The sequence below is a fragment of the Mixophyes fleayi genome, chromosome 3, assembly GCF_038048845.1.
Source record: "Mixophyes fleayi isolate aMixFle1 chromosome 3, aMixFle1.hap1, whole genome shotgun sequence".
Lineage (NCBI taxonomy): Eukaryota > Metazoa > Chordata > Amphibia > Anura > Limnodynastidae > Mixophyes > Mixophyes fleayi.
The window spans coordinates 90,609,928-90,731,823 of NC_134404.1; the positions used below are offsets into that span (position 1 = coordinate 90,609,928).

Here is a 121,896-nt window from a genome sequence, read left to right on the forward strand (position 1 = left end):
CCGGGTGTGACAGACGTCATCATGTCACTCCCAGCATTCAGTCAGTCTGGAGCAATGGAGCACAGAGCAGCAGAGAAGACCAAGAAAGAAGAGAGAAGAAAAGGTAAGTGAAGGGAGGAAAACAGGGGGGGGGGGGGCAGAGGGGTTAAAAAATGTGGGGGGCACAGAGGGGTTAAAAAACAAGGGGGGCACAGAGGGGATAAATAACGAGGGGGGCACAGAGGGGTTAAAAAACGAGGGGGGCAGCATGACACAGAGGGGTTAAAAAACGAGGGGGGCACAGAGGGGTAAAAAACGGGGGGGGGGGGCAGCATGACACAGAGGGGTTAAAAAACAGGGGGGGCAGCATGACACAAAAAACGAGGGGGGCATGGCACAGAGTGGTTAAAAAATGGGGGGGCAGCATGACACAGAGGGGTTAAAAAACGAGGGGGGCATGGCACAGAGTGGTTAAAAAACGGGGGGGGGGCAGCATGGCACAGAGGGGTTAATAAACAGGGGTCATGGCACAGAGGGGTTAAAAAATGAGGGGGGGCATGGCACAGAGGAGTTAAAAAACAAGGAGGGCAGCATGGCACAGTGGGGTTAAAAAAACAGGGGTCAGCATGGCACAGTGGAGTTAAAAAAAATGGGGGCAGCATGGCACAGTGGGGTTAAAAAGGGGGGGAGGCATGGCACAGTGGGGTTAAAAACGGGGGGGGGGGGGCGGCATGACACAGTGGGGTTAAAAAATGGGCGGGGCATGACACAGTGGGGTTAAAAAATGGGACAGCATGGCACAGTGGGGTTAAAAACAGGGGAGCAGCATGGCACAGTGGGGTTAAAAAACAGGGGTCAGCATGGCACAGTGGGGTTAAAAAAAGGGGTGCAGCATGGCACAGTGGGGTTAAAAAGGGGGGGAGGCATGGCACAGTGGGGTTAAAAAACAGGGCAACATGGCACTGTGGGGTTAAAAAACAGGGGGCAGCATGGCACAGTGGGGTTAAAAAACGGGGGGCAGCATGGCACAGTGTGATGAAGGGGAGCCAGGTGAAGGGGGCAAAAGCAGCATGGAGGGCGCAGTCTGATCATAAGGCATGGCGATGATGAAGGGGCACATTTTTGTAATATTGGAGCTGGAGGAAGGCCTAATTATTAATCGTGGGTGGTATTGATTTAACGCCAGGGTTGTTTGGAATTATCTAAATGTAGCCATTTTTTTCAAAATAGGGCCCCCAGCATTCCAGGATCCAAACAAGCCGCAACTAAAGAAACATGCAGCCACAGGTGGTGAAAGTGAGAAGAACAGGTAGGTGAGAGCAGGACAGTATGTAAAATGTTGTGATTCTAGTAGGGACAGGACAACGGCAATTTTTGGTGAGTGTTGTGCCCAAAGTAAGGTGCAGGCCAAGACTGAACTCTGTGTGTACACACTGCATTGTTTCTATACTACACTGTGGTGCTAGATGACCTGAAAGTCAGGAGTGCTTGGGCATATGTGATGCTCCGGTGAATTGAGAGCCTAGTGATTTTTATGTGTTTGCCACGCCCAATGGCGCATATGCCACGCCCCCAAATGCATGACCACACCGTGCATTTTTTTTTAGCATACTCGACTATAAGGGGGGCCCCATGAATTTGTTGTACCGGGGCCCTGAATTCCTCTTGGTAGCCCTGTTTCTATTAATAAGTGATGGTATCCAATAATATGACACCCTATGTTCAGTATATGTGCAAGGAGTAAATCTATTACATATTTTCTTTTCCGTCATGTAATGTAAAAATAGGTTCTATAATGTCATAATTATATATATATATATATATATATATATATATATATATATATATACACACACAGGCTTGCATTGATTAGTCTGGTAATACTAACAACACAGAATTCTATCTGTAGATTAGTATGTCATTTCTTCACATAGCAGCTTATAAGTGTTATTAATAATGTTACAAATCCTCCTCTCTGAGGCATATAATATTCTAACATCACCATAACTTTTATTTGATAATATATCACTCACACATTAATAACAGTGTCATTGTTGGTTAGACAGTTCATTAATGCAGGAAGTATGTGTCCTCTATTTTATTTATTGAAACTCAATCTATTTATTCACAATCACATTTAATGTATTCCTGGTTTTAATTTCACTTGTTCACTTTGATTAATTGTATCTCTGAAATAGCACCATATCTCTTTTAATTAAATCCTCACAGAATTAATATCCCTTCAATTCTGTCTTTTATTAGCATTCTATACACCTGATCAGTAGAAAATTGTTATAGTGTGATTTAGTGACAGACTGATGTAGATATAGTAATCACCAATGGTCCAAGTGGACCGGTATACAATGCTATGGCATACTGGCAATTCTCCCTACTGCTCACCACTTGGTAATCAATTGTCACAAACAGATTTGTCTCCAGTGCAGAAGCCATATTGGGTGAGCTATTTGCATCAGCCTCAGTGCATCAGGTTGCCACAATTGATATGTCAGGCATTAACAGACACACTGCTAGATAGAAGTTATCATCTGAAACTGATGATCTGGGGAAAGGTCTATTTAGGAACTTCTCAGCAAAGTAAAAAAAAACACAGTTCTCCTGTTTATTTCTTCCATATGCCATGCTCAGCATTCATCTCTTGACACAGGCAGATAAACGTTTTTAAAAAGAAAAAATCTATCATTGGTGCTAACACTAAATACAAACTGGTGGATAAGACATTTATACCTAAAGTGCAACAAAGTGCTGCTCCAAATGTTCCTTGAATATGTAAAATCTAAAAAAAAAAAAAAAAAAAAGAAAAAACTGTGTATACAGTGAAGTTCTGTATAAAAGTGAAAATTCGAATAAATCATATGATATCACACTCACGTGATGTGAATAGAATACAAGCATATCACAAATTTAATTTAATGAATTCTTATGGAACTTTCTGCAATTTTAATGATATCAGGAAATGCTATGTGATTAACACATTACGTCAAAGAAACAGTGTATAAAATAATATAATATTTCAAGTATTGTTGAAATAGGAAGAAAACTCCAACCTTACTTAATCAGTTATAAGTAGATATAGAATGGAAAATTTGATTAAAAATATAACACTTTTATTAAACATATGTCTAAAGGAAACAATAGGACTATAGGACTGAACAAGGTGGCAAATGTGCAATACAAAATCTCTAGATGATGTAAATTTATGGGTCATAGACGCCTTTAGTACAATGTCGACTTTTTCACTCGCTAAGTCCTATGTTCATAATTAGCCAACGTGTTTCAACTTTTTTGTTGTGTTTTTGTAAAAGTGGTGAGGACTACAGTTATGCCCAAAAGATTTCAGAATGACACAATAGTATTTTTCATAAAGTCTGCTGCACCAGTTTTTATGATGGCAATTTGCATATACTCCAGAATGTAATTATGAGTGATCAGATGAATTGCAATTATTTTCAAAGTCTCTCTTTGCCATGACAATGAACTTTATCCCAACAACAACATTTCCAGCGCATTTCAGCGCTGCTACAAAAGGACCAGCTGGCATCAGGTCAGTGATTCTCTCATTAACACAGGTCAGAGTGTTGACGAGGACAACTCTGTCATGTTGATTGAGTTAGAATAACAGACTGGAAGCTTTAAAAGGAAATCATTGTTCTTCCTCTGTTAACCATGGTTAGCTGCAAGGAAACACATGCAGTCATCATTGCTTTGCACAAAAAGGGCTTCACAGGCAAAGCTATTGATGCTAGTAAAATTGCACCTAAATCAACCATTTATCGGATCATCAAGAACTTCAAGGAGAGAGGTTCAGTAGTTGTGAAGAAGCCTTCAGGTTGCCCAAGAATGTCCAGCAAGCAGCAGGACCATCTCCTAAAGTTGATTCAGCTGCGGGATCAGTGTACCACCAGGCCAGAGCTTGCTCAGGAATGGCAGCAGACAGGTGTGAGTGCATGTGCATGCACAGTGAGGTGCAGACTTTTGGAAGATGGCCTGGTGTCGAGAAGGCCAGCAAAGAAGCCACTTCTCTCCAGGAAAAACATCCGGGATAGACTGATATTCTGCAAAAGGTACATGTATTGAACTGCTGAGGACTGGGGGAAAGTCATTTTCTCTAATGAATCCCCTTTCAGATTGTTTGGGGCATCTGGAAAAAGGCTTGTCCAGAGAAGGAAAGGTGAGCGCTACCATCAGTCCTGTGTCATGCCAACAGTAAAGCATCCTGAGACCATTCATGTGTGGGGTTGCTTTTCAGCCCATGGAGTGGGCTCACTCACAATTTTGCCTAAGAACACAGCCATGAATAAAGAATGGTACCAAAACATCCTCCAAGAGCAACTTCTCCCAACCATCCAAGAACAGTTTGGTTAAGAACAACGCCTTTTCCAGCATGATAGAGCACCTTGCCATAAGGGCAAAAGTGATAACTATGTGGCTCGGGGATCAAAACATCAAAATTTTGGGTCCATGGCCAGGAAACTCCCCAGACCTTAATCCAATTGAGAACTTGTGGTCAATCTCAAGAGGCGGTGGACAAATAAAACCCACAAATTCTGACAAACTCCAAGCATTGATTAGGTAAGAATGGGCGGCCATCAGTCAGTATGTGGCCCAGAAGTTGATTGACAGTATGCCAGGGCGAATTGCAGAGGTCTTCAAAAAGAAGGGTCAACCTTGCAAATACTGACTCTTTGCATAAACTTAATGTAATTGTCAATAAAAGCTTTTGACACTTTTGAAATGTTTGTAATTTTACTCCAGTATACCATAGCGACATCTGACAAAAAGGTCTAAAAACATTGAAGCAGCAAACTTTGTGAAAACCAATACTTGTGTCATTCTCAAAACTTTTGGCAGCAAATTTCATATTTAAATGAATTGGAACCAATCACAACATTCGAAATTGGTGGCAAAATCGCAGAATGAAAAATAAAGAAAAACAATAAAAATATATATACAGATCATACTATATTGATAAATTTACATTTTATACTTCACATTAATTAAACATATCAAAAACATATACAGTTTAATTAGACATAGGAATAAACAAATTTATATTATTAAGAACCAATAAATCAAAGCAAGCCTTGAGGAGCTTTATCCAACTAAAACTCCCATTATAATGATCGGGCAACCTGCTAATAAGAGGCCGACATTTTAATGAAGGGCAGCAAAGTATACAAAATGAACACGTGTCCATGACGAGAATCGGATGGAGGCAAATTCTGTAACCAAAAATAATGCAACATCCCAATCACTCATGGAACGTCCAATGTAAAGCGGAAAGTTCCTCCAGAGAAAGCGCACAATACAACTGTCACGAACGCCCAGCCTGTCCCAGATAAAGCGATCTGAACAGCTGCCATGACTGGCATCACCTTAGTCACTTAGCAATGAATACACCTTGTCTACCACCATGAAGGATTTATTATGGTGTCCTTACATTCACCAAAACCACTTAATTAATATCTCACACTTAAATCATATACGCATGTAGCGTAGCCTCTCTGGGCTTTGTAAGTTCACAAAGAATCACGGAGAATACTCTAGATTAAATTGATTTAATCTGAAAAATGATTCTAAGGCTTATTTACAAAAATGAATAACAAGCGAGGAAACATTTCAATTCAAAATCCAATTTAAGTCCCTTATGTACTAAGGTATCTCGATAGAATATCCACAGCATATTCACTCTTGCGAGTGCTATAATGGTGTTTATTTTCCTCCAATGTGTTTTAACTGCTTTTATAATGGTAAAAAATGATATAGAATTCATTTTGGGTGATTCTAAAATGCTCTGACACTGTGTGTATTCTTTCTCTTATAGAATTGGAACTTTTCTCAACATATTGCTCACTGCAAATACATAAATCCCTAAGTCCAAATATTACTATTCAGAATGTACCATCAACATGGTCCTGCACCCTAAACACAATAGTACTTAGGAGTAGAACAGAGCAAGAAAGTGTGTATTGCTATAGGGCACTCCGGGATAACAAATAATAAAATATTTCATTTTTATTGGTATACATTAAAAATATGATGGACAGTTTAAACCTCTACATTCATGGTGCTACAATCTTCTATGGCTATCATAGATCTACTTATTCTCAGATCACTTCCCAGCTTATAATAGGCAAGGACTTTTCACATTTACTGCGATCTAAGAGATACAACTAAGAGGACATTAGTCCATCTATCTCTAATTGTGACACCCTATACATGGGTTATTCATTCCACACTTTTGAGATTAGACTTGCTTATCCTAGTAAGATCTATACCTCCTATTCCTCACTGGAGAGCGGAATTAATCTATTTAGTGGTATTATATCATAGTTATATTTAGCTACCACTAAAATTTACTACCACCAGCGGAATATATATATAAATCCTATTACAGAAATATGTTTTGATAATCAGAGGTAGCAAAGCCATGCAACTTAATTTGCATTTTAAATTTACTTACAACATTTTTTAGTTCTTTTTGTTTTTAAATATTTTGCTCCAGAAATCTGTCATTCTCCATCATATTTTGAATGCATACCAATAAAAATTAAATATTTTATTATTTGTTATCACAGAGTGCCCCATAGCAATAAACACTTTTTGCTCTGTTCTACTGCTTCGCAAATACTTTGTAACAGATATACTGTATACAATTCTTAGTATGAAACGTTATGAAATCCTTAATAATGTATGACTTACCACTAGTATCTGAAAATTGCTATGTAACTATGTAGAATTGGAGTTGTAGTTCTCTTTATATAATTTTGTGGTCATAAACCCACATGGAAATAATGCTCAAACCAATAATGTCAAGTAATATTTATTCCATAATCCCAATGAACAAATTCCAATGAATAATTAAATGAACACATTTTAATTTTATTCTGAAATAAATAAATAAAAAATCCATGGCAAAGTATTTCTTGCCAGCATAGATCAAGTATATACAAATATTGTACTCACAAATGTAGTCTTCAAGCAAGTAGAATAAATTAATCTAGAAGGTGCACATAACTTCTTGAGGAGATCTTGTGATAACTTAACATAGTCTTTCTCATCCACTTCAATGCATTTCACAGAACTCATCTGCTTCTTCAAGAAAACTGTTAAGAGTAAGAATTGCAGATATACATTATAGTCAGGGCTTTCCTATCGGTGCTCTGGAGTAATGAACCGCATTTTGGCTCCCAGGTAATTTTACAACAATAATGTGGTTGTATAGAACAAATGTCATATAAATAAATTTTAAATAATATAAGTTTGATTCATTCTTTGAATCTCTGAGTACCCCGAATGAAAGAACGCTCCGATGTATCTAACACATAAGAAACATAAAATTCAATTAAAACAAACATATCCACCTCCACCATGCAAGTTAAGTCACACTTTATACTTTTCTTTATCATACTCATGTCCTCCACCTGTTTATCTTTGAACTAGGTTCACTGCTTGTGAAGATACCGGGTTTCACTGGCCCAATTCTACCCACTTCACTCTGGCTGGCCACCCACAGGTGCCTTCCTAAGTCAGGGAAGCCTACCAAGTACCTTCTAAGGTTCTTATTAGTCACTCAGGTAAAAGCAGTTAGAAAAGTACAACAGTACATTTATTGTAATAAAATCACTAGATTATTATATACACACAGTAAATAAATGCCAGACAGGTTTACCACATTATCTGTCCCTTACCCCACTAGCTTAAGGAGTTACAGTCACCAGGCTGTGCAGACTTGACGACCCGTGGATCTGCCGATGTATTTCACTGGTAGATAACGCTAAAACCAGCCACCCTGCAGCTTCCAGTCCCAGAATGAATCTCTCCTCCACCCCTGGAGTAGCTCCTTATATCTAGGGTCTAATTTCCACAGTGTTTTCCCCTCCCTGGGCAAACCCCTGGGTTTCCTTCTTAATTATTGGTGGGTGCTGTATCAGGGGGTTGGAGGGGGAGTGAAGATGAGCTGTACTTTCACAGAAGGTCCCCTGCTGGGCTCTAGACAAAATGTCTGAACTAGTCATGTTGAGAACAATGGATACTAATTGGCCTTCCCCTTCACCTGTATCCTGGAATCTGATCCTTACCCATAAACCACCTGGCTTCACTTTAAGGACAATGACTAACAGCTTCCATGCAATATCAATACAATATACAATAAACAATATACATATTTACAATGAGCTACAATGTTCCCTTATCCACATGTAATTAGACACTGCAGTGGTATAAGCTGGGGAACAAAAGCAAGGGTTATAAAAAGTACATGCTATAGTCCACATACATTTTGTGAGAAACGAGGGACAGGCTGGTTACGGTGATATTAATTCCTCGTTTCACCACACTGCTGTATAAGTGTGTAATGTCTACAGCCTTGCTCTGCAGACTGTCAGCGAAATAGCTAACCCCTCTCTTAGAGGCCTGTGGAAAACCACTCCCTATATTATATATATAGTCATGTGTAATACCCAGGAAATGTGGTATCATTTCATTAACATTGATGTTACCATGTGACATAATATGTATGCGCCGAATGGTCTTGGACAAAACTTCTAATGAGAACTACAACTCCCAACATGCTTTGAGGGAGGAGAGGAGGAAAGAGATGGCATGAGCCAGGGCAATGAGTATGCAGAGCACTGTTGTAGGTGTGGTTGGAGAGTGAAGTACTAGAAGGAGGTGCCAGTGAGGAGAGAGTAAATGAAGGGTAAAGATAAGAGTATCAAGGTGTTAAAAAATATTTCAAAGCTTGTCAGAGAAGAAGCAACAGTTATATAATAAAGAACAACTACAAGAACAGAAGAAAGCACAGTGGAAAGGAAAAACGATTATTTTTCAACTTTACATATACTAGTGTTCAGTTTTAAACATGACAGAAACAGTACTGAAGCTAAAGTGAAATCCAAAGTGTCTGACAATAGAGAGAAATCGGGTGTGTTTTTAGGAGATGTTCACAGAAAAGACAGTCAGATAAGCAAACGCTGCAAACATTACACCTCAGACATGCATGTCACCTTTATACCCGTATAGTACTACTCTCATGTTGTTGAGTAACCTGTGTTATATGGAATAAATTCAAGAGAATTATCATTCAAGAGAGGTAATTTATAGCAACCATCAATAAAATATTACAATTACACAAAATCCTTATTTACATAAAGCATAAAGACATCATTCAAGTACTGTAAGATATTATAAGGAAATACTGAGTAAGGTGTCCCACTTCCAAAATTCATAATTACAATTACAATTCAAAAGAATCATTCAGGCCTGCTACATACATCAATTGCACCAACTAAAGGACATTGATTTGATAATAGTTTAATTAATTAATGTATATCATCATCATCATTTATTTATATAGCGCCACTAATTCCGCAGCACTGTACAGATAACTCACTCACATCAGTCCCTGCCCCATTGGAGCTTACAGTCTAAATTCCCTTATACATACACACACTCACACACAGACACAGACAGACAGGGAGAGACTAGGGTCAATTTTGATAGCAGCCAATTAACCTACCAGTATGTTTTTGGAGTGTGGGAGGAAACCTGAGCACCCGAAGGAAACCCACGCAAACACAGGGAGAACATACAAACTCCTCACAGATAAGGCCATGGTCGGGAATCAAACTCATGACCCCAGTGCTGTGAGGCAGAAATGCTAATCATTGTGTGGAAAAGAACCATGACCGGGAGCCATCAATTGATCTTTGAATGGAGTATTTGGTAAGTGTGTCACTACCGGGGTGTTGCACATGTATAAACATACTTCTTATTATGAACATATTAATGCAGGAACATTTAAATACTTATCTTAGGTTAAGATTTTTAGCAGCATGGCTGGAATTCCTTAATTAAATATGTTAAACAGCTAAACTATGTGAAGATTGAATTACTAAAAAAGGGAGATACCTAATTGTATATAATTTTATATAAACATGATCATTCTCTTTTATTTAAATCTACATACCCGGAGCTACCATGTAATCTAATGAACTAATTTTAATAATGAGTTTCAATTAACTTGAGACACCTAATTCACACATGCCCAAGATATATTTTAGAGATCACTACTAAAAAAGGACATAAGACATTACAGAATAATGACAAACTAAGTAATTTGTAAAATTAGACTTACGTGGTATGGTCGGGACGTAATTCTTATTACATTTAAATATTTTAGTTTAGTGAAATTATGCTATGCTACATTTGATTTTTAATATATTTATATATTAAGACCTTTATATCAAAATGTAGCCATAAAAGCCACAGCAGTATAGCCAAGGCTCCATCAGTTAAGGAACTACATGAACACACAATTTCAATTAAGCACAAAAGTATCCATTCAGAAATCTATTATGTGAAACGTATACTTCAAAGAACAAATATCGGTCAATGAAAACTTGATGTATGAGACTATGGGGGGTATTCAATTGTTCCTCCGGGCACCGCCGGAACGAGCGCGTTAAAACTGTTACCGTTTATACGGTAAACTTGCACTTAAAAACTGTTAATACGGTAGTTTACTCGCTGAAATTCAGCGAGTAATTACCGTATTAACGGTAATAGTTTTGACGCGCTCGTTCCGGCGGCGCCCGGAGGAACAATTGAATACCCCCCTATGTGGTAGTGTGACACTCCTAGCAGTAGGTGTTCGAGTGTCATGCGGACCGTACCTGGGGGTAAATGTATCAAACTGCGAGTTTGCCAGCGTGTTATAATCGCGGCAAATCGCGGGTGTTTACCCGCGATTTTGTAAAAAAAAACTGGAAATGTATCAAGCTACGATTTTGAGACTCATGTTCAAAATCGCTGGCGATTTTGAGCGATGTAAACACTGACGAGTTTAGCAAACTCTCCTGTGTTTGGCAAACACATCACTGTTACACTGCCCTGGTAAAAAGTGAAAGAACAGATAAAAGTTAAAAAAAAAAAGCGTGAGGTCCCCCCACTATTTATGCTTAACCCTAGTGCTGCCTGACTAGTGCTAGTGAAAATCGGTGAAAAATTTTGCGTGGGGTCCCCCCGATTTTCACTTTACCAGCACTAGGCAAACCAGCCAGGGTTGGCGGCACTATAGCAGGGGGACGCGCGGCAGGGGTCCCCCTGCCATAATGACTAACCAACCCTAGACTGTTCAGCGCTGGGCTGGATTCCCTAGGGAGTGGGGTCCGCTGAAAAAAACGAGCGGGCCCCACCCCTAGAAAGAACCAGCCCAGTGCTGATAGCACTAGGGCTCTTCCTACTACCCCTGGGCTGTGGGTAGTAGGGTAATACGGCGGTGAATAGTAGAAAAAAATAAACTGACACCAATTTTGTTTGTGGAACTACAAGTCCCAGCCAGCCAGGTTGCCCTAAAAACTGTGGCCATGCTGGTACTTGTATAACTACAAGCACCAGCATACCCACGGCAGCCAGGGCATGTTGGCACTTGGAGAACCACAAGTGCCAACATGCCCTGACATTCCTGGCTTGCTGGGCCCTGTAGTTCCACAAAGAAAAAAGTTAACAAAACAACAACACCCTCATACAAACCACACATATTTATTAAAAATAAAAAACCCACAATAAAGACACTAACAACCCTCTTTTCAACCACAACTATTTAATAAAAATAAAAAAAAACAAATACTTACCAATGATGTCTTCTTTCTTGATCCAAAGTGTCCTTGCTTGCCCCAGTCCCTTATTATTTGTACATCCATCTTGCCGGCTTGCCCCAGTCCCAGCCATTTGTACCTCCATAAACGAATCTGTGTCAACTGGAACACTTCGCCCAGAAGGGGCACATATTTGTAATATCCCGATTCTTTAGTCTTGATTGAAGTTAAAAAAAAAAAAAAGCCAGGAGCCGCCGCAAACACCTCCTACCTAGTAGGAGGTCCGTTCCGCAATGCTCTTACGCTGTTTGCATAAGAGCTAAGTACTGTATTATGCTATTTTCCCACGCTAGTGGGGAAATCACATATTACAGTATTTAGCGCTTACGCAATTAACGTAGCGCATTGCGCATGCGCTACGCTACTTGCGTAAGCTGTAATACAGTAAATACAGCTTACGCCAGTAGCGTAGCACATGCGCAGCAGTGGGACCGAGAACCCCCAGGGCCCCAATACAAGTAGGACACAAAAAAATTAAGTTACATCATATTTACTATGCTGGAACAATACGTCACTAAAATCTGTCTGCACAAAGAAGGATTAGCAACAAAAACAATCTAAATACAGTGTTCTAATTATAAAGGAAAGGTATTCACATACATTTTACTCTTAATATAACTCAATGCAAGCTGGATAAATGATGCACTCTTCTTAAACAAAAAATATATTCGTAAAGGAAAAAACGGAGTAGACCTTTAGTAATTACTATGAACTATTAGTTATATCATTCAGTGTAGTACTAAAGTGACTTGTGTTACAAGGTCTCTTTAGCTTTGGATTGCAAGGTTTCTTCAATAACGCTGCAGTAGTAGCTTTACAGGCGTGTCCTAGGTGTACGTTTAGTCATTTCAGCCTCTCTTGCAATAACTTAAACACATTTAATCAATATTTGAACTCAATATTCACTGTCAGAGTTTTGCTGACAGTTTATGGAAATCACACAGCGATATTTAAACACATTTTTACAATTCTGCTCAACAGATCAGTTGTGCTTGTGAATATGAATGTTGCTAGGAAATATGGAGGCCAACCACAAAATGGAGAATTTCTGGAAGTCCTCCCAGACTCCCGGGACAGCAGGCAAACCTCCTGGTTCCTGGCCGAAACCATTTAGTGCCGATTCACTCTTCATCGTGGCCCCGCCCCTGCTGTAATTGGTAAAACCAGTGTGATGTAATTTAGGGGGCAGGGTCAATGATGCAATTCCTTGAGCCTCGCCCCCCACATGCCCACCTCCCCCCGATCTCCTGGACCCCAGCTTGCCCAATTTGGCTATTATGAAATAAATTGTTTTAATTAATATAAACATAAAAAACAATAAACAATGTATTAGTAATTATCAGATAAAACAGGTTACTTTAAAAGCTGTAGAGCTTATTTAGGATATACGAATCTCCAAAACCAAAGTCCCAATAAAATCACGGAACAAGTCTCGTGCAAAATACTGTCAAAAGTTATTGGTGTAAGATTGAAAAGTGAATGGACAGTTCACTCAAACAGTGTTAGTATGTATAAATGATCTATACAAAGTTCCTCTTTGTGTGTATGTCAGCAATAGATGGTAAACCAAGATCAGACAGATGACATATTCCTGCTTAATAAACCGAATCATGATTGGAAGATATAGAATAACTGACGTGTTTCGTCATTCAGGATATGTGTGTGTGTGCTTACATATATATATATATATATATATATATATATATAAAGAGAGAGAGAGAGAGATAGATATTCTGTTTGATATACAATTTCACTTGACTCTTTAATGTGCATGTTACGAAGCAGCCTTCTAATGAAAAAAAAATATTTTTATATTTTTTTAATTGCACATAGCTATCATATTCTAGAATATACAATATAAGTAATCAGAAGAATGTGATTGGTTGCTATGGGCAACCAATAGGTTCATCACTAAATGCCCTCTTAATCGTTGTGTAAATGGGCCTTAATTTACACCATTAAAGTTTTATTTCACCTCACGTTGAGAAACTTATTATTATCATCACTATCTCCTTACCTTTTATAATTGTTTTTATTATGTAAATAATTTTATTTTTCACTATACTTACCTCATTATATGATCATATGGAAATGTTCAGACCTACAACGGTACTGACATATTATCGAGTAGATCAGTACAATTTGTGTCAGACCATGTATACTCCGTTGTTTACATACTGTAGTGTGGAGGTTGTGATCTACCAATAATCGACTCTAAGGGATGGATCTAGAATTCCTTCATTTATAAGATAGGCCATACATACTATCACTCATAGGAATCATATGACACGGCGTTCCACCAATTGGAGAGTTACACGTCAGATGAATGGGCGTGTTATACAGTTTAAATACCCTCATTCTTCCTCATTTCTGGTTGCCTTGACAAAGCGAGTAGCAAAACGCGCGTTGGCGTTTGCCTCGCTACTTCATATCCTCACTCCTATTAATTTGTTTAAACTTAACGAGAATCACATAAGTGCTTTATGGGCCTATTATATTAGCGGGCATGTGTGAGAGCGTGCAACGTATGATTGAAACCTTGCAGTAGTTGTCAGCAGCATTGTAAGAGTCTGACCAATAGACTTACAACAATAGACAGCGCTCAATCTCATTAAGTTTAGGATAACAGAGTGTGTGTGCGTGATATTGTATTAACGGCAGGACTGAGACCTGTTAGTAGCCAAAGGCATTATATCATTATATAAGGTCAGAAAATCAGTGAAACTCAATACAACTGGTAGAATTGCTGGAGAGAGACTTTATTAAATCTGTAGTATAATCATACAGCAATGTCATGATAACAATGAATTGGACAAGACAGTCTGATTAATTACAAATCACATTATGATCACACCACTAGCTGTTTTAGACTATTATATCTGATTACGATAGTATCAGAATGGAGTGATATACAATAATATATTGACGAATTGATTACAAAACTTTATTATCAAAGTAGCGAGGCATAGCAAATTATTTTGCTATTTTAATTCACTTTAGGATCACTTTATTGGTTTTATATTTCGCTATTACAATTGGAGGGATTTATTTTCAATTTTAAGTATTACTAATAAAGATTCAGATATTTTATATATTAGAAGATCGCAGAGTGCCTCAACAAGCACATTTCTCTCTTTTCTCTTCTTCTTAGATATTAGAACATTTTGTGTATGAGTGCACCATCCAGAAACAACATTAAATATAATATAATATAAGTTAATTATCTGGATACAAAATAGCGATTACCTGGTGCAGTGGTACCCCCTTTTTTGTCAAAGATATGATTTATATATTAATATTTCCTAGAGAGTATCTCCTACAAAGCTAAAGTATATAAACATGATGAAAGTGTCAATCAAATAAAATGCTGCTGTAAGATGAAATAGTCCAGAACATCCTGGGAATATAAAATACATATCCAATATATTTAATATGTTGTTCCGAGTCCCCACAGTAAATGTTGTAAAAGATACTTTTACAATATACTGTATGTATGTACGTACGTATGTATGTATGCTGATATTAAGTTTCGGTGTTTCAGAAAAAGGAGGGGTATATTGATAAATCACTGTAAAAAAATATAAGTAATAATAAATCTATAAGAATAAAGGGCAGCACTACGTATCAATCACATTAACATGGCTGATGTTGATTCCCTGAACCGCTATATAAAGTGTACAGTCAAGTCCATAAATATTGGGACATCGATACAATGCTCATATTTTGTGCTCTATACACCACCACAATGGATTTGAAATGAAACAAACAAGATGTGCATTAACTGCAGACTTTCAGCTTTAATTTGAGGGAATTTACATCCAAATCAGGTGAACAGTGTAGGAAGTACAACGGTTTCTATAGGTGCCTCCCACTTTTTAAGGGACCAAAAGTAATGGGACAAACTAAACAATCCTACATCAAACTTTCACTTTTTAATACTTTGTTGCAAATCCTTTGCAGTCAATTACAGCCTGAAGTCTGGAACGCATAGACATCACCAGACGCTGGGTTTCATCCCTTGTGATGCTCTGCCAGGCCTCTACTGCAAATGTCATCAGTTCCTACTTGTTCTTGGGGCATTTTCCCTTCAGTTTTCTCTTCATCAAGTGAAATGCATGCTCAATCGGATTCAGGTCAGGTGATTGACTTGGCCATTGCATAACATTCCACTTGTTAGCCTTAAAAAACTCTTTGGTTGCATTTGCAGTATGCTTCGGGTCATTGTCCATCTGCACTGTGAAGCGCCGTCCAATGAGTTCTGAAGCATTTGACTGAATATGAGCAGATAATATTGCCCGAAACACTTCAGCATTCATCCTGCTGCTTTTGTCAGTAGTCACATCATCAATAAATACAAGGGAACCATCCATTGGCAGCCATACATGCCCACGCCATGACACTACCACCAGCATGCTTCACTGATGAGGTGGTAGGTTTTGGATCATGAGCAGTTCCTTTCCTTCTCCATATTCTTCTCTTCCCATCACTCTGGTACAAGTTGATCTTTGTCTCATCTGTCCATAGGATGTTGTTCCAGAACTGTAATGGCTTTTTTAGATGTTGTTTGCCAAACTCTAATCTGGTCTTCCTGTTTTTGTGGCTCACAAATGGTTTACATCTTGTGGTGAACCCTCTATATTCACTCTTCAAGTCTTCTCTTGATTGTTGACTTTGACACATATACACCTACCTCCTGGAGAGTGTTCTTGATTTGGCCAACTGTTGTGAAGGGGTTTTTCTTCACCAGGGAAAAAAATATTCTGTGATCCACTGAGCTCTCCAATGTGTTCTTTCTTTTTAAGAATGTTCCAAACAGTTGATTTGGCCACACCTAATGTTTTTGATATCTCTCTGATGGGTTTGTTTTGATTTTTCAGCCTAATGATGGGTTGCTTCACTGATAGTGACAGCTCTTTGGATCTCATATTGAGAGTCGACAGCAACAGATTCCAAATGCAAATGTCACACCTAGAATCAACTCCAGACCTTTTACCCACTTAATTGATCATGAAATAACGAGGGAATAGCCCACACATGTCCATGAAATAGTTTTTGAGTCGATTTTCCCATTACTTTTGGTCCCTTAAAAAGTGGGAGGCACATATAGAAGCCGTTGTAATTCCTACACCGTTCACCTGATTTGGATGTAAATACCCTCAAATTAAAGCTGAGAGTCTGTAGTTAAAGCACATCTTGTTAGTTTCATTTCAAATCCATTGTGGTGGTGTATAGAGCCCAAAATATGAGAATTGTGTCGATGTCCCAATATTTATGGACTTAACTGTATATACATTTTATTCCTGACTGCAAATAAATATAATGATCAGTAGTTTAGTTAGCTTTATAGTCTCTTATAGATGCTTTTTGTAAGTTAATAGTCTCTTATATATGCTAGAACTGCTTTTGCATTAATCTGTTATACTTTGATTACATGCTGTCTGTCCCTTTTCTTTGCTATAGTTACATCAACATTTACTTCCTAATAAGATAGGACCAGGGCCAAACACAGGATTTGAGGAGGGGGATTTCCACGCCACACCACCAGTGGGAGTGACCAGCATGTGTGGGGGTGTGGCTATAATTTTACAACATTTACAACATTCCATTGTTCCATTCAAATGCGTATGCATTGCTATGTCTAGTGTGACACTAAGAACTGAATAAAAAAACTGTTATAATTACAATACATGATAAGCAAAGTGCCACATTGCATCATAGTGAATGTTGCCAAACATCATAGATCCTGAAAGATTATTGTAGATTATTATGGTTACACATACAACAAAACGCTTCTATGCTGTTAAGCATAAATGCTGCATACAATCATTCTTGAAACTAAACATATCCCAACGTGCTCCTGTACGCTTTACAACATTGCTCTTTAACATAAACGCCATGTGCTGTATATCTTCCTATATTAACAAACTCTGCTTACTGAGTATTCTTATGTAAACTACTATATAAGATGCCTGTTTGTTTATCATTGCTGTATCACACAAGCTGAATTCTTCAGACATGGTCGAATGTTATACTGTACAGACATTAAAATTACTGTATTGTTACTTAGAAAAGGTGGTCTGTATGTATTGTACTTTTATGTGAAATGCTGTTTTGTATGCTAATGTTAACAATATTCAATGTTTGCTGCCTCATGAAAAATAATGATGAAATGGGTTTTTGGCACAAGCTGATTAGCAATTTACAGAGTTTTATGGCTTGTTTCAGCTGGTAATTATCTAACTAGAATAATCAGACTATATCACAAATGCATATCTCCTATATGTCACAATTTAAGCAGGAAATGGTCACACTTGCAAACACACACAGTGTCAAACACACAGACATGTAAACTGTCACATACACAGACAAGCACAGACATACACAAACACACAGACAGTAACAGACAAACTGTCACAAACACACACTCTCTTGCCTTCTTCTTCTGTCTCCCGCATCACACACATGCCAGCCAGGTGGGAGATGGGGCGGGGCAGACTGCAGGTCAGAGATTGCTGTATACACACAGCAGGGAAAGCGATCCAGGGGCCAGTCACTGCTATCAGCGGCACCCCAGGAGGACAGGGGTTTCTGGGGACTAGGAACTCCTCCCTGGGTGCGCACCTGCTGTATCTATGCTCAGTAAGGTAGTCTTTATAATCAGCTATTTCTACACTAATTTATCTTTGTCTTATCCTATTTGTTGCTTCACTGCATTTCCTCTAATACTCTTTTATTATTCAGATAGTGGCAGAAGACTGCGGAGACATTATGTCAAGCCACAAGACGTTGTGTCAAAACAGAAGATGAATCACCTGGTTCAATTTTGAATAGCCAGGGATCACAAAATAGAAGCGCCCTCTAGGCAGAAGACAGATGACCCGTATCACAGTAATTGGGCCTTAGGCTCTTGGCAACGGGTCGGGAATCAGCCTCGGAACTAAATTAAATTTGGGCACTATACCTACAGACCACTAAAGCACAGGAGCTTGGACTGAGGCACCAGTTCCCCAACCACTGGACAACCAGGGAGGTCCACAAACACCAAGGAGACACAGGCATGCCAGTGTAGGTCTGAACAAACCCACGCCTAATAGAATTTTCTTGCCAAAATAATGTCTGCCAGCCATATTGCCACAATTTTCTTGGCATTTAGGTTTTCTTAGCATCCCAGTGTACCGCTGCCGAATGGAGGATACCACTGTACATGCGCGTACAAGGTTGCGCATGCACATTGGGATGGGACCTGGACGAATGGGGGACTTTTACAGCGGCAATGGAATCCATAAGACTCCATTAAAGAGGTAATTCAACGCTAACTCAAGATGGCGTTAGCTTTTTAAGGCTGGCAGGGAAAAGCAAGACTTTTAACAGCTTGTTAAATTTGTGCTACAGCGCAGTATCCATAAAAGTCTATGGGGACTGCAGTGACCAGCGTTAGACTGGTTAAGGCAGGAGAAATCTCCTGGTTTAACCCATTGATAAATTAAAAGAACAGCTGCGATGGCCATTCTCTGGAGAAAACATATATGTTCTCCAGATTTTCGGCGTGGCAAATAGACCCCACTCTTGCTGTCCACTGATTGGTCACTACTTAAAAGGTGAAAAGTCATGTTATCCGCTCACTGAATATAAAGCAGTTAACCAGACAACCCATGCAGGATACTGCACTTTCGCACTAACATTTTTATCTGTGTGAGTGTGTGTGTGTGTGTGTGTGTGTGTGTGTTTGTGCTAATTCTTGTAGAAAAATAATAAATATCATATGTGTTCCTTAAATTGCATTTACTGCAATAAAAAGTGAAATTTTACAGGCTCCCAACACCATGTTGCTTAAGTACCTCAGAGAGTGAAAATTACAGATACATTACTAAGACCATTGAATTACTTAGTAAAGGCAATAAAAATAGTTCTTCAGGAAATCCCTGCTTGGAAACCTCCTAGTTGGCGAGCTAATTCCAGACGTGCAGATTAAATGAGTATAGAAATATGTCTTCGCACTTATTTAAAGCACTCCATCCTTGGAAAAATATGAAGCTACTATGTCTAAATATAGTTATAACCATGGAGAATATGGATGAGTACGAGTCTTCTACTGATGCATTGTGCTCCCAAACATGAATTGTTTTCGCTACGCTCCAAACATTGTCAGCCTACTCTACACATCACTATGTTGGCTCTCTGCCATATTCCACTTCTTTACTCTGTACTAAGGACATTGAGCTCATCGCAGCAGCAATAACTGAATGTGCTTAGCAACACACTGCTGACAAATACTGTATCTATAATACAAATCAGTTCTTCAACTTCCCCTTTCATAGACCACATTAGTACATATGACTAAATCTACAACACTGCTATATAGTATTAGATTTGAAATTAAAAATAGGTATTTAGTACACATTTATCTAATATTGAAACCCTTTTACAATGATCTCAATTTCAATGGGTCCCCTATGCTAGCACCACTGACAAAAGTAACATGGGTCCAGAGTGCAGTGCACATGACTGAAGGGAGCCAGCCACATACCGTCCTATTGGCATGTGGGTCCCCTACATCCAGAGTGACAGAGACAACATTCTTTCTCAAAACTAAAAACAATAAAGCATCATATTCAGAGCACTATGACACAAAAACGACTTGCTGGCCTGATTATTATGTTTATTAAAAAAACTAGAGCTTGTTCCTTCGATATATCTGATGCAATAGATATATTTGTCAAAAATAAGGGCAATTACTATATTGATATTGTCTATTTGCCTGTGCTTACATTACAGAACTCTTCACCTATTTTACCACTTTTTGCAGTTTAGTATAACACATTTTGATTCATCTCAAAATAAATCTTCTGTACATTCTCAACTGGTGAGCCAGCGGCAGGGTCATGGGCGTCCAAGGCTCACTGATGCGCGCAGTGTGTGAAGGTTGGCCCGTCTGATCCAATCCCACAAAAAAGCTACTGTAGCACAAATTGCTGAAAATTTAATACTGGCTATGATAGAAAGGTGTCAGAACACACAGTGCATCACAGCTTGCTTCGAATGGGACTGCATAGCCGCAGACCTGCCAGAGTGCCCATGCTGACCCTTGTCCACTGCCGAAAGCACCTACAATGGGTATGTAAGCGCCAGAACTGGACCATGGAGCAATGGAAGGTGGCCTGGTCTGATAAATCACATTTTATTTTACATCATATGGACGGCTGGGTGCATGTCCGTCGTTTACTTGGGAAAGAAATGGCACCAGGAAGCACTATGGGAAGAAGGTAAGCCAGCAGAGGCTGTGTGATGATCTGGGTAATGTTCTGCGGGAAAACCTGGGTCCTGGCATTCATGTGGATTTTACTTTGACATGTATCACCTATATTGTGGCAGACCAAGTACACCCCTTTGTGGCAATGGTATTTCCTGATGGCACTGGCAGGATAATGTGTCCTGCTACACTGTAAAAAATGTTCAGGAATGGTTAGAGGAATATGACAAAGTGTTCAAGGTGTTGACTTGGCCTTCAAATTCCCCAGATTTCAATCCGATCGAGCATCTGTGGGATATGCTGAAAAAACAAGTTAGAGCCATGGAGGACCCACCTTATAGGACTTAAAGGATCTGCTGCTGACTGTTAAGGGCAGAGTAGTGTGAGATCCTCAACTGCTAGAACTGCTTCACGAGATATTCACCTTAGAACTTAACCTTCAGTACTAGTAGTTGTTGATCTACTACTTTAAAATAAATAACAACAGATGTGTCTGTTGTCCGGACAATGAGGTAAATTATCTGCACAGCAAACTAACACCGAAACTATTCCCAATGGGCACTAAAGTTAGGTATAAGTGTTTAAGTGGTATGTCAGCAGCTGTCAGTGAAGATTTTCGAATTTCCCAAATAAAATATATTGGAACAAATATGACTGTGCTAGACAAGCAATAAAAAACAGTTGTAGTAAATAAAAGAGTACTAGTCGCATACCTTTACAATAAAACAATAACATTTATTACAAAATAATGAATTAAACAACAGGTAAATAAAAAATGCTCACTGCAAATGAGCACATTAATTAATATACGGTGAGTGGCAAAGAGAGACCAGTTTGTAACCGTAATGCAAATAGCTCTTTTTGATGAATATATGAACCCACAATCTACTCGATGAATAAAGGTGAGAAGTGATGTTAAATGGTAAGAAAGTTAGTAATGTTATATCTAATTACCGAATGTTCGGTTGAAATTAAAGCGAACAACAATTTAACTTGTATTTAGGCAGCGTCAAGCTCAGCGTTCCAATGCCTGTGGATTACACAGTTCAGTCCTCTGTACCAAGAGTTTCTGAAGCAATACAACTCCGCCCTAATATTCCGCTGTTAATGAATTTGATCTAAGAAACTGTGTGGTCCAAGTATGTAGAGCTATATAGCAAAGAAAAGGTGTTCCATGATTGTCGTATCGCATGCAATGGTATAAGTCTGTGTAAGCTGAACCCTCACGATATGTATTGTAAAAGTGTTCTCTCCACTGCAGTCTAAAACCTTAACGCGTTTCTGCTTTACTAAAGCACTTTCTTCTGAAGGAAATTGACAAATGAGAGTACCATAGGTATTTATTTGTATAAAGTCCAATCAGCAAGCTGGATTATTTAGAAAACATGTGTATCAAGAGACAATATTAAAAAATTATTGTAAAAAAATATCTATATGAACTTTAATCTAAAAATGCATCAAGGGAAATGTTGAAATATATACCAACATAATCAAAATTTCAATAGTTGAAAAAATATACTAACTAACATACATAATTATCCGTTCTTTTTATAAGAAAAATATATACCTATCACTCACATGGCTATAAAGCATATCCCCTATGAACACAGAAAACTTGACTCCATTATAGAGGGATGGCAACCCACATTATCCAAAGATATTAATCTAATTTATACATAACAAAAATAGAAACACTAACCACAAAAATAACACAAAAAAACAGAAAAATATATAAATATATGATATAATATTGAAATATGTGATATATGTATAAATATAAAAAATAATAATATTAGATACATAATACATATAAATGGAAAATATATAATGTAATATTGGATACATAAGATTTTTTTATTATTAGTAGTATTAATAATCAAAAATTAATGATATATTTAAATAAACATAACTAATATGTATCCTGCACTTACTAATACTAACCAAAATCTAGATCAAAACATTAATTTAACCCCTCAGGGTATAAAGTACTAATATGGTGGATCCACAAAGATTCTCTAAGACATAAGTGGTTAAATCTGTCTCCACCTCTAGCTGTAGGGGAAATGCATTCTAAACCAAACAGTTTTAATCTTGCTGTACTACTCATGTGTTTCTCCATAAAGTGACAAGGGATACTATGATCTTGTCTTTGTGATTTAATATTACATTTATGTTCCAGAAAATTAATCTTTAGTTTCTGGATGGTACAACCAAAATATTAATATCCACATGGACATTGCAACATATATATTACATACTTGGTATTGCAATTAATGAATGATTTAATAGAGATCTTTTTCTTTGTCATTATAGAGTCAAATGAATTCTGGCATTGAATAAAACTGCAGGTAATAAATACATTTACTAACTCGACATTTAAAGCATCCCAAAGTCCTAATCGGTTTAGATAACCAGTTGGAGATAGAGTTGATAACAAGATTAGTGCGTTTCTCTCTATAATTACTAGGGGCAAGAAAATTCCCAAAGTTCTTTGCTTTTTTTAAATTCACTTTTGCTTGTGGTCCTATTAAAGAATTTAATAGTGAATTTAAATGTAAAATTTCATGGTTATGGTTAATAATCTTCCTTATCTGGTTAATCATATCTTGAAATGAAATTAAGAAACTTTTCAAATGATGGTATATTTGCTTTTTTATACTGATTCACCAACAATAAATCCTCTTTATTCAAGGAAAGTGACTCTTGAAATGAACTATTAAGTAAATGTGTGTAGGGTATTGTTTTCTTTGAAAAATTCTAAAAATACTGTTCTCTGTTCAAAGATTTAGGTTTGATAGTACAATTTCTTCTGAGTTTTCCTAATTGGCCAGAAAGTATATATTTAAACCAGCTCCTATGGTGGTTACTTCGAAATTCGATAAAGTTATTTGCATTCACTTCCTTTTGAAAGTTATAGGAATAAATATTGCTACCTATACTCTTGAGGGTAATACCCAGGAAATCAATAGTACTTGGATTGGAATGGCCAACAAATAGGTAAAATTATAAGAATTAGGGTTGACATAGGTGATGAACTTGGTGAATGAAGAAGGATCACCTTTCCATACAAAAAATAGATTGTCAAAATATCTACCATAGAGGATCAGGTTCACCACGAACTTCCAGCCTAAAATAAAATGTTCCTCAAAGAGGCCCAGGTAGACATTGGCGAAGCTCGGGGTGAACCTAGTCCCCATTGCTGTTCCAAAATTCTGCAAATAAAACTGTTTATCAAACCGTAAATAATGATGAGATAATATAAATGAGATGGATGACAAGAAAAACTGTTCATGATCAATTGATAAAGTGTTGGTGATCTAAAAAATGTTTAACGGCTTTGAGGGTCAAATCATGTGGAATGTTAATATAGAATGATTGGGCATCACAGGTGATGAAAAAAACCTCATAGTCTCATTCTAAATGTTTAATCAAAATTAACAAATGCATAGTGTTCCGTAAATGAGACAGAAGAGAAGTTGCAAGAGGTTGATGAAAAGAATCTACATTTGAAAAGAAATTGGAGGTCAAAGACCCTACACCAGAGATGATGTGGAGATCGGGAGGATTAATCATAGACTTATGAATCTTTGGAAGATAGTAAAAGGTAGGAGTAATAAGGTGAAGAGGATAAAGAAATTCTTTAACTTCCCTGGCTATCACCCCCTTATCGAATGCATTATTTAATAAATTCATTAGATGGTTTTGAAATTGAAGTCGGCTTTAAAAACAATGTTATATAGAAAATAGGATCTGTGAGTTGTCGTTTGGCTTTCTTGAAGTAATCATCCAAATCTTGAATTAAACACCCATCCCCTTCATCTGCAGATTTAAATATTATAGAGCTATCATCACAGAGCTTTCTGTTCAGCAGAGAGACGTTTGACTATAGATCTTAGATTTTGTTTTTTGTTCTTTTCACAGATCTCATTCAATTGTTTCATAGAGGACTTGGAAAAGGAATCAATATAAACACCTCTATATTGAAAAGGATAAAAGATAGATTTATTTTTAAATTTCGATTTATGAATGGAGTTATCAACATAAAATATAGGTAATGGGGTATCTAACATAAGTATATTAAGTTACTGAGTGATATCTAAAGCTAGACTTTCTAAAATTGAGACACATTTCAAATCATCTTCATCAAAGATAATCGGAGAGCCTTCAATGTTTAAATTTTTAAGAGAATTAACTGTAACGGCAAAGATAATGTACATGTCTATTCAGATCTACAAAAAATTTGGTTTACTAGAGGGGGCACATTTAAGTCCCTTTGATAGTAACTCTATTTGTGCTTCAGATAATACTTTAGATGATGCCTCGAGACTTTAGCGGTACTTTGGATTTTTTTTCCTGAGTGTCTTTCTTCCTTCTGTAGTGCCTCTGAGTCTGAATCTCGACTGCGAGGTCCATAGTGGAGGGACTCGTAATGATTAAAAGTTTTTATTGTGGTCTACTTTCTGTGATTTTGATCTGCTTTTTCTTTTAGTAAAAAATAATTTGTTTCCTCTATTCTACGTCTAGGTCTTGCTTCCAATTTTAATGTCCACTCATTAGTAACGGCATCTTTATAAAAATGAGAAATACCTGTAGTAGTTAGCTCTAGCTCTTGCCCGGGTGAGTGTACAGAACATGGTAGGAGGTAGTGAGCAACCAGGATGTTATTGGCATAACTCAGAGCCAGACTGTCAGGACTAGGTAAGAAGCAGGAGAAATGAGCAGTTCCTTTTAACAAGCCAGAGGTCAGGGCAGGTAGAGAAATGAGAGCAAACCTGTTTAACAAGCCAAGGTCATAATGCAGGAGAAGACAGCAGTGCCTTTTAACAATCTGTGTCAGAATTTAACAGCATAACAGGTCAGATGACAAGACACAATAGTTCGAGCAGGAACTATCACCAGCACTGGACTGATAACAGGGAGCGGTTTAGAAAGCCAGCACAGACAATCATAAATTTTCTGGCTATTTAGCTGCATGGCTGCAGCAGTAATTGCACAGAAATTGAAGCAATGCTGGTTGCTATAAACATAGCAACCAGCTGAATCAGTGAACTGCAAAAATGATCCTACACATGGTTGCAGCAATATTTGTACAGATGACAGATCAGACAAACAGGAGAAATCCATATTTCTTAACACTGTCATCTAGTTGCCAGACACCTTCAGAGGTCTTCTGGAGTCCATGCCTCTACAGGACAGAGCTGTTTTGGCAGCAGGAAGGGGACCAACACATTATTAGGCTGGTGGTTTTAATGTTGTGGCCAATCGGTGTATATATAAAACAACTCCATAGGCATTGTTTATCCCTTTAAAAATTAAATGGGAATCATCTCTCTGGCAGCAGTCCATATGGAAATTACATTTAAGTAATGATTATAGACGGCTGCTAATTATTTAAATGAATTGATCTATAATGGCACCAGTCCTCCTGGTAACCTGGCAGGTGCTAGAGTGGTGTGGAAGTTTTTCCGGGTAACTTCATGTACACTCTCTGCTAGTTGGTGCAGGCAAATAGTCTGTGGGCACCTTGATTACATGACACACCACCAGCTACCAATCTGTCCCACTAGCTTCTATTACCTCAGCATTACCCTCTCCCTCTAGATTGTAACCTCTCATATGCAAGGCCCTCTCTACTCTTATGTCTGCACCTTCTCCATTGGCTTCATATGTCCTCAATCTGTTTCTAAGTATGTTTGATTTGTTATAGTTTCTGGCGTTGGGGAGTTTTAATCCAGTGTGTGATAAATGCTTGATCTACACTTCCAAACCTCCTGGCAGTTTAAGCAAACATCTGTTCTTTCTACCCCACTTCCTAGCCCAGCATGGAGGCTGTCTGAAAAGGCTATATTCCAAAAAAGTTAAACAATAACAAATGCAAACTAGTATGACATTATCTGTCTTTATATTGCCAAAATAAATTAACCTCTAGAGCAGTGATAGGCAACAGCTGACCCAATGGTCATGCAGTCCACTCAGCCTTCGTCTGCAACTCCTTCCTGCTTTAGGACTCATCAGTCCATTTCTCTGTTTATGCCTCCTAAACCGTAGCTCTTACTCTCTGCTTTAAGCCCCACTGAGCTTAACCTGTAGCCAAAGCTATTATTAATTTAGTGAGCGTGGAGGCTGTGGGTATTTTAGGGCATGTGGGAGATATGATGGGTAGTTTGGGGTAAATTGGGTTCTGAAGGGCTCATTGGAGTGTTTTGGGTGAGTGGGCATCATGGGGAGGTCTGAGAGGGGCTTTGGGGCGAGTAGGTGCTTTGACTGACATGCAGGGAAATCTAATTGGTGCTTTGGAATCCATGTGTGATCTATTCTAATTATCTTTCATTAAATGTATTGGTTTAACTTACTACTGAGATTAAGTGTAATGTACGATCATGAAGGTTAGAGGACCACACATGTGGACCTTGAAGTATATCAGTTTGCCCATCACTGCACTAAATTGTCAAACCTTTCACTGGCTGTATATTTTCACATACACAATAGTTACATAATAATTCCCTACTCTCCCGAAATGTCCAGGAGACTCCCAAATTAGGGGGAGACCTCCCAAACTCATGAGAGTACTGGCAATTCTCCCAAGAGTAGAAGAAATGTAGTTAACATTTAATTAATTTTTTCAGGTGAGTCAGACTTTGATATATATTCAGTAATACTATCTAGTCTTCAATAAACCTGATTTCAAAATGAGATATGGATGGAACTAGCTTACATTATTTTTTGCTTGACAGTCTTATCTCTTTTAATGTTACTTCTAGTCTTTAAGTGATTCCTATCAGTTTGTTTCTATGCAGCTGTGCTTCCCCCAACAGCTGCTTTGGGTGTGTGGGAATACATATAACATTAGGTTGCACTGCTTGACATCAAATACTTTCAAACATTATTCCCACATCTATAAAAGCCAGATTATTGATGTATTAAAAAATTATATTTAAAGAGACACTGGGGACATTTATAAAAACTGGTGCAAATCAGAAAATGACAATTGGAATCTGGCTGTTATATGCAGCCCCAACTTTTTTCCCCAGAAATCTGCAGCATTGTAAGGTTACCAGTTCTGATAAATACATTTTGAGACTCAACAATCCATATTTTGATCACACATCCACATTAAGGTGGCATAGCAAAGTAATGAATTTTTAACATTAAAACCCAAAAATCAATTGTAAATGATTATCACATTCTCTGCTGCCTTGTGGTGAAAACTAAACATTTATTAGCATTGTTGTTGGCTAGAGATTTCTGCCAACATGCATCTAGTGAGTTTAAAAATATATGGTCTTCCCGCAGCTTCTCCCTTGCTTATTCACTACAATAGAACATGGAAGCAAATCACAACTACTCTAAGTTTTTTTATTCAATTCAACAATGCTGCTATTCTCTGCACAACAGGTAAAAAAATATTTTTTACAATCTTTTATATATTTGTATGATTTTCAGTCCAATTTTTGAACGCTTCCACTTCAGTATATTATAATTGGGAGATTGGCTTAATTGGCCACATACCAACTGGTATTTTTTCTACTTTTTAACTTCCTTTATCTCATTTAAAAGTGTGTTTAACATGCATTTGTACTAGAGTTAAAATGCTCATTATAGGCATGATTAAAGATGACCCAAGTAAGATGATTTTTATACTTACAATAAATCCCTTTCTCTGATTCCGTCTGGGGGACACTACTACCACGGGATTGTAGTTGGGGAGTGTGGCAATGACACTTAACTAGTTAATGTGTGGCTTGCTGACAGATTCCTCCCCTCTGCAACCCCCTGTAGCTAGTCAGTGTAATTCTAAAGCCCTCAAAGAAAAGGGCAAACAGTAAAAGAGCAGAAGGGAGGGAACGCAGTGTCCCTCAGATGGAATCAGAGAAAGGGATTTATCGTAAGTATAAAAATCCTCGTTTCCCCTTCATCCTATGTGGGGGACACTGCTACCATGGGGACATACAAAAGCAGCTCGCTTAAGGAAGCCCAGCTCGTAGCACGCCACAGCCAAAGCTAGCATCTGAGGACGCAAACCCAATGAACTGATAACATTTGGTGAATGTGTGGATCGAGATCGAGGACCATGTGGCTACATACGTATATATGTATGTATGTATGTATATATATATATATATATATATATATACACACACATATTTGTATGATTTCTACTCCCGAATATATATATATATATATATATATATATATATATATATATATATATTTATTTTCGGGAGTAGAAATCGGTATATCGAAGTATGTAACTGCTTCACTATATCTCCTGCAATACACAATATACCTCCTCTTTAATAACAAGTACAGTGTAAGATAAAGATCAGAATGATACTTAGCCTTCCAGGCTAACGTCTAGCAGGCAGTAGAGAGTAAAGCAGCAGCCAAGCCTGTGAGTTTGACTGCAAGAGTTTCTCCTTCCACACCGATGTTTTGGCACTCTGGAAGAAACCATCATACCGACTGAGACAGGGGGAGCTCTATTATAATTCTTCCCTGTCTGTAGCATCCAGTGGGCCTCCCGACTGCTTCCTAGAGTTTGTCTGCAGGGCTTCTTTTATTAAGGCTGCAGACTTTGAAGCCCCAAAGTTGTAAACCATCTAGCCACTCAAGCAGAGCAGAGGTGAGATATTCTCTGATGTGCCCAAACATATAGATTAGTGATAGATAATTTACTTCGGAAAGCTCTGCGTCATTTTGGGAATCAATCTGACTTAATTGAAAATGTAATTCCTAAGGTTGGTGTGATTTAGACATTACAATGTGCATTTTCATGAAGAGGTCCATCAAGACTGAAATGTCACATATTTCTCAATTGTGTTCCCTCACACCAGTCTTATCTAGTAAGTTTTATTTTCCTATTTTATTTCTGAAACGTATGTGTGCAACTTATTGTATATATTGTTACAAACTTTTTTGTAACTAAGCTTTGGAAACATTTTTCCGATTAAATAAATTTAATCTAGTGCAGCGGTTCCCAAACTGTGCGGGCGCTGTCACTGGGGTGCCGCGGGCCAGACATAGAAAAAAGAAAGAAAACAGGAACTTACCAATCCGCCGGGCGCCAGGACCCAGCAGACTCCTCCCTCCCGCAGCTATCACTGAATATCGACGTCAGTGACAAGCTGCTGCGGGAGAGAGGAGGCTGCTGGGTCCCGGCGCCCGGCGGATTGGTAAGTTCCTGTTTTCTTTCTTTTTTCTATGGCTGGCGCCTGGCGTGGGGCAGAGTGAGAGGGATCGTAGCAGAGGAGGGAAACAGAGAGCAGAGGAGAAGGACAGATGGCAGAGGAGGGGGACAGAGAGCAGAGGAGGGGGACAGAGGGCAGAGGAGGGGGACAGATGGCAGAGGAGGAGGACAGAGGGCAGAGGAGGGGGGCAGAGGAGGGGGACAGAGGGCAGAGGAGGGGGACAGAGGGCAGAGGAAGGGGACAGAGAGCAGAGGAGGGGGACAGAGGGCAGAGGAGGGGGACAGAGGGCAGAGGAGGGGGACAGAGAGCAGAGGAAGGGGACAGAGAGCAGAGGAGGGGGACAGAGAGCAGAGGAGGGGGACAGAGAGCAGAGGAAGGGGACAGATGGCAGAGGAGGGGGACAGAGAGCAGAGGAGGGGGACAGAGGGCAGAGGAGGGGGCAGAGAAGGGGGACAGATGGCAGAGGAGGGGGACAGAGGGCAGAGGAGGGGGGCAGAGGAGGGGGACAGATGGCAGAGGAGGGGGGCAGAGAGCAGAGGAGGGGGACAGAGAGCAGAGGAGGGGGACAGAGGGCAGAGGAGGAGGGCAGAGGAGGGGGTCAGAGGGCAGAGGAGGGGGACAGAGGGCAGAGGAGGGGGCAGAGAAGGGGGACAGAGGGCAGAGGAGGGGGACAGCGTGAGAGAGGGCAGAGGAGGGGGACAGCGTGAGAGAGGGCAGAGGAGGGGGACAGCGTGAGAGAGGGCAGAGGAGGGGGACAGCGTGAGAGAGGGCAGAGGAGTGGGCAGCGTGAGAGAGGGCAGAGGAGAGGACAGCGTGACAGAGGGCAGAGGAGGGGGCCAGCATGACAGAGGGCAGAGGAGGAGACAGCGTCACAGAGGGCAGAGGAGGAGACAGCGTCACAGAGGGCAGAGGGGGCAACGTGAGAGAGGGCAGTGTGCCTGGATGCAGAGGGGGCAGAGTGTCTGGATGCAGAGGGGCATTTTTGCATACAACTAAATAAGTATTTCTGTCGTGACCTAAATACTTATTACAATTTTTTGACCCAACTACTTCTAAAACAGGACTGCTCAGTAATTATTTTAGAGGGGTGCCTTGCAAAAATTTGGAGATTCTAAGGGTGCCGCCAACTGAAAAAGTTTGAGAACCACTAGTGTGTTCTCTGTGATTCTTTGTGAATTTACAAAGCCCAGGGAGGCTAATGCTACATGTGTATGTGATTTAAGTATGAAACATTAATAAGTGGTTTTGGTGAACATAAGGACACCATAATAAATCCTTTGTGTTTGCAGAAAAGTTGTATTCATTGCTAAGTAACTAAGGTGACGCCAGTTAGGGCCAGCTGTTCAGATTGTTGTATCTGAGACAGGCTGGGCGTTCGTGACAACCCTAAACCACTGAGAATTCAGTGCATGACATGTGCCAGCGTTAAAACAGAATTCCCACCTTCAGGTTTTATCAGGACTCATCAGTGATGGATAGGGTTTTCTGTTGAGTAAATGAACTGCTATAGAGACAGACTCACTTAAACAATACAAGTTTTAGTAAGAGTTTTAAGCTGCCCTCTAAAAATATGTGTGTGGGAGGAGACTATGTGTTTTCAAACCAAATAGGGACCACCACCATGTATAAGCCATTCCACCCTTTCCCTCATTTAAAAAAAAAATACATTTTCCTTTCATCAGTGAAAAATTGTTGGTGCTCATGCACTTAATCTACACTTACCCAGGGATACCTTTGATCTGGCCAACGACTACATGTTCTCTTTTAAATTAACTTTGCAATTCATTCAACAGTAGTTTTTATTACATGAATCTATAGAAAGTGTAATAATTGTGAAAAGCTGAGCTTGAGAAAGTATTTATGATTTAAGCAACTTTTTCCATTTTATTGATACAAATAAAAGTAAAACTACACATTAGTTTTCAGGGCCAGGGCAATGAATAGACACACCAAAAAGTAACATAAGCACATAAAAGCATCCTTACAAGCTCACAAACACATCAAACACACACTACTCAGTGACCAGAAAACAAAATTGTTCCCCAGTAGTCTATGACTTCCACATAATAGGTCTCATTCTCAGCACAAAATGGCCAAGGAACAAAACCGTCTACGATTTTCCTAGATTTCCGCCAAAGCACAAGATGGCGGTCTTTACAGAGGAGCAGCTGTTTTCACCAACCCAAATGAGGAGTTAGGTAGTGTGAGGGTGTTCCTTGCCAAGTACGGAGTAAGTACACCATTCTGTCCAATGAAACTAAAGCCATTTAGAATAGAGGATCCGCAGCTGTTTCAGTGTGATATTGTGGATTTTTTTATTGGCACACAGCCATTAATGAAACTCTTTTGGGACAAAGCGTAAGCGTGCAGACAACAGCATTAGACATACATAGGCATCCTTACAAATGCTACAGATCAAACACACATTGTTCATTGACTTGAAAGCAACATTAATGTATAGAACAGTTGTAGACCCTAGGCGGATATACAATGGCGGCATAAAAAATAATAAATAAGCATTTATTGTGGTAGACAATAGGTAAAAGAGTTGCAGCTCTATAATGTAATTCCAGAATGCAATCAGGAATATTTGTAAACAAAATTAATCTTCTGGCTTAACCTGTCTTCGTATATAGGTACAGAAACATTGGCATGCAGGCACTCTATTGGTGCTGAAATAAAATAGTGCCTGCATGCCAATGTTTCTGTACCTATATACAAAGACAGGTTACCCGAGACATTTGTGTTCAAATATTCCTGATTGCATTATGGAATTACATTATAGAGGTGCAACCCTTTTACCTATTGTCTACCACAATTAATGCTTATTTATTATTTTTTATGTCGCCTTTGTATATGCGCCATGGGTCTACAACTGTTCTATCTTCATTTAGGGTTGAGCTACCCTTTATTCCCCCTTCCCCTTTTCCCGATCCCAAGAGGCTGCATGCTATTCACACTACACCATAGGGAGTGCTGAACTCTCACTCCAACTTTAAACATTACTGTATAGACTGGCATGTTTCTAACCTGGAATTAGTAACTAATGCAATTAGTGTAGAAGAGTACAAAGTCTGACATTTTACATTGATATAGTGGAGTTGTACCCAGAAACTCTACCTACACCCATTTTTCATTGGAGAGTTGAAATCTCCTTCCAATGACCTTGGTCAACTAGGTAGCATAGCTGGGTAGATAGTGGATTGCTGGGCAGATTAGGACAGTGGTCAATATTGTCCTGATTTTTTTAATTAAAGGCATTGAGGGAGCCCCTTCACTAATGTAATGAATAAACTAACGTGCATTCCAGGTTGAAGAGGGTACACAGTGTAATTTGGATCTAATAACTGCTGACATGCCAACACTACAGCTTATATTGTTAGTATTTAGTGGACATCCATTCCAAGTTGAAAACAAAATGTAAATAGAAGAAAACAATTATATTTTTAGAAAAAAAAATAATTGAAAAATTCAAAAAGATGTAATAAAAATTTAAATATAAAAACACTGCTAACTTCATTTCATCCCTAGACATTTCCTCAACAGAATAGACACGTCACGCATTGTGTGTGGCATTCCTGTATTCTGGATCAGTGTCACTTAATTCTTGCAAAAATACACAAATTAAATACAGAATGAAGTTATCACTAATCCTTGAAAAAGATGGCAGGCCTCCAACCCACTCTTTTCCCAACTTAGAATTTGTCAAGAATTGTATTGTTCCCATGTGCTGTCAGTGGGGGAAAGCTAAACCCTAAAAAATCAATAAATATATTTGCTATCCCCATACATAGGATAAACATCTGGGGTAGCATTACCTGTCAACATTACCTACCTATTGTAAAATGCCCCAAACCCACCCAGATCTGACCAAACTGTACCCATTTCCTTAACAGTCCAACTTTCTGCTGGCTGGTATGCATGAATTGTGAGAAAGCAACTATGGGAAGATCATGGAAAGATGTATTTCCATTTTTTAACCTCTTTTAGTCAAAATAATGCCTATAAATAAAAAGATTTATATCAGTTTGCTCAAAAAAAACCTAAATATATGTTCTGACAACAAAAACAATATAATATTCATTTGGGTAGACCATACTTGCCGGCTTTTAAAATCCCCCTCTTGGAGGGGAGGTGAGCTAACAAATGCAGGACGGGGTGTGGCCCCAGCCCTTGCTATGAAATACCAAAAGTCACAGCAATGCAAAGCAGAGGGCGGGGCTTGATGATATGGATCGTGTCATTAAGCGGTGCCTCCACCAAGACTCGGGAGGATGCCTATACTTCCTGGAGGACTCCCAGAAATATCGGGAGCCTCCCGGAAATTCAGGGAGAGTAGGCAAGTATGGGGTAGACTAAGAAATATGCTGGAACAATTGAGATTTCTTTATCACCTCCAAAGTAGCGACTAGACAACACAAAGGTATCCTTTTGCAGACTTTATTTTTCAGACAGTGACAGCAAGGCACATATGAAGTATTATGGTAGCTGGTGTGTTTTTCTCTCTGTCTTAACCAGCAACTCAGCTCCGCATTTGTACATTTCCAAGAACATATATAGAAAATATGAGCCACCTAACAAGACACATAGCTTTCTACTAAAAAAGGGGTAAATTCAGCATACACAGTAAATCAACAAAATTCTTAAAAAATAGAACAATTCCTCCCTTTTACTTTAGGCAATATATCCACTTTTTTAAGCCCGCAGTTTAGTAAATATACCCCCAAGAGAGTTTGGGGAAAAAAATTAAGAGGGTTAAAGAATGAGTGTGTTTGGGAATCTTCTTGGTAGCTACAACAAACAGAATGTGTAAAGTTTTATTATTTTACATCATTGATCTGCACCCACATAAATGTTTTAGTTTTGGAAAGCATATCTTTTAAAATAGTAAATTATCTTCTTTTAGCCATAATGTCAAGCTAAAAGAAAATAACGCAGACAAAGGTTAACCTGTAGCTCTTAAGCTGAATGCCCATTATGAGACTTTTAGCTCCACAACACACAGCTATAAATACACGTTTGCTTTTTTCCTACTTTGTTAAAAATACTTGTAATAAAGATTGCTGTTTTGAATGCGACTTCGCAAAGCATGTAGGGATATGTAGTCTTCTAAGTCTATCTGCTCCGGTTTTCAGGTCAGAGACGCCTCTTTTAGTGAAGTTAGCGGCACTAGGACATACGTTCCCTGTCCTCCGAGGTGAGGGAGGCTCCTGTTACTGCCTACCCGACTGAGTGATCACTGAGCACCGCTGCGGGCTCACGTTGTGTTCTCAGCCTTATGGCTGAAAGCAACTTCCTCACTGAAGTCTGGTAAATAATGCGATGTGTTTGTTCTGCTATTGTCTCATAGCGATCAGTTTCCTGTGAAGGACTGAACTCTGATTGGCTGCAGGAGTTCAGTGCCGAACTGAAAGTGGTCTGGTACCCAAGTAGGAGCCTAGATGGTAAGTCGTAAAACTGGGCTACTAGGGACTAGGCTGTATCTGGGATTTGTATGGCAACACTGGGCAACCAGGTTTAGGTAATATATGGCAATACTGGGCCAACAAGTTTGGGCAATATTTGGCAACAGTGTGCCATCATGGACTGGGAAAAGAATTGCCACACTAGACCCCCAGGGTCTGTTCTCTGAATTGTATAGTGAGTCAGTTAGGACTGGCCAATATATTTGCACATTGTGTCAGCAGAGAATTGGCTCCATATTGTACACAGAGCCATTGTAGGCTGGGCCATATATTGACACACTGGACCACCATGGAATGGTAACCAGGGCCTGGACAATATATGGCCACATTAGGCTTGCAGAGAATGGGCAAATTACGGACACACTGGACCATCAGGGAATGGGCTCTATACTGTACAAAGAGCCACCAAAGACTGTATAAAAGCACACTGGGCCACTGAGAAATTGGCTCTGCATTGTACACTGATCCAATAAAGGCTTAGCAGTATATGGGCCCACTGGGCAAATTTGTGGCACCAATGCATTGTGGGCTCTGTTTCGTGGGCTGCCACGAGGGACCGGGGTTTGTAAGGTATAATGGCCACCAGGCAATTGGCTCTACATGGTATACTAATGGGACTGAGTTCTTTGGTACAGTCAGTGAATTGACTACATTGACCATTGGGGAAAAGTCTCTTCTTTGTTTTTACATTGGTACCGCATAAACCAATAAGATGCCCATTTTCCCCTTCAGGCACGTTTCTCCCTCTTGACAGGTTTGGAATATTGGCATATCTGATGGAGTCATTGCTTTCTATCTCTGCCTAGTACATATGCACTAAGGTGTAACAGTCCAGTGTATCAGGTAGCCGTGTCTGTCGTCCTAGTTGTACATCACCCCGATAATTAATGGACACCAGTCACCAGCCAATATAACTAACTTGTGCTTGTTATTAGATGTACACACCCAGTAACTACAATTTGCTTTGCCTCCCTGTAGTGGGGAAATGTGCATAGGGTTCTGTCTATATGTTGTTTTAGTCAGGCGGGTAACACTCAATTTCTTGACCCATAGTAGCAGTTTTTGGGGGGGGGACTGCTATGCTGGTCCATCTACTGCAGTGAAGTCCACTGAAGAGCAAGGGAAAGTGGTGACCTCCATGGCAGATGGATAAGCGTTACCACAAATATGGTAGGAGGTGCCCTTTTGACCACAGAGTCTCCAGCATTGGTCAGATACATTGGTGTAACTGTGATGCAGATGTTCCAGGACCAGATACCAGTGGCTGTAGATTTTAAAAACGTTTTCTTTGATTACAACATTTATGGAACATTTAGATCCTTTGGGAGGCAAAAAAAAGAGTAAATTTGATCCTGAACAAACCATGTTACAATACAATGGGTGCAAATGAGTTTATTATTTTACATGTAAGGAAATACTGGCTGCTTTTACATGCAGCACAAAAATACTTGATAGCTTTATTCCAACACTGAAATTTAAAGGAGATCTATGATATGCCCTACCCCAACTATAACTCCCCACATTTTACATTTACCTCCCCATTCAATGTAACATTGTTTTGCGAAGGTGTAAGTTACACCTATTTTTTATTTATTTTTTTGCTATGCTGTCTTTAATGATTCAGGCCCTTTGAATCTAATTTTATCCCATGTGACCATATCTAACTTGTTTACCAAGTCTGTTCCAATCAGATTTTTGAGTCTCAACCACCTGGTATCCAGTGTCAGATGTGTGTGATAAAGAAGAAAAATGTCACCTATATTTTTCTGAGAGTAAGTGCAAGTTATTTCAATTGCGCTTAGTTTTCTCAAAGTTTGTACATTTAAAATAGAAGATGTGACATGTAGAATTTGTAGGTATTGGAAAAAGTTCTTGTTAGGAATACAATATTTTTCCTGTAGATCTGTAAAAATAGAGATACCAACCCCCAAGTGTTACCCCGTTCTCCGTTGATATATATATATATATATATATATATATATATATATATATATGCCATCTCTTTGCAATTTTCTGCTTTAAAAAGACCTAATAGAAATCACACTGTATGCATATAAATAGTGTTGCTAGGGTCCAGGCCGCCATGGGGCTTAAGATAAAGGGTAGTCTCCAGGGAATCTTTGTGTGAGTCTGGACATTTTTTCTTGTCAGAGTGCTGCTGTTGCCCTGCGCTTGATGTAGAAGGCTCAGTGTCTGTGGCTCTCTGCTGTGATCACCAACACTGGGATCTAGTTGACGGCTAAGAATGCTCTGAGCATTACAGTTAAACTTGCTCAGAGGACGGGGGTCATTTCTCTAGTAGGCTCATGGGTGGCACTAGTATGGGTGGGCTAGTTCACAGAGGGGAACTGATGTATGATCAGTGGAGTGAGGGGGAGGGGTTTGATAATAGTGGATGGAGTAGGATGGCAGGTTAATGATAGAATGACAGAGCTATTAATGGTGTATAATAGGGGGATTAAGGATGATTGATGCAGAGGCTACTGATGGAGGCTTGAGGTTGATTGTGGATGAGCGCGTTAACATGAATGATTGAGTCAATGATGACACTGGTTGGGGGGCTAATTATTATGATTATAAAGATTAAGAGGGATGATGGGGGCAGGGTTATGATAATGAGGGGGACACGATAGAAGGATTATTTGGAAAGGAGTAAGGGAACAATGGGATGTAGAAGGGGATTTTTTGAGCAATGATGATGCTGAGGAGGGGGATGAATGAGATTAAGACATGAGAGGGAGCATAGAGAATGTAATATAAAAATGGCAATATATAATATGATATACCCTTGTATACAGGTAAATGATATACCATTGCATGAAGATAACTGTTAATAAAAGATTATTTTTTACCAAATTAGATCTCAGACTATAAAAGGTTTTGGTCACTAGGGCAGTTATTTTTTTATTGAAGCACTGTTATATTTAAATTATGATATCTCTAGTGATTGTACAGGTGCTCAAAATAGCTGTCCCTACAGGTGATGGTCAGATCTATTGATGGGAAAGGACTAAGTATACACTTAATAGGTGACAATGAACACTGTCTTGGTCCTTATACTTTCCATCTTGAGTTTTAGATTTTCTTTTGAACTTCACTTTCTTACAAAATGTCATTGTTTTAGGTTCTCTGCACATGTTTGTATAGACAAATTCCTGTACTGGCGTCAAAAAATGTTTGTTTGTGCAGCTTGTAAATGTATATCAGCATCCAGACTGTGAGTTAGTTGTTTACGGCTTTGTGCCGTTGGTATGTATGTATAGTCAGTTGTATCTGAAAGACTAACAAAATTCTTGTGCAATAAGAAATGAGTTTTCTAGTATTCCTCTTTGGTATCTCTCAACTCCTCCACAATCATGACAAGATTTACCATACCCCTAGACCGTCCCAGTCAATATTAGATTATGTCCCAGTGACAAATGGCTAAGTCATGCCCCTTTTTGACTCCCATAATTGGGCCTTTGAAAATCAGGTTTGTTAGGTGTATTCTTTCTGTCCAGTTGTAATATTGGGAGGTATTAAATTATACTCAATATCCTCAGGTTGTCTATTTCCTCAGTTTTAAAGAAGACCTCACATGTTACCATATGGGAAGATTTTAATAAAAACTGCTGCGTTGTTAAAAGTGCTATAAACAATCAGACAAATGTTTTAATTTTATAAACCGTAATAGAACACAAACCACATCAGTTTAACAGGAGCCTGAAATAGCCCCTCGACTATTTAACTCTTACTCTGTGCCATCCTACTCACCACCATTATCCTTCTCATATTATAACACTGCTACTAACTACCATAATCACATGAGTGGACAGATTACTGCCTCATAAAAGATAAGTACACTCATGGAAATCTTTGTTCATCACTGAACATTCTTACTACACATCAGTTAGTTATGAGCCTCACATCAATACTCTGATCTGTTAGGGGACCCTGCTCCTTCCGCTGTCCACATGTAGCATGTTGCTTGCCTCCATTTTCTATATCCTCACAGCGCTCGTGTAGATCTGCCCTCCCTAACATAATCACTGCCTGCCACAAGATTAGTACACTAATCTCCTGAATTACTCTAGTTGCACTGAGCACTCTGATTGAATACAGGTTTTTCTATCCCCTCCCACTTGAAGGGCACACAAGTATGAGCTGGAGGTGGAGATTGATAAATGGGTGCTCAGAGTAGTGAAACACACTTATAAATCAGCTCACTAACCTCTGTGCTTACTCTTGGGCAATCTGCTCCTGAGTGGTCTTTACATTAGTTAAGTAGACAATTGGTGGAGAGAAAGGGTAGAGAAGATTAGACAGCAGGGACTATTTACTCCTTGGAATCAATGACTGTCATAGCAAATCATTAGATTGTGTTCTTCTAAAAAAAAGTACTATATGTATTATCAATTGTATTATCAATTGCTGACTGAATTTTAGGGGTTACATTTGCCCTCTGCACCAATTTTCAGCAAGACATGTAGTCTTTCCATCTATTGTCTGATATGTCACAGGAGATGTGGTTCAGGGTATGTTCCACAGTATGTTTGTGTACAGCAGCTACTGTAAGTAGAGGAGCTGAAAGATAAATTATTATTATCGTTTATTTGTTAGGCGCCACAAGGTTTCCGCAGCGCCGTACACGTTACAAACAGTACACTATACAGGGTAAAACAGTACAGAACAATAAACACAAAGTACCAGTACTTCAGAAACTCCAGGCAAGCAAATACAGTAGAGACGGAGCAGAAGAACAGGTGTGGAGACAGGAGGGGAGAGGGGCCCTGCTCATACGAGCTTACATCCTAAGGGAGGGTAAACAAAATCAGGCACAGAAGGGAGCAAGTGAAGCAAAGGGGAGAGAAGAAAGGGGCCAGGGGAGAAACAGAAGAGGTGAGAGGTTAAGTGGATAGTTGGTAGGCCTTAAGGAACAGGTGAGTTTTAAGTGCCCGCTTGAAGGAGCACAGATTGGGTGAGAGACGGATAAACAGGCATGCTTTGGTCATATGGTAATGCACTTTGTCGTTATAAACCAGCACTGTTTTTTACCCATTTATTTTGAGTAGGCTTAAAAAATGCAGGCGCGTGGCAGCTGAGGGTGACTACAAATAGCTACTTTAAGCATGACCTTAAAATTTGTACATTTTGGAGGCAGTGGCATAGTTTGGAAAGTCATTGTACAGTATTAGAGAAGAATGTTTCATGTGTTTCAGAATAACCTTGTGCTGCATATGAAGTGCAGTTTTCATTACTGCAGAATAGCTTGTATTGTTCTACAGTCAGTATAAAAATGGATGTGTCTAGGTTGTATTACATTTCATTTAGCCACTGCAGGATGGAATAAAATCATCTTGTGAATATAGTTTTACTGGACAAAAATATTTGTCACAGGCTCTCTTAAATTTTGAGACACATTAATAATATTTAACTGTGTATATACATTTCTTCTTTTGTACCCTATGTTGGTTAATGTCAGTACTTGACCTGCAGTAGCTTCTAGTAGCTAAGCTCTGACACACTCTGCATTACAAGTACATGTTTTGGCAGGTACTTCTTGTCTAAGTTCAAACATCTTTGGGTGAAATCAATGGATATTTATTTCTCCCAGAAGTAAAATCCCTCAAGAGATTCACCATTCCCTTTGGATTCAAATATGGTAATCGGAATAAGTAATAAGCTGCCATAGGGCATCTACCTCGTCATTCTATAGTTCATTTAATGAATACAACCCTTCAGGGTAGAGTTGAGGGACAGAGCTTTGGGCTACATTCTGGATGGCATTCCCCTGTGTTGCAACACTGTGAACAGGTCCTCAGAGTAAGTGGATCATATTTAGTTACAGATAAATACATTTGTCATTCTGTCCCTCTTTAAGCTTCCCTCTTTCATTGATGTAATGGTGGATTTCTTCAACCTTCTACTTATTGACTTGGCAAGTGTGTGACCTCTTGAATGTCAGAAAGGTCAAGAAAAATACATGATGTAAAAAGTCTTGTGTATACATAACATGTGCAATGCTAAGGGGGGGAATTCAATTGTGAGTGAGGTGCCCCCGCATGTAAGTCTATTAAACAAGCTAAATGTCTGGGAAGTTATTCAATTCCACCACCTGCAATTTTTCAGGCACGTGAGCATAGCAGGAATTGATTTGCTCACGTGGCATTCGTGTGTATCATAAACGTGTTGGGCACTTGGCTCAGAATTGAGTACCCCATAAAAATGATTTTAGTGTCATTTGTACTGCACTACAGTGTAGGTTGAGGCACTAAAATATACTCAGATATTGCCATACTTGCCAACTCTCCCGGAATGTCTTGGAGACTCCCGAAATTCGGGTAGGTCTCCCGGGAGAGCAGGCAGGTATCCCGAAAACAGCAACTTGCTGTCAAAATCACACGATTCACTGTGAATCGCGTAATTTTGGCCCCACCTCCCACGACCCCCTTTTTTGATGCAGGGGTGGGGCCAAAATGCCGCGATTCACCCTCCAACCACGCCCCCCTGTCCGGGATCTCCCGGAATGAAGTTTTAAAAGGTTGGCAAGTATGGATATTACTAAAGTGTCTCCATGTTTATTCATTTTAATTGAGGACATTTTATTTGCTACAATTTGCTACACATCAATCTATTCTTACAGCGCTTGTCATGGATCTCTAGGTTGCTTGCAATGTACTTGAGGTGTTTAAGGCCCAGTTGATATATTTTAATATATAAATTGACAATGTGCTACAAACAAAATCACTGTAACAGCATAAAGCAACAACCTTGACATTGTGTACAGTAATGGCACTCAACAATACAGTAGTTACATTTGTTCCGTTTGTGGTGGGTAGATAAACAAATATCCAGTTCTCTGTTAGCATTTGTTTTTTGAATGAAAGAATGTGACTGTCAGTTTGTATGCATTGAATGTTTCAGAACAAAAACTGTTTTCTTTGAGTTGTAGTACAGTAATGCTAAATGGCACAGACTCCCATGTCACTCCCACCAGAGATGCTGATAGAATTTTAATGAAGCAATGTCAGCAGCTATACTCTAGCACCCAGGTTCCACTACCAGATGTTCTCTTCTGCAGAATAAAGACACGTATTCTATCTCTTCAGTGCTGCCTCTCTAAGCACTACTTGGCTGAACTGTTAACCAAAGTCTGTCTGCTGTAAAGATAACAAGTGACAAAATATTAAATTAGTGTTGTCCAACTTTTTCATGGTGTGAGCCAAAGGTAATGTATGACTTTCCAGCTGTTGTCGAGGCAAACACTCCAGTGTGACTAGAGTTTATCAGTACATGCTGGAGCTTGTAGTTCAGCAACTACCAGGGAGCCACTGTTATAGAGAATCCACACTAGTTATAAACTATTTATATATGACATCCTAAACTACAGTGATATACCATTATGAGGCTGAAGCAGCTCACAAGACCCTTAAAAGCAATTAATCTCTTGTTATATATTTAAATAAATTAGTTTTCCACGATACATTTATCAGTGGATTGAAGCTTTATTTGAATGTAGAATTTGTGTGAGGTGCTGTGTATATTTTGTTGTACATCAAATAACGGAAATCCATGTTGAAGGAATATCTTTAGCAAGGTGATTCTTTAAACCGACAAATATGGCTATGCATGGGTTACAGCCAAGTGCTTTGTTACAGAATTGTCCAGAAGACTATTCAGAGTCAGATTGTACAGGTAATTGTTTGTCAATTTACCCCATTATTATCAGTATCTCTCATTTATAAGAAGCTACAAAGGGTTCGCATCACTTAGATTGTACGCTCCTTTGAGCAGGGACTTCTCTCCTCCTGTCTTCTCCACTTTGAACTCTGCTCGCCAGCTTCCCTGCCTTCCTCCTTGAGGACCCTTTTCTCCCGTCCCCTCTCGCTCCCTCCTCTTCCCCCTGGGGGTCTCCCTCTCATACGTGCCCCCCCTCCTTGGGGCCATTGTTGGCAGACATCCCCCTCTCCCCGCCCCGCTAGCTGTGCCTTGAGCTCACTGAGTTACTGTGATTATTGTTTACTGTACTGTGCTGTCTCACCTCGTATTGTAATTTTGTTTGTCCCTGTACGGCGCCGCAGACACCTAGTGGCGCCCTATAAATAAAAATTAATAATAATAATAATGACATATACAAAAAGCAGTGATCCATAACACATAACATGATTTGCATGAAGACCAAAATACAAAGATCAGACATACCGGATGAATAAATATACAGGTAACAAGGTAATGTAGATTAAATTATTTGCGGGACAGTGAGTTAGAGTGATGGTAGTTCTCAATGAGATGTAGGCCTAAGCTTAAGAAAACAGGGCTAGGGAAGCAGGCCAAGAGGTACAGAGGGTGATGGAATATTAGAAGGAGCACACAAGGAAAGAGGGCACTACACTTGAGAGCTCACATCCTAAAGGAAAGGGGGAGACACAAATAGGGTGGTATTGATTGTGGAGTGGGGGAGAAAGCTGAGACAAGGGAGATAGGAGGAAGGCTGATAGGCTTGAATAAAGAAATGAGTCTTAAGGGCACACTTAAAGCTTTTAAGAGTAGAGGCTAACCTGATGGAGCATGGGAGATCGTTCCACATACAATATATAATAGATATAAGAATTCCACCTTATGGGGACCCATGGGTGTTGCGTATTGAGCTGGGTGGTCACTAATCAGGCCCTATAGCTGCGGGCTGTTATATTAGTTTTTCAGCTCAATCCTGTCACTATTACTGTTCTTATTCAAAAGATTTTTTTTGAAAATTAGTACCTCATAGATATACAGGTAAAACAAAAGAAACAATCCTTAGTTGGTGTATCTACCTTTCTCCAGAAAGCTTTGCCCAACCTGCAGGAGCAGCTGAGTGAAATGGTTGGTGATTCAAGGGAATAAGAACAAATCCCAGTCATTAGAAAATACTTTTATTTTATTTTGTTTACAAAAGTGATCACCAGATACACCAGGCCAACACAGATGCTGCTATTTATGATATATCAAGGTTTGGAGGTTTGATGTATTTAAACTTTGTAGTTCTTATCTGACATTTTTTATTTGGGGATTTAGTGGTCCTTTAAATTTTGAACCTGCAAGAAGATGGTCAAGCATTTATTGCATGTATTTCTCCTTATTTTCAAGAAAAAATAGATATTTTAAAATAGTTCAAGGACGACGCCAACAGGAGCTATTCATCTTGAAAATATTTACATTTTAGAGCATGGGTAAACAGTGTTTGCACACATGCATGTTTTGTTTTCTATTTTGGCATGTTCCTTTGCTAATAGACAATAATATTGTCAGCTGACATCTGTGAGCTGCAGATTGCAAAACTCCATTCTCTGGAACACCTGGCCCCTGATCCTGTGTCTGTGCCAGGTACAGATTCCAGGACGAGGCTTGGTATAACTGAAGACACCCCTGCCCAGACTGAGCTATAGATGATTTTTAGACCTTTTTAATTCATGGGTGAGATTTTACAATTCACGTTGTCCAGTTAATTCAAGGTTGCATTATGGAGCCTAGACCCTGCAAGGGCAGCAGTGAATGACATACAGCAAATGTCCGTCTAAGAGCCCCTTATATGATGTGTTTTCTCTTAGTTCACTTGCCTTCTGTTTTCTGACTGATATTTCTTATTTCATGTACCTTGGTCTCATTGTTTAGTTGCTTACATCATATTTCTGACCTTTTGTGTTCCAGATGCAACACCATACAACTCCGTTCTGTGTGTTTAGAACAAGTGAGGTTCCACAATGAACAGAGGACTTAGAAGAGGAAACTTTGGACTTCTACTGTTGTTTTCCCAAATTCTAAATTTTGGGGTCACTAATATCCCCCCTGTGACTTTGGCAGTGCTCGGACTCAATGTCTATCTCTTTTTTTGCCCCTTTAAACCTCTTCATTATGCCTGCATTAGTGTACACGAAAGTTATCACCACAGTGATTGGCAGCGCTTACTGCTTTCGCCATTTCACCATGCTGACGACTGGCACCTCTATTTTAACATGATGTCCCTGTTATGGAAGGGCACTAAATTAGAGCAGAGACTGGGCAGCGTTTTCTTTGCTGTAATAATCTTGGTGTTCTCACAGCTGATCGGAGTGGTTTATCTAATGGTGCAATTAATCCTAACAAGATGCACGGGCGATCCATCCTACACGTTTCAGTGTGCTGTGGGATTCTCTGGTAAATTACTAATGCAAATGTATTTATTCATATAAATATCACTTTAAAACCAATTCTATTTAAACTTTTAAATAATTTTTTAAGAGAAAGAAGATTTCTAAAGATTTTACTGCAGGTCATCCTTTTCTCTACTTGAGTTCAAACCTAGCTTAGTGAACTCCACTACACTTTCTGGTCTGAAGGATTAACCCAATCTCCGTAGGATTAACTAAACTTTTCCAAGACTCAAAATTTTCAATATTACACTCTTAAGCTAGGTACACACTACAGAAAATTTTCTTCCGATGCGATATCTTTTACTGATTTTACCAACAATTTGAAAGTCCCGCTCAGCATGCTGATTCATGTGTACATCTGTCATAACCATCTGCTGAATATATTGTGACTAAACACTGCTGCACTCTCTCCAACATCGTTACATCATTTAGAGAGATTTTTAGTCCGGCTATAAAATCAAATAAACCGATACAATGTGCTTTGGTATGATAAAATATGATCAAAGGACCGTACGCACTAATGCGATATCGGACCTAACAGTCGTATATCGTGTGTGTTGCATGATAATTGGGTGAAAAACCTGTAGTGTGTACCTAGCTTAATTCCTATTTTTTTCTTGTATCCCTCCCACTTCAATTGCTTGTGGTTTTGAAGGTGAAATAAATACATTGAGCAGACTTATCATCATCAACATCTATTTATATAGCGCCAGCAAATTCCGTAGCGCTTTACAATTGGGAAAAAACATTAATAAAACAATACTGGGTAATACATACAGACAGAGAGAACCCTGCTCGCAAGCTTACAATCTATGGGACAATGGGAGTTTGAAACACAAGGGCATGTGCTACATCATATTGCACAATGGACCACCTGGGATGCAAAGGTAAAAGTATTGAGTGGGCTGTGTGATCAGTCACACAGCAATGTTGGTAAGAGGTTGTTGTCTTGTGTTAGCTGTGTAGAGGGTGGTAATAGGGTAACCTAGGGAGATTAAGATTCTGGTTAAGGAATATCATAAGTTTGAAGAGGTGAGTTTTCAGAGAACGCTTGAAGGCTTGAAAACTAGAGGAAAGTTATTGTGCGAGGGAGGTAATTCCACAAAGTGGGTGCAGCACGAAAAAAGTCCTGTAACCGAGACTGGGAGGATGTGATGAGAGTGGAAGAGAGACGCAGATCTTGTGCAGAACGGAGGTGTCGAGTTGGGAGATATTTTGAGACAAATGCTGAAAGTGAATACAGTTTTCAATGTAGGACACTATTTAATATTACAAATGGAATTATATATAAATAAAACTGATTTAAACTCCAAACATTCAGTATAACTGCCATTGATTCCTTACAGGCAGTTGCTGGTGTCATATCTTTATCAAACCTGATACTGGCAATTGAATATTGAGATGTTGAAGCACAGACTCTGTATTGTGTTTGCTTAGTATAGTATTGTTTCTATTTGTAATAATAAATAATGACCAAGTTTTACAAAAAAAATACATTATTTTGTGATAAACTTTCATGAACATTCTGAGTAATGATTGTTAGCCTGTGATAATAAATTGTACCATTACTATAGTGGAATACTGATGGAAATTGTGACAGTTAGCTGCTAACTGATATATTATAGTTGCCTGAAAGAACTAGCCAATACCTTTTTAATGTCTCTTTTTACTGTTTACTTCTAGGGGTGCTGTTTGGCTTAAAAGTGCTTAATAATTATTATCACCCTGGAGGAGCGCACAACTTTTATGGCTTTCGTGTACCTAACAAGTATGCTTGCTGGGCCGAGCTGGTGGCAATTCACCTCCTATCACCACAGTAAGTGACTACAAGTCTTACTTTACAGCTTTATTATTACACATCTATCATACATGTTATTATTCACAAGACTACATACCCCTAATAACAGGTACTGAGATCATGTTACAGAGATAAATGTTTTCATATCTAGCAGTGTTTGGTGTTGCTACTTATTTCTATCCATTATTATTACTCTCCGTGTAATTGTTTCAAGGTTTTGACATGAAGCTGCATCTCTAATCTTCCTACAGACTATTACCCATTGTGATATCATTTGTTTCATGGTATCCTGTTGTCAATCATGCATTTACCTGTACTTACCTCCCATGTCTTCAGAATCTAAATTATTATAATCTCTCATGCTACATACATATCTATGTTTTCAATTTGGAAAACTGGGTCTAGCTATCTGGCACTCTTACCAGCAGCACCTTACTGCACAAAGACGTTTAAGCAAAAATTTGGGGCATTTTGAAATCAATGGGTGAAGTAGTGTCACATGCTTTTTATTAATGTCACATTGTTGTTGTTTTTTATTCATGGTGTGCTCAGAGTAGCTTGCTTCCACAATTATCTATGCTCCAGTGTTCATAAATGTCCATCATTCAGTTGCAAACTACATTAGGGCATTTGAGAATGCCCAGGGCTCCGCTACCCAGATGGGACCTGACAATCTTTTCTAGTATTGTGTAATAACCATTTTTTTGTTTTATGTGAACCAGTCTGTATCCTAACCAGAAGTCAGTGTTACAGATGCAAAGCCATGGTTTACCGCAGAGGTGCTCAAACCCAGTCCTCAAGAGCTACCAACAGGTCATGTTTTCAGGATATCTGTCTGTAGAAACAGGTGGAATAACAGGTGGGATAACTACTGAACCAGAAAAATAGATTAACTCACCCATGCATGATTAAAGACATCCTGAAAGTATGAACTACAGCTTAGATTGAAGTGGTGACCGGGTTTTAAAATGTGGGGCCATGTAGTAGGATCTGCAGTCATGGCACATACGGGCAGTTTGGGACATTGGTGGTAGGAACGATGGTGCAGCTCCATCAGACAGTCGGTGGAGCCAGAATGTAAGTGCGCTATGTAGTATTATTATTATTATCGTTTATTTGTTAGGCGCCACAGGTTTCCTCAGCGCCGTACACGGCACAAACAGTATACTATACAGGGTAAAACAATACAGAACAATAAACACAAAGTACCAGAACTTCAGAAACTCCAGACAGGCAAATACTGTAAAGACGGAGCGGAAGAACAGGTGTGGAGACAGGAGGGGAGAGGGGCCCTGCTCATACGAGCTTACATCCTAAGGGAGGGTATACAAAATCAGGCACAAGAGGAGTGAAGCAAAGGGGAGAGAAAAGGAGCCAGGGGAGAATCAGAAGAGGTGGGAGGTTAAGTGGATGGTTGGTAGGCCTTAAGGAACAAGTGAGTTTTAAGTGCCCGCTTGAAGGAGCACAGATTGGGTGAGAGACGGATGGAGCGAGGGAGGTCGTTCCAGTGAAGGTGGGCAGCTCGGGAGAAGTCTTGTATTCTAGAGTGGGAAGAGGTGATCAGAGTGGAGTAGTAATATTTACGCAACAAAGGTATGAAAAATGATTGCGTCTCAGTGAATATACTAACAAAAGATCAGTGGCAGATGCTGGATTCATGAACTTGTACACATCTGCAGGTTGTTACCATCTCTCTCTTCCATTCTACCATTATGGATGTGATATTGTGACGCACAATGTCAATTGTGCAATTTTACACAATTTTACATTTATCATCTGACAGCCACAGATAATCAAAACAGCTCCTTAAATAGTTCCTCTGCAAGCCCACCACTATTGATGCATCTCTATAGGATGAGGCACAACTAGCAGTACATTGTCCTATGGAATAGGTTTGTGGTTACCATAGCAGAATAATGTTGGTGCAGTGCTAGGACAATGTTCAAACTACAGTGCAGTTTCTGCAAAGTGTTCTGAGCAACGGGAGATGTGGAGTCTGTAGTCATTCTTGTTAGCATTCCTGACATCTGTAAGAATCACATTTTATTTAAAGGCAGATTAAGATTAAATCTCAAATGAAGGACCGTTCTACTTTTTGAAGATTGTTTATTTTTTCCCACTCGGTGCTCCTGGTTTTAATACTAATCCATTGTTAGGCACTACTTCCCTTGTTTCTATTGCTGCTTGCAGTTCTCAGTATATGTTCTTAAACTGTGTGTTGTATAAAGTAAGATGAATTGTTATGAATCATGTTCTGATAATGTCCACTGGTCACGTCAAGTTGACCAGTGTAGTGCCATATGCCTGCCCATTAGTCAATGTATGGTTTCATCTGCCGAGCAGCAAAGTGTCCCTGGAAATTATTATCAAATTAACAACTATTGTTGTTATCCTTCATTTATATATTACCAACATATTACACAGTGATGTACAACAAGCTATATCACTGGCTAATATTTGCCCAGTCTCTGTTCTTACAGTGAAATCTGATTGGCTGTCAGGTTTAAATGAGTCAGTTAGTTGGCATCAATTTGAGCATAGCCCAGCAAGAGGAAGGTGAAAAGGAGAGACAGATGACTACCCAGGTAAGTAATGATAAGGCTCTGCATATTAGACTAGACACTATATATGTGTATTGTGTACCTGATAAGTGGATGAGCAGTGCTACACAATCAGATGGGAGCTATGATGGACACTACAATGTAATATGCTGATCATTCAAGCTGTTGATTTACAGGGCACAAATTAAATTATCCTTGGACATTTTTGTATGACAGCTTTTGCATGCTCTATTTGCATAATTTGCCAGAAACACTTTGCAGTGCATGCACCACCTCAATCCACCCCTCTTAGTAGGGAGACTCATTCTTGGAATCCTTACAATGAATGTAATGAAAGATGTAACCCATTCACTGCCAATAGCCTAGATTTGTAATGCCTTGTCACACACATAGGAGGCCAGTGACGTAAAATATTTGTCATCTGGCATCAGCTCCCACAGCCAATGGCCACAGGTTAGAGCAGGGGTCGGCAACCCCCGGCACGCGTGCCACACGTGGCACGCTGACCACTTTTGTCTGGCACGCTGAAGCTGCTTCAGCAAAGCAGCCGATGATGGCCGAAACGGAGCTTCTGCGCAACTTCATTACCCAGACTTCATTACCCAGACTTCATTATGCCACAGTGAAGCTGCTTCAGTAATGAAGCAGCTTCAGCAAAGCAGCCGGTGATGGCTGAAACAGAGCTTCTGCGCATGCGCAGAAGCTCTGTTTCGGCCATCACCGGCTGTTTTATTGAAGCAGCTCCCAGGTTTCTGGAGAAAGACGAGTCTACAAAGGTAAGTAAGGGCAGCAAATTGAGGGGCACATATACTTGCCATACTTTGTATTTCTGGGGGCAACTGTGGCATACTATATATTTATGGGGGCAACTGTGGCATACTATGAGTTTCTGGGGGCAACTGTGGCAAAGTATGAATTGTGGGCACAACTATGAGGCATAAGATGAATTGGGGATACAATTATGAGGTATGATGTGAACTGGGGCACTACTGTGCGGCATAACTTTTTTTTGCTGGTCCCTTACTCTTAATATGATATTAGCCTCATAAAATGATATAGATATATATATATATATATATATATATAGCCGAGAGGGGAGGGGGCGGCTACAAATTGCCCGGGCCTACTTGGTGGCCCGAGTCCCCACTGGAGACCTATCTTTGAAAATACATTTTTTATTTTAAAAGTACTTTTTTTTTTATTTTTTTTATTGAGTGCAGGGGAGATCGGTAGTAGCTAAATCCCCTTCAGCTCAGGTATCTTCAGACGCCAGGTCATGTGACTGCTGTGGTCACATGGTACTCGGCGGGCTGCTGGATATCTTCCCATGCTGTGCAGTGGAGAATAAGGTAAGAAGGTGTGCTGGAGAGGGGGCATGTGTGACTAAAGGGGCTGGGCAGAGGGGCGGCAAGTGTGATTAAAGTATGTGGGCAGAGGGGACATATGTGAGCAAAGCTGCTGAGCAAGGGGGCGTGTGTGAGTAATGCATTTTTCTGTAAGAGGGTGGCCTGGTGCTTTTCACCTGCTAGACACACCCCCAATAATGCACTGCCACCCCCCCAATTGTACGACCACTTGCATGGTAAAAAAAATGTTGCGCCGCCGCTTATATATATATATATATAATTATATCTATCACACTGGCACACCTGGGCTTCACTATATTTTAGCCGGCACTCTGATAGAAAAAGGTTGCCAACCTCTGGGTTAGAGTTTGCGTGAGTTGGGAGCCATCTGTCTCATATGTTAATTTAGTCTAGCAATATCCAGATCACCTCTGCCACAGTGCCCCTAGTGCCAAAGCATGTGATTACTCCGAAATCGAAGTCTATGGTATTAAAATACATGCTCTACAAAAAAAAAAAAGTTACAAAACAATAAATGAATCATTGTAAAAAACAAACAGTAAATAAACTCACCTACACACTTTTTCTATATGTATTATTTTATGGGCCAGTGCAGATAAGGAGTATATTTTGGGGTGTTTAACTAATCGTATTTTGGCATTGCTGTCTGTCCCCACATGCTCGTGTGAAAACAACAGAACGTTTTCGCACACTAGCAAATGCTAATAGCAGCTGTACGGAGTATGGTGACATGAGCATTAATGGTGTTCGTGTCATACTCTTTTAAAATTGTTGTAGTTGTGTTACAAATGGTAGTAAAATGCATGTGGATGTGAGGCCTTACACTGCCACTACCCTTGTTACATTGTTACCTCTTTAAGTATTGTAAAGTTGTGAGAAACCTTTTTCAGCTCATAAGTAATATAAATGAATATATGTTGCCAAACAAACTTTTAAGTGTGGGAAATTTTCAAATTTTTCTTACCTGAGGATATTCACCTGTAGGTGAATTCCCCAAGGAAGAAAAAAACATGATATTGAGGCGGAAAAGATCAAAGCATGGTAAAATGCACAAATAAACACTTTATAGAGATGTATATCAATTTGAAGAATGCTGTGACTTGTTGCAGAATGCTTGTTTTTTTTTCTTGTATAGCAGAATAATCTGAACAAAACAGTACTTTTACCACATTTTTATTTTCGTACTTCTATCAAGACAAAAGTAACAATTTTACCAAGGCAAATAATATTGAATGTCAAGCTTTTTTCACTTTTTTTTGTTGTTCCATTTTTACAACACGTCATTGGTGCTTCCAGGCTGCCCGTCTCCTGCCGATGCTTCTCCTTTTTCAGTAATGTTGGTTTTTATGTTTTTAAAAGCTCTGCACAGACAGCATCTTAATAATGAGGAAGCACCATAAACAAAACACTGAATATAATCAATGCAATATCTGAAATCTTCTACTTTCAAAGTAGTTTTGAAGTTTATTTTCCTTTTTGCTTTTGTGACAATATGTTCGTTTTTAGCTTGACATTCCCTTTAAAACAGGTGAATTATACGCACATGTCCGTAGCTTGTGTAGCCCTATTATCTGCCAGGTAATTAGTAACAGCAGCTAATGAGCGCTGACGTGTGTCACAGAGGTGACTTCAGCACCTGCAAGTATTGGCACTACTACACAAGGAGGCGCGGAGTCTAACACGCCGCCGGTATTCACCAGGGACCCCCGCAAGGGAGTTTGGACTTTGCGGCGAGCGACGTGCAGGTCGCGGCCCTCCCAGGTAGCTACTTGCGAGGTAACAGGGTAATCCGTAGTCGTACAGGCAGGGTCAAATCCAAACGGGCAGAGAAGGTACCAAATCAGGAGGCAGAGAATAGTCAGCAGGCCGAGGTCAAACCAGAGTAGCAGGACAAGACAAAGGAGAATCCAAAGGCGAGGTCAGGAAGCCGTGCAGTAACAGAAGTCAAACAAGCAGGATACTATATGAGTAACAGGAACACTGGAGGTTAGATAAACTAGTTGCTCTGGCACCCTAATGGTGTCTGAGCAGGTTACAAATAGGAAGTGATCAGTCCTCATTGGTGGCAGCGAATCGGCGGTCAGAGCAGCTGACCGCCGACAGGAAGTCCAGAAGCGCGTTCGTTGCTATGGCGACGGGCGCGCCTGCACACCCCGCCGCCGGAAGACGCGTCCCCGTTGCTTAGCAACTGGGCGCTCAGGAGGAGACAGATGTCCGTCCCTGCTTAACGAGGAGGCGCAGGGACGGCGTCTGACAACGTGACAGGACACTGTTCAGCTACTTAATGGACAAGCCTCAACTATGTATTCTATACCCACATTTAGAAAATAAGAAGCCTGGAGCTGCAGAGATGCAGTTGCATTATGGACTCATATTGGAGTTTTCATGTCTGCCAGTAGAGCACTTGATACATCTGTATCAATATATTTATGTATTAATTAGAGCAAAATGTATGTTAGCAGAGCAATACCAACAACTGCAGTTTCAAAACATTTGGCAATCCTTGCATGGAGGTTGTTGAATTACAAAGCAGTTGATATATTATTCCAGTACCTAAGATCCAGCTGGTGACACTGTAATCTGGTACTGAGATAGATCAGGGCCTCTATGCAGGCGTCGCTATTGCTGTATTGAACTGTATTAGCCCCTTCTCTTGTTGAGGTAGCTCCCAGGCCCGTGCCCTACTTGCTGGAGCATGGGGTGACAATCTTAGCTACTACTAGTTACAGTGCCATGTCCCTCCTATTCCGGTTTACCAGTCAACTGGTGCCACCACCTCTTGTGCCAGGGATCTTGCCCAGAGCAACAGTACATACTTTCCTCAGTTGAGGACAACCAGTTTTCCCCCACTGAACCAGAGGGCAGGATTTATTCCATTTGTGGGTGAGACTTTGAAAGGAAGTGCAATATTGTCTATTAGAAATATGGTATGCTTACCTTCTATTTGTTTGTTTAAGATTTTTATTACTACTTTTGTAGTGTGGGGGTTAGTTCAGGAAAGTGATCATATTGCTCTTTGACCCTATTTACCCAGCAGTCAGAGGCTGTGTTAGAAAGTGTGGATTTGTCATATGTGTATTGATAAAATTAGATAGCATAGTCGTCAGCAGCAGCAGCTATTTATATAGGGCCACTAATTCCGCAGTGCTGTACAGAGAACTCACTCACATCATTGTAAGAGTTGCACAAAAGTTGAACAGAAGGGAAACATTGTAACTGGAAAAACTGCTACATGAGGACAACATTCAAAAATCATCTGTGAGCTCTGATATTCTTCACCACCTGCATTGTACTGCCTGCACACACTCTGCTGATCTGTTTCTCAAACCTAATTCTTGCAGCTGCAGTTTTATTTATGACGTTGTTTGTATTGCCACCTTTAAACCACACTTGCTACTTCACTTACCCTGAATCTTTAACTGGCTCCTCAGTCCCCCCCCCTGCCCAGTGGTCATACACAGCCACTTCGCTCAATATCATAACCACCCTTGCAGTCCAGCAACCCCAACAACCTTATCCACATCTCTCCTCTTCCCTCTCTTTCTCTATCCAGTGGTCTCTGGAATGCCAGGTCAGTCTGTAACAAATTGACCTCTATTTATGATCTCTTTATCTCTAGATCTTTTAACCTACTTCCACATCTGACATATTTCCAAGATATGACCCTTTCTCCCTACGAAAGCCACCAAAACTCTTATTCACTCTCTTGCAATCTCTCGCCTTGATTGCTGTAATCTCCTTCTCTCTGACCTTCCTGATTCTCACCTGGCCCTCTTAAGTCTATCCTCAGTGCTGCTGCCCACCTAATTTTTCTCTCCCGCCTCTCTATCTCTACTGTCCCCCTTCACCAGTCCCTACATTGGCTCCCCATGACCTGCAAAATTAAATTTAAGAACTTCACTCTCACCTTCAAAGCTCTCAATAAATCCCCCCCCCTACATCTCTAACCGCATCTCTACCTACATTACTCGCCGCTCCCTCCGCTCTTCCAATGACCGCAGCCTCACTACTTCACTGATCACTTCTTCCCACTCCTGTCTCCAGGACTTTGCCCTGGCTGCTCCCCAACTGAGGTGTGATCTCCCATGCTCCATCAGATTTGCCTCTATTCTCAAAGGCTTCAATCGTGCCCTTAAGGCTTATTTCTTTATTCAAGTTTAACGGCCCACCTCTTAGCTCCCTTGTCCTATCTTTCACCCCAACTCCCCCAGTCGGTACCACCCTATTTGTGTCTCCCCCTTTCCTTTAGGATGTAAGATCTCATGAGCAGGCCTTTCTTTCCTTGTGTTCTCCTAATATTCAATCACCCTCTGTACCTCTTGGCCTGCTTCCCTAGCCCTGTTTTCTAAAGCTTAGGCCTACTTCTCACTGATAACTACCATCACTCTCACTCACTCACTGTCCCGCAAATAATTGGATCTGCATTACCATATTACCTGTATTTTTTATTCATTCAGTGGGGGGAATTGAATTGGCCGCGTTACTTTAAAAAGTAACCTGGCCTGCGCACTATTACCTTTATTACGTTAATAGTGCGCGTAAATACCGTTTTTGCGGTAGTTTTAACGCCGACTTTTTCAGAAAGCCGGGTTAATATTACCGTAATAACGGTAATACATTTAACGCAGCGGTACTTTGGGGGGAATTGAGTTCCCCCCAGTATGTCTGGTCTTTGTAATTTATTCTTCATGTATAATGTTATGTGTTGTGGACCTCTGCTTTCTGTATATGTCATGTACGGCGCTGCAGACCCTTTGTGGCACCTTATCAATAAAAGCTAATAATAGTTAGTTTTAATTTTGCAGTGGAGGTCTCCTTCACTATAACTTTATCAGATAATATGTTATCTACTTATGATGAAAACACGTTAACTGGTTTACTTTTAATAATAGGAGGTGTTGCCATAGGCTTTTAGAGAGCAGCAAAGGAGAGCAGAGCGGTGGAGAATATTGAATAGGAAAGATAACCATTTGTGAAGGAATTACAATCTGAATCTATGGTCTGTGAAAGGGGTGGGTGGAACAGATAAAGTGAACTGTGCAGGGAGGAAATGAGACCTTATTACATGACTAGGCTGTAATAAGTTATCTTGGCAGAAGGCCCCGCTTTCCCACCCTTCAATAGAAGATCTACCCTGTTTTTGTAACCTGATGTTACATGTATGAAGAAAGGAAAGCCATCAATCTCACTTAGTGTAAGCGGCTGAAGAACAAACATTGCCACAGGCGGCAGCATTGAAAGTGTATATTTTTAAACCACAGGAATGTCATACTTTGTCGGCTTCAAAGATGAGAGGAAAATATTTGTCTGCTTGCCATAATCTATGTTGTTATATAAAGTACTTACATATCTTCACCTGTGTATAAAACCTACTATAACACTAACATTTTTTCTTTATCATAAATAGCAATTAATGTATTTGTGGACTTGAGATACTAGTTTGATATACTGCAGAGATGATGGTTAAAACTTATAGAAGGCATTGTACCCATTGGTCTCAAACCTACTAATTCTGCTATGGGTTAAATGTGAGTGCTTAGTAAAATTAAAGCGGCATTAATGAAGCCTTTCCACAAGGATAAAGTAGTGGCATCTACCAGTTTCTATTGCGTGGAGAGCAGCACGTGACAGTGTTCACAGCAGGACAATTTTCAAAAACACCAGCTATTAATAATAATATATTTTTCATTATTATCCTTTATAGGGCATCGCATGAGGTCCACTGCACCATTAGAGAGCAAACAACAAGACAGTGCATGGTATAACAGTACAATACAGTAAGCAAACAACACTACAACTCTCAACACAGCTACTGGGGTGCAAGGGGTATATTCAGCACAAGCTGAAACCTGTGCCCATTAGCGTAGGCGCAACTAACAGTTCTAGAGGCACTGAAAGAGGTGCAAAGACAATGGAGGAGTGGAATCAATGGGCAGAGAGCCTAAGGAGGAGGTGCACAGTGTAGCAGGTGAGCAAAAGTTATAGGTAGCGAGAACAGGAAGGAAGAGGTCCCTGCTTACTAGAGCTTACAATCTAAATGGAAAGAGGCAGACAAACGGTCGACACATGGAGGTGAGCCAATGTAAGGGGAACTGAGGGCAAGAAGTAAGTGTGGGAGTGATGAAGGATTAAAGAGGGTGATACATGGTGACTTGGTTAAGTGGAGAGCTGGGTTTTCAATGACAGTTTGAAGTTATACAGGCTATGTGATAGTCTGCTAGAATGAGGTAGATCGTTCCAGTGGTGGGGGGGAATCACAGGCTAAATCTTGGATAAGGGAGTGAAATGTGGTTACCAGAGGAGAGGAAAGGTGATGGTCATTGGCCAGCTGGAGAGGGCGGGAAGGAGTAGGGAGCAGTGGAATTGGAGAGGACCTTGTACATGAGGGTGAGGAGTTTGAAGAGGATTCTGTAGGGGAAGTGGAGCCAATGTAAGGTTTGACAGAGAAGGTATGCAGATGTGGAGCATTGAGAGAGTAAGAGAAGTCACCTTGCAGCATTAAGTATAGATCGAAGAGGAGCGAGATGGGAGTGGGGGAGGCCAGTAAGGAAAAAGGTGCAGTAGTCGAGGCGAGAAATGATCAGTGAGTGGATAAGCGTTTTGGTGGCATCCTGGGAGAGGAAGGGTCTGATACAGGTAATGTTGCCATTCAATGTTTGTCCTCATACTTGAGTCTTAAACACCCTTACTCCTACCCTTAAAAACTTGGTTAGCATCTGTATACATCTTTGGCATACCGTTGGGAGAAAAAAAATGTTTTATATTGTTTGCAAAAAATAAATTAATTGGCTATTCCTGGTGAAAATGCTTACTGTTTTCTCTTTTAAGTCATATTACACTAGGGTATCTGCAGCTATTGTCATTGTTTTTGGGTCAGTGATATATCTGTAGGGTCACATGTTATACATGTAGGACTCTTGATCATGTGTACTACCATTGATTTGTCCACTTCTACTTTTCCAGTTTGTTTTCCGACTAAGTGGTTAAGTTTTGTTTGACTACTTTCTGTACGTGTCCTTCTTGCCCAGCTGTTGCTTGAGCTAAGTGAATAAATAATATCAACGAATAACAGCTTTTGGGGGACAGGATAACAACCTTAATAAATGGTCTGCTATAAAATACTTACAGGCCTGTGGATAAAGCTGCTGTGTTTGACGTTATTTATCTGCAGTAAGGTGTTGGTCTTTAACATTAGAGGATTTATCATTACAAAGATATTGCAATGCACATAGTGTATTAGGAAGTTACATATATTATCTGTCTTACCCCAAACAACGATTTATTCAACACTAATAATTTTCTTTTACGCATATCCATTTCACAGTGCTACAGCCGTGGAATGAAATCAAATATACACTCAGGGCCTGATTCAATAAGGAAAGTAATGCAAAAAAAATGAGCAATTTTGCACTATGGCAAAACCATGTTGCATTGGAGGGGGAGGTAAATTTAAAATGTGGGGACAGATTTATAGTTGGGAAGGGCATGTCCTGGATCAACTTTGAATTTCAATGTAATAATAAAGCTAGCAAGTATTTCTGTGCTACATGAAAAAACAGCCCGTATTTAACTTATGTGGAAAATAATTAACTAATTTGCATCTCTTGTATTGTAACATGGTTTTTACTAGTAGGTTAATTGGCTGCTGACAAATTGATCTTCGTCTCCCGATCTGTGTGTGTGTATGTTAGGGAATTTAGACATTAAGCTCCAATGGGGCAGGGACTGGTGTGAGTGAGTTCTCTGTACGGCGCTGCGGAATTAGTGGTGCTATATAAATAGCTGATGTTAATGATGTTAATTATGATGCTAGTCTGTGGCTATGCAGCCCCATATGCACAAAGCCATGATGCACTGTGTGTTGTAACACTTTTCTATCATAGCCAGCATTATCTTTTTTTATCAATTTGTGCTACAGTAGCTTTTCGGTGGAATTGGACCAGATGGCCTAGCTCTCCACGCGTATCAATGAGCCTTGGGTGCTCATGACCCTTTTGTCATTTCACTTTTGGTAGGTACTAACCACTGCATTCCGGGAACACCCTACAAGACCTGCCGTTTTGGCATTTGGCATTCATCTAGCCATCACAATTTGGCCCCTGTTGCTCAGATCCTCACACTTGCCCATTTTTCCTGCTTCAAGCACATAAAATTCAAGAACTGACTGCTCAGTTGCTGCCTAATATATCCTACCCCCTGGCAGGTGCCATTGTAACGAGACAATCAGTGTTATCCACTTCACTTGTCTGAGGATTTAATTGTGTGCGTGTGTATGTATATGTGTTTATATATGTATGTATGTGTGTATATGTATGTATGTATGTATATATATATATATATATATATATATATATATATATATATATATATATATATATATATATATATATATATATATATATAAAATATAATTTATGCTAAAATAGATAAATTATAGGAGAAGCATTCATTGTAAAACATATTTGAAGATGTCTGTTTTAAGGTGAATGAATCAACATTACTCGAAGGGAAATTGTTGAGGGACATTACTTTAGCATTAGACTGACCTGTCAGACGAATGGACATAAATTGAGCCTGTAATTTACCTGGAGGGTACAAGCATTGACACTGAATTGTTGGTCAGAGCCCCAGGTGTTTCTTATTACTGGAATCTGCTGCAGAATTAAAGAAAATATGTAATGATTCATAAATGGATACTGAGATCTGAAAGAACATCAGAAATGGGAACCTCTCATTACAACAGATCACTATTAGCAGGCTTAAAACAACATCAACCTGCAAGAATGTGACATATTTAACATATGCCCTGTACACACATTCACATGGGATTGCTTTATGTTGAAGAACAGCTGCTCAGATTTGAGGCTGATTTAATGTTGTTGTTTTTTAGGAGATACAGACACAATTTACAGGTAATTGTACTTTTTACCATTGAATTGAGGCAAAATCTAGGAAAATACTATTAATTCCTACCGAGAATTCCAGCACGAACGTACAGGGGCTTCTCAGGGTTGGTTATAAGCATGAAATTCCAGGGCAAACAAATACATGTTTCTTATGTGTTGTCAATTTGTTACTTCAATTCATACAGCTTAAATTGACAAAGCCTTATCACTTTATAATATAATACTTCTCCATTTTACATTTAAAGTACACACTTGTGTGTTGTTGTCATTACAGGACAGATAACATATGTGAGTCAGGCTTTCTGCATGTTGGGTTTCGTGCCGGTTCTGCAGATAGACCCTTATATGTGTACTGTATTTTTTACATCTTATCATCATCATCATCATTTATTTATATAGTGCTACCGATTCCACAGCGCTGTACAGAGAACTCACTCACATTAGTCCCTGCCCCAGTGGAGCTTACAGCATGTTTTCGAAGTGTGGGAGGAAACCCACGCAAATATGGGGAGAACATACAAACTTTAACTAATAAGGCCATCATAGGCAAACTGAGGGGGGATTCTAGTGCCTGGAAACCCCCCATCCAAGCCTGGGGAACTGTATAATTGAGGTGACTGGACCCTGCCCCCACTTCACACAGCTCTGTTTGAAAAGGGAGAGCTGCGTGCACCTAACAGTAGTGCACACAGCATTGCCCATGTATGGGATAGAAAGAGTTTATATAACACTAACATATTCTGCAGCGCTGCACAATTCGGGAGATAAATGGAACAAGCAATTTCACATTTGTATTGCAGCTTTTACATGCTTATGTAATGGACAGATTCATTGCTGATCAGCTTAATAACCACAACCTAGTAAACAATGAAAATCTGTATTTGTAGCTTGGTCTCTTGGTGGGCCAGTCTGATATGACTGAGAAATCAAACACTGGCATAAAATAATAGGGATTTGGAGCATGGAAGAAAATATATAGAAGGATGGGAAGTGCTTCTTAAAATAAACAAAACCCATCCACCCCATTTCACAGCATATATTTGTGTCTCATTGATGGAGCCTGAGTTATTGTGTCTAAAATAAGGAAGAGACACTTCTATTTATTTTTTATTTAGACATTAAAATATTTTGTTTATATAAGGGGGAATTCAATTGCCAGCAATGTGACACGCGGACATCGCTCTCTGCTAGTTTTTCCTCGCACCTCTGTGGAGCGTGAGGAAAAATAAGCAGAGATTTTAAAATGTCCGCCGCAAAGTGTCTCCGTAACATCCGTGAGACACTTTACGGCTAATGGAATTCCCACCTTTAGAATATATTGAAAATTGTGGGATGTTTAAATATACTCAATAGCTATAGTGTTTTATACTTGTAATATAAAGCTATATTATTCCATGCGCTATTTGTTTTGTTTACAGTAATGTTTCACTGTATTCATTTAGTAGGATAATATATATTGTTATTTATTATATTCCGCAGCTCTTTAAAGAGAATATTTACTTTATCGCATCAGTCCCTGCTCTATTGGCGCTTACTGTCTAACTTCTCTACCACATTAGCACACTTGGAGTAAACCAATGCAAGCTCAGGGACAACATACAGCTTCCACACAGATGGTACATTGGTAGGAATCGATCTTATGGAACCAATGCTGTGAGTTAGCAGTACTGACCACTTTGCCACCATGCTTCCCTTGATTGCCAGTATTCTAGTCCCTTTTCCTTTAACATTTCTCTAGTACTGGGCATTTAGAAACTATGCAGTTGCAAGGCTGGTTTGTTTCTTTTACTATGAAATGATAACATTAGAACAATGTTTCTGTGGAATAAAACCACCATTGATATTGAGTAGAGTAATGTTTACCTGTTGACCTCAGAAGTTAATAAAATATAGTAACTTTTTCATGACTTGTGTGCACATGTGCTTTAAAGGAATTAACCACGTCAGACACATGAATCACTGACATCTGACGTTTGTAATTGATGAATAGTGTCCATTTCATTACAATTGTCCACTTGTCCGTACTTGCTCTCTCATGTATGGAATTTCTCTGACATATAGTTGACGTCACTTGGGCATTTATCTCTATCCAACACGTTAGTCTGATAAGATTGAGCACTGCAGAGCTTGTGACATGGGAAAAATTACTCTGGCAATTTTGTTAAGACCTAATGAAGCCGCTCCGATAATGCACATTTAGGCCAATAATATTATTTCACCTTATAGGGGAACTAAATTTACATTTTTAATACATAGTTGCAAAATCTGTGAAACAATATTTTTGCTGCCTCACAGCATCGGGTGATATTAATTCGCTGTCAACCAGGGCTCTATCTGTGTGGAGTTTGTATGAGTGTCCTCCAGGTATCCCGCTTTCCTTCCACAGTCCAAAAACATATTGGCAGGGCCTGATCAGCCAATAGGCTGACCAGGCTGCAGCCTGGGGTGCCGGGCCCTGGGGGTCGCAGTGCCGGGCACAATAACATTCGTTTTTATATTTTAATTTTTTTTTTTTAATTACCGATCGGCGCCTTTTTGCTTCAATCTCGGGGCCGCCCCTTAGTCTGAAGGGGGGCGGTCCCGACTGTCAGCGGATCCAATTAGGAGGCAGGCAGACAGCTAACAGTAATACCCCATTCATACTGCACCAAAATCCTGGGTTTTTCCCGGGTCGAGCTCAAACGACCCGGGTCTTGGTGCAGTATGAATGGTACAAGTCAAAAATCCCGGGTCTAAAAACCCGGGTCTTCAACCCGGGATTTATCGAGGGGTAATTCCCGGGTCGGACCCGGGTTGCCTGCACTATGAATGGAAAAACCCGGGTTTTTCTACCCGGGTTGCACAGAAAACACGATGATTGGCTGTCTGCCTGTCAGTGAATCATGAAGAACTGTGGGGCAATGGTGAGGGGTATGTTTTATAGTACAGATCTGTGTGCAGCATATCTCACAGTGATTCCACTGTGCTGTGTACATACATTTTTTGGAACTGAAGGTGACCGCTCAGTTTTCTTTATTCTTTATTAAAAGGGGAAAGAGTAAATGTAGTAATTGGGTTTGGATTGTGAGAAAATTAAGAACATCAACCAGAATAGAGCTACAAGTACACTAAATTTGGAATATAAGTAGTATATAAAGGTCATCAACAATTAAAGGTCATTTAGCCAGTCCCTGCAGCTGTATAATGCTCATTCTTCAGCCACAGAGGGGTCACAAAGAAGAAAGCTCAATGTACATGTCAAGTTGCTGCCTCGTTTTATTACCATAGAGTAAAATTAAATTCTAAGCACCAATAGTTATTATCCCTGCACCTTTAAATCACAATATCTTGGTACACACCTTCTTACCATACCTTTTTGTAAATATTGTGCAGGAATCCGAATGATAAGTTCAGTCGCTGAGTGATGAAGAAAGGTACTTAGATCCCAAATACTATACACATTATTATATTGATTGCGTGAATCATCACATCCCCAGATTATGAGACATATAAATGCTGTGTTCCAGCATTAACCAGTCACCTTTCAATGACATCACCATTTTTCAGCCAATGAAAACTGCTCTGGTGATGACTCCCACAAATTGCCAGGGCACAGACTTGTGCAGTATGAATGGGGTCAACCCGGGAAATTCCCGGGTCCGAGGTGCAGTATGAATGGTGTTTCTAAGCTGGGACGCTCCGAGACCGGTGTATTAGCCTAGGGCGGCTGGAACCCTTAATCAGGCCCTGCATATTGGTAGGCTAATTGGCTTCTGACTAAGATGGATTTGTGTGTGTTTACATAGGACAGCAACTGAAGACTCCAAACATTACTGCCTCTCCTTCTGCAAAATATGTAAAGTGGTTTGATATTTGTTGGGAGAAAAGCACAATATGAATAACCCCATTTTTATATTATTATTATTATTATTATTATTATTATTATTATTATTATTATTATTATTCCTTTTTTGTTCTTGTATTATTATTCCTTTTTCCTTCTTATATTATTATTCCTTTTTTCCTTCTTATATTATTATTCCTTTTTTCCTTCTTATATTATTATTCCTTTTTTCCTTTTTCCTTCTTATATTATTATTATTCCATCTTCCCTTTTTGAGTGAAAGTAGCCACCCATTGACAGTTTGTTTGCTTATTTTCTGCAGGCTCTTTGCAATGTGGCATACAATACTCTTCACCTGCCAGAAATATAAATTATCAATACATATATCCATGGATTTACTAAATATTTGAGACTTGCAAGATACTCCATAAAAGCAAGTAATAATAATTTATAATAATAATGTGCAGCTTATCAGAACAAAAGCTTTATATGGACTCAGAAACACCACAGAATCAGATTGGATATCCTTCAAAAGGTTCCTTTATGGGGGATGTCTATAAATACCAAAACTCTAAAAAAAAAATGTACCTGGCCTCACAGCTTGCTGTTGTGTCCAGTGGCAGTCTTTTGTTATCCATAGAAGCAGGTTTTGCTGGCTTTCCCACATTGTCTTCACTCTCATGGCTCCTCAAGCACCACAATCCACCCTCCGTTAAAAGCCAACTCATTTTGTCAGGCTCTGTCACAGAACAGGAGTCACTTGAGCCTGCTTGATGTCTGTCTAGCAATTTTTAAAATCCCCTTTTTATATCACACTTTTACTACTAATTCCCAAAATCCTGTCACAACCAGGTTTGTTTCAAGATCTGACCTCTTATAGAAATTCTAGGTTTCTTTCTACCTTTAATTAAACCGCAATCAAAAGTTAAACCAACCAGAGTTTTCATTAACCCAGATAATACTATGCAATACAGTTATTTAGCGATTATAATAGCCAGGCTGTCTGACTGTGATCTTGGTAAGAACACAAAGACAGAAGCTTATTAAATCACTCAAATTCCTGTATAGGAGAAAATGTCAATGCTCAATAAATAAATGCATACTTGCAGGGCACAGCTTTCAACTCATACTGTAGAGTGGCAGATAAAGTCCACATCCATTTCTACAGGTCTTCCAAACGAGCATATAAAATGTATAACCCTCCTTCAGGTGAAAAATTCAGGTGTATGATTTGCCTGATTTGGCATTGCTTCTAAGAGGAAAAACATGCTAACTACACAATTGGTGGAGGAGTTATACATTGTATATGTTCGTTTGGACTACCGGTGGAGACGGACTGTGGCAATAGACTTTGGAGAGATAGTCTCTTCTTTGGCAATAAGTTAGATATGGAGATTTGTAATGTCACAGAAGGCAAATTACATCACTTTCCAATGGATAGCAGAAGATATATTTTTGTTTCATCAAAACAGCTTACAGATGCTAGGACATATTGTCTGAGTAAGCAATAATCAAGACCGTATGGATTGAGCACAAGCAAATGGCCTTTTCATTCTAGAGGTAAAGAAAGAAATCCACAATGACTCGTGAACAGTGTAGCCTTCAGAGAGTTTACTGGGAGGGCAGCTGTCAAGGTAGGCAGATATGTGGATCAAGACTACACAAGATCAGTGGGTTCATGATTTTGTAAACAAGTGATACAAAATAGAGTTTCATGCAATACCCATGTGGAAATTGAATCCCAGCACATGTAAAGGCACTATGCCAAGCTCTGAAAACATTTATGAAGAAGGTTATCACTTCAGTTCCCACGACACAGGAAGGCACCAGATTCCAAAATAGTATAAATGATAAATACTGTGTTTCCCCGAAAATAAGACCTAACCAGAAAATATGATTTTTTTCAATACATGATTTTTCATGATGTTCGTAATATAAGCCCTAACCCAAAATTAAGCCCTAGTAAAGAACATCAGCCAGACGGACATATTTACGGTAGTAGGTCCGTTGCAACACACAACGTTAGTACTGAATTATAAAATATTAATATATAATTACCATAAATATAAATATTTTGACTCCCAGACAAGATGAGTGCAAGAAGAAAGAGCTATTCTGTTGAGTACAAGAAAGGAATCGTGGAGGACTCCCAGGGAAACAATCTTACTGCTTTCTGCAAAGAAAAGAAGTTGGAACTCCGAATGGTCCGAAAATGGCGAGCAGAGTACGATAACCTCAGTTAGCAGGTAGACAAGGGAAATGCTAAGGAGTGCAAGTGTGGATCAGGTCGGCAACCATTATTTTCTGAGCTGGAAGATATCGTCTGTGAATGGATTGCTGACAGGAGAGCAAAGGCTTTGGTTGTGCGCAGGGCTGATAGTCAAACATTTGCCCTTGCAATGACACCACAGTTCGAAATATCCACAGAAGAATTCAAAGCATCACAACACTGGTTGGTTGGATGGCTTCCTTCAGCGATATGAACTGTCTCTAAGAAGATTGACAACACTGTTCAAGCTGGAAGATACTGAAGTTATTAAACGTGCACATGCATTCAAGTCCTTTGTTGATGGCATCGACTTTTCAAAATGCCAACTCTCCAACATGATTGCTATGGATGAACTGCAGTGTTCATGGGCCAAGGATCTCAAACGACAATTGATTGGATGCCTTGTCAATCTACATTCCCTCCTCTGGTTACAAAAGAGCATGTGTTACCTGTATTTTGGCAATTTGTCTGGATGGAAAGAAAGCCCCACCTTTTAATCATCATTAAGGGCAAGAAAGATAAGATTGAACGTGTTTCAGGCATTTATGTTCTTGAAACCGAAAAAGCCTGGTGCACACAAGCGGTTATAAGGAAGTGGGTCGATTTAATGCTGCCACTTATTTTGCGAGGTGGCCAAAAAGGTCTGCTAGTCTGGGATTCAGCCAGTACTCACCATGCTGAAGACATGAAGATCTTCCTTGCGGAGAGAAGAATAGATCAAATAATGATTCCCGTAGGAATGACTGTCTATCTCCAGACTCTTGATAGGGCAATAAACAAGCCATTCAAGGACCATTTGGGCATGGATATCAATGACTACATTGAAAATAGAATGAAGAGAAATCAGCGTGGAAACTTTGTGAAGCCCAGCCTGCAAGAGGTTGTGACTTGGGTGAAAAATTCATGGGATAAAATCACTGACGGCTGTGTTGCCAATGCACTACAAGCAGGCTATATGGACAAGAAGTGCTCATTTAATAAGACCTTTATTTCTGGACATGAGAGATTGGGGCCAATGGTTCTACAGGAAACGGAGTCACAAGAAATTCAGGCTGGCATTTATGGTTTGGAGAGTTATGACGATGTTCCAGAAGAAGATGACATGACTGTATTTGAATAAATGTAGATTTTAGTACATGAAAAAATAAGACATCCCCTGAAAATAAGCCCTAATGATTCTTTTGGAGCAAAATTGAATAAGACCCGGGGTATAAATGTATCAAGCTGAGAGTTTTCCGGCGGGTTTGAAAAACCAATCAGATTCTAGCTATCATTTATTTAGTCAAATACAAAAGTGGAAGCTGCTCAAATCAATTTATAGGCCATAACAGGTGCTGAAAGGGTGGGGTTATCCTGCAAGGAACATACACACAACATTTTTTCCCCCAGCACACTGCTATAGCCAGCAACAGATCTGCCATTTCTATTGTAGATAAAAATGCAAAAGTCTTTGTTGCACACATTTGCAAATGTATGTTTAAGCCATCCTGCCACGCCAAGGCGCTTTTGCATATAGGATGGTCCTACTCTAAACAATGAGAGTCCCTATATTTGGGCCATACATATGTGTTTTTAAATTGAGAGCTAACTTACCAAGGAGGTACCCCAGAAGCCTCCAAATAGCAATCCAATGTCAGCACTCCCCCTCAGCTACTGACACCAACATGCCTCTCAGACAAATACAAAAGTGGAAGCTGCTCAAATCAATTTATAGGCCATAACAGGTGCTGAAAGGGTGGGGTTATCCTGCAAGGAACATACACACCACATTTTTTCCCCCAGCACACTGCTATAGCCAGCAACAGATCTGCCATTTCTACTGTAGATAAAAATGCAAAAGTCTTTGTTGCACACATTTGCAAATGTATGTTTAAGCCATCCTGCCACGCCAAGGCGCTTTTGCATATAGGATGGTCCTACTCTAAACAATGAGAGTCCCTATATTTGGGCCATACATATGTGTTTTTAAATTGAGAGCTAACTTACCAAGGAGGTACCCCAGAAGCCTCCAAATAGCAATCCAATGTCAGCACTCCCCCTCAGCTACTGACACCAACATGCCTCTCAGACAAATACAAAAGTGGAAGCTGCTCAAATCAATTTATAGGCCATAACAGGTGCTGAAAGGGTGGGGTTATCCTGCAAGGAACATACACACCACATTTTTTCCCCCAGCACACTGCTATAGCCAGCAACAGATCTGCCATTTCTACTGTAGATAAAAATGCAAAAGTCTTTGTTGCACACATTTGCAAATGTATGTTTAAGCCATCCTGCCACGCCAAGGCGCTTTTGCATATAGGATGGTCCTACTCTAAACAATGAGAGTCCCTATATTTGGGCCATACATATGTGTTTTTAAATTGAGAGCTAACTTACCAAGGAGGTAGCTAATATAGGGACTCTCATTGTTTAGAGTAGGACCATCCTATATGCAAAAGCGCCTTGGCGTGGCAGGATGGCTTAAACATACATTTGCAAATGTGTGCAACAAAGACTTTTGCATTTTTATCTACAGTAGAAATGGCAGATCTGTTGCTGGCTATAGCAGTGTGCTGGGGGAAAAAATGTGGTGTGTATGTTCCTTGCAGGATAACCCCACCCTTTCAGCACCTGTTATGGCCTATAAATTGATTTGAGCAGCTTCCACTTTTGTATTTGTCTGAGAGGCATGTTGGTGTCAGTAGCTGAGGGGGAGTGCTGACATTGGATTGCTATTTGGAGGCTTCTGGGGTACCTCCTTGGTAAGTTAGCTCTCAATTTAAAAACACATATGTATGGCCCAAATATAGGGACTCTCATTGTTTAGAGTAGGACCATCCTATATGCAAAAGCGCCTTGGCGTGGCAGGATGGCTTAAACATACATTTGCAAATGTGTGCAACAAAGACTTTTGCATTTTTATCTACAGTAGAAATGGCAGATCTGTTGCTGGCTATAGCAGTGTGCTGGGGGAAAAAATGTTGTGTGTATGTTCCTTGCAGGATAACCCCACCCTTTCAGCACCTGTTATGGCCTATAAATTGATTTGAGCAGCTTCCACTTTTGTATTTGTCTGAGAGGCATGTTGGTGTCAGTAGCTGAGGGGGAGTGCTGACATTGGATTGCTATTTGGAGGCTTCTGGGGTACCTCCTTGGTAAGTTAGCTCTCAATTTAAAAACACATATGTATGGCCCAAATATAGGGACTCTCATTGTTTAGAGTAGGACCATCCTATATGCAAAAGCGCCTTGGCGTGGCAGGATGGCTTAAACATACATTTGCAAATGTGTGCAACAAAGACTTTTGCATTTTTATCTACAGTAGAAATGGCAGATCTGTTGCTGGCTATAGCAGTGTGCTGGGGGAAAAAATGTTGTGTGTATGTTCCTTGCAGGATAACCCCACCCTTTCAGCACCTGTTATGGCCTATAAATTGATTTGAGCAGCTTCCACTTTTGTATTTGTCTGAGAGGCATGTTGGTGTCAGTAGCTGAGGGGGAGTGCTGACATTGGATTGCTATTTGGAGGCTTCTGGGGTACCTCCTTGGTAAGTTAGCTCTCAATTTAAAAACACATATGTATGGCCCAAATATAGGGACTCTTATTGTTTAGAGTAGGACCATCCTATATGCAAAAGCGCCTTGGCGTGGCAGGATGGCTTAAACATACATTTGCAAATGTGTGCAACAAAGACTTTTGCATTTTTATCTACAGTAGAAATGGCAGATCTGTTGCTGGCTATAGCAGTGTGCTGGGGGAAAAAATGTTGTATCATTTATTTAGTGCATTCTACAAAATGATAGACAGAATCTGATTGGTTGCTATAGGCAACATCCCCACTTTTCAAACCTGCCGGAAAACTCTCAGCTTGATACATTTACCCCCCGATCTTATTTTCAGGAAAATACAGTATATATATTAGTCGGAGTGCTGTTTTGGTTAACTATCAAATTCCATTCACTTACATTATCCATACCGCCGCTTCTAAGTTTCTTCTTTATCCACTGAGTATATTTATATAACATTTAATTATTTCTTATTTTATCACGCTAATATCTTTATAATATTAATAGTAATGGGACCAACAAATAAACGTTCATGTTACGCCACACAATAATGCCCCCAGTTTAGATTATGATAAACCATTGTGCCGCAAATCATATTTTGCCTCAAACCTGTGCCCCCGTTTTATGACACATAGTTGTGCCCCCAATTCATATTATCCCTCATAGTTGCGCCTGCAGCTAATGTTATCCCTCACAGTTATTCCTCCTGGTAACGCTATTCCTCACAGTCATGCCTCCAGGTAACGCTATTCCTCACAGTCATGCCTCCAGGTAACGCTATTCCTCACAGTCATGCCTCCAGGTAACGCTATTCCTCACAGTTATTCCTCCTGGTAACGCTATTCCTCACAGTCATGCCTCCAGGTAACGCTATTCCTCACAGTCATGCCTCCAGGTAACGCTATTCCTCACAGTCATGCCTCCAGGTAACGCTATTCCTCACAGTCATGCCTCCTGGTAACGCTATTCCTCACAGTCATGCCTCCAGGTAACGCTATTCCTCACAGTCATGCCTCCAGGTAACGCTATTCTTCACAGTCATGCCTCCTGGTAACGCTATTCCTCACAGTCATGCCTCCTGGTAACGCTATTCCTCACAGTCATGCCTCCTGGTAACGCTATTCCTCACAGTCATGCCTCCTGGTAACGCTATTCCTCACAGTCATGCCTCCTGGTAACGCTATTCCTCACAGTCATGCCTCCTGGTAACGCTATTCCTCACAGTCATGCCTCCAGGTAACGCTATTCCTCACAGTCATTCCTCCTGGTAACGCTATTCCTCACAGTCATGCCTCCAGGTAACGCTATTCCTCACAGTCATGCCTCCAGGTAACGCTATTCCTCACAGTCATGCCTCCAGGTAACGCTATTCCTCACAGTTTTGTCTCTAGGTAATACTATTCCTCACATCAGTCCCGTAATTAGACCTTTTAGTGCCCTGGGCACCGGCGCCCCCCATCCAAGTGCATTTGCAAATATGTGTAACAGACTTCTTTCAATAAACTGCTAGCCACACCCCATTAGGTTGACCACACCCACTTGGATGGGGGGCTCCGGTGCCCTGTCTTGCCCAGGGCACTAAAATGTCTAGTTATGGGACTGATGTGAGGAATAGCGTTACCTGGAGGCATGACTGTGAGGAATAGCGTTACACATATATATATATATATATATATATATATATATATATATATATATATATATATATATATACATACATACATACATACATACATACATACATACATACATACATACATACATACATACATTCATTCATTCATTGGTGGGATTCAAATAAATTAACAACCGGTTCTCTGCCCTAATGACCAGTTAAAGTTTGCAAAAATATATACCAAAAGGTATTCTAATATTTCATGCACTTAATACTCAATAAGAACAGTAAAAGAGATACACAAAACTATATTGTTATAAATCAGAGTTTTAAAATGTTAAAGAAAAAATAATAAAGAATACCTTACCTGACAAAAATCTGTTATTTAATATTATATTCATATTATGGCACAGTAATGCCCCCAGTTCATATTATGCCAGAGTAATGCCCCCAGTTCATATTATGCCACAGTAATGGCTCTCTTCACACTCTGCCATGCAGCCTTCCTTTGCCCCTCAAAACACTGTGATGCAGTTTCCTTTGCCCCTCAAAACAGTGCGATACAGCTTCCTTTGCTGCCACTTGCTCCTTTCCTTCACTTACCTTTTATATTGGCTTCTTTCTTCTCTTTTCATCCCTTCTTGTCGCTGGCTCCTGTCTGCGCCGCTCCTCACTGACATTCAGTGCGGGCGGAGCAGGTGCCGACGCCGCAGAAAGGTGATTGTTTTTTGTTTCAAGGAGGCTTGAAGGAACCCACGTAATAGAGGAGAGAGGGAGATAGACTGTCAGAGTGAGATTTTTACTGGGGCCATGGAGAGAGAGAGAGGGAGAGAAACTGTCACAGTGTAAGATTTAGAAACGTGAAAGTTTGAAACATATAGCACAGATAATTAACTAAAAGTGACAGTTGATATTTTTTTTTTTTTTAAAGGAAAATCTTATGCAAAATAATAGGCAGGGCTATGTCCCTAAGTTGTGGCTATAGGAGTGGAAAACTACACGAGAGTCCAGTTGGAGTTTATAGCTAGGTGCCTACTGGAGTTTGAACAACACAAACTCAAATGGCAGTGAAACTGCATGTTAAAAGCAAAAGCATTTTACATGCGATTATTAACGTGCAGTTTTCCTCGCATTCAGAAGGCCAATGACATTAAAACATATTTAATGGAGCAGACAGCGTTCAGAAACTCGCAACACTCCCAAACAGGAGTAACATCACAGGTGGGTATGGGGACATTAGAATCAATACGTTCTATTTTGAGCCCCATTTTTGTGCGTTCAAAAACCTAATAATATGCAGAAATTTGGCGCTACTACGTAAGAGGCATAGCAAGTTAATGAAATTGTTAGGTAACTAAAACACATTACAAAATAATAACATTGGCTGTAAGCTGTTACTGAGTAACACATAACTCTGTTGTGATAAAAAAAAGTATATGTGGCACGAAATACTCTGTCCAGCATATTTTTAGTGGTGGTAAGTAGTAGTTATTGTGGTTCACATTTGGGATAGAGAGGGAGAGAGAGAGAGAGAGAGAGAGAGAGATTTTCTTCATCCCTTCAGTTCCGCAGTGGAACGCATGTGCATTCAACTAACAGGAAGTTCGGCATTTGGAACGCAAGTTTGCGTTCCAAAACGCACATGCGTTCCACTGCGGAGCTGGAGGGATGAAGGTACAGAGACAGGTAGCGGGCGGCTGCTCTGCCCCCTTGGCTTTGTGCCGCACATGCCTCCTTACGGCTCTGCCTCACATTTATGCCTCGAGGTAAAGCTATTCCTCACAGTTATGCCTCCAGCTAATGTTATCCCTCATACTTACCTTTGCTGATCTTCTGTTCCACGGAAAGTAGCCGAAGATGACTGGAACAGAGCAGCAGCTCCATTTTGGCCATCTTTGGCTGTTTTAGTGAGGTAGCTGCGGAGCTAAGCGTTCTAGACAGATGTGGTCCGCGTGCCACATCTGGCACACGAGCCGGGGGTTGCCGACCCCTGATCTAGAGCATCAATATTTTTCCTGTCTCTGCTCAGCTGAATAAAGGATAGCCCACCAGTAAGGCTGACATGGAGTATTTCAAGAAAAAGAAATGATCAGTGAGTATAATTGGCTTACTATCCTTACATGCAAAAATGAAATAAATGCATTTTTGCCCCATGGATTCCAACGTTGTTTGTCAAGGAACAAGGTTTTTTTTGCTTTGCTCCTAACTAAATGAGGCCCATATTTTCTTCTACTTTGTCCTTGGGAGTTTTAATTGATTGCAACTGAATAAAAGCAAACACATGCTGCAGCTGACACAAACCAGAGCTAGTTTCTATATTAACAGAGCTGCTTCAATGTGACTGATTGGAGGTTAGTGGGCAGAAGTTAAAAGAAAGACCTAAGTGAGCATGCACAAAATAATACTGTGATTTACTATTACTTTAGCATGGTCAATAACTGTGCTGGTGGACGGGACAAAAACAGGGTCATTTACAACCCACAATTTTTATTTTTTATTTATTTCATTGTTGTTTTTTTTAAAGAAACAATTTGTTGACGGCATCAACTGAAGTAGAACACAGTTACACAGTGTTGACAATATTCGCTAGAGCAAGTGAGTCGAATAATTAATACTTAGTAAAATGTTGAATGTGCATAGAAAATATAATAAATATAATCTATAAACCTTTAGTGTAGCATAAGTGTAATTGAGAGTTAAAGACAGTTAAGGGAAAGAGGGCAGTCAAATTTTTAAGATGACCAGCAGCAGCTCCATACAGGCTGTTTGTGCCTAGCTTCGGGGTCTGCTGAGTGTTAGAAACAGTGAAAGATTGTCATTTTTCATGAAGTTTCAGTAGATCACTTCCAAGATTTTCATGGAAAAACAACACTAACACTCACTGGCAGTTAATGTTCCTTGTCATGCTTTGCCAGTTTACCTATTTTTGTTACATTTTGAAAAAAAAAAAACAACGATTTGAAAACTGCAGTGATTAAATAGAAATGTTGTAGGAATCAGATGGGAGGAAGACCCTGCATGACAGAGAAGGGTGTGAGGGCAGGTAAATGATAACATCATCGCAATGGTACGCATACGCCCCCAATTGGGACTGGCACACCTCCATAGGATGTGGCTTCGCCCCTTTTTGTCCGGATTCAAATAACAAACAGTGGCTAAAATGTAACATTTATAATTTTTGGGTGGGTAATTGTGATTTGAGGATTTTTATTCCATTATATGTGAAAATGCCTGAATATTAGTATGCCGTAAAAAATGCAATAATTTTATTTAAAATGCTCAGTGATACCATATCGTTGGCATTGGACAATGTGAAATAGAGGCCTCAATCTCCTGTAACTTCATTCTCATGTGACACCAAATTAAGTTGCTGATGGCGCAGCTCATTGTCTCTGAAATGTACACTCTCTAACAGGCTCTTTGTGCCATTATTGTTATGTGATGTTCATTGCTACAGTTACTTTAAGTGCTCAATTACTTTTAAGGTTAAAGCCTGAAGCACATTTATTTTAATTAATGACAGAATAAATGAAATAGCTCATACTATATTTCCCATGTGTAGTAACACATTAATAAACATTGCAAAGGCTGATTAATGATTGAAAACAAATGACCAGTGCAAGTGGAAGTACAGAGGGTGAATTTGCAATTAGAACTGGTTGATAGGGCCGTGGCACATAAGTACAAGGTGTTTAACATAGTATTCAGTGAAATAACATCTCGGCTGTAGCTAAGGGAAATGCTGTCTGGCTGTAGCACTGAAAGAATATTCTTGTTGCAATAACACTCTGACGCACATACATAATATTCAAGAATATACAGTTATATGGGCTGCTACACATACATAAGTAAGTACATAAACTACGGTGCTCCCTCTTTATACCAAGCACTTTAATTTGCTGCCTCCTATATTTGCTGCATAAAATTATTTCATTATATCCGTCCTCTCTATAATCCCACTTTTGACCTGTGTTTTAAGCATGGGGGCAGTGGTCCAAGTTGAAATGTAGTTGAACCGTATAAATCCCCACTGTCAATTGATTGTAGTTAGTGTCTTACAAATGGGTAACAGAAATGCCTTTTTTGTTTCTTTTAAGCACTGGCGGATCCAAGGGGGGGGGGGGGGGGGGCGCGATCGAGATAATCGTCCCCCTAGCAGTGGCTTGCTTGCTGTCTGCGGCTACAGGGACGATTTAGGGGGACGATTTAGTCCCTGCTCCAATAGCAGGGGCTTGCTGCTTGCGGCTGCACACTATGTGCAGGTCCGTTCGGCAGAGACAGGCACACAGAGAGTCCTGCCCGGCTGCTCTGATTGTGTTTTAAACACAATCAGAGCGGCCGGGCAGCACACTCTCCCTGCCTGTCTCTGCCGAACGGACCTGCACATAGTGTGCAGCCGCAAGCAGCAAGCCCCTGCTATGGGAGCAGGGACTAAATCGTCCCCCTAAATCGTCCCTGTAAAATAATATTCTAGATCCGCCCCTACTTTTAAGCCCATTACTCCCCTGGCATTCCCAACCTCTCCACACACCAACCATCCTCCCACACATACCAAACATCCTCCCTATTTAAGAATTGTTTCTCTAAATACAAATTACACAGTCTGAATAACTCGCACACACTGCGGCTGGAAAAGGATAGCCATGGCTATGAAATTTCTTTAGGCTGTATTAGGTAGGAGTTTCTTTAAATTGTATTTGTTTCCATGTATTTTAAAATATTTAATCTTAGAAGTAGCTATAAATATGTACAGTGATGCATACCAGATTGCAATGTATAAACTTATACATACATGCAAATATATAGTATTGGGAGAATTCCGTTGGCCGCGTTACCGTATAAAATAACACGGCCTGCACACTATTACCGATCTTACCTTAATAGTGCACGTAATTACTGTTAATATAGCAATTTCAACACCGCCTTTGTGCGGAAAGCAGGCTTAAAATTACTGTATTAACGGTATTAACCTTAACGCCAGGCTGAATTGAATTCCTCCCTATATATGCATGTATGTCTGTATAGATAGGTTTGGCTTAAGTATATATTTAAACAACAATATTTTTTGTCTCACATTCAAATAAAGTTAATACACAGCTAATTATATACGTATTGTCATAACTCTTCATACATCTCAAATCTCATATCAAAATACACTCCCTCCTGCCCTCTTAGATCTACCTCTGATCTGCTCCTTGTCTCGTCTTTGGTAACCACCTCTCACTCCCGCCTACAAGACTTCTCCCGTGCTGCTCCCCACATATGAAATTCCCTACCATAGCCAATCAGGCTTTCCCACAGATGTTCTCTAAAACCCCATATCGTTTTTTTAACGCTTACCTTATCCGTAATGATACTAACCACACTAATTCACCCTTACAGCTGTCCCAATCTCCACTCTAAGCCACATTTGCTCCTCTTGTTTCAGCTGTGCCCTCTTCCACTTAGAATGTAAGCTCTTTAATGAGCAGGGTCCTCCATACCCTTTGTTTTCATGTCTGCATTTATTTTGTTTTATGTATGTGCTAATTTCCCTACTGTACGGCGCCGCAGAGCACTGTGGCATCTTTCAAATCTATGAGAATAATAGATGTTAGAAACAACAGGAACGTTTTCTTTTCAATGCGGAATCTTCTCACTAATAATATAACAAGAAGGTAATTTTTGACAAGCTTATTAATGGCGCATTAATTCACTTAGATGCTTATTTGTCTATATTGCAGCTCTTAAGAACCTGTACTTTGTAATTGAAGTCTTCCGTATAGAAAATAAATATTTTGCAGAATTTGTTGCGTATTGTAAGAAAAATGTGTGTTTTGTAGCTGTCTTACTAAATAACAGCAAGGAGATGCTTTCTTAAGAACTGTGTGCTTGATGTCAATGAAAAATATTTTCGGTACAGTGCTACAGAATTTGTAGCGCTATATAAATGAGGATGGTAAAGACAAACATGACTAAATACTAAGGGGTACATTTATAAAGCTGTGAGTTTCTGGCGGAATTGAAAAGTGGAAATGTTGCCTAGAGCAACCAATCAGTCTAGTTATCATTTATTTTGTACATTTTACAAAATGACAGCTAGAATCTGATTGGTTGCAATAGGTAACATCTCTACTTTTTCAAACCAGCAGTTTAGTAAATATACCCCCAAATGTTCAAACTTTTATCACAGGGACTATGGACTTGAAAGACTTTTAATTGAACCTTGCCTTAATAAGCAATGTTGATTATAAAAGTATGCAGATTGCACATTTCAACATAATTTGTAAACTCTACTTACAAATTTAACTATATTTGTCACGTTACAAAATACTTTTTGTTTGGTCTAAATGGACAAATTTCAAAGGGAGCATGGGTAACTTTTAATATTGTTTGATTTCAATCAAGGGGTACAGTAGTTCATATTTTTAGAATTTTGCATTCTGTGAGGATATGGGAATGTGTACATACATGTTTTTGAATGTCCCAATATTCCTTTTAATAGTAAATGTACTTTTCCTTATAAAGAGAATATCTTAAATATCACATAGATTAATATTTGTTTTTGGCAAACGTTTAGTGTAAAAGATTATAACAACATTCATATGTTTTTTATTAAAAATGATCAAAGGAATGGCTTTGGAATCTATCTAGACTCTGTCAATTGTTGTGACCACCACATGATAGGCATTGCTCAAATGAGGAATTCCCTCCCTGTGTTAAATTTAAACATGTTACCTGTATGTGAAATAACTGTAATCATACTATCTTCAGGTTAAATGAATTGCATGGTCTGGGCAATTAACTTTCAACTGGGCTGGAATGTGGAATGCTAAACAGCTCAGGCAGCATACTAATTGTAGGCTCTATCAGTGAGAAGCACTGGCATAGAGCGCTGGACTGGTGGGACCAGTCACATTCTGTCACTCTCCTAGGCAACCTGGGGTGAGACAGGGGTGCGTTTTGTTTTGTTTGTTTTTTAAGTGCATGCATTTGCATAGTTCCCCTCTCAGAAACTGCCAGTCCCATGCTGAAAAATGAGCACACTTTTGAGCACACCTGGGCTTTGTATACTAGCATAATAAGTAATATTGGGGCCCCCGGAGTGACCACTTTACCACCTCAGTGGTCCCAGGATAATGTTAAGGGGGTCCCTAAAACCCCTACCCATACAAGTTTAGTATAAAACAGTAAATAAGAAAAATGTATGTAAAATAATACCTTGGACACCTTTTGTTCACCATTTTATTATAAAAAATAAATCTTATCTTCTTTTCAGTCCAATGGAGCATTTTTTTTAATCCAAATGTCCTTAATTTGTAATTTGAAGGAAACCAAGGGGGATCTTGGTTTTTTTTTAATCTAAAAAGAAGAAATTGTAATCTAATGAAAAATGTCTCATTTTTAATCCAAATGGAAATCCAAATCTTCTATTAATTCACAGGAAATTAAAATAAAAAAATATTAGAAATTACACAAACTGCTTGCAGCGAACGCTGAATGATAGAAGAATCAATGGACCTTTAGTCGGCCAATCACAAACAGTTATCCCATGCTAGCCGTGATGCTGGCCATGTAGGGCATTCACTGGGTCTCCCTGTTTGGTGACAAATCAGTAGAGATTTATTGATTCTCTATTGATGTGTGCGGGAATGTCTGTTTATGGCACATCCATATCAATGGAGTTTCTACATGTAGCACACAACTCCATTATAATGAATGAATGGGTTATTGGAAAATATGAGCCATTGAAATCATTGTGAAAAATACACCACAATGCTGGGTAAACAGCTGGTGTTATCCCTGAGTGATTATGTACACAATGCACCCCCATAAAGGTCAATGCACGTTCTTCAAGTGAGGTGACATGCATTGACTGCACTGAGACGGAGCGAGCAGTATCCAAAAAGCATTCCTGCAGCACAAGCAGATGCAAGTATGAATGCAAATGGGTGTGGACACCTTGGATGGGACATAATTGCTGGTGATGTGGTGCGCTGACATCACTGCCATGTCTGCTGCGCACTTTGCCGGCCATTACAGTAGGATCTCCACTTATTTTCCTATGCATCTATATTGGGTGCGAGAATAAGTGAGCGGAGATTCCTGTAAAATCTCTTGACGCGAGATGTCTCCATGGACGTTCCAGAGACACCTCGCACCGAATCGAATCTCCCACATAGAATAGAATGCATTTTATTTTTACATACATATGTGTGCATTGTGCTTGCGAGCGCAGAGTTTGAAGTGTGTGACTGGCCTAACAGTATATCATGTAGAGGTAAAATGTTGTGTTACATAATAAAGAATGTAACTTGTCTTGCTTGATATGCGACATATACTTAAACTAGTATTTCTTGTCTGGCAGGACTTCCTTTGTTGGGCACCTTTCTGGGATTTTGGTTGGCCTGTTATACATACACGGACCTCTGGGGCAGATTCTGACAGCTGCAGGTAATGACACCATTATGCTAACAGTAGAAAGATGAGAGAGATCCACATTTCAAAGGCAATAATCTTTTATAAGCCACACCTGTGAGTTTAATGACTTACTTATGTGAGTTTAATGATGTAGTTGTCATTCATCACAAGCCATTTCTGGTAATATTAATATTTTACTTCTCCAATAGTGAATACAGAGCATACTTTATGGCACACACACAGTGATTGCCATGATACATCAATAATAAAGAATGGACAATAAAACTGAACAAGGCTTAGAGAGCATAATGAGTTTAAGTGAAGATAAATCAATGTCTACAGGCAGAGAGACCTGCACTGAGAATATCTTTCATTCAGTCAGTGATGAGAGACATATGGCTTACAATACTTTGTCATTCTCTGCTTTACACATTAAACAAACTACATGTGTATGGATAATTCACTGAGCACTAGAAAGAAGTGCACTCCATACTTGCCGCTGAAGATTAAATTATTTGACTGTCCTTAATTCCCATCTCCAAGTACTGTAACAGACTTAAACATAAACTTTGATATATTGGATAATATAAATCTTTCCCCTTTAACCCTGTGCCCTCACCACTCCTAAGCTGCCCATACACACAGTGATTTGGACGACTGGTTTAGTTGTCTCCAAACTAGCGATCCAGTGCTGCCCAGGACTGAAGGAAAACTGAGCTTGCAAATTACTGCAGACTCCAGAGTGTGCGGACCTCAACCTACCACACTAAATGTGCCCCAAATGATACAGCGGCTTAGCCTTAGATTCAATTGACTGGAATAGTCCAATCTAGTTATCTACAGGGGTGGCCAGATTTAAAGTAAAACTCGTTCATGCCAACTAGTGCCCCTCATTTTCAACCTTTCTTTCAAAAACACATTTATCACTTTCACAATTTTTTTAATGACTAAGAACCTGAGTCCTTAAGGAGAGCAAAGCATAAAAATAGTAACTTTGCACCTGGGCAAACCAGGTTACATTGAGGTAAATGTAAAATGTGATAATAGATTTACAGTTGGGGTAGGGCATGTCCTAGATCAACTTTAAATTTCAGTGTACAAATAAAGCTAACAAGTATTTGTGTGCTACATGAAAAAAAAACAGCCAGTATTTAACTTATGTGCAAAATAATAAACTAATTTGCACCCCTTGCATTGTGACATGGTTTGTTTTAGAGAATATTTACTATTTTTTTGACTCAATGACTCAGTAGCTTAAATCTCACACTCTCCCTCTCTTCTAATCTCTTGTTTTTCTCCCAACTCAATATTTTGTTTTCCCCTGTCTATATTACCTTTATGTATCTCAGCGATTGTTAATTTGTCCTTACATTAACAGAGCAAACTGACTTTCTGCTTCATTTTCTATTCAGTATCATTTGGACACGAAATTATGAATTGTGTGCAGGGTTAGGGTGACCTGAAACTAAGCTCACGAGGTCACAGCATGGGCATTTTTACGCTGGTTATGTACACTTTGTGATATGTTGTATGGAGGACTCCGGACCAGATTTTGTTGGTACAGTGAAAGTGAAGAATGCGTACTAATGGCAGTATCAGGGGTCTGCTCTCATAGCCCTATTATTTGCATATTTCCGAGTAGCTGTGCCTATTTACACTAAATTGATAAGGTGTTACAAGCAAGTATCAGTAACCTTCTGAAGGAGTGCAGCGAATAACTGAAACTCTTCAAAGCAGTGTCAGCACCATAGACATTCAGTTCTTGAGTTTTTAATATGTACAGTACATTATTATTCCTGTTTAGCATCTCTTTTCACAGGTGGCCGTCCAGCAAGACAAAGAAATGTCAACTATGATGGTAAGAACTTTTAATATGAATATATTTCTCTTTATACACGAAGGACCTCATCCATCTTCGAACTCAATGTGAACGCAGCTTGCGTTTAAAAAATCTGATGCACGTACACCCGTATTCAAGTACAATTTGAAGAAGCATTTGTGTTTAAATATAGGCATATGCTCTGGCTATGCGTTACTTGCCATATGCAGACAGAACAGACTGCAGGACACACACATGCATATGGGCAATATAAAGGCCCATCAGAACGCATGAAAAAAACAATATAAAATAAATTTACAACTAATACTATAATCATTAATGAAAATATATGTAAAAAAAATGTTTACACCTGCCCTGTAGCTGTTACAAGTGATACGGCTAAAAAATATGTACCTACGAGATGTCCAGAGCTGGAATCAGACGAATGTGCGTGCTCTCGACTTAAGTGCGTTGTAACTGTCTGGGGACTGAATAGGAGTCCAGTGACAGGAAGGAAGGCAAGCCACACGGGGTTAGTGTAATAATAATATAATAAGGTTTGGGACACAGTCAAGCAGTAAGGCAAAAGGGTTCAAGCAGAGCCATAGTTTAAGGACAATCCGAGGTCGGTACACATATAGTGAGTGACAAGAGGCGGCAACAACAACAGGAATTAGATTACTGGCAGGAGCGCAATATATTTGTCTGAAGATGAATCAGGCCCTAAATTCACATTTTCTTTTTTATTTCACTTTAACTTTATTTCACATCCTGTGTTATGTCATGAATAAAGAAAAAAGTTTTATATTAATGTTTGTTTAATGTGCACCATAATAGGTCAAATGAGTAAAGGTAGCATAAAGTTTAGAATTGAGGAATCGACTTGATACTATATTCTAATAAAGTGTACACTTTATTAGGTACACCTGTACACCTGCTCGTTAATGTAAATATCTAATCAGCCAATTATGTGTCAGCAACTCAATGCATAAAAGTATGTAGACATGGTCGAGAGGTTCAGTTGTTGTTCACACCAAACACCAGAATGTGGAAGATGTAATCCAAGTGACTTTGGCCATGGAATGATTGTTTGTGCTAGATGTGGTGGTTTGAGCAAAACATGCTACATGAAAAAACAGTCAGTATTTAGCTTATGTGCAAAACAGAATACTAATTTGCACCCCTTGCATTGTAACATGGTTTTGTCCAGGAGACTGAAATAAGTTTCTCAAGTTAAGATCCTTAATGAATCAGGCCCCAGATCTCAAGCCAATAGAGCACGATTGGGATGTGGTGGAATGGGAAATTCGCAGCATGAATGTGCAGACGACAAATCTGCAGCAACTGCATGATGCGATCATGGCAACATGGACCTGAATCTCTATAGAATGTTTCCATCATCTTGTTGAATCCATGCCTAGATGGTGTACCTAATATAGTGGCCACTGATGGCTCATGTAGAGTCGGACGTAAATCCAAAACAGATAAAAAAAAATTCTGTACTGTGCATACAAAGCAAAAAGGATTAAGTCTCAGTCTGTGAGCAAACTGAAACATATCTCCCCATTGTGAGACTGTACGATTTGAGAGGCGGAAGGGAGGAGGGAAGGGGTAGTAAGGAAGAGTACTACACACTCTTATCTTATGTCCTATGTAGACTATGAAGTAGTTGTCGACACAACGCTTAGGAGGCATATCTGCTGCACTTGCTTGCCCCTGGTGTAAGACCTGTGCTGCTGATGATTATCAGTATGGAATAAATCAATAAAAAAACAAAAAAACAAAACAAATGGGCCTCTAGCAAAACAAAATTTGATCTAGGGGGCGCCTCAACAACCACAGCAGCCTTGAACAAATTGAATGGAATACCACTAAACCACCATATTAATTTGAAAATACAATGGTTTGTACAAAGGTACTCAGTAATTTGTCATACAAGATGCAAACTAAATGTTTGAAAAACATATAGGAAAATTCCCCATAGACACATGTAACATACATAATGAAGTGAATCAAAATCTTTAAAGCATTCCTGTGTCATATATCCTGAAAGGATAGGTGTCTTATGATCCCCCTAGGTGTTATGCTTACATCAACAGGCAGATTACAATCAAGAGTCTTTACATTCTTTCTTCTCTTGTATCCTCTTTCCATTGATAAATCAACCACATCTCTATATTATGTATCCAGATAGTCTCCCATCCAAGTATTGACCAGACCCAATCCTGTTAAGCTTCCAAGATCAGTCAAGATTAGGCTTATTCAAAGTGATGTGGCTAACTTCAATCAAGGGTATTTACATTTTTTTTTCTCTTGTATCCTCTTTCTTCTTACTCCCAAATATTCATTCATGGAATAGGAGGTAAAAGAGAACAAAGGGCGAATCTAGGAAGATTGACTGTTATCAATAGTACCTTGTATGTGATGTATTTTGTTTTTTAAAGTTTTTACATTTTTTTAATATGTTTTGCATTAAAGTTTTTAAAAGGATAATCTGCTTAGAATCGACCTTTGTTCTCTTTTGTCTCCTATTCCATGAATGAATATTTGGGAGTAAGAAGAAAGAGGATACAAGAGAAAAAGGGACGTAAAGACCCTTGATTGAAGTTGGGTCTGGTCAATACTTGGATGGGAGACCATGATATGAGAAGTGGTTGATTTATCAATAGAAAGAGGATACAAGAGAAGAAAGAATGTAAAGACTCTTTATTGAAGTTGATTGTCATCTGCCTGTTGATGTAAGCATAACTCCTAGAGGGGATCATAAGACACCTATCCTTTCAGGATATATGACACGGGAGTGCTTTAAAGATTTTATGGAACTATTTTGATTCACTTCATTATATATGTTACATATGTCTATGGGGAATTTTCCTATATGTTTTTCAGACATTTAGTTTTCAATTTGTAAGACAAATTACTGAGCCCCTTTGTACAAACCATTGTATGTTCAAATGGGCCTCTCTACCCCAATAAAAAAACAAGCAGCCCTAGAGCACCAGCCTAGGTTGGTATTGTTAAAATTGAGGGTGAAAAGCATGGGGCCCCGTCTTAATTACCAACACTAGTCTATGTAAGGCTGGACTGGTGGCACTATTGCAGGTAAATCCGCAGCCTGGGGTCTCTCTGTCATAGTAACAAACCAGCATGGGCTAAAGGCCCTAGGGGTATCGGGCTCGCAGATGCAAGATATGAACTTGTATTGGGGAAATATATTTTAAAACGTTTTCCCAAGGAAAGGTATGGGAAAATTTTGGGCACTTTTTAATTATACTGGCATCACTTGAAACTTGGACTTTGTCCTGCTGTCATTTTAGTTATCAAGTACCGAAATCTGTTGTTGAACTGCCAGTCCCTTCCAGGATGCCCCGCCAGCAGGGCCGGACTGGGACTAAAAATCAGCCCTGGCATTTAAAGAACACAGGCCCACAACACGCATAGCTTCATGCCCTATATTGTTGCACACTGATGTTGGCGTAGTACTCGTTTCTGGTGCAGTACAACATGATGTAGTATGAGTGTGTGTGTGGGGGGGTATATATTTCTCCTAATGAACTGCAAACTTACATTATTAGTACCTCAATTACATCAATAAATACCATATCAATACATTATTTGTATCAAAATTACAGCAGTAACCCCCCACACACACTCATACTACATCAATACCCACCCACATTACAGCAACCAGCATCCTCCCCCCCCACATGACAGCAACCAGCATCACCCCCCACATTACAGCAAACAGCATCACCCCCACATTACAGCAACCGTCGTCATCCCCCACATTACTGCAATACCCTCTCCTACTTATTAGCAATACTAAGCCCCAAACACACTACAGCGTTGCCGCCAACACCATGCCACCCCATACTACAGCAATACCACCAATTATACAGGCGGCACTGTAGGAAACCAATGTTTTGCTATTTTCAAATCTCCCACAAAATAGCAACAAAAGAGTACTTACACACATATAGGTAACAGGTACCCTTTTCCCTTAATTAAATAGTAATGGCAGAATTTTCATGAATAACTCCACATGAAATAAAACTCTAACAAATATATCGGAAAAAACATAACTATTGAACGATCATTTGAACCCACACGGCCGCATTAAAAGTATTTTCATCTACAGCAAAATGTCAGAGAAAAATATTTTTTTTACTACAGTAACTGGATATTCGTTTTAAATAACACAGTATATAAATTAATGGGGGTAAAGGAGGTGGGTGAGAGATAATTGGATGTGATCCGTCAGTTTGTTTAGATAGAAAACATTTAGATTATTTACCTGGAGACGTCTACCCACTTGACTCACAGGCAGGGCCGACAAGAGGAATTTTGGGCCCCGGTACAGCAACTTCTTTGGGCTCCCGTCATATTCAACAATCAGAGACTTGCCTTTGGCAGAAGTTCATATTATGCCACACCGTAGTGCCCCCAGTTCATATTATGTCACATTGTAGTGCCCCCAGTTCATATTATGCCACATCGTAGTGCCCCCAGATCATATTATGCCACATAATATTACCCTCAATTCATATTTGGCCCATGCAGTAGTGCCCACAAATCATATTATTGCATAGTAGTGCCCCCAAATCATATTATGCCACAATAGTGACCACAAATCATATTATGCCACAATAGTGCCCCCAAATTACATTATGCCATACAGTAGTGCCCCCAAATAACAGTATGCCATACAGTAGTGCCCCCAAATAACAGTATGCCATAGTAGTGCCACAAATCAATAGTAGTGACCAGACAAAAACTCATTCACAAATAAAAATTAGTACAGCATATCAGATACTGAGTGCGAGTCCCAGGAGCAGCTTAATACCCCATTTACAATGCAAAGAAAAATAGATATATTGACACAATCACAGATAAAATGTATGACAAGCAGCGTTTTTTCCTCTTAATTAAAAATCTCTGTACAGATAAATATGCAAGAAACATTACAGCGCAATAATAGGCAATACATAGTGTTATAAACATCATTGGATACACAGTAGTGCCCCCAGTTCAAGAAAGGATGGTGAAAAACACATTGGACACAAGAAAATATATGAACTTACCTGATTATGGCATCCTGTGTTCTGTTCTCCTACTGGGCGCGCTGGGCGAGGAGGGATCAGCAGCTGTCAGCTCACACAGGCAGTCGGGAGCAGGCACAGAGGGCAGTGGTCGAAGTGGAAATTTAAAAGTGGGGGTATAGAAAATATAAGTGAATGGAGTATGAAGGCTTGATTTTTTTTTTTAACACTTGTCCCCTCTGTGCATTCCCATTCTTCATTACTACTTGTGTTTTATGATGGCTGCATCCCTGACATTCCCATTGTTAAGATGTCTCTCCCTTTACACTTTCTTTTAGCTATGCCCCTGCACCATCTTATCCTTTGTCCCTCTCATCCCTCTTCCTGCACCCCTTTCCCCCTGGCTCTCACCCCTCTTCCAGCACCCCTTTCCCCCCTGGCTCTCACCCCTCTTCCAGCACCCCCTTTCCCCCATGGCTCTGTCACCCCTCTTCCAGCACCCCTTGCCCCCCTGGCTCTGTCACCCCTCTTCCAGCACCCCTTGTCCCCCTGGCTCTGTCACCCCTCTTCCAGCACCCCTTGTCCCCCTGGCTCTGTCACCCCTCTTCCAGCACCCCTTGTCCCCCTGGCTCTGTCACCCCTCTTCCAGAACCCCTTCCCCCTGGCTCTGTCACCACTCTTCCAGAACCCCTTCCCCCTGGCTCTCTCACCCCTCTTCCAGAACCCCTTCCCCCTGGCTCTCTCACCCCTCTTCCAGCACCCCTTTTTCGCCTGGCTCTGTCACCTCTCTTCCAGCCCCCCCTTTTCCCCCTGGCTCTGTCACTCCTCTTCCAGAACCCCTTTTCCTCCTGGCTCTGTCACCCCTCTTCCAGCACCCCTTTTCCTCCTGGCTCTGTCACCCTTCTTCCAGCACCCCCTTTTCCCCCTGGCTCTCTCACCCCTCTTCCAGCACCCCTTTTCCCCCTGGCTCTCTCACCCCTCTTCCAGCACCCCTTTTCCTCCTGGCTCTGTCACCCCTCTTCTAGCACCCCTTTTACTCCTGGCTCTGTCACCCCTCTTCCAGCACCCCCTTTTCCCCCTGGCTCTGTCACCCCTCTTCCAGCACCCCCTTTTCCCCCTGGCTCTGTCACCCCTCTTCCAGCACCCCTTTTCCCCCTGGCTCTGTCACCCCTCTTCCAGCACCCCTTTTCCTCCTGGCTCTGTCACCCCTCTTCCAGCACCCCTTTTCCCCCTGGCTCTGTCACCCCTCTTCCAGCACCCCCTTTTCCCCCTGGCTCTGTCACCCCTCTTCTAGCACCCCTTTTCCTCCTGGCTCTGTCACCCCTCTCCCAGCACCCCTTTTCCCCTTGGCTCTCTGTCCTCTTCCTGCACTCCCTTCCTCCCTGGCTCTGTCACACTCCTAACAACTCCCCCCCGCAAAAATCGCGGCACCCCCCGTGACCCCCCCCCGCGCAAAAATCGCGGCACCCCCGCACAATCCCCTCCCCCATTCAGAAAAGTAAAAATCTGCAAACTGTGTCCACAGTGCAGGGCACAGTGCAGAGGATAAGGGGAGAAGAAACGAGGAGCCCTGATCTATCGCAACAGAGATAGCTGGTTCCTGGGGAGGAGCCAGCTATCAGAAAGCCAGGGGAAGTGTCGGCCGGCCCATCTAGCCATCGGCCCTTCTGGCATTTGCCAGAAGTGCCAGATGGCCAGTCCGGCCCTGCCCGCCAGTGACATGCTGAGACTTGCAGTTCTCCATAACAACTGGGAAATTTCACATCCTGTATCCTAAGCAACAATTTGCATAGGCACTGTACGCGAACAAAGCATCCCGTCTGAAGCTGGTTGCAGAACGGTGGAGATGGGGTGGAGTGAGTCATTAATAGAGGACCTCTTATGTAGTACTGAATGGTACTCAGGGCAGCACGGTGGCAAAGTGGGTAGCACTTCTGCCTCACAGCGCTGGGGTCATGAGTTCAATTCCCGACTATGGCCTTATCTGTGTGGAGTTTGTATGTTCTCCCCGTGTTTGCGTGGGTTTCCTCCGGGTGCTCCGGTTTCCTCCCACACTCCAAAAACATACTAGTAGGTTAATTGGCTGCTATCAAAAGAAAAAATTTGACCCTAGTCTCTCTCTCTCTCTCTCTCTCTGTCTGTGTGTGTGTGTGTATGTTAGGAAATTTAGACTGTAAGCTCCAATGGGGCAGGGACTGATGTGAATGAGTTCTCTGTACAGTGCTACGGAATCAGTGGCGCTATATAAATAAATGGTGATGATGATGAAGATGATGATTTTGTTTATCTTGAGCTCCCTACTTGCACTCTAGTGGGGAGCTCAAGAAACAAATCAAATGAATCCTCCATGAAATGACAGGTGGATTAATTATCGATATTTGTCCTTTAATTTGTAATTATTCACTTTATATACTTCAATCTATAAACTGGTATTAGCTATATTAGGCTCTGAGTACTCAATAGCCAGAAATTATGTTGTGCATTAAAATACTTGATGATTACCTCAAATATATTTCTGTATGTTCCTGAAATGTTTGCACATATATACAGTAGGTTAATTTTACAGTATAAAAACTAAATTGTGCACATTTCTCTTGTGTGGTACCCAGAGTATCGGTTTAGAGGCCATAACACACCAGGGGACAATTATTTGCACACCAGAGGACTTAATGAAGATGAACAGCTGCAACAAGCCATAAGGAACAGCCTTAATGAAAGAGGTACATGTTTCATGACTTTTCAGATTTAAATTAGTTGGGGAAATATATAATGTGTTAAATAGTGAATGTGGTTCAAGATTGTTAGGTATGAATATGTAATTGAAAGTTGATCACCTCTGTGTGTACAGTAATGAGATCTGAGAATGTGCATTTTTCCATCTCTATTCTTCTGCACCCATCCAATCATAATGTTTGTATGACAGGTAGGTTAATTGACTGCTAACAAATTGACCCTAGCCTGTGTCTGTCTGTCTGTGTGTTTCTCAGCTGTAGGAAAACGTGGTAAGGGTCCCTGCGAGTTATGAATGGAAAGGGAGGGCAGGCTACATTAATCAGGCCCATTTCATATCTTCTGGGCCTCCAGCCTAAGTGTAGGCTAATTTGCAGTAAACCTATGTAGGGGTGTTTTAAAAAGCAGTCCAGTTGGACATGTAGTCTCTCAGACCTGGGGAGAAGGTTGGATGCCTCCTGAGAGACTTTGCAAATGGTGAGCAATTGCCTCTATGTTTTGTATATGTGTGGGACACAAGGTCCTTCACAGGAGAGAGGGTATTCCTGTGTATTTAGGTAGAGCTGGACAGGCAGGTGTTTATTTTGTAGTTTACTTTGTTTTTCTGTTTAATAAAACTGTCTCAGGCCAGGTGTACCCAAATCCCTGTACTTGTGTGTCTTTTCTTCTGCAGTTCACCACCATCTATAAAGGTACAAAGCAACATGTTCAGTGTTTTTATACATGTAACAAAAATTTGAGGTCACTTCTGGTATATGTAATAATGGATTGTAGAGACTGCGTTATTCCATATAACGCACAAATTTTCTAATAAACGCTAGATTGATGACAGCTGTGTCTGTTTATTTGCGAGTTATAATATTATAGATTACCAAATTTAAGGGGTGTTGTTAGGTTATCAAGAGACTCTGGGCCCTGACACACTCAATGCATGCACACACATATACAAAAGGTCTACAGCTGTGTACATACAACAGTGTACATATGTGAAATACATTGCTATGAATTGCATGGATTAAATCACTACACTAATGTAATAAGAAATATAGAGGGATTCTCTAACATATCAGGACTACTTCATATAAAAGGTGCAAATGCTCTGATATCTTTAAGGATACCAGGATAAATACAGGTATACAGTTATATCAACAGGTCTTGGTCTGTTAAAATCCATTGGTGGTGCATGTATTTAAACTTTATTATTTTTTTTTTATGGGGGGGGGGGGGGTGGTTGTGCCTGACATCAGTCAGCTCTCAAAATTGTGAAAAGTAGCATGTTATTTATTTATTTTTTAAAACCAAAAGCGTTTGCTCCCCACTCTATTTAGTCTTAACCCTAGTGCTGGCAGGCTATTGCTGTGTGTGTTAAAATCTTTGAAAATTTTTGTGTAGGGTTCCCCCTATTTTAATTGAACAAGCACTAGGTAAACCAGCCGGGGTGATAGGCACTATAGCAGGGGGGGGGGAACGCACTTTGGGTCCCACGGCCATAATGACTAAACACCCACAGACTGTTCAGCGCTGGCCTGGATTCCCTAGGGAGTGTGGTCTGCTGAAAAATGTAAGCGGGCCACCCCCCTAGGGATACCCAGCCCAGTGCAGATAGCACTAGGGCTCTTCCTACTACCCCTGGGCTGTGGGTAGTAGGGTAATAAATGGGGATTTTGTATGAAAAAAAAACACAATTTTGATTTGTGGAACTACATGTCCCAGCCAGCCATGTTGGCCTAAATAGTGTGGGCATGCTGCTACTTGTCTAACTACAAGCACCAGCGTACCCATGGCACCCAGGGCATGTTGGCACTTGTAGAACCACAAGTGCCAACATGCTCTTACACCCATGGCTGGCTGTGATCTGTAGTTCCACAAAGCAAAATGTTAAATAAAAGCACAACACCCTCATTCCAACCACAAATCTTTATTAAAAATACTAAAACCCCAAGAAATACAGTAAACACCCTCATGTACACCATAGATTTTTATTAAAAACAAAAAAAAACAAAATACTCACCATGGACGAAATCCTCAGTTTTCTGATGCTTTATCTACACACACTCATTTACGCAAAGTCCCACAAATATTTGTACCTTCCAAATGTCCATGCTTGGCCAGTGTTCAAGAAATGTTTGTAAATGGCAAAAAAATTTCCTGCTTGTAAAATCTTTAAATCTGCTGTCCAGGAAGGGGGGGGGGGGCATTGTTGCTTGCAGTGCTGGGGCCCTTCTTGATTGCAGTGTGGGGGCCCATTCTCTTGTGCAGTGCTGGGGCCCTTCTTGATTGCAGTGTAGGGGCCCAATCTCATTTGTAGTGCTGGGGCCCTTCTTGATTGCATTAATTTGCATTAATTTTTTATACTAAAATGACTGCCTTAACCACTCCTCATTTCAAACTCGCTAGGACCAATAATAGAGCGCAAGGGGGTGGATGCAATGTTAACAATTGAATTGAGCGTTTTTTGTTTTTTTTTAAACGAGCGCTCGAACAGGAAAAAACGAGCGCGGGATTTTTATTTTATCTCGCTAACAATTGAATATGCCCCATAGTGAGACTTACAGAACTTTTGTTGTGCAGTTGTCAGTACACACAAAGTAAGAACAAATACTGAAAGAGAGTTAAATCCAGCATACTACACAATTGTCCATAAATAATTTGAAAATACTCTGAATTACACATGGCATACAAAACAATACATGGGGCCTGATTCACGTTCAGACATACATATTTTGCGTGAAATAGCTCAAAGCAAATGACAGAGCAGAGCTGGAGAGGGAAGGTACATAGACCATATACAGTAAGATGCAGCCAAAACAAGCCCTGTGTTTCTTGTAGGTATGCTTGGTTTCACCCATATCTTTTGCACCTACTACAGGTCAGGTGCAAATGCAGACTGATACTGACAACTGACACGACATGGTCTTTAATGTAAGAAGTAGACGTATGCGTGCCACTAGCTAGCACAGAACATCTGTTTGCAACTAGATAGACTATAAACACAAATTTCCCGTATAGTACGCATTGAAAGCATCTTTATGAATTTACTGTAAAAAAATATATATTTTAAACAAATATTTCTATAAATGAATATATTGTTAAGTGTTCTTTTTATTTTGTTGCAATTTTTTTTGTTTATTTTGTGTCCTTATTATTATGTTGTATATATGCATGTGCATATACTACAGACTGTTGTGACTGTCTATGTAAGGCAAGTATAGCCAGAACTACGCACATGTTCTGTGCACTTTTTTAAAACACAGCTTGCTTCCAAATTACATTCAGACTTGAATCAGGGCTTTCTTTGTTAGCGACATTAAGGGTAATGTGCTCCCCTTTTGAATATTGGAGGGCCGCACTTTCAGCAGTGGATGATTGAAGGTTATCAGATTGCCCAACACTGGCCTATAGCTTTCCCTGGGATCTCCTCAGGCTGGCGCAGGGGATAAATAATGATGTATGGCTTAAATTAGTTAAGCAAGAAAGTACACTGGCCATAAGTGTTAGCAGACTCTCACCTATTTTCTGCAGGCGTCCCGGTCGTCGCTATGGCAACCGGGACGTCACTTCCTGCTTTGACCCAACCGTTGCCAGGGCAACAGTCGGACGCTATTTACAAGGGCGCTGCGTCCCGGCAGCTGGGAACAGCCGGGCGCATGCGCAGAAGCGCCCACAAGCCTGTGGGCTGATTAATATGGCAGGATTGAGCCTGCCCATGTGATGTCAGAGCTAGGCTCTGATTGGCCACTACTGATATTTAAGGCAGTGAGGTTTGCAGCCTCACTGCCGGTTATAGCGTTCTGTCCTCAGTCCTGCTGCCTGCTTGTACTATCCATTTTGGTTCCTGCTACCTTAGATTTGACCTCCCGTGTTTGACCCCTGCTTGTTATTGGACCTGTGAACCTTCTCTTCTGACCTTGACCTTTTGCCTGGAATTCGGATTTTGCTTCTTTGCCTGTGAGTTTGACCCTTCGCTTGCCTTGGATATTGCATCTGTGCCTGTGACCTTTTGACCTTGGATTTCTCTTATATACCGTCCACCAATCACTCCTGGGAAACTCCTCTAAGTCAGTATACGCTACTCGACCCTCGGTCGGGCCGCAGCCCAGTCTGTCCCCACCACTAGGGGCTCCAGCGAACACCTGGCCTTCTGAGTAGTTCCCGAGTTTCACTGTACTGACTTGGGAGTTCCTAACAATAAGTAATGGTATTTCTTGTATTGGGGGTAGGGGGGAGATTAGGGGTCATTGAGGGTCCAGGTAATTACCAGAAATAGTTTCCCAAGTTACAAGCAGGCCAGGCCCCAATTTTTTTAAAAATGACACTCCTGTCCAATATGTAAAACAGATAAAACTAATATATGTATTTTATGGAGGAGAGGTGGGAAGGATTTTTTTAATCCAACAAAAGAAACAATATTTTCTCCAATACAGCTCATATCTGGCTGTTTAAAGTCTCTACCAAAGTGACCTTTATCAGCTCCTACTTGAAGCTGACTTCCTTCTGGTTACGAGAGGCAATAGACCACCCTGCATAGAGCCATGCTGCCCTCTCCATGTTATTCTCCTAATCTTGCTGAAATCAAAATGTCATAGTGAATATCTTGCTGCAATGGAATTTCGAATTCTGGAATGTTGGATGAGTGGATCAGTTTAGGGAAAGCCATTTTCAAGCTGGAACAGTAATTAATACATGATATTGGCTTGTGTTGGGGAAATGCGTTTTAAAGCACAGGGAGGGTATGGAAAATGTCTTGATAAAGGTGGATTTAATTTGTAATTATACATTTGTATACTTGAATCTACTTTGGTACAAACTGATATTAGCCATATTAGAGTCTGAGTCTTCAATAGCCAGAAAGTATACTGTGCATACGAATATTTGATGATTACCTTAAATATATTTCCTATACATTCCTGAAATGTTTGCACATATATAGGTGAATTTTACAGTATTAAAACTAAATTGTTCACGTTTCTCTTGTGTGGTACTCAGGACATCGGTTTAGAGGCCATAACACACCAGGGGACAATTATTTGCACACCAGAGGACTTAATGAAGATGAACAGCTGCAACAAGCCATAAGGAACAGCCTTAATGAAAGAGGTACATGTTTCATGACTTTTTAGATTTAAATTAGTTGGGAAAATATATAATGTGTTAAATAGTGAATGTGGTTCAGGGCCGTCTTTCCCATTGGGCACAATGGGCAGGTGCCCGGGGGCCCGACAGACGCAGCAAAAAAAAAAAAACCTGAAAAAAAGAAGAAGAAAATACTTACCTTGCAGTCAGCTGGCGATCCGGCTCCCTCCATGGTCTCCTCCTCCATTGCGCTCGCAGTGCATGTCGAGCGTGACGTCATCACGCCCGCCCGCCCGACATCCATTGCGGAGCGCGACGGAGGAGGAGACCATGGAGGGAGCCGGATCGCCAGCTGACTGCAAGGTAAGTATTTTCTTCTTTTTTTTTTCAGGTTTTTTTTTTTTTTTTTTTTTTGCTGCCTCTGATGGGCCCCCCTGGGCTGCAGGGCCCATATATATATAATCATTTTTTATTTTTTTTATGTATATATAGGGGCCCTGGTGCACTGCTGTGCCCGGGGGCCCAAGATGTTCTTAAGAGGGCCCTGATGTGGTTCAAGATTGTTAGGCATGAATATGTTATTGAAAGTTGATCACATCTGTGTGTACAGTAATGAGATCTGAGACTGTGCATCTCTATTCTTCTGCACCCATTCAAGTACACTGTTAGTATGACATGTTCCTAATGTTAATTCTACATTAATGTCAACTACTTTAGTCTTTATCTATGGGACAATATATCTCCTTGTAAATTCTAAGTATATCAGAAGTCGCTAAGGATTTCTGTGGCCCTATAAAGGCACAAAGCAGCTGTCTGTTTTTATATATGTTGCAGAAATTCAAGGTGAATTCTGGTAGTTGTAGTAATTTGCAGAAGGGATTGCGTTATTCCCTATAATACATAAAGTTTCCTAATGAATGAATAGTGATGATGTCAGTACTTGCCCTTTATAAGCAGGTCCATCAGAACTTATAGATTATATAGGAGACACAAGTTTTACATATATTAGTATCTCTTGTGTGTTGTATTTTATTTTTGTTTCTCCAAACTAGGCTGATTTTTAATAGAGAATTTATATATACAATGAATATCAAGTAACATATAATCATTGTGATATATGCCTTGTGAAATGTGTAATGTTTGTAGCGTTTACCTATTTACCAACATTCATAAATTAAAGAAGGGAAAATGGTGTCAGGCACAAATGGATTTTGTGAGGTTAACACAAAAAGATTAAGGAATCCCGTGCTGGGCTGCACCACACCAAATAAACACAAATCGCATCTGCAAAGCAGGACCAACTGCTAGCCGCTAATGACAAACAACCACAGACCAAAGAGAAAAAGCAGCGCTGAATAGTGATATATAGGTGTGGCCTTAACTAGAAAAATCAAAGGAAACCATGGCAGGATACATAAAACCAGAGATAATAGTATATAACAAAAATAGATTTTTCTAGTTAAGGTAACACCTATATATCACTATTTAGCGCTGCATTTTCTTTTTGGTCTGTGGTTATATGGTAATGTAAGAAGTGTGTATGGTTTAACTGATCTTATGTTATTGACAAAAGTGGAATGATGACTGTATTGTATATAGAGAAACTTAGCTGATAGGCCCCCAATCAGTACAATGTCAATGGGTGAACAAGAACCTGAGTGATATGCAGCAGATGTCCGTAATGTAAGTGGGCACCAAAGTGACCCTCAAAATGCACACAGTGAATAAATATATATATATATATATATATATATATATATATATATATATATATATATATATATATATATCAGTGGCCGGCTGGCAACATGCAGCAGCCCAGGGGACGCATAGGCGGCCACATCACATGACACGCGAAGCAGCCGCATCATTGATGACATCAGGCGGCCGCATCACGTGTCATGTGATGCGGCCGCCTTGTTATATATAGGTAATATTGCATCCACGGGGGGGCAGCCGGCCCAAACAGGGGTTAGACTGAGCGGCCCGGGGGGCCGATGCCAGGACCGCGATTAGTTGCCCAGTCCTGGGCGATTAGTTGCCTGGGACTTTTAAATTTAGAATCCTCTTTTCAACAAAACCATGTACATGCCCCGATCTGTTTTTGCATCATTAAAAAATATTTAAAGCAAGATAATAATAATTCAATAAACTATTAAATGTACCTTTTCTAATTATTTTCTGTGCAGTTTACATTTGATTTAATTAAATGTTCATCATTCTTATTTTTCCCATTGTCGCTAAATAATTGTCCATACAGTTTTCCCCTTTAGAGTTTCAGCTTTCTTTGAAATGTATTTTCTAAACCACAAGAGATGATAACTTTAGAGATGATAACTATATAAAGTGTGAGTGAATCATTTTGAAGCATTAAAATGGTTTTGTTTTGCTACAGTGAAGACACTGATTTGAAATATGTTTCAAACTTTACAGATGAGTTTCTTACCTTGTTTTTTCGCACTGTGTATGGAATTGTAAAGAAGGATATGCTGTTCTTTATTATGTATAATTTAAAATCAATTGTTTGTTGACAGAGCCCTGACTATGGAACACTGGGCTCCGCACAGGACAGCCGGGTGATGCATTAAAGTTTAAGCATTAATTTGTTGGTTGCAGGAACACAGCCATAAAGGGACAGACGTCTCACAGGAACATGTGAAATCTTAATAGTAATGGTGTTTATTGGCCTAATTAGGTCTAATCAGAGATATTCCTTTATGTACACACACAGGCCCAATGTTCTCCCCAGAAAATTTTGGCAGCCGGGTGGCATTAAGAAGCAGCTGGGTGGGGGCAGTTGTAATATTTTGCAATAATAATGAAAAATGTTGGAGGCTATTACTCACACCTGCCAGGACTGATCAGACTGGTGGTCAGTGGTCTAACACACACTGCTGGCTATAGTGCCTCTTCTAATAGGAGAAACAATGCTTTATTTTATTATAATAGGACTCTTTTATGCTCCAAGAGCCGGGTGGCAACTAAAAGCAGCCTGGAAATAGGTGCTGGGGAGAACACTGTGTGCCACAATAATGTAGTCGGTTACTAAGCCCTTCTTTTATTCAGATTTTAACATATCTCCTTTAATGAATCCAACTTATCTGTAAAAAAAATATTTTAAGTCTGGATATCGTATATTAACTGTTGTGGTAGTGGGGTTCCACTTTCTGCTGTAAGAGACAGATCCTAGGGGTGCAGCCCAGGCAATTGGAGTTCATTGAGTGCTTAGCCAACTAAGACCCTTAGAGGCAGTGCTCCTTCCAGAGCTGATGGGAGGCTGTACAGCGCTGTAGTTCTCCGATCTTCAACCTTGGGACCAGAGGCATGACAATCAGACAACGTTAGGCTCTCCCAGACTGCTTGAAGTGAAAGTATATCCCTGACAGATACACTTTTACATACTCAAGGCATTGTAGTAGTGTGCCAGAGATATAATGAAACCGTCTCCCACATCATGTGTGTGAAAAGGGAGTTAGAACAAGCCACAGTATGGTATACACAAATTCACTAACCTTATCATTATCAGGATTGTAGTGCCTATGTCTGTAATATACTGCATGCTGCTGGGGTACCATTGCTCAGCAGCAAAGTATCCCTGGAAATTCTTCTAAAACTGTAAACCCACATTTTTTTCTTTTTTTTTTTTTAAACAGCAAGTTTTGTATCATTTTTTTAAAAAAAACCAAATGTGATAGTCATCTTTTAGGATGTCTTCTTATAACTCAGTCTTCCCATTGCAAAATCCCTCAGTGGCAGAGACTGATATGGGTTTATATGATCAGGGCCACGTGAAGCCTAACTTTAAAGAGAACACATCTATTTGTCATCTAGATGTAATACTCTGTCTATTCAGGCATAATAGAGACACCCAACTAAATCTCTTTTAAGTTGGAATATTATTTGGTTTAGATGAATTGCTTGCAATTCAGAACATATTTATTTGTTCATATTTAGGCTAGACATGGCGTGCCCTAAAATCGACCCTTATATAAAATACCATGAGGTCCTACAACAACAGTAAGGCTGCACAAATTCACCAGCCCTACATACATTGGTAATTATCACATTTGCGTTTTCACAGCAATTGACATAACGTAAGCTCTGGGTTAATCACATTAAGACAATATCAGAATCACACTGTGCTTGTGCATTGCTTTTATTGGCTGGAATTCCATCATGATTTAATGTTCTCCAAAATGATAGAATACGTTTTCACAAGGTCTGACCATGTCACACTGGCTCATACTCCATTTTTTGCATTGACTTTTGGCAACTCTTGCAACTTAAGAAAATAAAACCAATTTCTATGAAAGCATGTTTTGTCTTACTTCCAATAACAACATTTTTCCACACCAAGTTGTTAAATGTTTGGAGGCGATATTAAATGAATCTCTTTCTACCTTCATTAACACCCAGGAGAAATACTTTAATTCCTGGAAATATTAAACATGGCATTTATTTGTGTGATGTTTTCACAACGATGTTGCAGTCCTTACCTTATTTTCATTGAAGTGCTGTCTCCCACTTAACGGATTTTGTAGCATTAAATATAAATCCGCTTTTTATTGATAGCAGAATTCTGAACTAGCGCAGTTTTTGCAATGGCCACAAAGCCATTTGATTGGAAGGAAGGAAACAGTCAGTGCCAGCTGTCACACCCCCCCCCCCCCCCCTCCCCTCCCTAAGAAATAGCACACCCATTGTCATTAATACAGTTAAATAAATTTGTAATTCCCCTCTTTTAAAGTTATGATGACAGGATATTTTTTTTAAGCGATATTGCCCCTTGTCACTCCTTTGCATAGACAGCCACTGTCTTCAAGTGGAGTGTAATGGTGCCATAGAGGGAATAGTAATGAGATGGCTAAGATCACTACTTATTAGGTCAGGGTTTCCCAAACCCAGTCCTCAGGGCCCCTAAAAGTGCAGGTTTTCCAGCTGACAAGTGAATTAATTATACCACCTGTGGATCTGTTACAATGTATCAGTCAGTATTGAATACACCTGCGCTCCAGCAAGGAGATATGGAAAACATGCATGAGGACTGGGTTTGGGAAACCCTATATTAGAACTACCTGGGCTTCTGGCTTGAAAGCTTATTAACAACCACTAGCTTCACTGACCATGATGAAAAGGTGTAGGTGATAGCTTCTGTCCTCCCCTCCCCCGGCTGTCACCTCAGCCTTATCAGGTATTATTTTTGAAGGTCACTGGGCTTAGCCTCATCTACTACTAGAATGGTCATTTTGTATTTAATGATTACCGTAAAGGCTTAGGATTTTCTGTTTTTGTTTTTTAGAAAAAAAAAATTAAATGTCAAATTTGGTTCCATTTGAATAAATCAGCAATGATCAGCTAACATCATTTTGCTGGGCTTTGGTTATGACTTATTTGACAGTGTCTACCTTAAGAAAGTGGTCACATTGGTCTATTCCCTCCAAAAATATACTATTCTTCTATTTAGGGTTATTGGGAGAAGTGCAAAAAGATAAGCATTTATGTACCCACTTTGCAAAAAAAAAAAAATAATAATTAACCATGCACAATGCCATGGTAATATATAGTATAATCTAGTTGAGACCAGTCACACACCCTAGTGACTATCTCTACCGGGTAGCAGGGTGTTATCATGATGGTTTCCTCTTTCACTTACATTAAAAAGTCTCTTCCTTCAACTGGGGGAAGATGAAGGGTGGGATAAATAAAGGAGGGTAGTAGGATTACTACTATATATGCACTAACGATGAGATAAAAGACCCAAAATTAAAAAAATGTAATTCATTTCTGTTGTGACCGTTTAAGAATACTATACAGTCCTTATAAGAATATTACATTTAGATGACTGATACAGATACCATAACATATCAAACAATACTATTCTTTAATGTACTGACTGCATGATTACAATGATTTACAATGTTAATTATTAATATTTGTATACATTTCAAACTTGGTAATTTATAGATTATTGAATGACTTTATATTTTATTAACAGTTATTTATATAGTTCCTACATATTCCTTAACACTTTACAGAGGTCATTTCATAATCCTTTACATCATTCCCTACCCCAATGGAGCTTACGGTTGATATTCCCTGCTGCATAGACACAGACACACACTAGGGTTCATTTTGGCGGAAGCCAACTAAAGCAACAATCCCATTTTCTTCCATTTAAATAGCAAGTTAAATCCCTTTTAAGCATGCATCTGATAGTCATTGTTCTTAGCTATCCTCATACAGATCAATCTCTTTTTCAATACCTCCCTGAAGGGGAAACAATAATGGCTCCCACATGGTCACAGCTAGGGGCAGGCTGGCACATGGTCACAGCTAGGGGCAGGCTGGCACATGGTCACAGCTAGGGGCAGGCTGGCACATGGTCACAGCTAGGGGCAGGCTGGCACATGGTCACAGCTAGGGGCAGGCTGGCAAATTGTAGCCCGGGAGTGAGACGCAGCTCAGCAGCCTATTAGGAGCATTTTAAAGGGAATAAAATGCAGGTAGCCCAATTTTTGTTTTTTATAAACGTGGGCAGCACACGGTGGCTAAGTGGTTAGCACTTCTGCCTCACAGTGCTGGGGTCATGAGTTCAATTCCCGACCATGGCCTTATCTGTGTGGAGTTTGTATGTTCTCCCCGTGTTTGCGTGGGTTTCCTCCGGGTGCTCCGGTTTCCTCCCACACTCCAAAAACATACTAGTAGGTTAATTGGCTGCTATCAAAATTGATCCTAGTCTCTCTGTCTGTGTGTGTATGTTAGGGAATTTAGACTGTAAGCTCCAATGGGGCAATGGGGCAGGGACTGATGTGAATGAGTTCTCTGTACAGCGCTGCGGAATCAGTGGCGCTATATAAATAAATGATGATGATGATAAACAGGTGCTATTAATATATATATATATTTCTGTATGTGGTGTTTGGCAAATTTATTTTTCACATAGTTATTGGCCGTATTGTGCAGTGTCTTGTTGTAACGTTCGTTTCTATTGTCACCAATAAATATTGTCCGATGCGATTAATGTGGTTCAAACGTACAAGAAATTTAATAGCAAAATATATCAAAGCATAACAAAATACAATAAAGTCTAACCGATACATTATGCCTGTGCACTGAATCCAGTAACGGCTCATCAACCCTGAAGTCTGTGGCCAAAGAGGCCGTTACTGCATGAGTGGTTAGTTTATATACAGTTTATAGTGAAAAAAAACAGTGATGATGTACACACAGATAATACTAAGAAAGTTCTTCATTGGTTAAGGGTGTATGTATCAATCCTCTTCTAAAGGTAAGGGCAACTCACTCCCAACAGCTGTGTTCATGTTTTGCCTCTAGGAACCGCTTAAAATCTAGTTTAAACTAACCCATTAACAGAGTATCTATGATAATTAATCTTACACTATTTATAACTAGCGACCACTATGTGCGATCGCTACTCCAATGATACCTGCTGGCAAAACCTGAATTGATACAAGACCAAACACCATACATTTCTTTGGACCTGAACCATAAATAACTTTAATGTATATTTATCCTTTTATAAATAATCTCTGATTCTTAATAATAAAAGCATGTGAGTTGGATCATTATTGAACGTGTACTATTTACAATTGTAGGTGGGAATGTAAGTGTATTTGCTCTGTTTACCTGTGCAATTGCGAAATTAACCCTGATATGACGTAACCTACTAATTGCAATCGCACAGAAAACCATTACAATTAATATTTATTTAGAACGACTTCATCCAATTATTCGACTTCGACATTGTGTAATAGAGCACAGCAGACCTACACCCGAATTCAACAGCACACATAACTTGAGATTCGGGGGGGTGTGAAGCCAAAATACACGCATTTAATACCAAGCGCAGGTTTGCGCTTAGTATGTATGCCTTACTGAATCAGGCCCTATATGTGGTAGGCTTGTTTATTTAGGAAGGAATTGTCCACCTTTAATCAAACAAGGACCATTCCTGCAGGGCAGCTTACAGGCTTGTTGTACATTGAATTTTTCCCAGCAACTACGGACTGTTGGAGGGAACAGAGGCCTAATGTACCAGAAGCTTTTAAAGGTATGTATGTTTTTTTCTTCAAATGATTGTAAGCTTTATTTAATAATGCAATGCCTGCACTGTAATACAGAACTACAGTATGTTACTTACTAGTGACTTCATTACAAAAAATAAATCAACTGGGTACTTGTAATTTGCCAACATCCCAGATATCTTCATCAAGTATGTTAAGAAGCACAGCTTGTAATCTATGAACATGATTTATGTATCGTGGGCCAAGACTCAAACAAGTGATTCTATTATAAGTAGAACAGGCATATTATATAGCAAGGGTTAGAGATTGCATGGTGAAGGCAAACAGAGGAACGCTCCACGTGCCGGCAGAACACTGACTTCTAAATCCTATTTGTAGAACAACTGCAGCGTTCTGTCTGATCAGCAAGCTGTGCTCATTGTTTGCACCTCATTATATTTACCCTCCGTCTATTTTCTCTTCATTAAAATGATGGGCAGTTTCAGAAGAAAGACTCCAAAGCTGTTTTGCCGTGTTACCTTTACAAAAAAGTTTACAGCCATCCAAAATTCTGTCTCTAAAGCAAAGCAAAGTTGCATCAAAACTGTCTGAAAGGTTGCTACTGCCACTCTTCTCTCCCTTTGTGGTGTCCATTATGCAATCCTTTTCTGATATAGTGGAATAAAATTGACTCTTGCATTTATATCAGGTTTGGTGGTCTTTATTGTATGCCTAGACACATACAGTTCAGAAAGAATATAAAGATTTGTTTACAAAGCACATTTACAAATCTCCTTATTTTGCACAAGTATACCTAATTTTTGGCCTATAACTATAACCCATTTCCTGTTCTCTGGAAATGCACCTCTTTAAAGGGAAAGTGCCTTCATTTCTGGGTTTGTAAAACCATCCCTCCGAACTTTTGTCTCTCTGGCACTGGAAAGGGGGCATGAACAGGACATGCTGGGGGGCATGCCTAGCGCTCAGCATTGAGCTGCCGCGTTCTCTCCTCCCCTCCCTTCCAGACCCCTTCATTGCCATATGCACCAGTGGTCACAGCACCCGTACTCCACTGCTCTGCCATGCAAAGCAACAGTGGACAGAATCTCTCCCAACTTTCCCACCGATCAGGACAAAGCTGTCGGGACTGCCTCAAATAGGCACTGTCCTGACTCAATTGGGAGGGATGGGAGGTGTGGTAAAACAGTATTAATTACACATCAAAGTCCAATTTACTTCGGTTTTAAAACCACCACCTTCATTAATTTCATCCTTTACATTTACTGCTTGCTTTAGCTTCAGTTATATCTAAAATGAATGGTGGGAGTTAGAGGACGTGGGGGACTGGGTGTGAAGTGTTCTTTCACAGGGCATTCATAGGTGCTTGGCATTTCTTGTTTTCTGGAATGGCCCCGGAAAATCTTGCCTACATTTCTGTGACTGTTGGTCTGAATGGAGATGCACATTGTGAAAAAAGTGAACTCAAGTGACACGGGTCTTGATTACAGTATGTGTTACTTTTGTATGTTTGTTCGAAGTGCACCTAGAAATATAGTTTTCTTACAAAGTTCATCTGGCAAGTGTAATATGGCCCCCAATCTAAGTGCAGGAGGAGGCCTGGTTTATACCACCTCTGAGCAGACCAAAAAATATTGTCTTTATTTATGAAGAAAATGTTTGTGTACACACCTGTAAATTTGGGAACTCCCTTCTTACATTCTTCTTCTCTACCTTTGCCAACTCATTTACATAATCCTGTCCAGCAAAACCAAGTACTGTTTTTCTACTTGAGTGCAAAGTGCTTGATCCGCTCATTAGCAAGTGTAGACTGTTTTGGAAATTCTGTCATTTTGGCCCACATATCCACGTGGATTTCCATTAAATATGACACACTTCAGCAAAAATGGGAAATAATTGATATAAATATTTGTTATTATAATAATTAAATTTTTGGATTTTTAACATTAATTTTATATAGATAAAGCTAATTTCACTGCATTCTGTACATACAATGCTTTTTAATACAATATCTTAGTTGCATACAGTTGTTCTGTGATCGCTACTGAAACGTATACATGTCATTTTTAAATCAAAGACTGTGCTGTGTTATCATCGTCGGTCAGCATTTACACCTGACCTATAGTGAGTGCAAAACAAAGTAACAAAGACAGGCCTGGAATCTGGCGCATCTGCGGCAGAACACCCTTAATACATATGGTCTATGTTAGTCCAACTCTTCCCTCCCCTGTTCCACCTCTCAGGTCATAGACAGTTGTAAGTATAATTTCCGTGCAGACATGATTTGTGTGCAATTGAGTTAATTAGCATAACTTCTGGTTCTGAGCATCCACAGAGCTATTTCACACAAGATGCGTTACACAAACGGAGGGACATCCGAACATGAGGCACAAAGTGTTCAGTCAGGGGCAGAACTACTGTGATGACATTGGCCGTTTGAAATTCACCAATGTCACGTTTTACATAAATAAAAGTAAAACTGTTTGTGATATTTACGTACAGTCACGATGCTGATTTAGGGGCAGCATAAGTTGTGGGATATTTTTGTAGAATGTGAAGTATATTTCTCATGATTTTAACACAATTTTACCACAATATTCTGCTGTAGCCACTGTTGGGGAAAGCCCTCCATTTAAACGAATTGCACACATATAACTTGTTGATACATGCACATTGTACGTATAATATGTGCACAAATATAATACATTAGCATAATCTTCTAATTAGTATAAAATACTTTCCAATTTTTTTAAGTTGAGGAGTCGGGACAACACGTGAAGGGTGGGAAATAAAATGCACTTATAATAGCCCACACCATGCATTTGATCGAGTTTTAGGGCTAGATTTACTATACTGCGGGTTTGAAAACGTGGAGGTGTTGCCTATAGGAACCAATCAGATTCTAGCTGTCATTTATTTAGTGCACTCTACATAATGACAGCTAGAATCTAATTGGTTGATATAGGCAACATCTCCACGTTTTCAAACCCGCAGTTTAGTAAATCTAGTCCTTAGACTGCAATCCAAATCATTTGGCATTTGCTCACTGTACAATGGTTAAACTCACACATTGATATAACTGTTCAACTGTCTTGAGCAGTAAGTGAAAAGTATAATCTCGGTAAATTACATAGCACATTAAAACTGCAGCATTACAAAGATAGATGCAGGTCATTTCTCAATGTGTCTAGGCTTCAAAGCTGTGATTGTTATAATACAAAATGCACTATTTTTAGCAGGGAAAAAAGGCATTGAGTCAACTATTCCAAGAAATGTTGACATCACTGTCTATAGATGGTACTAATTTTAAACATTTAGTAGAATTTTTATTTGGTCATTAATGTGACATGTTACGTGATGCGTTGTCTCATACATTCACTAGGCGCTCATTTACCACACACAGATACAGTGTAACAATACATGACTTGTGTACTTCAGTGCGAATACTTTGATACACGCTTACAAAGTGCATTTACTAGCTGACAATTTTTGTCCATGTGAGAAGGGACTGTGACCCCTTCACAAGTATTACTTAGTATTAATACTAGGCATGTTTCCAGGGACAAATTAGTAAAACCTGGGACTGTTTCTTGAAATAGGGACAGTTGGCAACTAAGCTCTAGGGCTAAACACTGCGTTCTTACATCCTTTCATCAGCCCCACTCTATAAATTAACTTTCCCAAAGTACTGTAGTTTAACTGCTCGTTTGACCCTTATTTTTTTAATAACCAGCTCATGTAACTAGGCCGTGTCTCATTAATAAAGACTAAAAAAGACCTTATGACGTTACTGTCTATTAAAAAGGGTGTATTAAAGCATGAGACTCTGCAGTTGTGATAAGGGAATCTCTTTATATCCCTCCATAAATTACAACAGTAAAAGAAAATAGATTAATAGTGCTTGAGTTCATCTGGACTCACCAGTAGAGAATCGTCATTCTCCAATATGTCAGGAAAATTATTATAATTATTATAATAATAATTATTATTATTATTATTAATAATATATTTACTCCATATAAAACCAATAGAACTTTTTTAAGTTTGCATACCGAGAGCCTGATTCATGTTTCATTATCATTTATTTATATAGCACCACTAATTCCGCAGCACTGTACAGAGAACTTATTCACATCAGTCCCTGCCCCATTGGAGCTTACAGTCTAAATTCACTAATACAGACTCACACAGACAGGGAGGGAGACAGACAGAGAGGGAGAGACTGAGGTCAATTTTGATAGCAGCCAATTAACCTACCAGTATGTTTTTGGAGTGTGGGAGGAAACCGGTGCACCCGGAGGAAACCCACGCAAACACAGGGAGAACATACAAACTCTACACAGATAAGGCCATGGTCGGGAATTGAACTCATGACCCCAGTGCTGTCAAGCAGAAGTGCTAACCTCTAGGCCACCGTGCTGCCCACTGTGCTGTTTGGATGTAAGTCCGTTTGAGTGCCATATTTTGCGTGAAATAGCTCTGGGCTTGCTGCATAATGGACATTACGCGATTAATGCAGTTGTTTGCAATTCATGTCTGAAAGCAAATTACACGACTGCCTATAATTTGAACGAAAGTGGGTTGGGAAGCGGTGGACGGACATAGGCACAGTAAGCGCATGTCAAGGGGGTTCCAATGCAGATGCGGCCAATTCAAGTATTGGGTTTCACGTAAGTTCGTTCGTTTCAGCCGTATCATTTGCGCCAGTTACAGGGCAGGTGTAAGTGATGACTGGCATAGCATAGTCTGTTTGGAAAAATACAAGTATGCCTGCTTCTAGCTAACACAGAACATGTGTATGCAACTAAGATAGACTATAAAAATGCATTGTATGTACAGAATCCATTAAGAACATATTGATTTATGTATTGTTCAATTATTTTATATTAAAGATTTTTTTTTTGTATATGTGTAAATCTCGCAAGTAGGATTACATATGTAATATGTAACACATTTAGCATATACCGATATATACACCAATACCTTCTAATTAATTCAGTACTGTCTAAAAACCTTTATCTGGCATAGTATTTCAGGATCTATAAAAATTGTAAATAAAAACGTATCTCAATAATCCATCTCGCTACATGAAATTGAGATTAAGTAGATGTTAGTTTAACTACACATTCATAACAGTATGTTGGTCTCGTTTAAACACTATAACCTTTCAAATCAAATACATTCATATTTAACAGCTGCATTATAACAGTTATCATAGGGATGATAAATGTTACATTTCAATAATCAGCATGATAATAAATGGAAAATGCTTGTAGCTATTTAATACCAAGCAGCAACTCTGTAGTTAATTTTTTGGAGACCGTAGCTCTGATTTCACAGTCTGATTTCCGTGGCTCTGACTTCACTGTGTTCCAGCTGGGAGAGATGTACCAGAAAATTAGGAAACTTTGTCTCAATGTTCTGAATCCCGTAATTACGTCTGTTTAAATCTTATTCTGATCCAAATAAAGCAGTATGTCAATTGAGACACTGTTTGATATCCAAGCTCAGATCAACAATTAACAGTGGAGCAAAATGCCCGGGACGTCTGTCTAACGGATCACCTCTCTGATCTGTTATCGCATATGGGGGGTTATAGCGACAGCCAATCATGGATGATTTGATTAGGCAGCTATAGTTCCAGCTAATAGCAGTACTTAGTTGGTAAAATGGTGAAACAAAAAACTCCATGGGGTAAATGTATGTAGCTCTGATTTCTGCAAGTTGCCGGAAATCATCGACTTTGCGGGAGAAATTTAAAGCAGCGATGGCTTGTAGAGGCAAACTTGCCTGTATAAGCCATCACCGCTTTAAATTTCCCCCGCAAAGTCACCAATTTCCGTCGACTTGCAGAAATCGGAGCTTCATACATTTACCGCGATGTGTTTAAATGAATAAGATCACAGATTTGATCTTTTACATTCAATGTTAACTGACGCATTTCTCTGCCCCTAAAGCAGTTTCTTCAGAAGTGATAAAACTGTAGTAAACCATGGTTGACAAGTGGATATTTAAACCCAAGGCAACCTATTAAACAAAGAATGTAATTAATTACACAATTAACCCTTTCTTACCCTATAGTGAATATTACAATAAAAAGTGATATATTAATACATAAGTGGTTACTGAGCCATGAATTGTTAAATTAATATAATTTTTGAATATTTTGTATAAACAAAAATATCCCAAAAACTTGATGCTTAACAATTGTTTATCCCTCTGGAGCAAGGGATCTTGATCTAAAGTTCCAGTAAGCCCAACACAAATGTTTTCAATCCCTGTTAATTGGACTATTCACAGAAGTGTCTTGGTATACTCTGGACATTCTTAAGAATATTTTGCCTGTGTTATAGAAAGCTGCATTCTAACTTCCTGGTTGTGCAGCCTACGTATTGCAGACCGCAGTTACATTGTATTAAATATACAGCCTAAGTACACTAATAATTAATATAACTCAGAGTGGTCTATATATTAAGCCTCCACGATAAGTAGATTTTTGCAGCTATTGAAAATCTTTTAGTAGGCATTTTATTAAAAAAAATGTCACCAGGTTAGTCATACTGGCTGGTAACAGTAAGAGAAATTGGACTTGGGCTTCCTGTTCCAACGTCTGCAAATAAATATATATATATTAAAGTTTAAAAATAGATAATAAAAATAATAAAAATAAATCCCCAGAAATATGCTTTATTTTAATAATAAAGCTTTTTTTCCTGTGGGCACCCCCTGCTGAGATGGCGTTAGCATTCAGAGGATTGGAGTGGCACTTGTACCGTGGGCCGCAGCGATGGCTAATACCCCTTACCGGCTGATGGCTTTGGTAAATTGGGAGAAGCCCTAAACCCTGATAAAAAAAAATCGCCCTTTAATAAATAGATGTGATGTAACACTTGTAGTATTACTCTATATAATTACATGTGATACAGACATTTCTTCCAGACTTAAAGCAACCTGGCTATAGAAATAAGCCAACTTCTTTTAAATGGTAATACAGGTTCTGTTTCCCCTCTTATAGTTCTCTATGGGGATGGCGATACAGGCTTATTTATGAAGCTTGTCCTGGAATGCTAACACTGTATAGGAAGGCGTTAGCAGCTATTGCCTATGACTGTAAATCAAAGAGTCTCTGATATTGCGTTGAAAAGGTAATTTTCAGTGGAGTTTCAAAGATAAATTGCACCGAAAAATCATTTATTATCTCTGCATTACGAAATTATGATTAACTGGCAGAAAAGTCGGGGGTTATAGTGTTCAACAGTGTTCGTGCTTAATGTATTTGTCCATTGACTCTGACTTCCAGGGACAGTTCCTGCCTTTCAAACTGAGGTACTCCATAGTAGCACTTCTCTTATACTGTATTCTGTGTGCACTTATCAGTGTGGGATCCTATTTTGTCTGCTGTATAAGTTATACATTATTGAACGAATGTATTTGTAATACAGAACAATTGTATTATGTCTTCTGAGTGCAGTGATGTAGCAAGGTGCCATAGTGCCTGGAGATGCACATACTAAGATGCCCTCCATCCCTGTTAGTCCAAAAACCGTGCATGCCCCCATGGAGCTATGGGGTGTCACCAGTGGCGGTTTAGAAGCATAAGGCCTCCCTCAAGATACTCCCCCTTCCAAACCTCCTTGAACATTGTATTAAACAGAAGGGGAGGAGGGGATTATTTACCAAACCAGCACTGCAAAATAGTGCCACACTTTTAGATACAAGAAGGGACCTCTGGAAATCAGTTAGTAATTAAGCAGAAGCTTACGCGACTGTTAATTAATTTCAAAATTAAGCTGGATAATTAGAAAAATAGAGCAGCGAGGTTTATAAATATATGAAAATGTGGAAGCAGTGAGAGCATCCATTCAGCAATCACCAAGGCGTTCTGCTCATAAGCATGCCATAGCACTGGGGATATCAAGTCGGAGTTTGAGGAGAATTTTACATGCTGATTTAAAATGACATCCTTACAAAATGATGTTGGTTCAAGAATTAAGTGAGGGAGATTATTTAAAGTGCAGAGCCCTATGTGAGAAAATTCTTGAACAGGTTCCTGCTGCAGCCGTTCTTCTGAGTAGCGATGAGCTCACTTCCATATCAGTGGTGCCGCAAACATGCAACTGTTTGGTGTGCAGTTGCCGATTTTCGTGTGATCGGCCCATATATTTTGAGGAAGATGGTGCAACAGTAACTGTGACCTCTGACCGGTATGTTGAAATGTTGGAGACTTTTCTGCGCCCCAACTGGACAATGTGGATACGGAACATGTGTGGTCTCAACAGGACAGGGCCACAACTCACACAGCACGATGTTCGCTCGGAGTGTTGAGGGAAATGTTCCCTGGACGTTTGATCTCTTTAAGGGGAGAAGCAGAGGGGCCGGCACAGTCAAAAGGAGGAAAAGAGAAAGAGTAAATAGAGGCACTCCAGTCCCTAAAGAAAATAATACAAATTAAAACTAAATTTTATTGAAATCTTATTAAAACATCAAACGAAGCAGCGAAATATGGATAAAAGTGTAAGTTGTATATGTGGTGTATTTCAAAATAAAAAAGCATCCAACAGTGGCAGGTATTAGATATCACAAGGGCCAATTGTGCTAAGTTGTATTATATATATAGGAACGTATCATAGTTCAATTTGAGGTTCCAGGACCGGCACAGTCACCAGATTTAAACCCATGTGTCACGGAGCCTGAGTTTGAAATAGACCTCGAAGCCCCGCTCTAGATAGACTTACCGCCCAGAGAGGTGCGGAGTCTAACGGTAGAGAGGTATTCACCAGGGAGAGATGGAACTGGGGAGTCGAGCAGGCCTGCTGGAAGATAAATGCAGAGGTTCAGGTTAACAGCAGTGAACCGAAGTGTTGAGGTCTTTAAAAAGTGAATAGCTGAGAACAGGACTGATTATAAAGCACGAGGTTCCTGCAGTAATACCGCAGGTCTTGATCGTGGAACAGGTAACGCAGGATACCAACAGAGAAGTGGTGAACTGCAGAGAACTAATGCACTGAGATCCCTGGAAAGCGAATAGTTTGAGGATGGGACCAATGTTGAGGCACGAGGTTCCTGCAGCAATACCACAGGTCTTAATCGTGGAACAGGTAACACAGGATACCGATGTGCAGACGGAGCCAGAGAGAACAGCGTCCTAACAGGTAAGGAGACCTGAAGATCTGGCTACTTGGAAGAGAAGCAGGTGCTTTAAATAGACAGAGCTGACAGGCAATTAGCCAACCAAGACGCATGCAGGAAGTTTTGAAAAGACCAGGTGTGTGCATGCTCCATTCAGACCAGCAGGTGAATGCAGGGAGTGAGAACCAAGAGAAACAGGTAAGATGGGACTTTTTCCTTTGGGGATACCTGAAGGAAAAGGTTTTCAAACACCGTCCTCGATCTCTTGAGGATTTAAAGGACAGGATCAGACAGGAAATCGAAGGCATTCCACTTGATATGACCTGGAGAGCAGAGGCGGATCCAGAAGTTAAATGTACCGGGGGCGATTTAGGGAGGGGGGGGATTTAGCCCTGCCCCCTTTTTGACACCTAAGGCTGCTGACGGCTGCACACTATGTGCAGATCCGTTCAGCAGAGAGAGTTAGGGAGAGAGTCCTGCCCGGCTGCTCTGATTGTGTCAATCAGAGCAGTTGGGCAGGACTCTCTCCCTAACTCTCTCTGCTGAACGGATCTGCACATAGTGTGCAGCCGCCGGCAGCAAGCCCCCGCCCCGATCGCCCCCCCCCCCCCCCCCCCCCCCCCTGGATCCGCCACTGCTGGAGAGTGATGGAGAAATTCCGGGAACGTCTTCAGCAATGTATTGCCAACGACGGCCGCCATTTGTCTGATGTGATTTTTAAAACCCATTAAAACAAAACTGTTTTTTATTTTATTTTCAGAAATAAATACAATGTTTTCCTAAATAGTTTCATTAATTTTTTTTATACCCTTTCAAAATGTGGGAGATCTTTATGCCCCACCCTGTATATGATTAAAACAAAATAATTACTTGTAATCTGTCATGTGATACAACATCAGAATAATGCCACATTTTTTTGACCATTGGGCACACAGCTTAACAGGCAGATACACACATAGATATCCTTTGTGGACAGGTCTTCTAACATGATGTAATATTGCTGTGAGGTATAAATATCATTATTAGGCAGTTTCAAGAGTTATTTTCAAAATACAACCATCAATATCTAAATATATGTTGCCGACAGTCCCAAGTTTCTTGGGACAGTCAAGATTGTTCTGCAGCCAAATGTGTATGGGCTTTGTTGATCTAGATGTTTGTATGGATCAGGGTTATCCTAACTTTCCAATCCGGAATGTGGGTCTGGTATGTGTATATGCATAATGGTAAATCTCTTGGCTACCAATGTCATTATTATTTGTCACCCACAGTGGGCATTTGCTAAGGGGGGCGGGGGTATTTTATTTTTTTTTATATACATATAGAAACATTCTGGTAGGTTATTTAGCTTCTGGCAAAATTGACCCTAGTGTGTAAGGAATTTATGCTGTAAGCTCCAATGGGGCAGGGACTGATGTGAGTGATTTCATATACTCTGTGCCGCGCTGAGGAATTTGACTGAGCTATAAAAATAAATTATAATAAAAATTGGTATTGCATATGAATTTGAAATGTTGCCTAAAACAATGAAACAGTGGAATGTGGTAACACTATATTTAGAATTCTGGACTGGTCTATTAGAGTAAAAAAGAATCATACATGGGGATCCCGAGAGCTTTCGGTCGCTTTGGTTGAAGCCTGATGTGACACAGAAACTGCTAGATGTTGTAGAGTAATCCCTGATTTTTAAACCAGACAGACAATAAACAACTCCATAACATTCAGTACAGCAGCTTCTGTAGTGCCCATCTGTTTCAAAATAAGCCTAATTCTGCTTACTATGTGGAAAGCTTTGCTGACTGGCATTTGTCCTAGTTTTGGTGCCTGTGTAACTGTAAACGACTCTGGTGCCACCTGCTGGAATATGCGTTGTAAAGCAAACTAATTACAGTTTACTTAAAGCTGCTATGCTACTTTAGTTTAAGTGGCTCATTATTAAATTGCTTCCTTTGGCTGACCTGTATTAAGCCAAATCCAAGTACTTAACTGGAGCTCCTAGATGAACGGCCTGAAAACTGCTGACTCAGGAGCATTAGTGTACTGATGTCTGTACCCCCAAGTGGCATGTTTAGGGGGAGGGATAACTCCTGCCTCGAATTGCCCCCAGGGCAGAAGCCTCAAGATTTCTCTGAGCAGAACTTGAAACATGAGCTTTAAATTCATTCAGCCCGCTGCAGGCGCTCGCTATGGGTTATAGAGCTGACTGTCACTAATTCTAATGCCCAATCTGAGTCAGTGGCTGCCACAGGGTGACCGTGTAAAGCTTTATATACCCAGCAGTGACCCCGAGGACTTCTAACGTGCTAACCAGACTGATTGGGTGCAGATACATCTAAGTTAAGCCTGCAGTGTTTTTTTTTTTTTATTATTAATCACTATTTCAGGGTCTTTTTACCTCCATATGCAGCAAGTTGTTAGTGTTACAGTACATCCAACACTTAATGTTCCCAATACACATCACAGTATATCCAGCACTAGCATCAGTAATACCCTTCAATACACTAAGCCTCAGACATTGTACAGTAATACAGTAATATCATTGTCTGTGTCACCAACCCCTACACATTACACTGTACTCTTGCTACCTACAATAATAGCCTTAGAGAGTCTGTTAAATTCCACTTATTACATAAGGTACCCCCCTACACTAACACCTCTACACACATAACTAGACCCAACACATTTGACTGTATCATTTGCACTATGCACTAATTCAAAGTACCCACTATTTATATTAGATGATAATAGATTACCATACATCTTTCACTCTTTATATTCACTCCCAAAAACTAATAACTAATAACTGTACCACTACACCCACCTACACACACACACACACAGCCATAACTTAAAATGATAGCGCCTGGGGCGAGAAATAAAAATGCCGCCCTCCTAGCCCTCACTTTTGACTAATTGAACTTTGAATATTCATAAACGGCACCCCCTTCAGCGTTGCGCCCTGGGCTATTGCTCCTATCACACAGCCCTGAATAAACACCACCCATCATCAGTCACTGCCCATACTGTAAACAGTTTTCTTGCAACTGTGTCATGTGTCTGTTTTGGTAGTATTGTCTGTTGAAGGGTAAATCACAATAGTCAGGATATATTCCCAGTTTCCAGCTTTTCAAAATACCTCTGCTTTATAATATCAGCTAATCCCACATAGTAACATTCATGGCTAAAGTTATCAAACCTAATGTATTCCATGTTTCAGATATTAAGTGTTGTAGAATACCACTATAAAATATAACTCACTGATTGTTATCTGTACAATATATCTTTTATTTTTTTAGGACGAAATGCATCACAGCCACTATCCCCGGAGGAAATCAGAAGACGGAGATTAAACCGGTTTGATAGATGATACTTAAGGCTGCTCTCTACTTTTTCCCTATTCTTACTGAAGGAAGCAAACTTTTGCAATGTATTTTTTAATCCTGTTTTTGTAATTTACATTTATATTAAATCTTATTAAACACAAATTGCTTCTCTTTTCCAATGTTTCTAATAGCGTTTCATGTGTGGTACTGTATATTAATTAGGGCTCCTCCTAGGCTTGGTACAGTCTGTTGAAGGCAACGATACACTAGAAAACTAGAAACAAAGTCCAGCAGTATTTGAGTACAAAAACTGAAAATAATAAATTAAAAAGTGGTTCCCAAATGTGAGTAGGATGGAGTTTTAAGTGACCTTTTTATTCTCCACTAAGCGCATTTCCAGCCATACTTGCAAACATGCAAAAGGTCACGCTGAACGCTTTTTCGGGGTTAGTTTCAAACACTGGAATGATAGCGTGTTCCGTGTTATATTCAAAGTGGACAATTAGGTGCATTTGGACAATTACAAAAGTATTGTATGACCAGATATTTTGCAGTTAGTAAATGGTTCTTAGCGTCAGCAAACCTCAGTTTTTTGGATTTATCATTTGTGGGAGATACATTTTGATTTAATTTTATGCCGGTTTAGTCTGTGCAATTTAACTAGTAAAGTAAGTACAAGTAAGAAAAAAAAACCTGTATTATATAAAAAAATTTTAGTTAAAAAATGAAGTATAAAGAAAAATGTTGTTTCTTTTTTACTTTTTTCTTTTTTTTTCTTTTATATATTATTTCATTATATTTTCCAAGCTTCAAGCTGAAATGAGAATTTTTCCATTACCACTATGTATGCTGCACGGCACAGATGGCAGCATTGTCTATCAGTGAATGAATTCAGGATGAGATAATGCAGCAGACCTGCAGATCCCGCGCTGTATGTCCTTATGCATGCATTTAATTACGTGCTTCAGACCACAGACTATAGAAAATGGATACTGAAAGGACTGCCCTCACTTTGTTAATTGGTTCATGCTCCCCTGTATTTAGACTCAATGCCAGTCATTTAAGGACACCTTTTTTCTCTGGCTGTCAAAAGTGTCCTTAAATCATTCGTTCTACCACCCCAGCATCTTTTGGCAGCACTTGAAAAAGAAACCGTTTCACATGGTGCAGCAGTGTATTGACAGGTCCCATTGAGCCTTTCAGTACCTCCTCTCAATGCACTGAGGATTAGCCTCTCGTTCACAGCTGGACTGCTTAAAAAATAATGTATGGCTTTGAAAGGTCCTATGTAGCCTTACAATAGATGCCACCAAAATCCTGCTTTTGAACAACGTGCTTGACCAAGGTGCTTTTTCTTACCAAAGAAGAAAAAAAATCACATAGTTGAATTGCCAATAGTGCCCAGACCTACTCAGCAGGAGGACTTGACATTGCATATATTATACTTAATGCTTTAAAAGACACGTTGGCCAGTAGATCAAGCACTAAATGGGTTAAGATGCTTTTTTTTTTGTTTATGGGATTCTTATAACAGAATGCTACTACGGAATGTGTTTTACTATATATGTGCTGATTTTAGGCAAATGGTCATATTTATTAAATAGGCTGCAAAAAGTAATATCTTGTGCATGAAAGATAAAAGTGTAACTCAGACTTTACATTATGGAAAAAATAATTATTAGAAAAAACATATTTCACAGAATAGGTGATTAAATCCATATCTGATATAGTTTAATATGAAAGTATTAAACTATAGTAAATAAAGTAAATATTCAGTAAATAGTAAATATTCAGAATAGACTCAAAGGGCCTGATGCGGAGTTGGACGTTGTAAGAATGTTATGATACTGTTGGGACACCACAGACTTTATCAGCAACTTGATAATGATAACTGACAGTAGTGTGCTCCCACCCAAGTGATTTATGTTCCAACGCTCATAGACTGGGAAGCAGAAGCTGCAACCAGGCTATGACGGCCTGGACTGATGATACTATAGCAGGGAAAGCCGCAGTGCAGGGTCCTCCGGTCATAATGTGACACGTCCTCAGCTTGTTCCCTGTTTGGTTGGAGACTGCAAAAAAAATATGTGCCCCCCCCCCCCCTTCTCAGGAAAAAACAGCACAGTGCTGCAAGTTGGTGGGCAGTAGGGTAATAAAACATTAAAAGACCAGACCCAGTCATCTAGCCTTCACAATTTGCCCCTTGTCAAAGTCGCTCAGTTCCTCATACTTACCCATTTTTCCTGCTTCCAACACATCAACTTCAAAAACTGGCTGTTCACTTGCTGCCTACTATATTCCCCCACTTGACAGGTGCCATTGTAAGGAGATAATCAATGTTATTCACTTCACTTGTCAGTGGTTTTAATGTTGTGTCTGATCGGTGTATACCCACCGATGCATCACTGATCTCGTCACCACCAGGATCTGTAAGTGACTGTTATCAAATGGTCTGATGGGCATGTAAGGGTCATGTAGGGAGATCTGATGGGCATTTAAAGGGCATGAATGGAGGTTTGAGGGCCATGTATGGGGGATGTTGGGAGGTCTGATGGGCATGTAAAGGGCATATGGGGAGCTCTGATGGCATGGGTGTTAACGCAAAAATGATTCAAAAATAATATAAGTATTTGAAAAAACAAAGGTTATCTTTATTCTTGCAAATTGCATATGCAATGGTCTGTATTCATCATGAAACACGACAATATCCTCCATGTAAGACACAAGTTATATAGAAGTAACACCACCCCTCTTACATACGTCACTAACCACATCACATACTAAAGAATATACCTCAAAAGGACAAAGTTGGTTATATATAATCTCTTCATAGTACACAGATTTCTATGCCTAAGCAGGTCAAAGGGCATATGTGACCTCTTACACTCTTCTCTCTATATAGCATGACAGCTGCTGACCATTTTAACATCCTATGAATAGATGCCCTATTGTAGAGTATAACATAGAAAAACAATTTAACCATTTCACAGAATACAGAAAGAAATCATTTGACCAACAGATTTTATACACATCAATATTGTTTTATCCAACATATATTTGTACCATAATTTTTCTATTACATTTCCCCTCTTTGTGAAAACTATTCACACACTATAACCTTTAACTTAAAAAAAACATATCAACTACAAAAAAAAATATAAAAAGAGATATTAATATTTTTTATAAAACTAACTATCAAAGAGAAATGTTTATTTAAGTTGTGGTACAAATATTCTATCCTCCTTGATATTCTTCAATGCAATAGAAACATTCCTTAGTGAATCAGAGACTACATTTTAAAAGAAGATAAATTAATGCACATATTATTAAAAAAAATAATAGCATATTTTTCTAATGTCCAAAATAGTCCTTTCCACTACCCTAATATTCCTGAAAATATACCTGTAAATCAAGTAGAAGGAATCCACTATCAAATTCTCTCACCAATTATCATCTTCTGTATCAATGTTATTATGACTTTTTCTGAATTAATTTTTTAATTTTGAAATATGTAACATATATTTATCTATTTCTTCTTCTCGATTTGTCTTATTATTCAAAATGTACATACACTAATACACGTTATAAACCGTTTCTAAAATGTGACAATATACACTACTTTGTGCAGTTAAATAATCTAATATTAATCTTATGTTGGATTAATTTTAGTTTTATACGCTCGAAACTCTTTGGAAACATATCTAAAAGTGTCATCATAAATTTCTGTAATGTTATCCAACAAATCAGCTAATTATTCAATTGCTTTAATATTATTTAAATATCCCACATGTCCATGAGTGAAAACATTTTCAAAACCTACCCCTACTTTGACTGAATGTTCTGTTTTAAAAAGATGTTTCTATTTAGTACTTACAGTTTTTACAGATCTCCTCGTTCTGCGTTTTAAGTCCTGAGCGACCATGTCAACCAGATCTCGATTTCCCATTATCATTGTACTAGGAATTAATTCTCCCAATATAACATATACCTTCAAAATTTGGAGGTAGCCATTTATATGCTCGCCTTCCACATATGAAATACAAATTCTCAGGAAATGTATATGGTATATCAGATATTAAACTATGAGCTGCCTCATAGCCCAATTCACCAGTGGTCCGATTAACAGAATGTATCGTCCACCTAATTATATTCCCACTCAATGTTATATTAATCAATTTTTCAATTATTGTTAAAGAATTAAACTATACAATCCTCAAACGTTCCTTTATTATTTCTAAACATATTTTCGATACTTTAAAATTCACTCCTTTCTGTTGAATCGTAGGTTTTGTAGTTTTATTATAACATGTTATATTTTCATGTGTCACATTATAATACTTTATCAATTTTATATGTGATGGCATTGTAGTACTATACTCTTCTTTCATTTTATTACCACATTTCTTTTCACCTAATTTTACTTTCATTTATAGGAAATGGTATAAGACCAACATTATAATGTCTATGAGGTACTTATATATAAACCCAACACTCACTAGTATTAAATTTTTTCCTATTAACTAATGAAATACATTATTGGATGTCGATCACTAAAAAAACTGGATCATCTAAGCACCATTATACGCATAAGTTTTCCATATGATGCTCACAATATTTACAAATACATGCTTGTGTTGGAGATAAATCTCACAATGGTTCTGTGATGCATCTCATTTAACTCTCCTTTCCAAAACCGTTACATTATAGTTCTGTTGTCCATATACAGGGCTGTAAACATATAGATCAAGAAAAATACCAATTGCAAACATGATTAATGTTAAAACAAATAGCAATGTCCATAATTTCAAATTTGGCTGTGAACCAATTAACTCTGAATACCAGTTTCTTTCCGTTTCTTGTCTTTTCCTCTTCACAAGATTTTCATCCCCTGACTTCGTCAAGTGGAGAGCATCTTGCCTTTGTAAGGGCTGAGACATTATTATGGTCTCAGAAATATCCCTTACTTGTAGAATAAAGGTGATAATTATCTTCTCACTTGTTCAGGATCGACTGCTTTCTTTCAATGGGAAGCGTGTATCCAAGTGCTTTTTCTTTGACCTTTAATGCTGTTGGCGTCATTAATAGCACGAGATATGGACCTCACCACCGATCAGTCAACGATCCGGATCTTAAAAAAACTTCTTATCATCATCCAATTTCTCAAATTCAAATTATGACAGGCTCTGTCAATCGGAATCGGTTGTGTGCCTATCACAGCAGCTGGAATCTGTCTCAACTGTTTAGTAAATGATAGAATGTAGTTAAGTCACATCATTAACTTGGCTTTGACTGGTATTGCAATTCAGAGTTAAATTGGGAATTCTTCCAAACAGAATCTCATACGATGATAAATTGAGAGGACCTCGAGGGGTTAATCTGATAGCATGTAAAACTATTGGCAATGCATCAGGCCATAGCATCCTTGTTTCCTTGAATACTTTAGACAGTTTATTTTTAATAATCTCGTATCTTTCAACTTTCCCACTACTTTGTGGATGGTACGGTACATGAAGCTGTTTTATAACTAACAATTCACACATTTGCTTAAAAATAGATCCAATAAAATGATGACCTCGATCAGAAGAAAGTACCTGTGGTATGCCATATCTACATACAAATTCTTGTACATTTTTTCTTAGCTGTAACATTAACGGTGGCTTTTGCAACTGCGTAACCTTCAACCCAACCACAAAATTTATCAACACATATTAATACATATTCTAACATCCTACACTTAGGAAGTTGGATAAAATCAATTTGAATTATTTGAAATGGGCCGTCAGTTGGTGGCAGGTGATTAGGTATTGTTTTTACTGCCTTCCCTGCATTACTCTGTAGACAGATAATACATGAAGCACAGTACCTGGTAGCTATGGCTGAAAATCCAGGTGCACACCAATACATATGGACTATATTCTTCATAGCAGCCTTACCTGCATGGGTTAATCCATGACTCATTTGTGCCAATGCTGGTAAGAGTGCTCTGAGAATTACAGGCTTACCTCCCTTTCCATGCCACAGTCCATCTTTACCAATTTGACATCCTGCCATTTCCCATCGGGCCTTTCCCTGTGAAACACAACTTTTTTTTCATCTCAATTAGTTCAGTTTAATCAGGTATTACAACATTTAGAATTTTAGTATTTTCAACAATCTGTGCAATGTCCTTTTCTGCTGCTCTCTTAGCAGTTAAGTTAGCTTTATGATTTCCTTTTGTTACTTCATCATGTCCTGTCATATGCGCTTGGCATTTAATAACTGCTACCTATTTTGGTAATTGAATAGCATTCAATAATTCATTTACAATTTCATGATGAGCGACTATTGTACCATCAGCTGTAATGACATTTCTTTGTCGCCAAATTTTAGCATAATCGTGAACAACACCAAACCCATATCTACTATCAGTGTAAATATTTACTGTTTTATTCTCTGCCAATTGACAAGCTTTAATTAATAATTTTAATTCAGCATCTGAGCAAAATGTGGAACCGATAAGCTTTCAGAATATATAGTCACATTATCATCCACTATTGCAAATCCTGACTGTAATGCTCCTGTATCATTTCTCCTATGACAACTACCATCTACATATAACATCAAATCAGGATTTTACAATGGTATTTTTTAAATCTGATCGTGATGCAGTAGTTTGCTGCATGTATACAACACAATCATGTGGTTCATGAACAAAATATTCAAAATTCTGACGTTCACTTTTGTTTGCATTCTCCTCATCTGATTC

General features: G+C 39.6%; 1 protein-coding gene across 5 annotated transcripts; it reads left to right on the plus strand.

Annotated features, from left to right (window-relative positions):
• Positions 1–35,224: 35,224 nt before the first annotated feature.
• RHBDD1 (rhomboid domain containing 1) lies at positions 35,225–115,326 on the plus strand. 5 transcript variants are annotated; one of them, XM_075201951.1, is made up of 8 exons: positions 35,225–35,539; positions 45,227–45,712; positions 47,392–47,524; positions 79,944–80,029; positions 81,801–81,854; positions 89,464–89,574; positions 94,571–94,681; positions 115,125–115,326. In XM_075201951.1, the coding sequence occupies exons 2-8, from the start codon at positions 45,280–45,282 to the stop codon at positions 115,193–115,195; spliced, it is 999 nt and encodes a 332-aa protein (XP_075058052.1). In that variant the 5' UTR covers positions 35,225–35,539; positions 45,227–45,279; the 3' UTR covers positions 115,196–115,326. The 5 variants fall into 5 exon arrangements, with proteins under 5 accessions (XP_075058052.1, XP_075058053.1, XP_075058056.1 ...); XM_075201952.1 differs by having other exon boundaries at positions 35,225–35,405; XM_075201955.1 differs by having other exon boundaries at positions 35,226–35,539; positions 81,816–81,854.
• The last annotated feature ends 6,570 nt before the right edge of the window (positions 115,327–121,896 follow it).

Coding starts and splice junctions, on each gene's coding strand:
- RHBDD1 (XM_075201951.1), top strand. CDS start 45,280: ATGAACAGAGGACTTAGAAGAGGAAACTTTGGACTTCTACTGTTGTTT. Junction 89,575..94,570: donor GAACAGCCTTAATGAAAGAG/GTACATGTTTCA, acceptor TGTGGTACTCAG/GACATCGGTTTAGAGGCCAT. Junction 94,682..115,124: donor GAACAGCCTTAATGAAAGAG/GTACATGTTTCA, acceptor TTATTTTTTTAG/GACGAAATGCATCACAGCCA.